The sequence below is a fragment of the Eubalaena glacialis genome, chromosome 5, assembly GCF_028564815.1.
Source record: "Eubalaena glacialis isolate mEubGla1 chromosome 5, mEubGla1.1.hap2.+ XY, whole genome shotgun sequence".
NCBI lineage: Eukaryota > Metazoa > Chordata > Mammalia > Artiodactyla > Balaenidae > Eubalaena > Eubalaena glacialis.
The window spans coordinates 85362052-85506230 of NC_083720.1; the positions used below are offsets into that span (position 1 = coordinate 85362052).

Here is a 144179-nt window from a genome sequence, read left to right on the forward strand (position 1 = left end):
ATCATCCCTCTCCTTGTCAAAATATATATGCATATTTACATACACACTCATGCACATACCACACTGGCTTTGAGAAGACATAAGAATTTAAAAATATGAAGATAAAGCAAAAAATCTTTCCACTCTAAATCTCAAAGTTCCAATGCACTCTCTCTTCATCATCACATATAATCCATTTGATGTATATATAATCCATATATATGTATATATAAACATGATGTATGTATAAATATAAATATATATTTCAATATAGTATATTCAAATGATTTAATAAGTAATGTCTAGAAAATATTTTGATTGTTATAATTTTAGAATGATATACAATGTATATGTTATGAATAAGATGCATGGCTAATTAAAAATATTTAACTTGTAATATAGGAAATTGAACTACTAACATAAGACATTTGATATTTCTCAATAACATATTGAACAATAAAGAAAAAAATTAAATTACTATCAAAATAATATGTAAAATTCAAGTGATTTAAATGTTACAACTTTTTTAAATATTTACTTTTTAGAATTCAGATATTCTAAATGGTCTTAAGCAAATAGTTATGAAATATTTAATGCAATAAGAACATCGCATTCAAGGATCAGTCCCTTGCAAACATACTGGATGCTATTTACCGTTAGTTATATCTATAATTTCTACTTTTCATTTACCTCAAGTTTATTACTCTAAATTCAGCTAGATTCTACCATTTTGTATTTTTACTCAAGCAAAAATACTGTTGTTTGTGAATTTCTGGAGCATAATAGGCAACTATCCTTTATCAAGTTTGATTTAGTGAGTTTATATACTGCTTTCTGTATATGAGATAAGATCACTTATTTTTTCTTACAATATAAATGGAATCATTGCTGATTTCCTATGCATATAAGAACTGAATTTCTTCAGATAAATCTTATGTTTCTTTTGTGCCCACAAAGACATCTGGATACTCATCAGAAGTGTAAAAATCCCAACTAGAAGAAAAAAGAAATAATTATTCTTTATTTCTTATTTTTATTATGGATATAGCAAGCTATATTAGAAAAAAAAATCATATATAGTTCTTAAAATATTTCTCGTGTTGCATAGTTCTCTGTCAATTTTCTTTACTCATATATATTGCCTAGCATCATATACATTCAATCAATATTTATTGCATAGCTGAATAAACATAAAAAGTATATAGAGATCAAAATAAATCTGTTTTTTACATCCCACTGCCACAAAATACTCCCAAATAAGGAATTTAAAAAATCTCCTTGAATTTCTCAATAATAGTTTTTCATATGTGTATAAAATACTTCTACACACACATACACACATACAACAAGCAACATTAATTTTAATCCACATTTTTGTACAGTGGAACAAAGAATTGATGAAAAGGATATAACACATATCCCTTTAATACATGCAGTTCATTACAATTTAACTTCCTTGTGTGTTAAAATGACCAGCGTTCAAGATTACACACTCATGCTCCCAGCTTTCCCTTCACAGATGCATATGAACACTTGAAGACACAGTACATGCAAGTCTGTGCACATGCACAAGAGAGAGTTTAAAATGAAGTGTATTATTATTACCACTTCTTTTTAACAAAAACTTGTTGCTTAATATATTTGGACTACATTTTCTAGCTTGGATTAAGCCACAATTATATAGAGATGCATAGTAAATAATGTTCCAATATATTTTAATACTGCTAAAAAAATCCAAAATAAAAATAAAGGCAAAAAATCCCTTTACAAACATGCCTAATTTTAGTACTGTAGCAATCTGTTCTCAGAAACCACTTCTCCTAAAGGTGTATCTACTTCAATTAAATGTCAGTAAACATAGATCTCACCTGGCAATGTTTGCGTCATGACTGTGAAACTAATCCATGATCCAATCTGTTAGATTAAAACATAAATTAACAAATATTTATAGTCAGTCTAGAAATTTGTTCACTTGTGACATTAAATAGGTAATTTAAAAACTAAACAGTAGGAAAATTCTAAGTAGAAATAAATTTCCTAAAGACAATAATTTCATTGTTAAATATAATAAAGTTATTAATCCCATAATACAGTATCATATTCATAAGAAAATGAGACATTTTTCCAAAGTTTTTGATAAAAAATAAAATCCTGAAGCTTCTCAAGACGTTTTATATGATGATTATAAAATTTTCTTTAAATCTAGATAAATATATGCACATATATTCTATATTCTGCAGGGAAACTCGTGGTTAAACTATTCCAGTTTCCTATGCCTATAACTTAAATTGAAATCTATATCATCATCTATATCTCTGGCTATACCTATACCTACAGACAAAACATAGACACATATTATCATATATATATTAATCTATAATACATGTAAGTACATAAACACATGTATTTAGTATATTATCAAATAAAGTTCAGTTATTTGCATACATAGCTAGCATACCTCATAGGTGTAGTTAGGACATGAAACCAGGAAAAACATCCACGTAAAGGGGTTATAATTTGGACTTGGAAAACAGGCATTATTTCCTTTTAAAAAGGAGAGTAAAATGTCAATGATGTTACATATTGCAAATTTGATCACATATTTATTGTATAATTCTAAATTCCCTAGAACAACTATATACCGCATGAAATGTCATCATATATTTATAGAAACCTATTTCACAAATTACTCAGAAGAGACCCAGTTTCAAATGTTATAACCTTTTGACTGAAATAGAATCCCTATCATTTTCTGACCATGTCTACAGCTATGTTGCTGTAACATTACAGAATACCACCACAATAATCAATTGTTTAAGTTTTAAAATCAAACAATATATAGATATTACTTTATCAAAGTAGAGCAGCAGTATTGCATACTGAGATTCATAAATGTGTTTTCACAATTGCATGCCTCTTCCTATTCTCCTTTTAGTGTCAAAGAATATATTTTTGGTTGAGATTATTAAATACATCAAACCTCTTTCTATTAAATTAGTGAAAATCCAAAGGGAAGTTCATAATTATGTCATTTATATCAGAAAAGTATGAAAATCGCTCATAAGAGGATTACAGTGAATATCAGTATAGTTAATATTCAGAAATACCATATAAATTATTTCTGCTCAGTAATCAGAATTGTTATTTACAACTCTCATTATACTTAACATATTGTCACTTGATTTTTGTTAGTTACTTTTTACCTTTCAAATGTTTTTGAGAAATATTTTGGATAACAAATTTATAATGATTTCAAGTTGAACTTTGAGCTGTGACATTTGTAAAAGTAAATATGAATTATAAAATTACTGTTTATTCTCCATAGCAAGATTTAATCAGATAACACATCAACTAATCTCTTTTAGTTGTAATTCTAAGGTCATAATGAAATGTCAGTATGTTGTTTTCAAAATTGTAACTGTTGTTGAACTATCAAAGTGAAAAATATATTAAGCAATGTGCAGATTTCATGCATTGCTCATTTCAAGATAAGGATAAATATGTACGCCATTTAATAGTACAGATTCTGTTGGTAACATTTATATAAACACCTTTGTGTAGCATCCATATATTCATCAAAAGAAAGATAATTGAGGAACCTGCCCACGTTATAGAAACTGACTTTCAGATGCAGAATGTGCACACAAGGTAATTTGGGTTAAAGCCAGTTTATGACTGTTCAATTCCTGGAGGTAGTGGAATGGTCAGGATCCACAAACACACAGTTCTTCCAGATGTGGTTTGCAGATTAAATAATCAATGTGTCTTGTGACACAGAAAAACCTAGTTTTCTTTCCCAGTTTTTGGACTTAAACTAGTTGTAAGACACTAAACTCATTGATGGAAGAACAGTCTGGGACCCCAGGGAGAAACACTGCAACATGGAAATAACTGTTTATATATAAGGATTCTCACAATCATTCATTAAAATCACTTCACTAAACTATCTATGGTCATCTGTCTGGGGAAATGTATACTAGTGAGAGTAGACTATCCCTACATTTTAAGGACTGCTAAACACAGTTAATCCACTGCTTCACAGGGTTAATTCCCCAGACACTGAATGAATAATTGGAATATACATACTTTGTAGTTTGCATAATCCCATTGTGCATTGATTTATTGGCCTTTGGGGTAAGAGCTAGTGGGGAAATCCAAGTGGAAGCCTCTGAAATTGCACTCATTCTTTTGTAAATATAAACAATCTGCATCCCAGTGAGAGATTAGTGCTACATTTGAGATCTAAAGTATGCTTGTATGATATTCTCCATTATATCTCCATTTAATTCACTTCTTTAGGTCCTGCAGAAGCCAGACGTATTTAGGAGGGTGACAGTGGAGTACTGCAAACTTGATCACACATTATCCACCATTACAATTTATTACCAGATATGATATCTTTACTAAAGCAGCTTAACCCAAACTTGGGTCTATGGATATAGCCACTGAATTGACAAATGTATTTTCCATCTCTAGTAGAAAGGGAGGCCAGAATAGTTTACTTTTCTTTAAAATGGGCAATAGCATAGAGTTTCAGTTTTTTTTTTTTTTTCCTATAACTGTTTAGTACTCCCACCCTTTGCTATAAAATAGCTCAAGAAGACCCAGGTTGGTTGGGCGTCTCACTGAAAATCACTAGATCAATAACATTATGCTATTCACACTGAATGAGTAAGAAGTGGCTACTATGTTGGTGGCCTTACTAAGACATGTGTGATCCACAGAAGGGGGGTTGCTAATAAACACTACAAAGATTTAGGGGTCAAATGATTGTGGGGCATCCTTTCCAAAACAGAGAAAATGTGTGGCAACTTGAAACCCATATCATTAAGAAGGAAGGAAAATGCCTTGTAGGCCTCTTCTAGTTTGGCAGGTATCATATTATACACCAGGGAAATCTCCTCTGAACTGCACACCATGGAGCACAAAAAGCTGTGAAAGTTTAGTAGGGCACAAGGCAGAAAATTGTAGCAGGTTCAAGTTTTAGTGCAAGCATTCCTGCACTTGGACTTATAATCAGGTAGACTCTACATATTAAATTTATCAGTGGTGGAAAAAGTTAATGTGTGGAACTTATGGTTAGCCCCAATGGAATAATCACAATCCTGAACCTTAGTATTCTAGAGCAGGCCATGGCTTTGTAGCACAGAATTATATCTCTTTGACAAGATAGTCCTGGAATGCTATTGAATCCTGGTATAATTAAGACTCTACTCTAGGGACACCAAGTGACCTTGTGGTCCTAACTGAGCGCTATAAGCTGAGTTCTGTTAGATGTACCAAGTCATAAGGTTAGGTAAGACTAGTAATAATTCATTGTAAGATAGAAGTGATATATTCAGAATGAAACATAAATAGGCAATAGGATACAAACAAGCTGCATTACCAGGCATCCAGACATGTCACACATCACTGTTGAGCCACCATGTCTCCTAACTCACATGCATGAAAACTTTAGGTATCCCTTCAGGCCAGCTGAAAAGGAGGAAGACCTTGAGCTTAGTTCAGGGATGAGTTGGCTGGCATGTGGGAGGAAGGCAAAAATGCACAGCAGCTACAATAGAGTCAGATTTAGGGGTCACACCCTAAAAGACAGTAGTGAGGGGTAAATTCTCCCAGTGGGCAGAGCCTCTGTAGTTGAACAAAATACATCCAACCAACAATATACATAAAATAACAGGCAGTGTCAAATGGACAAACTAGTAAGGATTGCAAGACTGCCCATGAATATGAGTGGCTATGAAATATGAAGATATATGTACCACATGTTAATGCCCAAAAGGGAGCATCAATGATGGAAGAGACAATAAAAAACAGGTAGAAAATTTGACTTAGCCAGTCACTGTCAGCCTGTTTCTGTAATGGATTACTTATTACTAGTATGGGTGCATGAATGGAGTATGGTGGCAGGGATGGAAGCTATACTTGGCCTCAATAGCATGAGCTCCCACTTACCAGGGCAGATATAACTACTGCCGCTACCAAGTGTCCAAACTGCCACCAATAAAGAACACCAGTAAGACCGTAACAAGGCACCATTCTGCACAGATATGATCTAGTAACCTGATGTCAAGGTGATTTATTGAACACCTTCTATTTTGAAAGAGGCAGCAATTCATATTTGCAGGAAAAGACACATACTCTGTGAATGGATTTCCCTTTCCTTCCTTTAGGTCCTGAGTCAGTCCTATTATCTGAGGATTTACACAGTATTTGATCAATTAACACATCTCTTCCACAATACACTATTTTGTTGTTTGTTTGTTTGTTTTAACATCTTTATTGGAGTATAATTGCTTTACAATGGTGTGTTAGTTTCTGCTTTATAACAAAGTGAATCAGCTATACATATACATATATCCCCACATCTCCTCCTTCTTGCGTCTCCCCCCCACCCTCCCTATCCCACTGTTCTAGGTGGTCACAAAGCACCGAGCTGATCTCCCTGTGCTATGCGGCTGCTTCCCACTAGCTATCTATTTTACATTTGGTAGTATATATAAGTCCATGCCACTCTCTCACTTCGTCCCAGCTCACACTTCCCCCTCCCCGTGTCCTCAAGTCCATTCTCTACATCTGCGTCTTTATTCCTGTCCTGCCCCTAGGTTCTTCATAACCTTTTTTTTTTTTTTTAATTCCATATATATGTGTTAGCATATGGTATTCGTTTTTTTCTTTCTGACTTACTTCACTCTGTATGACAGACTCTAGGTCCATCCACAATACAATACTTTAAGAAATCCATTTTTCAAAAAGGAGGTACAGAAGTGGGCCCATAACCAAAGGAACAATTTCTCATATCAAATACAGCATCATCAAAAAGTTGCCAACCTGATGGATTAATTGGCTAATCTGTTGAAGGCACAGTTGAAATGCTGACTTAGGGGCAAAGTACACCTTTAAATCTATAAGATAAGGTTTATAGTTGAATGGGAATCTACCCACGTCCCATGACAGAAAATTCCCCACTTGGAAACAAGGATCTTAAAACCTGAAGACCCCAGTGTTGTGGGGAATGAATCACTACTCTTGGCAGAGTAATGATCCTGATCATGAAAAGGAGGTAAACCTGCTGTTATACAGTGGGGTAAGAAGAGTATATTTTGCCTCTAGTATTTGGACATCTCTGGTATTTCCCTTGACCCATGGACAGGGGCCACGTCCATGTCCTGATAAGGACCCTCAAGTGAGGGTCCATGTCATACCACAGATAATCCCTGAGATGTTAAATGTGTCAGTTGAGGGTGAAGGGAATCTAGAAGTTTGTGGAGGAGGAAAATGGTGCAAATCAGTTGTTAGACCAAGGCCATGTGCAGCAGTGAAGGCTGTGTAATTTCTCACTAATATGTCTCTTTTAAATTTCTGCTGGTAGCAGAAAGCTTTCACCTATTATACCCTCTGAAAGGATGGCCTTGACAAAAGAGAACTGCCTTATCCTAGATAATTTCCCCATTCCCAGGGAGCACCAAATCCAACCTACCTTTTCTCTAGTCATTCCAACTTAGGGTAACTCAGAAGGGTTATCCTAGTTTCAGATAACCCTAGAGAAATGACTGAGGCCACCCTTCAGACATCACAACTCAGTTTCCTACTAGGCACAATTCTTCCCTTTTTTTCAGTACTTTGTAATAAGCATTTTAAAAATGTGTTCTATATCAAATTGTGTTTTCTGGGGAACACATTTTGTGATGTCTTGCTTAAACAGTCAATATAAAATGGTTCTCCAATCCATAATTCATGCCTAAAGCATATCTAAGGTACAGATATTACTACAAACTTCAATTAATATGTAAGCGGGGAAATAAAAATCCAAGAGCAACAGAGACTCATTTAGAGCTGACACAGGAACTGAGAGTTGGATATGTAAGGAAAAAGAGTGCACTGTGTATGTAGATATCAAGAATTCATGATCAGAAGAAGAGGATTTACACTGAGAAAAGGTCTGAGACCTGAGGTTATCAGGACACTGGATACAGAGAACTGAAATGGAATGATTTGAGAGTAGTGAGTCTGGAGGTTTTCATATTAGAAGACACTGCTTCTAAGAAAGGAGAAAATGCTTTGGAGGCTTAGAGGGGAAGGGAAAGAAGGTAGTATTTCTGGGAATTAAGGAATTTAGAAAACAAAGGAGTGTATAGAGGATCAAAATACACAGTGAAACACCCCATCCTCTCCAGAGCACACTTTATTCTTTAGAGACTTCACTTCAATCTCCCCATCTGTAAAAACACTTGTTATTTCTCTTCAGGGACAATCTACACACTTAAAATGAACATAAGTTGATCAATATTCACATAAGGCTTCTATATGAATAAAAACAAAAGCCAGAATTTTTTCCAACTGATAAAAATAACTCCCCCAAAAATTAAAACAGAGAAAAATTTTAACACACAGAAGCATTTGCAGATAACAAAGAACATAACCGTTAAGAAATCCCAGAACTCAAAATAGGTATGGACAAAACAGGAACAAAAAAATAGTTGACTCTTCTCAAGAATTAAATTGTAGAAAAAGAAAAAAATCACATTACTAATATGGTACATATTTCAGTTTGCCTAAGGGTAGAGTGTTCGGTAGAATAGGGGATATTAAGTAGATGAACAAAAACAGTGAGAAAAAACCCCAAAAAGCTAAAAACAGAAAGTGATAGATATATAAAATAGAGGCAGATGTAACATGTGTGTAACGTAACCTCACCCTCTCCTCACAGTCCACAATGTAACAAACCAAATTTTCAACTATAATACAAGAAAACTTTCTAGAATTAAAAAAAAGACATGAGTTAACCTACTAGAAGATTACATCATGTCTCTGGGAAAATTGATCTGGAATTATCAAATCTAAGACACATCCTACAAAACTCTGTACAAAATTAATAGACTTTAGTGATAAAGAAAAAGTGTTCTGAGTCTAGAGGCAAAAGACCAAGCCAATTAATCAAGGAGGGAAGATTAGGTTGGCTTCCGACTTGGCAAGAGCAACATACAAAGCAAGGTAAAGGGTGGAGTAAAAGCATACACACACACATAGAAAAGTCTTTCTCACATAAACATTTCCAAAGTTTGACTTTGAAAACATGATGATTTAAAATTTTCATTTTCAAATAATGACTGCATATTCCAGATAGATGAAGAAACTTGAGCAAAGTCACATTGTTAGAGGGTCAGGGTCAAGACTAAAAGTTGTGATATTCATAACTTTGGCAATGTTAGCATTTTTATAAAATTGTATTGTGTTCTGCTTCTATACTTAAAAAAATCAGACTATCAGAAATTTTTCATCTGGGCTTCACATACTTCCAAAGAGAAATCAGTAGATCTATGAATTTGGATTAGATAAAAATGGCATTTAACCTCTTAATAAAATGTAAGATTTACTTCAATACAAATGCAGACAACAAAACACAATACTATTTGCATTATTCTGTTAATTTTTTTCAGGCAGAGAGATTTTCAAATAATATTACAGTTGTTTTAGATTTCCATATATATAATTTATGGTCATCAATATGGTACTGATCAGGGCTTCCCTGGTGGCGCAGTGGTTGAGAGTCTGCCTGCCAATGCAGGGGACACGGGTTCGAGCCCTGGCCTGGGAAGATCCCATATGCCACAGAGCAACTAGGCCCGTGAGCCACAAACTGCTGAGCCTGCGCGTCTGGAGCCTGTGCTCCGCAACGAGAGAGGCCGCAATAGTGAGAGGCCCGCGCACCGCAATGAAGAATGGCCCCCACTTGCCGCAACTAGAGAAAGCCCTCGCACAGAAACGAAGACCCAACACAGCCAAAAATAAATAAATAAATAAATAAAGGAGTTCCTTTAAAAAACAAACAAACAAACAAACAAACAAATATGGTACTGATCAAAGTGTTATGTAATGTAGGAATCAAAACATTTATGTTATTATATATTATATTACAGCTTTTTATGTGTTCACAAATATTCTAATATAATACATTTCTTTTGTAATTTTATGTATTATAGGAAAAAATATTCTGGAAAGTGTTTCATATATTTCCCCAGCCTGCCAGAACTGTTCAAGACAAGAAAATGTTAAGAAATTCAGGTAGATGTTAAAACAAACTTGAAGAGACAGACACAACTTTATATTTGCAACTAGATTGATAAAAACATGAAATCCAAATGTTGACCATTGCTATTGGAAATTACAGTTAAATTATGTACAATGTACAGTAAGCCATTGTGAATCCCTACGTATAATTTAACCTGAATGAGAGTATTGATTTACCAAAAATACCTTTAAATTATATAGACACTGTAAATTTTTTCAAATCTTTTGGCAAACCAGTAAATTCAAAATGTTCTCCCAAACATTGCGATTTTGCTGCCATTGAATTAGTCAGAGAAAATTCACTTTTATTAGAAAAAGTTTAAGAAGTCATTTGAAATACAGTGGGATTGAAACATACTGTGCAAATTAGATTAAGAATTGAAAGTTAAGCTAAGAAATGTGGATATTCATCAAAGGATTTCATACTTCTTTACTTCTTAATCATGTTTGTTTCTTCATATATTTAAATGAGAGAGAGAGAGAGATTGTGTGTGTGTGTGTGTATGTGTTTGTACATGCAAACTTCACTTTAGAGAAACCATAATTAGGGAATATAATATAGTTCAAATATTTTGAAAACTTAGGCATAAAAGGGCAATAATTGGGGAATACTAATCTTAAATGTTTCCAACTATTGCTTTAAAAAATAACAATTAGCATAATTCACTCTAGAGGAGATTTAAAAAAGTGACTAACCTGTGTGATTGGGATGAGCCAACACTACATTGATGAAATGATTTCCAGCTTCACAAATCTGCAAAACATTTCAACCTTTTCAGTGTGATATACTTTGGTCTCTTTTAAAAATACATTTTTAGATATACAAATATCCATGTAATATATTGATTCTAAAGATCCAAAAATATACTATTACTCTAATTGTAAGAAGAAGAAATTTTGTATTTTAACAATGAAAGAAGCTGTTGTGGACATATGTAGAATCAAAGGAATGAGTCACATTGAGGTAGAGATTTTGAAGGTATTCTTGATCCCTTTTGATAGTTATGTTCAAATTGCCTTGTTAATCAGGTCCTGTTGACTATCTGCCTTGTATTTGATACAATAGGTAAATTTTCACAGCATGAAGAGACAAGCCATATCACTGAAGATAGATTTGGCATAGGTTTATATATTCCAGGTTTACTAACACAGTAGCAACCCTTCCACTGCAAGGGTAGTAGTATGGCTCCTGGCTGGTTTCAGCTCAGTTTAGAAAATGTATTGTAAGCAGTACTGCCCCACAAAGTCACTTGTTGCTTGTCTGTCACCTGACCTCTTAATCATGTACACTCCACTAGTTGTCCCTGTTTAGTAGACCGCTATGACCCTCTAAGAAGCTTCAGGGTTAACAATATCTCCTGGGCTAATGCTGTTTGAATTTGCAACATGCAGCCTCTGAAGATAGGACTGTTTCCTTTGTCTGTCATATACACCTTACCTGATTTAATGCAAAGTATGTATTCAATATATAAATACTACATTATTAATAGCAGTTTATGCTGTCCAAAATATAAGCAACCCACAAATATTACCAGAATTGCTTTAGTTGTGAAAACAAGATGGTCTAGATTTTAAAATTGCTATCGCACAACAGTATGAATATACATAACACTACTGAACTGTACACTAAAAATGGTTAAGATAGTAAATGTTATGCTATTTTTCTTTTTACCACAATTAAAAGTAAAAGAAGCCACTAGGTAAAGTGTTTTAAGTGAGAAAGAACATTAGAATGGTAGATGATAAAAATTCAAATAGACTTGTACCTGGATGCATATGGGTGGCTTAAAGTAAATTTTAAAATAGTCATCTGTGCTTGATTTTATAAAAACTTTATTGACTACTTGTTGCTTCACACTAGCATTCATTTGAAAAATGATTCTATAGTCCACTCTCTTCTTCAGAGTTATCATTAGGTGGATAAATAAGAAGTATGAAATTTACAGCTAACAGAATTGAAAAAAATCACAGTTTTTACATGGAAAAAATCATCATTTAAAAAATGTTTTGATTCAGAATGTAATGAAAATATTTTTACTTCTTTCAGCACCCTTTGTACTCTCAGTTCATTGAGATTACAATTTTATTTTTAATCAGTACACCTAAACATTTAACAATGTACAATGTGGGGAATGTTAAATTTTAATAAACCACAAAGGACTTTGGTTAATGTATTAGAAGTGACATATCATGCATCACATTGTACTCCACAGATTTTTCTGAAAATATGCCTGATTAAATTCTACTGTTTTCAGATTGAAAGACATGATTGGATCAGAATATATAAAATTTCAGCAGTAAGATTCTTATTGTTTACTACAAGGCACAGTAGCCCTTCCCCCTTATCTGCAGTTTCACTTTCTGTGGTTTCAGTTACCCACAGTCAATTGAGGTCCAAAAATATTAAATGGAAAATTACAGAAATTAATTTATATGTTTTAAATTGCCCACCATCCTGAGTAGCATGATGAAATCTCAGGCCATTCTAATCTGTTCTGACATTCTCTTGCTGTGCTTAATTTATAAATTAAACTTAGCCATAGGTATGTATGTTAAGAAAAAATACATCATATATATAGGGTTCAGTACTATATGAGGTTTCAGACATTCAATGAGAGCCTTGGAATGTATCCCCCACAGATATGGGGAGATGACTGTATTGTGCCTCAGTCATATCATGTTGGCATTGTGGCAAAGATGCCAGTGGCCAATGACCAAAACAAAGGTTCCAGGGAGACCGACTTGCAGGGAGATATATATCTTGCTCTTCCTAACAAGTTTCATCATGTTAAGCATTCTCTGCTTTAAATAGTGAAAATGATGTGTCTATAGAAAAACAAACAACAGCAGACAAATGCCCTAATATAGAATTTGTAGCCATCAATCAAGTAGTCAGGCTGTCATATTATCAAAGTAAAATACTTTTAGTTTCCACAGCAAAAACAAGTAACCTTTATTCTATGATCTCATAATATTTTTAGAGGATGACCGTAATCTGTATTTTTTCTGCATATGTTATCCCTACATTTTTATATGCATTATTATTAATTATTGGCAGTTCTAATATCTTATAACTTTATCATTTAAGCAATGTGATAATCATTTTACTAATTTATATGAAACAGAATCTGCTAAAATGTTTCTAACACTCTTAAGCTTGAGTTTTGGCTATTTTTTCTCTATAATAATGATAATAACAATAATTATAATTTTGTTATATTTATTTTACCTTAATAAATATTTCAAGAATAAGGAAAATCTAGGCTAAATATATAATTACAAAAAGTTTCACCTATAAAATATATCAACTCTTCTGATCTTGGGAAGTTAGTTTCTTTTTTTTTTTTCTTTTTGGAGAGTTAGTTTCTACTTTAAGGGATAAGGTATATCACATACACTGAAATACTATTTGATAATATAAGCCAATATTATACTGTCTCAGCATTCATTAAGTTATAACTTATGATAATTTATATTACTATGGTCATAAAATTATAGAACTTTATTCTAATTCCTAATCTCTACTCTTTTATTATGAAACCCACTTATATGTGATTCCATTTTTTAAAAAGGATAATATACATGTGTTTCAGAAGAAATATATTAATTATTGGTTTAACAGAAAATACATGAATACCAACCTATGATTTTTTTCATTAAGACAATTCTTTTAGAGCAGTGTGAAGTACACAGCAAAATTGAGGAGAAGTTACAGAGATTTCTTACAGACTCCCTACCAATACATGCATAACCTCCTTCATTATCCACACCCACCACCAGACTGGTACATTTGTTACATTTGATGAACCTACATTGACACATCATTATCAACCGATGTGCACAGTTTACATTACAGTTTGCTTGGTGTTATACATTCTATGTTTGGACAAATGTATGACATTTATCCATCATTATGGTATCATACAGAGTATTGTCACTGCCCTAAAAATCCTCTGTATTCCTCCTGTTCATCTTCTCCCTCCAACTTCTGGAAACCACTGATTTTTTTTTTTTACTGTCACCAGAGCTTTGGCTATTCCAGAATATCAGAGAGTTGGAATCATACAGTATTTAAGCTTTTTAGATTGGTTTAAATATACATTTAATGTTCCTCCATGTTTTTTTCATGGATTGATAGCTCATTTTTTTTTTTAACACTGAATAGTCTCCCATTGTCTGGATATACCACAGTTTATTTATCCATTCACCTACTGAAGGATATCTTTACTGCTTCCAAATTTTGCCAATTATGAATAAAGCTGCTGTAAACATCCCTGTGCAAGGTTTTGTATAGACATACATTTTCAACTCCTCTGGGTAATACTAAGGAGCATGATTGCTGGGTCACATAGTAAGAGTAAGTTTAGTTTTGTAAGAAATGTCAGTCTTTTTAAAATGGCTGTGACATTCTCATCAGCAGTGAATGATACTTCTCATTGCTCCACATCCACACCAGCATTTGGTGTCATCAGTGTTTTGGATTTTGGCTATTCTATAGGTGTATAGTGGTATCGTGTTGTTGTCTTAATTTGCATTTCCCTGATGACAAATGATGTGGAGCACCTTTTCTTATGCTTATTTGCCATCTGTATATCTTCTTTTGTAAAGTATTGGTTAAGGTCTTGGTCAATTTTTTAATCAAGTTGTTTGTCTTATTGTTGAGTTTTAAGAGGTTTTTTTTTTAATATTTTGGATAACAGTATTTCATCAGACGTGTCTTTTGCAAATTATTTTCCCAGTCTATGCTTGTCTTCTCATTCTCTTGACATTGTCTTTGCAAAGCAGTGTTACATTTTAATAAATTAGCTTACCACTTATTGCTTTCATGGATTGTGTTTTGGTGTTGTATCTAAAAAGTCATTGCTATACCTAAAGTCATCTAGGTTTTCTCCTATGTTATCTTCTAATAAGGATGTTATAGTTTTGTGTTTCACATTTAGGTCTGTGATCCATTTTGAGTCAATTTTTGTGTTGAGTGTAAGTTCTAGGTCTAGATTTTTTTTTTTTTTGGCATGTGAATGTCTAGTCATTTCAGCACCACTTATGACTGTCTTTGCTCCATTGTATTTTCTTTGCTTTAACCAATATACTTTTGAAAATGAAAAACTGAAGGATTTTAAATAAAATATCAGACATCATATTTATATTATTGTATGATATGAATGATAGATTTTACTAGTTCTTTTAGTAATTTATTTTTTGCATGAGACTAATATTTTATTGCCTAAACTTTGCTATAGGAGAGGATATTTTCACTCATAAATTGCAACTCGAAGTCTGATTTTGGAATTGATTTAATGTTTAAAAATAGTTTATTTTATTTCTCTGATCCATCTCATTACCACAATTTTGGGGATATCTGAATTTTTTTAATCCATAGAGCTTTCATGAAATATTGTATAAGAGTGTGCACATATAGCATAACAATATAGTATAAGAATAGCACAATAGAGTAGAATTTTTAAAATAAATATTATATTTTTAAAATAAATATATACTATGCAGTTAATTATTGTTAAAACACATCATTATTTTGGGGATTCTTTTACATTAGCTTTGATATTATATATTTATATATAATTTATAATTATATATTTTGATAATTATATATTAAGATGACAATTTTTATGGTTATAGTAACTGCTGATTTTATTTTAAATCACTACTATAATTAGGAGTAAGTCAGTTTTAGCTGAAAAACAACGATAATTATAACAAATTATAATGAAATAGCAAAATATAATATGTATTAATTTTATATCATTAATTTGTTAAAACTAGTTTTCTAAATAAGTTATTTAAGAAGAAGTGAGTTCAAATTTAGGTATAAATGTTGATTCCTATTTATGTTATTATTTATGTCAGATATTTCAGGGGCTTTGAGAAGAAGCGAAAATGATGAGAAAACATAGAGTCCTAGATTTTAAGTCTGCAGTAAGGAGTAAATGTAAATCATTTTATTGGTATCTCTCAAGAGTTGGCAGAGGATCAGAAAAAAATTGTCATGACCAAATCTGAGCAAACTGCTGAAAATATTTAACTTTGGTACATTTTTTTTCCCCTCGTTCATTTCATCCACAAATACTAAATGCTCACAAGCACTTCACTAGCCTTTCTGTGGTTTCCACAGCAGGCCCCACTCTCCTCCACCCTTATTAAAAGCTATGATGTATCATTCCCAGAATCCTCTCCCCTAATCAAAAATTATTGTGCTATGTACAATGTCCTTTTCAGCTAAATGCTACAAGAGCAGGTGTGACTTCTTGATAAGAGCCTAATTTATTATTTCTCCAAGAGTATTTTCATTTTAATAATGAGAAAACAAACTCAACCTAAATGAGTGAATAACTAATTGTGAGAATGAGGACACAGAGGTAAAACCAGGGAGAAAAATTAATGTCACCACTTTTCAAACCATGTCTTATGCATTATTATCTATTCCTCCCATTTTGTACATTATTGAAGACAGTAAGAAAAGCAAGAAAAAAAATTTCTTTTCTGATGTAATGCTCAATGTACAAAGAATTGACAATCAATTGCTTCTGGAGAGCAAAAATAAAGTTGAAAGAAAGAGTGGATAAAGGAAACAGGATTATTATTTATGTAAAATATATATTGTTTTGCAATGGTAATTTTGGTGTTTTGTGGGTGAAGTTGGGTTCAGAGGATAATTAGGGGGGTCATAGAAATATGAAGAGCCTGGATTATAGTGTGTCTCAACAATATTTGCAGCAGAAATTCAAAATTATATCTAAAAGTTTTGGAGAGAGATATTCTAAAGTGCTTATAGAGTTGCATATATTTGATTTTCCATATTTGATTTTTTCCTTGTAGATTTTGTGATACCAGAATATATTCAAGGGAAGTAAATTGTGTTGAAAGTCAAAAAGATTTTATACAAAAGGAGGAGTGATAAAATACTTCTTAGAACATAGTTTAAACATGTCAAAACTCACCAAAATCAAAGATTTTCCACAAAGAATCATTACCTAATTTTGGAATATATTATGTACACTTTGTGAAGTGTCTTGTTTTGCTTGACATATTTTGTTTAGTGTATTAGGGAACTCAGAATATTAGTAGAACGAAAGTGGAGGGAGTAGAAGAAAAAATTATAATTGTTAATGGTTAGTCTGCAAAAGGGATGATTCATCCATTAATAATTAAGAATTAACTATAATCATATTCAACACAGTTCTAACATATTATCTTCTTACCAAGTGGTAATCTGGCTCTACATAACTACAGAAGCTAAACCAACTGTAATGAATAATACTTTTCTTCTTCTGTGTTGAAAGAGTGTATAGATCAATAAATGAAGAACATGAAGCTTTGCAAACATAACATTTTATTAGCAAAAACATTAGCACTTGCAAATAGGATACACATTTTCTGGTTGAATTTTATATTATACAAGATTGACCCACGAATTTCCCCTTTGTTTCTTCTATATAATTGATTCTACTATATGCTGGTAATTTTAATATAAAATAATTTAAAATAGATTGGACTTAAAAACAGTTTGCTTATTCTTTCTAAACTGTTTGCACATATGTATTTGTGATAAACCTGAAACTCACACATATGTTTTCAGTTATTATGAATGAAAAATTTAACCTTGAACTATAGGGTGTTATGCTCATAATAATATGGTAGGAATCTTCAATTTAGGTGATTATATACAAGCTCAATAAACTCACTAGTTGTTATATTCTGTATTAGAATCAATTTCCTAAAATTCATTTCTTACTATCATATTTTATTAGTAAAAGTTCAATGTGTCTTGCCTACATTAAGAAGTTCCAGGATTAGCAGGCCTTTTTATTTTATTTACTTATTTTTATTCTTTTCCATTATAGTTTATTACAAGATATTGAATATTTTTCCCTATGCTATACATTAGGGCCTTGTAGTTTATCTATTTTGTACACAGTAGCTTGCATCTGCCAATCCCAAGCTCCTCAGTTATCCCTTCCCCCACCCCACTCTCCCCTTTTGTAACCATAAGTTTGTTTTCTATGTCTGTGAGTCTGTTTCCATTTTGTATCATATTTTAGATTCCACATAAAAGTGATATCATATGATATTTGTCTTTCTCTGTCTAACTTACTTCACTTAGTATGATAATCTCTAGGTCAGTATGATAATCTCTAGGTCCATCCATGTTGCTGCAAATGACACTATTTTATTTTTAATGACTGAGTTATATTCCATTATATATACCACATCTTTGTTATCCATTCATCTGTCAATAGACACTTAGGTTGCTTCCATGTCTTAGCTATTGTAAATAGTGCCACTGTGAACATTGGGTGCATGTATCTTTTTGAATTAGAGTTTTCTCCAGATACATGCCCAGGAGTGGCATTGTTGGATCATATGGTGCCTCTATTTTTAGTTTTTTAAGGAACCTCCATATTGTTTTCCATAGTGGCTGCACTAATTTACATTCCTACCAACAGTGTAGGAGGGTTCCCTTTTCTTCACACCCTCTCCAACATTTGTTATTTGTAGACTTTTGAATGATTGTCATTCTGAATGGTGCGAGGTGATACATAATTGTAGTTTTCATTTGCATTTCTTTAATAATTAGCAATGTTGAGCATCTTTTCATGTGCTTATTGGCCATCCATATGTCTTCTTTGGAGAAATGTCTATTTAGGTCTTCTGCCCATTTTTTGATTAGGTTGTTTTTTGTTTTTGTTGTTGTTGTTATTGAGTTGTATGAGCTCTTTGTATATCTTGGAAATTAAGCCCTTGTCTGTTTCATTGTTTGCAAATATTTTCTCCCAGTACATAGGTTGTCTTTTCATTTGTTTATAGTTTCCTTTGCTGTGCAAAAGCCTATAAGTTTGATTAGGTCCTATTTGTTTATTCTTGCTTTTATTTCTACTGCCTTGGGAGACTGACCTAAGAAAACTTTGCTACAAATTATGTCAGAGAATCTTTTGCCTATGTTCTCTTCTAGGAGTCTTATGGTGTCATGTCTTATGTTTAAGTCTTAAAGCCATTTTGAGTTTATTTTTGTATGTGGTGTGAGGGAGTGTTCTAACTACAGTGATTTACATGACGCTGTCCAGCTTTCCCAACACCAGTTGCCAAAGAGACTTTTTTTTCTCTATTATACATTCTTGCCTCCTTTGTCGAAGATTAATTGACTGTAGGTGTGGGAGCTTATTTCTGGGCTGTCTGTTCTGTTCCATTGAGCCATATGTCTGTTTTTGTGCCAGTACCATGCTGTTTTGATTACTGTAGCTTTGTAGTCTTGTCTGAAGTCTGGGAGGGTTATGCTAGGAGGCCTTTTATATTTGTCATCACAATTTACGATTTTAACAGAGTCACAGTGGAACTTATGTTGCTTTGAAATGTGGAATTAAAGTTATTACATTTACCTAGTACGTCTGTATTGGACATAGTCTATGCTACTATTAATTGGTATTTGTGTAGTTTGGTGCCTTGGCTCCTATAAGACAGCAACTGTGATAAAGTTTTCCTATTTGCCTAATTCTTCTTGTTATTATTTAATAAATGTTTTCCATTGGATAATGTATAAAATAGCACTGACTAATAAAGGCATGTATGAGGAGGAAGAACTAGTATGTTAATAAAAAGGGCAGAGTTTTTAAAAATCTTTAGGGGAAAGTGTACATAGCAAACTATTAGAATTTTGATTATTTCCAATTATGTCTCTTTTCACTTTTTAAGAAAAATATTATAACTATTATGACATATAGTGTTTTAAAAAGTTACAATTTTTCTTAAAATTTTTCTTTCACACCAGAGCCATGGATTTATAACCGTATCACATTTGAGAAAAGGGAAGAAATCAAGAATATTGTATAAAATGGGAGCTGTGTAAATATTTACAATGAAATAAATAACAGTAAATGAGTTGCAAAAAAAAAGTAGGAGATATCTTAAGGAGGAAAAATAAAACAATCAGATATTAATCTAAATACATATCTGAATAAGTAGCAAGTGTGTGGTTATTATTTTGTTCACTCATCAATTTATTCTTCCATTTGCTCACATTTACTGAGTAGTTAATATACAGAGAACATTAGACTTGGTTCAACATAGGTTAACAATGAAGGCATCAAAATAAATGAATTGCAAGATTGCTGACTATAAACAGTATACACACGTGGAAAATTAAAAGGCAGTGATATATTTACAAACTATTTGCTTTAAAATTCTAAATAAAATAATTTGTAATTTATTCAAGCAAGTGGTGAGTACACTTGTACAATACTAGGTGCTAAAAAGATAAAAGCATAACCTGCCCCTCTCACAGCCAACACAGTAGTGGATGTTATTAACTAAATTATTAATTCTATATATATATATATATATATATATATATATATATATATATATCCATGTGTATATACACACACATACACATAGAGGTTCATATGAGAGCTTTTTACAAAGTGTAGTGTATAATTTGTTCCTTGTATGAAATGGTGGGGTATAAGTTGTTGAATACAAACTTCACAAAGGATCTTGTCATGTACGTGGATCATGGGTGTTTATCAATGTATCAGGGACAGGAATAATGGGAGTTAATCTATCAAGGGCAAGAATGAGGGAAAACACGACTAAAGAATGAAATCATGGAGTTATGTTGCATGTGGAGCTAAATATATATCTAATAAAATATTAATGCATTTCAGAAATAATAAAGAATATTTTGTAGTCAGATTGATTTGTATCAGATTCAGACAATGCATATGTGAAGTTAAATAGAATGATCTAAAGAACTGGACTGAGGACAATTAGTATAGAGCCCTGTTTCATTCACAAAAGTGGACTTTGTTTTCATTCAGAATTACTTAACAATTACACCAAAGTTTTCTGGATAATCATCAGGTAGACTTGTGAAACTTTCTGCTCTTAGCAGTTTGTAAGTTGGTAAATGTGCAGACAATTGGAAGAATTACTAAGTGTAATTTTTCCCCCAAATTTTACTATATTTCAAATAATTCTAATCATCCTTTATAGATGAGTAGAACATTTTGATGAAAAGATTTAGAGAGCTAATGACTTGATTATGGGAAGTTATTTGATTTATTTCATTTAATGCCATTATGCATATAATATAAAAATAAATCATATTTTCTACATGACAAATCCTTAAATGCAGTCTATTTGAATGCTTAATAATGTCACAATTAGAGCATGAATAGCAAACAATATAAATAATACATACCAGAAAATTGATAGCAGATACTGTGACTTGCCTGTTTCCAAATGCTAGAAAGCAGAAGAAGATGTTATGTAAACACTCATTTTTTGGATTGGCAAACTATAGATATAATTCAGGAAAGGTTTATTGGATATCACTACCCTCTATTAAAAAGTACTATGTGATATGTGATATGTACTATCTGACCTTTTGGAACGATACTTTTGCAATCTAAAGAGATGACAATATTTTGCTTTCTATGTATACTTTTCTTCCAGTGACCTAATGATATTTAGAATATAAGTGGAGTCTATTTATAATTTTTATTATTAAACTCTTTGAAAGCAGATTTAATTTACCTTGTTCGTCATTTTAAAAGCATATTAGTATGACCTAGTGTGTAATTGCACTCAATAATATCTCTTCTTTTTTAATGTTCAACAATAAAAAGAAAAATGCTAATAATAGTAATTTTTATTTTTACATTGATGTTTTGCAACAGGCAATATTTTAAGTGTTTTATATATTTTCATCATAAAAACAAACACATGAAGCAAATATTATTGTTCTCACCTTACAGTAAAAAATTATACTTTATATAACTTGCCAAATCATATAAAGAGTAATGAACAAAATGGAATTTGAAACAGAGTTCTAAATTCACCTTGTTTATAGTGGAGAATTTGGAATATACAAAAATAATGAAAAATAAAATTATCTAATAAGCTCATTATCTGTATTAACAGTTGCATTTCTTCTAGTTTTATGTAAATTTCATTTATTTATATAAACACATCTACAAATAAAAATTAATGTAATTACTCATTTTGAATCTTGGGGTTTTTACATAAGAATATATTTAAAGACTTTTACGATATTATTAAATATTCGTTGTCAAAGGTATGATAGAAACTACATCATAATGTATAATGTGGCTAGTCTTAAAACATTAAATATTATCCAATTGCTGCATAATTAGAATTACTTTAATTTTATAAATAATAGACAGTACTGTTTCAAACATCTTTTCATATAAATCTTTTATTTAAGTTCTATTTCCATGGGCTAGAAACTTAAGAGGGTAATATAGTTAAATTTTATATAAGTATTTATGCATGGATATATGTAAAACATGTACATGTATTGGAAGTTTTGTTTTTATAAAGTGCATATATATTATTATAAAATAAAACACATTAATGGAGACATTTTTGAAAGAGATAAAAGTGTAAAGAGAAAACAAAATTCATCCATGGAAGACCAGTTAATATTCAGATTTTTCCCTTTGGAAATATACATATTTGTTATATACTTTTACCATATTTGATAGAATTATTTTATAATCACTTATTCCCTTAATATTATGTTATACACATTTTGCCATATAATTAAACATTTTTCTCTAGCTAAATCATAATAATTAGCTGGTATTCATCCCTATAGACCATAATTTTTAAAAATTTGTATCTACTACTAGACTAAACTTCACTAATTCAACGCTAGTTTTTAGAAATTTATATGGCAGGCTGTGTGATTGTGGATAAATTAATTATAAATAAACACAAATGCAACCCTTATCTTAATAGAAATTATTTTCTGGCAAGGAAACAAATACTCATCACATGCTAACAAATGGAAGCATGCAACTTTAATGTGTTACTGAGAAGGATCGATGCAATATTTAATATAAGAGTTAAAAAAAAGGATTTGTTGTAATTCAGGGAGATCACGGAGAACTTTGAGTACATGACTGAACTTTTATCTTAAAAAATGAATAGATATTAACACAGGGATGAGAGGGTTCAGAACATTTCATGCATCAAGACTGTGAAGATATGCCTTGTTTTCATTTTATAGTGAGAAAAAATAATGATGTGATAAAAAGGTACTGGGCCAAAGAGTGTAATTTTAAAGTATTTTTATATTTATTTCCAAAAAAATTTACAGATAATATAATTTGAAGCAAACTTTCTAGAAAAAATGTTAGACACCATTAAAACTTTCTATAATGTTTTTATAATTTGTATAATATTTCACATTTAGATAGGCAAAAATGTAGGTCATTTTTCCTTGACTGTTTTTGATACTAAATATTTTTGTATTAAACTTCCTGAACATATGCATTCCAGTTTATGGTTAATGGAATATTCCTGCCATTGGGCAGTCCAATTATGATAATATATTTTTCTTTTTATTTTAAATATTGTTCAAGTATGTAAAGTGACCTCCCTAATGGTATATGTGTTGGAAATACATACCAATATGTTGTTTTTCATTTAAGTACTTTGTGTGTGTAAATGTGCAGATGCTATTTATTTTGTGCAGTCAAGTCTGTTGAGAATAGGGCTATAAAAAATGTGAAACTGTTAGTGCAGAGAATACAGAAAGAGGTGAAAAAAAACCCCAGTTGATGTAAAGGGCAAAGCACAATGTAAATTATGACAACATAAAAATAACGGAAAATTAATTATCATATCTGTAGTAAGGACAAAATATCCTGAATTAAACACTTGAGTATGTAAGTCAAAAGAACATATACAAAGTGAAAGCACAGAAAAATATGATGAAAAAATTAAACACACATAAAAAATACAACCACTGTTTCTTTCTTTCTTCTAATTGTGAGGATGAAATGAAGGAAGATTACATTGTAAGCATTCAGGGTTTTTTTTTGTTTTTTTTTCCTGGATATTATTTCTTTATTTCTTTATTTATTTCTTTTTTATTTATGGCTGTGTTGGGTCTTCGTTTCTGTGCGAGGGCTTTCTCTAGTTGTGGCAAGTGGGGGCCACTCTTCATCGCGGTGCGCGGGCCTCTCACTATCGCGGCCTCTTTTGTTGTGGAGCACAGGCTCCAGACGCGCAGGCTCAGTAATTGTGGCTCACGGGCGCAGTTGCTCCGCGGCATGTGGGATCTTCCCAGACCAGGGCTCGAACCCGTGTCCCCTGCATTGGCAGGCAGATTCTCAACCACTGCGCCACCAGGGAAGCCCAGCATTCAGGTTTTAAAGAAAATTTTCAAGGGAAATAATTTAAAAATTGACTCAACTATTCTACAACTCCTAAGTACCTGAATTTAACGCAGCATATAGTTTGAGTACAGTGTTTTAATATAAAGGAATTTTTAACTTGTTTAATTAGTATGTTTGTTTCATTTTCCTTAAATATGATTATTTAATAAGATTATAACTACTTGGCTAAAAAAGCTTTGATATGTACTGTTTACTCTTTTGTCACTTTGTCATAGTCTTTTCTGTAATGTTAGTATTTTTACTTTTAGATTCAATAGTTATTTAGGAATAGGTTTTTAAGTATCTAGTTTTAAAATTTTGTTTAAAAATTTTTGTACTTATCTATGTTTTCAGGTTTAGTTCATCTCATCTAAAGATAATGTAGTTTGTACCTTTTTTTTTTTTTGGATTTCACATATAAGCCTATTTACAAAACAGAAATAGAGTCACAGATGTAGAAAACATACTTATGGTTACCTAGGGGGAATGGGGGGAGGGATAAATTGGGAGATTGGGATTGACATATATACACTACTATATATAAAATACATAACTAATAAGAACATACTGTATAGCACAGGGAATTCTACTCAATACTCTGTAATGACCTATAAGGGAATAGAATCTAAAAAAGTGTGGATACAGGTATATGTATAACTGATTCACTTTGCTGCACAGCAGAAACTAACACAACATTGTAAATCAACTATACTTCAATAAAATTAATTTAAAAAATAAAGATAGTGTAGTTTGTACTAGTTCTACTTTGAAGGAACAGCATTGGATTTTTACAATCTAATATATAATCAAAAATTTTAATCTATAAATTCTAATCAAAGAGTTATAAAAGGGGAAGAACAATCTTTAAAAATCTTAGGCAGAGATAATGAATGCAAGGATCGAACTTTTTGTAGCATTTAGCAGAAAAGTGAAATTCTAAGGAAAAAATAAAACCTAACAAATGTCATAATCACATGACAAATTAGATCCCATTACTTGCCTGCAATGTGGGCTAATTATCCTAGGCCCCCCACCACTATTGCTATAGACTGAATGGTGCCTCCCAACATTTAGATGTTGAAACCACAACCTTCAATATAATGGTGTTTAGAGATGGAGCTTTGGGAAGTAATTAAGTTTAGGTGAGGTCATGAGGTTAGGGCCCTTTTGATGGGAATTAGTGTCCTTAATAGAAGAGATGCCAGAGAGCTTGCTTTCTTTCTCTCCACCACGTGAGCACACAGTGAGAAGGGAGCAATCTGCAAGTCAGGAAGAGAGTCCCCACCAGGGAACCCAATCTGCCAGTACCTTGATCTTGGACTTCTCAGACTCCACAATTGTTCCAGTTATTTGCTGGTTGTGAGTGAACTGAATAAGAGATGTGCAGTTATCAACCACCATCAGATGTCACTGACCATGATGTGCATCCGTTATTTATAGAGTGATATGTGGACTAAAGAGCTAGCTGCAAAGTTTGTACTTTGTGCAATTGCAATTAGCATACGTGGTAACTGAATTTGAAGCATGGTTTTAGGGGCTGGTATTATTTAAATAAACCATAAAAACTGAAATCCATGCATATCAGAGCCATGCAAAGCATGCAGTGCCTGTACATGATATTCACTCTCCACTTGGAATAGGTATTGTAATGCTCTATATATTTTCACATTATCTGAGTCCTACTTACATCATATTCATTTAAGAGTCTTAAGCACAGTAAAATTGAACTTTCAGAGCCTTATTTTCCTAATATATAGTGGGGAATATTAACACCTACATAATAATATTGTTTCTAATTACAAAAGAAATAGAAATTTTACAGTTCTTGACAAACAATAAGTTTTCCATAAATATTTTGCATATATTAACACAGTTAACCTCTATTATTTTGTATCAGATATATGAATGTAGCATTTTTCAGAGGCTCCTTTTTAAACATACTATGGGTAAAAAATATCTTTTAAAAAACTTTTCTGTTCATGTTCTAAAGTTAGAATGTACATCTTTTGTTAAAATATTTTTAAAAATCAGTTAGAGTTTTGTGAGATCAGGGAATTTTCTCCTTCAATATTCATAGTTAATTTGTTAGTATTTAGAAGAGTTAAAGTTCTGAACATTGCAATCATTTACTGTGATTGCTGAACTAGATTTGCTGATTTTGGCAAAAACCCTGAATAATGTAATTCTCTGTGTCAGTGCTTCAAGAAAAGATATTAATTTATTTTAATGTCTTTAAGGTTTATGTTATTTTATAAAATCTAAAATAAAGCTTGAATACATCATTTATATCCATTTATTTTCAAACTTTATAAACTAGAAATAGACCACAAAAAATAACTCTCAGTTAAATATGAAATGTCAACACATAACACTAGGGCTCTGCTGTGTGTGCCTTGTGAGCTGCAGTAAAAGCTGAGAAGAGAAAAGTCCACAGAAGATAAAAGAAATGGAATTCTTTGATCAGGACAGGTATGTTTCCCCCAAGATTAGGAATTGAGGATTTAGATTTGGTTCCAGTGTGCAGTTCACTAAATTGCTTCATCTGAGTCAAGGGACAAGATTTAATAAAGTTATAAATAGGGAACAACATGCCACAGGAAAAAAAGCCTCTATTTTTTTCTTTTGAAGTTATATTTAAAAGAATAATTTAATTATTTATTTTAAAAATCCTGATGGTTGTACATGATTATGTGATCATATGGCATGTTTCTTTTTCATCTTTACTCTTTAATTTTACTATCTGTCATTTTGAAGGTTTATAATCAACTTACATTTTTTGCTAGAGTTTCTATGGAAAGAAAATAAATCAAAATATGTCAGTCAAATTTGGTCTTTTAAGCCTACATAAAAATTTAATGGAGTATTATGAAAGCAATTTAAAATGGAAATTTTTTCATTATTTTCTTATTCCTTTATATGTTCCATGTCGTTCATCATCTCTATGTAGTTTAGAACAGAGTTTTGATGTTGGCAATTTAGTATGGGTATAGTTAAGAATAAATTCTACATACATGGTGGTGTATACCATGGGTGATTAATGTAGTAGGCAATCCAAGAAGTGAATCCCCAATAAAAGGCACAACTCTACAAATAAAACAAAATAAAAGTTAGGGAATATATATATATATATAATATATATCACATCATTTGAAGTCACCCCATACATTTATATGCCACACTGCAGCATTTTGGTATAAAAAATGTTATAAATTTTCTAAGCTAGTTAAATGGAATGCTTCTTCATTCAGTAAAGTAGCATTTTAAAAGTACCTATTTGATATCACTAAGAAAATGCATTTATTTGCGCAACACTTGTTAATATAAATGAGTATTTAGGATATAGAGAAATGTAACAATGTATTGTATGAAGATTTTTCAAGAATAGCTTTTGTCTATCAAGTAGGAAATAGGAGTGAAGTAATAAAAATAATAAATAGCTATTTTCCAACAGTAAATGAATAAAAGAACAAACTATTTAATCATTAGTAGTAATGTTTCTTGATTGATTATAGAGGGAAATGGCCTGGTTTTAGGTGTACTAGGCTATGATGCTGATCTTACATGACGAATTTTAATACCTTCTCTCAAAAGAGAAGCTAGTCTAAATGATTTTTTGAGGTTTGTAAAAGTTCTAGAGTTTACTGTTTCATTATAATGACAACAATAGAATGTCTGCTTGTTGAAATTTTTAGAAAACAGATATTTGCTAAAACTCAGGAATATTTTAGTAAAGAAATAATTCATTCTGAAACTAAATATTAAATTGGAAAATAAATTAAAATAAACTTTAATTTGAATTGGAAAACTGAATTGCACCATGTTATCTAATGTACATTTCCATTTCAATGTTCCAGAACATTTCCCATTTTCTTGATAGTTAATTGATGGTTAATAACGTTTGTATTTACCATTTTGGGGAAGAGCAAAGATATTGTCATTACACTGACACCAATCACAAATATAGGGTGTAGCATCATCATTTTAATCACACAAATGTATATTTATAATAGGGTTTATATATGAGATTCTTCCTCTTCAAGTGGCACTTAATCTGAATTCAGTGCTAAGTATTTCCAAAATTAAAGGTGCCTAAAAGTATGTAACTTGTAACGTCAGGTCATGCCAAATATTTATGTGATGTTATTGGTTGAGGGCAGCTCCAATGAACTAGATAGCTCAGGAAATGGCATTTCAGGAGCAGAATGTTTAAGATATGCTGATACAGCTGAATAGAAAAATCTAAGCTTGAGAGAAATAAACATGATTTAATGATGATGTAGATGATCCAATACATAAAATTTCTCAATAACAATTAAAATTACAAAACATATCAGTTCCCACCTTTATCAAATTTTTCAAAGGTGTATGTCCTGCGGAAACCTTGTGAACAAATAAGGTTTCCAAAAGGTATCGGATATAGTGTATACAATGACAGAAGCAGGCCAAGCTAGAAAGAGAATAAAACACAAACACATTAAATTCCCTTCCAAAAATCTGGGTCGCCTTATACATAAGATGTTTAAATTTTTTTTTTTTTTTTTTTAGTTTACTACAACTTTCTTTTTCTTATTTTTTTTATTTTTTATTTTATTATTTTTTTATGTGGACCATTTTTAAAGTCTTTATTGAATTTGTTACAATATTGCTTCTGCTTTATGTTTTGGTTTTTTGGCCTGGAGGCATGTGAGATCTCAGCTCCCTGACCAGGAATTGAACCCGCATCCCCTACATTGGAAGGCAAAGTCTTAACCTTTGGACCACCAGGGAAGTCCCTTTTTCTTATTTTTGAAGTTACGTCTTTTTTAAAATTAATTTTTACTGGAGTATAGTTGATTTACAATGTTGTGTTAGTTTCTGCTGTATAGCAAAGTGATTCAGTTATACATATACATATATATTCACTCTTTATTAGATTCTTTTCCCATATAGATCATTACAGAGTATTGAATAGAGTTCCCTGTGCTATACAGTAGGTTCTTATTAGTTATCTATTTTATACATAGTAGTGTGTATATGTCAATGCCAATCTTTCAATTTATCCTTCCCCCACTTTTCCCCTTTGGTAATCATAAGTTTGTTTTCTACATCTGTGACTTTATTTCTGTTTTGTAAATAGGTTCATTTGTATGCTACAACTTTCTATTTATGAGGAAATATTGTTTCTGGTAACCAAAACACAAGTTTTTTTGATATTTTTATTTTATTTATTCTAGAAAATTTCTAAATTTATTTAATAATAAAAGTACTGTAACAACAGTTTCTATAAATTTACTTCTGATGACTCTCATGATATTTCATAATAACAGTCATAAACTGTATGTTCACATCTGCCCAAGGAATATATATATAAATATAATAATTGTAAATATGCTCATATCAAAATGCCTTAAGATTGAAGCAGAAAATTTACAACTTTATAAGTATTCAAAACATACTTACAATGCATTTGACATTTTATAATATTCAAAATACTTTTTTCATCGTCTGATTGTCCTTTAGAAAGTACCATAGACTGAAAAAGTTCGAATTTCCTTTCCTATGGAGTCAATGCAGCTTTTGTTTTGTTTAGTTTGTTTTATGTTTGGTCTTTGACTGCCTAACATATTGCAGTATTATGTGTTGCTTTGTTTTTGTTGCTGTTCTAACGTATCACCTCTTCTTGTCATTTATATAACTAATATTTAAAAAGTAAATGTCAAATATGATTTATAGAAGCATGTTTTCTTGTTTATATTTAAAATATATTTCTATGAAAATACACACCTATTTTATTATAAATAAACCTGTAAAACTTCAAAAACTATAATTGTTATTCAAGAAAATCAATAAGGATCAAAGATTGTATACTTAAATGTATAAAGGTTAAGCATAAAAATAAGCATTTCATTTACAATATGTAAAATCAAACATTGAGTCTACACTGTACATTTATATTAAACACAATGAATTAATGATTTCTGATATTAATAAGAATGACTTTAGGGAAAACAAATAATCAAACAAAAACAAACCAACCTGGCTAAATCATTAGGGAATATATCATGAGTCATTAGTTCATAAAAATATAATTGTGCACCTATTATGGGAGAGACATGTTCTGTGTGATATGTATATCTAAGAACAATAGACAAATTCTGAAAGAAGTGAGAAAACAAAGTGTAGATATTTGGGGACAGAGCTTTCTAGACAGTAAGAGAAGCAAAAACAAACATCCTGATATAGGAGGTTGCATGTGGGTTCAAAGGACTGGTAAGAGAATCAGCATCTCTCTTAACTTGTTGGTTCTTTTGCAGGATATTTATATAAATACCTGAGTAGTAGAATTTTCCATTTTGTAAGAAAGCAGAAAAATTATCTTATGCCCAGCAATGTAGCAGAGCACTGAATGAGAAATTTTAATTTAAACTATGATTAAATTAGTTCACATATTTAATTTATATTACACCATTAGGGCATAGATATTAGCATAGCAGCTAGCTATGACTTAATATCTGGATATATACCACTTTGCACATTATTGGACTTTGCACTTACCAAGTTTGATTTCATTCCAAAATATTCTTTCTATTTAATTATGGTTGACTTCCCTTCAAACATCAACTCTTTCTCTTTCCAGTGCTAAACTAATTGAACATCCATAAATAGGCTTGGGTCTCTTTTTTCCAAATGTAATATTTGAAAATATCTTATGTTTCATCAAATAAGTTTCAAGGTATGAGGGCTGTGAGAGAAGACACTTTATAGAGCTGCAAGGGAGGCAGTGTACCAGGTTTCTGTTGAGGAAGAATATGAAGGCAATGTTCAGGTAAAAGGTTGACGATATAAGAAATTTTGCTAACAGTGGACTTTGAATTGCAAAGGGCACAGTGGAAGGATTCCAGGAGTTGAGAAGGGCTGAGGAAAGGCAACAAATAGAAGATTTTAGAGTTTTTTTAGATGGAGTGTGAGATATGAGGGATGACCTAGACACTTAAATTTCAAAAGTAGTTTGTGTGTTTGTGTGTATCTCCTCTGAATGATTTAATATAAACTTAACATATTTGCTTCTTAGGAAGAATGTGGCACAGATACATTTATCACTGAGATGTTATAAAACATGCTGTGTTTGTGTTTAAGAATAATAACCAACTATCGGTCAATTCCTTTGAGAATGCTGCTGGGGAAAAAAAAAGTGTTCTTTTTTCATGCTGTGATATATATCTGGTACACATTATATGTTTGATCTAAAAAATGAAGGCAATTACATTCTCCTATGAACACTCCACCCCAGACTCTTTCTAAATGAATTGGGCATTCTCTTAAGAAAAAGAAAGGTAGACTTTAACATTCCAAAAGGCCCTGAGCAACTTGCCAGATACTGACCTGACTATGATCCCTGAGATCCAATCTCCCCTTGCTTCTCTGTGCCTCTGCTCTACTAGCTTTCTGTCTGCTCCTACAAAGCATCAAACTGCTATGTACCACAGATAATTTCCATATGAAGATTCCTCAGATTTACTAGTTAAAATCTGACACGTCCCTTCAGAAAACAAAGAAAAATGTTCAAACATAACTTTCGTAGAAAAGCCCATCTCAGAACTCACATCCAGATCAGGTTCCTCTGTTTTTATACTCTAAAAGTGCCTAATGTAAAATAAATTTTCATGTAACTGGTTCATGTATTTATTCATTCAGAACATTACTATTGAGTATTTTTTATAAATCAGGTAATGCGTTAAGCAGCAAAATTGACTGAACACCAAAAGACACCCATTATAGAAATTAAACTCTATAGAGGGAAAGACACAAATGACTATGTAAATATATAATTTTAAAGTAATAAATTGTATAAAGGAAAAACATTTTAGTAACGTATTTCTCATTGAAGGAATAGGAATGGCTAATACTAAGTAATATTGAGCTCTATTTGAAGTTTGAAAAAAATAAAGAAGAGGGAGGAAATGGAGGAAGGATGGAGGAAGAGGGGTGGTGTGTAAGGGCATGGTAGGTATCAGGACAAGAAGGGTGGTAATTGTGGCTGGAGTACAGAATTAAGAGTGAAGGAAAGACAAATCTGAGATGAGAAATCCAGGAGTCAAATTATTCTCTGTCTTCTAGCATCCTTATGACCTGAATTTTGCTTCTTAATTCACTTAGAATTTAGTCATTTGCCCAGGTTCCTTTTTTTTTTTTTTTTAACAAATTGCTAACTCTACATGTCAATGTAACATCTTGAATGATTATTCTTTCTCTTTAATTTGTTATTTGATATGAAGAGAGAGAGAGAGAGAGGGAGACTATTTCCACAATACGTGAAGAACTATAGTTATATATTCTGCTTTGATAACTGTCCTGGTTAAAAGTAAAATTTGATTTTGTAATTTTTAAAACCTTTTTCTTCCAGTTTATTAGTTCAGTCATTATTTCTTTTCTATGCAATGTTGCCCATGTTTTTAGAGAAGTATTAATATTTTGAGTCCTATATATGGCCTCTCAACTTTGTAATATTAAGCTTTTCTCTTGTTGATTGTGATCATAATTAATTGAAATTACCTCTGCTTTAAGGTATACTTTATTAAGTATTAAGTAATAGTTCCTGTTTATAAACTTAAAAGTTGGCATGCATACATTATTTCTTGTTATCTAAAATACATTACAAGAATATATTCTTGTTATCTATAATATATATATAAAATTGAATCCACTATACTTGTGTTTACAAAAAATATTTATTAGCATAATATCTGTGTACTAGTTTGTCTCCTCCTTAATCTATATGTTCCATGTATATGTATTACTTACTGTACCACTGGGTGACGTAATCTTCTAGAGCTCTCTTTCATGTCATATATATAAGGGATCCTCAAATAAAAGAGGAGATATATTAGCAGAGGTCCTGTGTATTCAGCCAAAAATACCTAAAAAAAGAAGGTGATTTAGATTAAACAGTACATTTTATAGATATGATTAAGATTTACTTAGGACCATAATAAGCATGTCCACAGACTTAGCCTGCTACGTTTATTGGTGAAATGGACAGGTGAGCATCTATTCTTGAAAAAGAACTAAATTAAGTGCTATCGCAAATAGCAAGAAGTCTTCCTTGGAAGAATTAGCCAAGTGTTAAGGAAAAGGACAATCATAAATGGTTAATTTAACTAAAAATATTGAACATAATGATTTCTTCATAAATAGTACGCAGGAATTTTTATTTAATCAAACAATCATAAATGCATTTCTCATGTCTCTCCAGCCCCATACAAATGAATCTTCTGTGTTAACTGTCTTTGTCATTGAATGGAATAGGAAATAGTTTCTCTTTCTTTCTTTTAATCTTTTTATGGCCATGTCATTTTGAACTCAATTGATTTGACACTTATTCAGATTGAAATAATTTACTTCTCTCTTTTGGAAATTTTAGATTAATTCTAATGAGTCTGAGTGAGTAGTTTTATAAGATTGACTTCTGAATTCTGGAGCTAAGTGGCAACCATATATGTGGAGAGAGATATCCAATCTACAGAGAGACAATCATAAAAATTGGAAAGATAATTGAAAATGAGACCTTGTGATTGCAGAAAAATAATTGACTTGTTTTCTAATAGTTTTCTGAATCTGGTGACTGTCAATTATTTGGTTTTGTTTTGATGCTAAAACCAGGTTAAAGTCACATTCTGAAAATTTCAGACAGAAAAGCGAAAATAATTTCCCCTACGGGTGTTCAAAGAGAAGAGAAAGAATACAAACATTACAATGATAAATTCGACTGCCATTACTACTTTGCTTTGTCTTTGCCAATTTTTATCATTTTTCTAAGGTAGGAAACTTGAAGTTGTACATATTTTGCTCAAAAATACAGGTGTTCACATTGATTATTAATTATGCTCTTATCTCTGGTGAGAATTTTGTGTAGCTACATGGTTAAAATATATGATATATGCACATACATATATAATTACATATATATGTATATATACACACGTATAAATAGCTATTTATACATGCAGGTTTATTCAGTTATACTTTTTCTAAATGATATTTATTATCTCATGAGGCAAGAAAGACGTTTATGTGAGGATAAGAACAGTGCAACATCCGATAAATTCAGTATTAAAGCAACATTTTTACTGAGAGAAGAGACTATATTAATTTATGGCATACAACATTCCTGATTATTCAGATATGTAATAAAAATGTTTACCACTTTTGAATGTCTGATAATAGAATCTAGTTAATAATACTCTAGAATAATTAGGATAGTGATTGTTTTATTACAACAAAAAGTTTAAAATATCTATTTCAATGCCTCTGACCTAGTCAAGTCAATTTTGAGCAAGTTCTATAGTAATATGTCAGAAATGAAAAATGTTGTAAACAATAGTTAACCTGACCAAATGTCACTCTTTATTAAGTTAGTAAAAATGTTATCACAAATATGAAACTTTTTTGGATCAGAGAAAATTAAACTACAATCTTATCTCCATCATCTCCTAAAAAAAATCAGGGGAGCCTGCTAGCTTACAATAATATGTTCTAGAAGACCCAGCATTTTATCACAAATATTGTTCATACTGAAACATGGGGGTTAAAAGAGTACCAAAGTATGAAGGATACATCCGGACCTGAAAGAACTGGAGGATGATAAGAAATAACTTTTAGACAATGCATCTTTCAAGCAAAATGTCTATTTGGGTGCAGATAGAAGGAATAGAGATGTTTGATTATATTTAGGAAGTAATCAGAAAATAGATTTAGAGTAAAGAAAAACAAGAGCCATGTAGAGAAATATTAATAAAACAGACTTCTGAAACAGGAATTGCTCTTCTTCTACCAAAAAAGAGAGTAAAAACAAGACTAAAGCCAAAATAAACATACAAACATATGTATTTACAGGTATACAGCCTAAGCAAAGCAGGTGAATTTACAAAGACTGGGAACTCCATAATCCAAAAGTTTAATAGAGATTCTATATTCAAAATAAGCAGATGCACTTTCTTTTTACTTTGAAGATATATACTACTTTTAAATTCCAATTTATTTCTAACATCAAGTTATTTTCATGCTTCTCCTTATAGAAAGTTCTCTGTTTTAAACTTAGGTGTTGCTTTAAATGTAAAATCCATTATTTCTACTAGGCAAGCTATGTAATTGGGATTTTTGGAGCTTCTGTGGAATATTCAAATTGGTATATGTCTAAATTGAAAAGGAAGAAGGCAATAAGCTGTTTAGAGAATATAAATTGAAACTTTCAGCTGCAGTTGTTGTGAACTGATTAAGACCCTTGTACTCAGACTGCACTTAATGTATTTCATTCTCCCTTAAATTTTTTTTTTAGTCCTGTCATTATTAGGGTGGTGTTGGCTTTACTTATTTTCTAAAATAGCAATTGACAATCAAAAGCAAAATAAATTGCACATTTCACAGTTGTTGGAAATTGCTGACAAAAATAAAGTAGTGCCAACCTTAATTTTCCAGAGATAGGAGAGCTACTAAGTAAAATTACAAAAACATTTCCCAGTAGTAATATCACTTTTTACTCAGTGAATATTATTGAAGCTAATATGATACTAGAAGGGTTTTTTTTTTTAAAGAAAAATTAACTATTATATGCATAACATATAATGGAGAATTCTATTCCCATGTTATTCAAACAAACCATCCTAATGAGATCAGCAAGAAAAATTGATTGAAATGTTTTTCAGGCTCCAAAGAGCTACTGAGTCACTGAAGAATTAGAAGGTCAAGATGTTTTAAATGGAGTTACAGAGTAGTGATTGACCTGGGATATGAAGCTTGGTGACAGCCTGATAAAAAGACCAAATCTTTTGAGGGTGCCTGAGAATGGAAGTACAAAAATTATTGCTTGGTATCTTTCAAAGACAGAGGTGGCTCTATAAAATCTCCAGGATTTGGGCTACGATCTATAAGAGTTATAACTTAGGAGTGAAGATGAGGCAGAAATAGATCTGTCTCCGTAGATACTGAAGCTCAGTCTGAAATCATTTCAATCATGGATTGGAATGAGATGACCTGTACACAGTAGTGCCATTAGTCCATCTGCAGAATGATAGATTATCTTTGAAAGACAATAACATCATCCTAGGCCTCAAGTTATCTTTAAATTTATTCACATAAATTTTCCCTCACTAAGTCAGAAACATGCAGGTATACAAGGAGTGAAGATATTGTGACCATAACCGAAGGACATTGAAAACAGGAGAACTAAAGATTCACATAACAGAATTATCAGTTAGATTTAGAAAACAATCTTTTAATGTTCAAAGAAAAATAAAAGGTTGAGAATTTAGGCAGATATTTGAAAACTCTGAAAAGAAAAGTATGAAAACGTAATATGAATCCCAGAAGGAGAATACAAAGAGAATAATAGAGAATCAAAAGATGACAAGATTATGCTAATTTTTCAAATTAAATATATATCAAACCATAGACTCAGATAACACATAAACCCAAAGCAGGATAAATAAAACCACAATCATAACTATGTACACCATAATCAAACTTCTGATAATCAAACAAAAGTAGAATTTTAAATAAGCCAGGGAAAAGACTTGAGTACAGTAGACTTTTCAACAAAAACAGTGGGAGTCAGAAGTCAAAATAATGCAGTTTTGTGAAGTAAGGACAAAAATAACTGCCAACATGTATTTTTTTCTGCAAAAGTATTCTCTAAGAATAGAAGTTAAATAAGTTCAATAAATACATTTTAAGATGAACAAGAATTGAGAGAACTCATCAAAGACAGGACCAGAATAAAGCATTAAAAGTGTTTTTAAGGAAGAAGGATAATGATACCAGATGTAAGCTCAGTATTAGAAGGAAAAACGAAATTGCCGTAAAAAGGATAAATCTAAATAAAGATTGGCCACATGATATTATAGTAGTGGATTTTAACTTTAAAGTATATAATTAAAATATATCACAGTAATAGAAAAGTCAGGAGGAGCCTAAATACCTTAAAGGTATTCAACTCTCTGTGAAGTATTTTCACATTAATAAACAAACAATTATTATTAGTATTTAATATTTTAAAGATGCACATTGTAATCTCTTGGGTAATTACTAGAGTTAGTGAAAAATAAGATATAACTACCAAGATACCAGAGAGGCTAATAGAAAAGATAGTATGACAATTAATCCATATGGAGTAAGAAAAAAAAAAGCCAAAAATAGATTATAGGACACATGAGGCAAATTAAAAATAAACATTAAGTTTGACAATTAAAAAATAGATAATTCTTTATAGTAAAAAACTATGATTAAAACGTAAACTATGAAACTATTAAACTATTAGAAGAGCTCATAAAAGAAAAACTCCTGGGCCTAAGGCTAGGCAAAAGTTTCTTACATATGATAGTGAAGGCAAGATCCTTAAAAGAAAACATTACTAAATTAGGTTGCATTAAAATTGAAAACTTTTTGTACAGCAACTAAAGTCCTGTTAAGCGGGTGAAAAGATTAGTTAAAACTGAGAGAAAATATTTGCAAACCACGTATTAGACAAAGGACTTGTATGTAGAATATAAAAGTTCTCTTAAAACTCAACAGTGGTCCCAGAGAAATAAAAAACTATGTTCATACCAACACCTACACTCAGATAGGTAGTAGCTTTATTTGTAACAGCAAAATACTGACAACCACTCAAATGTCTGTCAATGGGTGAATTATTAAACAAACCCTGTTACATACATACAACTGAGTACCACTCACCAATAAAAAGAAGCTAAGTATTGATGTACATGCAACAGCCAGGATGGATCCCAAGGGCACTATGCTTAGAGAAAAACAAACATCAATCAAAAAATATTTGATTCTGTTTATATAGCAATTGCCACATGACAGAAATATAGAGTTGAAAAACAGATTGGTGGTTGCCCCAGGATAGGAAAAAGAGTGTGTGAATACAGAGGGGTAATATGAGGGAGTTCCTCTGTGGGAATGAATAATTCTGTATCTGATTTTGGTGGTGGATACATGAATCTATGCAAGAGATAAATTGCATAGGACTATATACACACATGAATGAATATAAAAATGGTGAAAACTGAATAAGATCTTTAGTTAATAGGATTTATATGATGGGGATTATTATATTATTATAATAAGCCTTTCTCCTAAGTCTTCAAATAAGTTCCATGAGGCAAGAATTTTCTCAGTATTCTGTAACAAACTCTTATTTCATGAAAAATATTATTAAAATCTTAATTTTGACTTTGCTAAATTAAAGAGATTATTTCTCACAAAAAGAATACTTATGATAATGCTTTTATTATAGGAGTACATTTTAATATTTTATGAATGTGCAAGAATGTTACGTGCGGTAAAATATTGCTTTTATTGTATAATTTGGTTGATATAAAGTGGGTGTGTTTGCAATATAATGTGTATATTTTTAGCATTTAATAGGACTGACTCATTTGGAGCAAAAGAGTGTGTGAACCATAGGGTTGATTTTAAAATATCCAGACTATTTTCAGAGTTCTCTTTGTCACCTAAATGACTTTCTTCCCAAATAAGCTATAATTTTCTAGTACAATTGTCATAGAATTCTACCTTAGCACTTGTTCTCCTCAGTGCTTATCCAAATGCTGCAGCTGGAATTTCTTATGAACTCACAGTTATTGTCGCTCACTCTGATACTACTTCTGTAGACAGAATTCCCTTTTCATCATAAATGTGGACAAAGACTCTGTGAATGTTTTAACCTTTGAAAATCAAAATCTGCTAGTCTAAAATCTCTTTTAGCAAAGGTCTGTAGATATCACATTTAAACATTAAGCCCTTTGCTTATATGATGCATGTATTAGTAGATTGTTTTGTAAACATTATGATATACTTCACAAGGATTCAGGATACTATAAACTCAGTTTTTAGTGCAACAAATTAGTACTCAAAGGCTCAGAAAATCTTGGAAACTAAAGGAACCATTTAACCAAACACACTAAAATAATTATCTAAATACAGGAAGATAATGTATGTTAAAGGAGAAATTGCTGGAAAAGTAAAGCACGTGACAACATTTTGATTAATGAATGTAAACTGGAATTTCTCCTTTTGAGAATTAAATAACAATGTATAAATTATCCTGTGTCTGTAATAATTTTAAAAATTGATTGTTTAACTATAAAGGGAAAACTCAAAGCACTATGCTGGCAAAAGAAAGCCATTTTGAATAGAAAATATTAAAAGTAATCATATCACAAATATGAAATAGAATGTAATCAGAAAAAAACTTTAAAAATCTGAACAATATAAAAATAGGTTTAATTTAATTGAATAATAGAATGATTGCACTAGTCAAAATTATTTATCAGATTAACTCCTTCACTGCCTGTCACTAAATATCACATAGCTTCATAGCTTCTTTCTACTGAAGATATCCATCCATCTATTCCGTTACTCATGAATACGTCAATACTTGTGAAGTAGTGTCAGGTATTTTATGTTTCTTAGTCCTCCTGTTTTTTAATATGGTCTTCATTCTTCTAATGTTATTGGATTCAGTTGCCACCACTTTGAAAACACCTGCTTCAAGAAAGTCAAAAGAATGCCCCACCCCTGACAACACAAAGAAGGCTTACTACTTCACTCTCAGTCTTTAAAATGTCCTCCCCACTGCCTTGGAACATTTTTTTATTGAATATTCTCTCTCCCCTCTTTCCAAACAAATGGGTCTTCATTATCCCGAGGCTCTTAGAAGGAAAAGTTGAAGAAACACTATGTAACTGACAAAGCATAGGGAAAGCAGAAAGCCATCGGTCATAAGATAGATTGACATTTAAAAAGGGATTTATCCTCCTTCTTTCAACCATGTATTTTCATTTCTCCAATTCTTGAATGGAAATTTGGCCACTGATCATAGTAAGAATGGAAAATTTAAAATACCTTTAGTGCAATATTTTGTTTCACTATGAATTTATTTGACAGAAAATGTCCTCTATGTCAACAAATTACGTCAAAATGTGGGACATGTTTATTGCATTTCAAATCGATACTTACTGTAGTCCAACTGACTTGTTGACCTAGGTCTGTAAAATAAAGTGTGACAATGGAGGAAGATGCAACACTTTGAATGGTTATGTAGTCCTTCAAAAAGGGCCCACCTTAAACAACAAGGAAATATCATTTTAATACAATTTCAAGGCATAATGATAAATAATTTTAACGTGAAACCAGTGAAAGCTAAGGATGAATTTTACATAGAAATTGCAATTTACAGTAGATCTTTAAAGTAAGATAACATGAATAAACCCATTTTATAAAATATATCTGGCAAATTTTCAAATACACAGTGGTTTCCCAATGCTATTTAAACAAAGTACAGACTACCACTAGCTACTATCATATTGTGTTCTGAGAAAATGTAATATTAGGTGATATCATAATCAACTATGATACAAGGTATTTTAAAGTATAATTTTGTGTGCCAGTAGATATACATATCAACTGTTCTATAAATGATTTTATTATAAGATAAATTATTTGGAGTAGAATGATTTTAAAAGTCATTGCAAAGCACCTGGGGATAGGCATGATTCACCTTTTTAAAAGATGGTTATGGGTGCTGTGTGGTAACTGGGAAGAAAGGGAGCAAGATTACTTAGGAGGAAGTCAAACTTCATCAATCAGGGTATGAGGTTTGTTTGGATTAAGATGGCACTGGTGGAAATGTTAAAATATCATCAATCCCAGACGTATTTTGAACTTAGAGCAGGTTCAACTTGAGAGAAAAGGGTTCAGTGAGATACAGGCAGTGCTTATATTTTTGACCTGAGCACTTAAGTGCATTGTAATCTCATTAACTGTCATGAAGAAGATTGAGGAAAGAGCGGGATTTGGGGTGAAAATGAAAATTCTGGTTAGGGTGTATTTAGTGTGTGATATCTATTAGACCTGCAAGTGGGAGCTGTCAAGTAGGTAGTTGGGTAGCTCTGTAGATGATTTAAAAGTCATTAACAGTTAAAGCCATGGGGCATGATGAGATTATTTATGCATTCAGTTTGAAAAGAAAAGATGGAAACTAAGACTGAGATTTCTAGCACTCCAGGCTTTTGAAGTAAGAAGACATATATACCGCAAAGATTACTGAGAAGGAATTTCTCATTAAATAGGAAGAAAATAAACAGAACATGTACAGAAGATGTGTAAGGGAAATGTTCTTAAAAATAAACACTAGCTAAATCTGGCAAGTGTGTCCTGAAAAATATGTACAAAGATGTCCTTTTTAGCACTGTTTGTAATAGCAAAACATTGTAAAAAATCTTGTGTTCATAAATGAGATATGGATAACTAGATTCTGTTTTATTTAAACAATAGTATACTGTACAGAAAGAAAAATGAGTAGATTAGAGCTATATGTACCAACACGGATGTATCTCACAAGTATAATGCTATTAGTGTTGCTGTTGTTGTTTTTATTTATATTATAGTTTATGCTAATCTATTTGTGATTTATATTATCTCCAGTCGTGTACAAGTTTCATTTTATTCTCTATTATTGAAAGAAAGAGTAAGATGTTAATTTATGACTATCATTAGATGATTTTCAAAATCCAAGACATAGATTTACAATTACAATTATAGGTATTTTAATGTAAGATAAAAATATAAAATTGTTATATATTAATTTTGATAAATACAACACGAATATAATAGGCTATCACTTCCTTGATTAGGTTATGATATATGGCTTCAAAAGAGATCATCTAGGTGGGCCTGAGTTAATAACAAATTCTTTAAATCTTCATGAAGGAGTCAGAAAGAGGAATACAGAGCTTCAATATATTGACACTAGTTTTACCGACCAGGGTTCTGGCCTCCTTAATCAGTAGAAATTGATCAGAGGCCAGACAAGAAATTCAGGTGAGGTTTGATTGGGACCCCTGCTACAGCAGGGGGAAGAGAGAACAAACAAAAGATTTCCTTGCTTGCCCGCTCCCTGAGGTGGGGGCATGCTTGTTCCTTATATGGGGTGAGGGTAGGGGTGTGTCCAGATATAGAGCCAGAGGGGTGGCTTAGGTGTTTTGCCCACCTCTTAGGTGGTGTTGTGTGCAGGGGGCATGCGTAGTACCCTGCTCTTGCTCCCAATCCCCCCGCGTTTGCTCCAGGCTCTTCAAAAGTAGCAGTTGGGTTTTTTGGTCTCTTTGTATCTTCCATCCAGAATTTGTCCCAACTGCACATACATGAATTTATTTTTAGTCCCATACAGTTTATTTGTATTCTGTTGCTTGAGGAGAGGTGTGTCCAGGTGCAAGCATTGCAGCACTGCAGCAAAGGATCCCAGGCCCCAGCCTGTCTCACTAGGAAGAGTCACTGTACAATTGCTGGCTTAAATATTCCAGTGGGAGAGGAATATGTGGGCCCAGGAGACCATGCCTAATGGAAGCCCATCCATCTACATGATACTTTGACCATTTAAGACCACTGAATTTTCTGCCTGAATTAACTCAAGTAATACATCTTTTGGGGGCATTTTCTCCCAAGAATGGGCCAGGCACTAAGGTGCATACTTCTAACCTTACGGGTTTGTCAAGGCTGTTGTATAATGGGTATGGATGGTTGGAGTCAGGGATGGGAAGAGAAGGACCAACTCTACCCATGCTTCAACTTTCTATTGAACAAATCTAATGGTTCTAAGAATTAGAAATTCAACCCTGTACTTCCAGGACGTTATGAAGTATATTAATCGCAGTAATAAGAGAGAGCACATTTTAGTTACCAGTTTGTATGACAGATTTATTGCAATAATGACTGCAATTATTCACCATTACCATAACAACACCATTTGCAATATAACTTTTAGTTCCTTCTATTAAGAGTTGGTGTCTATTTTCCCACCCCTTGAATATAGGCTAGCCTAGTGTCTTGCTTTGACAAATGGAATGTGGGACAAGGGATCATATCCCAGTTCTAAGCCTGAATCTCATGAATTCTTGAGTGCTTGTGCTCATTTATTTGCACCTCTGACGCCACCATGATAACAAGCCAAGAATATTCTGATGAAGCATAGAGCAGAGAGGAGTGACTGTAGTCATGGCCATCCTAAAACGGTCAGTCTTCAACAATCCACCAGTTGACTGTAGCTATTTGAGTGAGATTAGCCAAGCAAAGCCAAGTCCAGCCCAGCTCAGCAGACACACTGAGCTAAATAAACCTTTGCTATTTTTCACATAAAAATCAATTGCTTACTCTTTTGTTTGTGTTTTAGTAGTCTTTTGTGTCAGGAAACTGTAAAGGACTCTAAATTCACATGGCGTCATTACTTATAGTGCAATCATTCTGGCAAATATATTCTGGCAGCAACTATAATGCAAATATTCATGCCTTGCTTTGTTTTGATGTTAAGTCTTTTTCCTTAATATTAATAGTCACAACTATGTTCAATGAAGCATCTACCATGTACAAATCATTATAGCATTTTATAAACATAATCTTATTTAATACTTACAAACCTCCCCACCGCCCCCCCCCACACAAAAAACATAAGTTAGGTTCTTTATTAGCTCTACTTTATAAAAGAAGACTCTAAACATAAGTAGAAGAGTCACGTTTAAAAGTCTGCATTACTGCAAATAACCTCTTCTTTGTACCGTGTCCTGCTTGTATTACTAAATCCATTGATTCATTTTAAAAAATATGCCATCATATTCCTATCAAAGAACACTTGGAGGGTTATACTTTATTCAGATCACACCCTGGAACACTCAACCAGGTATATAAGTGAGGGGAAAGTAAAAAGTCACATTCACCAGAAAGGGTGAAGTAACAGAAATCCCCCAGTCCCATATAGTGTCCTTCAAATTGAAGTTACGTTTGACATTGACGCCTGTGGCATTCTCAGTTTTCTTTATATAAGAGTCAAGTTCAGAAAACAAAACCACTATTTCATTTTATGTTATTTCAGTATCCATGTGTTGAAAGGTATTTATGTGCCTGGCACACACTATGCCCTGCAGAGGCAAAAATAAACAAGACAATGATTCTCTTTTAAACTCTAGCCAGATGGGAATTTGTCTTGAACAATTGAGTTTGGAAAAATGTGAGACCTTAAGAAAGTGTGACTTTTAAGAATGACATGGATTCCTATGTTTTCAACATAGAAGTCTCATAGAAAGATGGAATATTTAAGATAACAATGAAAACAACAGAATATCTTAGAGAAATCCAAGAAAATCATCATTTGTCCTTAAGTGAATGTGATATCTAAGAAATGATACCCTGAATATTAGGAAAAGCAAAAACTGCAGAAAAATAAAATGCAGTTCACGATTGAATGGAAAAATTTAGATATTGAAATTCCTTAATAGATGCCTCTTGTAGATTTACTATCATGGACCTGAACTGAGTATCCCTCCCAAATTTACATTCTACCCACAGCTTTTATTTAACAAGTCCAAATTTAAGGTCAAGTTGATGCAATGTCAAAAACAATAATTCTAAGCAGGATTTGCTTTAGTGTGTATATTTATAAATTTTCTGAATGGAGAATAGGGTTTGAAATTTTGAAATACTTGAGGGTTATTAATGGATACAACACTTTTCCCTATAATTCATTCATTCTGTTCCTCCTTACCTCCCTTATTCTGCTTTTAAATAGAAAAAAAAAAAGGAAACAGAGCTAAGCTGTATCCCTGAGAATATATTAGGAAGCAGTAGTTTGCAGGAATATAGCAGTAAAAGCTTTTGAGACAGAAGGATGTTAGTTCAGATCCTGTCTCCAATACACACTGACAGTGAATGTGTGGAATTTATTTCTGTGAGACTAAAATTCCTTGCCCATAAGAGGGGAACACTACCTTTTTGGGAGGATCAAATGAGATAATATATTTAAAGTATTTATTACAATACCTGCCATTTAGTAAGTGATAAATAAATATTATCTATTGAGACAGCAAAGGGACTCTAAATTAAACAAATAGATTCGTGAAATTGGTTCTTACCACGTTCTAGCTGCAGGCCCACTCGAGAAGGGTACCACTTTGGACCTATTCAATGAAAAATAACATTTAATTGTAAGCACAGGTGTAAACACATTTTATTTACTTATTTTTAAAATAAATTTATGTATGTATGTATGTATTTATTTATTTATGGCTGCATTGGGTCTTCATTACTTCTTAGGGGCTTTCTCTAGTTGTGGTAAGAGCGGGCTACTCTTCGTTGAGGTGTGCGGGCTTCTAATTGCGGTGGCTTCTCTTGCAGAGCACAGGCTCTAGGCGCGCAGGCTTCAGTAGTTGTGGTATGTGGGCTCAGTAGTTGTGGCTTGCGGACTCTAGAGAGCAGGCTCAGTAGTTGTAGCGCACGGGCTCTGCGGCATGTGGGATCTTCCCGGACCAGGGCTCAAACCGTGCCCCCTGCATTGGCAGGCGGATTCTTAACCACTGTGCCACCAGGAAGCCCTAAACACATTTTAAAAGCAATAGTTTCCATTGGAAGACAGATTAGATCTCAGGAAGTGAATAAAAATGATCATCCAGTGCCAGAAATGGAGATAGTGGTTATCCTTTGCAGGGTGCTGAGAAGCACTGTGGATAGTTCTGGAAGAAAGCATGATGGGAGCTTTAGGGGTGGTGTTTTTCTGCTTTTTGATCTGGGGACTTTTTAAGTAGTTGCATTCAATTTGTGGACATGTTCTAAAATAAGTGACCTATGACTTGTGTGCTTTTTGAAAATTATTCTTCAAAAAATAATCTTAAACATCTTCGTTTAAAACTGGAGAACTCTGACTTCATTTAAGATTTATTTAACATTAGCATGTGAAAGTGGGTTATTTTCTCTATCAGGAGTAAGGCACTCTATCAGAATAATATATACCATTGACTTTTAGTATTATGGGCATATTAATTATAGCAGAATCATCACTTTAGTATCTTCTACTTATACTACTATTAGTAATACATAGATTACTAAAAATTCTATCTGGTTAGGAAAATCAAAATACCTTTATTACACACTGCCATAAAAAAAAGTTGGTTCACAATTACCAGAATATAATTATTTTCTCTTAAAACGAATTCTATGTTACTATTTTAAAGTCTCTATTGAAAATTTAATTCTTAACTTTGAAGTACAATTTTAAGCACATTCAGTTAATAAAAAATAAATTAAAAGAAGAGTATCATCAAAAGAATATTCCACAGTTGTTATTTCATTCTCAAAACATTACTTTCTAAAGTGTCAGTCAGAGTAATTAATGATAACATGGCATAACTAGACTATTGGGATCAATTCTTTCTAAATTTACTGCAAAAAAGACAACTATACATGCAAGTTCTCATGGACAAAAAACTCGTAAGTCAAAACTTGTAATCACAAGTTAAAAGCTATTTAGGATTATATCTAAACAAAATTTAGTAATAGCGAGGCAAATGAGGAAGACAAACATTTAACTCTGACATTTGATTTTTTTTAATTAGAAAATATGCAGGTAAAGAGACTTTATTTTTGTTTTGTATTTACTAATAATTGTTATTATTTATATAGCCATTTGTTGTTCTGAAATGCATGTTAACATTATCTGTTGAAAAGTATTTATAAATAGCTACCTTTATTATTCATACTGAAAATCTGCTGACAAAGAAGCATGATGGAAACAAATGCAAAAAGATGTCTACAGTTTTAATTGTTTCTGATTATGGATATTGAAGAAAAGACAAAACTTATGACATTCCATTTATATTTGACAAATAGTCATTGAGCACTTATGATTAGTGTGCATAAGCTGTCAAGTTCTGTCCATTTGAACAATATTCATGTAAGACATCATTTTCAATAACACTTTATGATGCCTTTAATGGTGGAAATGCCAATGCAAAACTAACTCTATCATTCTAGGCAAATAGATCTGTCTATGAACTAGATGAATCAATACTGGATGAATCCACAATGATCAGTCAGAGGAGTTAGAAGCTCTAAACACCTTCAGGGAAAACCATGTCCTTCCAACTCTCTCAACAAGGATAAACTATAAATCTACTTATGAAATAAACCCGGCACTTAACGGTTACGATCTTTGAACACTGTGTCCTAGTGAAAGAGAATTAATAACTGCCTATTAAAGCTATAGATTAGTTTCAGTCATCTTTTCAAAGAACAAAACATACATTTTCTGAAATGCTCTGATTGTTGGGGTGAGATGGAATAGGCTGGAAGAACAGCAGAGAAAAAGACAGTTTATAAAGGATAAAGGACCCATGTTGTACAAGGTTTTTTAGCATATATGAATGGTCTAGAATATTATTTATAATGCTGAGTACATTTGAACTTGGACAGCTGGCTCACAGCTGAATTATGACTATGTAGTAGATCTAATGCATCTGCCAGTATCTTAAATTACTTAAGATGTTGAACTTGACTTGTGTAACTCCTGTCATATTCTAGCCATGACTTCGTGTTCTATCCTTGATGAATGGAAGTGTTCATATCACTATGTAGTAACATCCTAAATAAGTAATGTCTGCATGTAGTTCAAATATATTTATTTTAATAAGATAGGGTTTTCTAAACTGCTGGTTGTGACCCATTAGTAAGTTGAAAAATAGAATTAATGTTATTTTCAGCATTATATAAAGGAGTAGAATAGAATAGAATAAAGCAGAAATGGATTGTCATGGCACTGGATATCATCTATTAGAATAGACTCTGGATAGACAGGTTCAGTATTGTTTCTTGAACTTTTGTTTCAATAACTTAAATTGTAGAGATACATTTGTATTTTTATATGATTAATGTGCATTCTTTATTCTGAATCATATGGATCTAATATATATATTGTATTTTATTATAAAATAAAATACATTTCCTAAAGCTCTGTATTATAGAGCTTTTTCATAAAAATTGGCATCAGTGATTGAATTAAATCCTGTAAGATAAATAAAACAGATTTAAAAGGTTTGAACATTTTCTTTCTTCAAAAAGATTTGTTTAAACATTTTGAAAGATAAAGGAAGAGGGCAATAATATAAATTATATTGGATATAAATCATCTAAAATATGTTATAAGCTACATACACTCAAGTACCTATGCCAGATGCCTGTCCTTACTTTCTTTTAACCTAAGAACATGTTGACTGCCATCATTTTTATTATGATTGGAATTCCTCTTATAGAATATTGATCAACAGTATAAATTTTAACTGAAATGCACCATTCATATTTCCAGATATTCAATTTTAGAAATGATAAAAGTCAGCAATAGAGAAATATTTTATTCTTGACTCACTGATGGCATGTATTCTATCTTTGTGTATATGAAAATATAGAGCCAATTAGTAGTTACAACATACAGACTAAAGCATGCATAGATTAAATTATTTAGTGTGGTATAGTTTATAAGGTATTAAAATTATTCTTGATAGTTCTTGATTACACATGGTATTGAATACTTAAATGAAACATATGTGTCATATTAATACTGAAAGAGGAGAAATTTAGAAGAAAAAGTACTGGAGGAACTTTTCAGAAATAATTAGTATCCTTCATGACCTAGAACTTGACTCCCTTACATAAGACTCTAGGTAAAACTTGCCCCCTAACCTCTACCATTTTCTTGATCACCAGTCCTACTAGGAGGGAGAAATTCTGAGAGCAATTAAGGATTAATTAAAGAAACCACTTAATTAATGTGGTGGAATATTCATAGCGGACCACAGAGACGTTTGGGGAAAGAAAGCAGTGATTTATTTTTGTTGTTTACATCTTGGGTGCTTTGTGGCTGGTGCGGTGAGATGGGATGAAGAGTAAAGAGAAATAGAATACAGTTCTTAAAAATATGCTCTGCAGAGCTGGCTGTGTTCAAGAGTTTAGCAGAAGTAAGATAAAACAATGTTGTACAAGTTTCTATGTGGCTCAGATCAGTGCCTCAAAATTCCATAACTGCATGTAGGAGAAAACAAGTGAATTTGTCTGGATTGTTCACTGTGACCTACCACTAGATACAAGTGTTGCAGTCAGAGTTAATCTGGGAGATGACAGTTCCAGAGAGGAAGAAGCAAAGAAAGCCCATATTTTCTAAATAATTGATATATACAGGATATTAGGAAATACATTTGAAATGTTCAGAAAAATAAATATGCCACATGTCAACAAAACCTTTAGGTAATAAAGCCTCAAAAATGTAGCATCATAAATTTAAAGTGTATTAATTGTTATTTTCAATAACCCATTTGAAAAGTGAACTATATATAATTAATGTGTTTATATGTAATATAATTATGTTGTATATTATATATATTTACTTTTTTCAAATACATGTACATATAAAATGACTATATGTATATATATATAAAACAATGCAGATTCATTTTAAGGTTAAAAAATATTAAAAAATGGAAAAAATAGTTATATGAATGGATGAATAACAAGACATTAATACAAAGGAACTATTTAGAATTCTATCTGAAATAATAAAGTCTGGCATAATGTGAATATGTACTAAAAGTTAATATAATGCAAAATCTCTTAATGACATTCCCTATATGAAAATTAATAAAATCAATAGTTGATGAAGAGGTTTTGATGGTAAATTTCTGAGCATAGAACACTGCATTTCACCTTCAGTGGACTTTTTTCTTACCACAGAAAGTGACAGTAATACTATAAATGCTAAAATAAACATAAGTAGAAGGCCATTAAAATCCTATAGGAAAGAAACAATTTTTAAAAAATCTCTCAAACTTATGAAATCAACTTGATTTAATCTAAAACGATTTCCTGAAATGAACTAAAATAACTGCAAGTGTAATTGAAAAACAATTGTGAACCAGTAGCTGCTAAGTGCATTATAAATGGCATCCCATTTCAGGATAATCTTGTAAGGCAAGCAAATAAAACCAGAGTGTAATGAGAAATAAATTAAAGGAACTATAAGCACGAGGTAAAATAAAGAAATTAATTTTCCAGAAGAGGGATGGTAGTAGTCTCCTGTGCTTAAATTCTATGAAACCAGATCTGAGTTTTGAACATACATCTATACACAACACTTTGAAGAAAAGATAACAACAGGCAAGAGGCCATTTGTAGAAAACATCAAGCTTGATGATTGGTCTTGAAATGCTGCTTTTCATGAGATGATTCTGAAACATTGTATGTATTTTATCTAAAGAAAAAGATTTAGGGGAAAATGAAAGTAATTTTTAAATACTGAAAAATTATTAAGCAGAATAAAGACAAGGACTATGAAAAACACCTTTAGGGTTAACTGGAAGAAAGTATTTGTGCAAGGTAAGAATTTCACTGAAAGTGGTTAACCACTGGTTTCCTCTCATAGATATGTGTAATGCGAATATTTAAAAGATAATGTAGCATAAATTCTTCTATTTGGTGGGGAGGTGGACTGAAAAACTTTTAAGATACATATCACTTCTCAAAAAAGCATTTATTAATAATTACGTATTATTAAAAAAATGAATACCTGAAACTTTGCATCAGGTTTTGTCAATCATCCTAATAATATATATTTTTAATCCTTGCTTAAGGTAAATTAAATTAAGAAAAATGACTGGCATAATAAGCATAAACTACTACACATAACATGCATAATGCTTTTATGCATAATAAGCAGACAAAATTTTTCATCATAGAATATTCATACTGTAAAATTCTTCAAAATATATCTACTATTAATCATGACAATGAAAAAGATAAGGCCAAGTATGATGAAATTATTTGCCTAAATTAAATCAATGATTTAATGGTTAAGTCTGGTCTAGCACCCAAGACTCTCAATTCTCAATTTACTAAACTTTCTAGTATACCATGTTTTTTTTTTCTCATTCTTTTAAATCAGTAAATAGCATGTCAAAGAGTAGTAAAAGGAAAACATTAAGTGAAGGAAAGGAAAATGAATATATGTAGCCACTCTTATTCCTCAATCCCTTGATTGTTCTAAGCCTTAACTGGGACTTTTATTTTATTTATTTATTTCTTATTGACATATAGTTGATGTACAATATTATATACAAGTGTACAATATAGTGATTTGCAATTTTTAAAGGTTGTACTCTATTGATAGTTATTATAAAATATTGGCTATATTCCCTGTGTTGTACAATATATCCTTGTAGCTTATTTTATATATAATAGTTTGTACCTCTTAATCCCCTACCCCTATGGTGATCCTCTCCCTTTCTGTCTCCCCACTGGTAACCACTAGTTTGCTCTCCATATCTGTGAGTCTGCTTCCTTTTAGTTATATTCACTAGTTTGTTGTATGTTTTTAGATTCCACAGATAAGTGATATCATACAGTACTTTTCTTTCTCTGTTTGGCTTATTTCACTTAGCATAATACCCTCCAAGTCCATCCATGTTGCTGCATATGGCAAAATTTCATTTGTTTCTATGGCTGAGTATTAGTCCATTGCATATATCTATATCACATCTTCTTTATCCATTCATTTGTTGATGGACACATAGGTTGCTTGCATATCTTGGCAACTGTAAATAATGCTGCTATAAACATTGAAGTAAATTCTTGTTTCCTCTTATCTTTTTTTTCTGTTATGCATGTTAATGTGTTTGAAATTGAAACATTTCAGTAGCAAATTTAAAGGACAAAAAAATCATGTCAGTTATAAATGGTTTAAATGACATATCACTGTTTGTATTGCATAATCTGTGGAGTCTCTCTGGATGGAAACTTATTGCAAGTTTGCCAAATGTATGATCATTTATCTGTGTCTTGTTTATGCAGGAATTGAAATGCACTGCAATGTTATAAATTATATTTAATATGTACTAAGTGCACACTTATACACTATCAGAATCTATATGGCATGATTACCATTCTTCAGTATTTTATAAATTAAAGAGAAAACAACTGATGACTCAGAATGATGCAAATAACATATTTTACAGTGTCATTTTTAAGAGATATTGGAATTCAGAGAAGGCTGAAGTGACTGAGTACTAGAAAAGCATGGGAGTATTTCATGGGCCGAGACTTTATTAACACATAATATATAACTAATTAGAAGAAAATAGGAAAGGTCAGGTGAGAAATAGATGTGGAAAATTAAAAAGATACATTGAATCATTTACCTTCCAATATGTGTGTGTATCTTCAATACATGCACTGAAGTAAATGTAACTTTGTAGAAAATATGTTATTTCCCTAAAAATAACAAATTAAAATAGCAGATAACAAAGCTGATGGATTCCATTTAGGGATAATTAGTTTTGTGACTTTCCATAGTCAATGATTGCATTTGGTTGGAAACTATATTTCCATGATCATAATTCAATGTATTCACACTGATAATAAATAAACCTTCCAAGATATGTTTATGATATGAATAGTCAAATTAATATACTTAATCAGTACTTTTTTAAAAAAATTTTTATTTATTTATTTATGGCTGTGTTGGGTCTTCGTTTCTGTGCGAGGGCTTTCTCTAGTTGTGGCAAGTGGGGGCCACTCTTCATCGCGGTGTGCGGTCCTCTCACTATCGCGGCCTCTCTTGTTGCGGAGCACAGGCTCCAGACGCGCAGGCTCAGTAATTGTGACTCACGGGCCCAGTTGCTCCGCGGCATGTGGGATCTTCCCAGGCCAGGGCTCGAACCCGTGTCCCCTGCATTGGCAGGCAGATTCTCAACCACTGCGCCACCAGGGAAGCCCCATCAGTACTTTTTAAAATAAACATTTGAAATGCAGCATATAATACAATAAATGATCAAAGACCAAGATTAAGTCCAGAGAGCATCAGATATATAAAGTGTCTCATAAACTTAATCACCTAAATTTATTAAAAAATGAATAAAGATGTAAAATAAAGAATCAAAAACATGAGAAAAGAATATGGCACCATAAACATTTAGAGTTTTATTTGATAAAATACCAAATAAAATTTATAGAAAACAAACAGTTAATTTTATAGTAATAAAAATATAATGGAATGATGATATAGTCAATAAGACGAGGCAGAAGAGAGAATTTGTCAATTGGAAGATGAACCAGAAGAAATTACTCAAAAAGTAGAAAATTAAAAGGAATAAGAGAATATAAAAAACATTAAAAGAAATAGAAAATTGAATGATATTCCATACATTAGACATCCTTAAGCATATGCAAAGAATTACATTAACTGCAATAGTAAACTATATGTTCTACCCAATTCTTCCTATTGAGGACAACTAAGAAAGTATGGCAAAATATTTTATCAAAATCTCCATAGAGTTAATAATAAAAATGAAGTATTATGAAGCTAATATCTGGGAGAAAGGGAATCCCAGAAAGCTGAGCCCAGCAACTGAAGCCATATTCCTCTCAGGATATCTGCTTATATTGAAAGAGACAGCTGAGCAAGGCTTTGCACAGACTCACAAGCCTGAGAAAACAAAAAAGCAGATTTTATTCTCAATCAAGAAGGAGAAATCCTAGTAAAAGCCCACTTTTTCAACCGGTATCACAAAATAAGGACAAATCAGAAACACAAGTTCTCACAAGGAATGAAGCTGAGTTTTGAATCATCTTAATACTTGTTTGGATTCAAGGGATCTGTAAGTTCCAAAGTCCAGCCCTACTGCCTGAGGAAGCAAAAGTAAATCTCTGGAGAGATACAATTTTATCCAGAGTCTTTAATTACCTCACATTTTTTGATATTTTCAAATTTCATGAAGGGCAATTAGACTGAGAACAGATTTCAAAATGATGGCAACAAGAGATATTGTCCAAATAGCTTCCAAATGGAGTATTTTTTAAAGGAAATATAAAAGAGTAACATTATTAGTTAGACTGACAAATCTTACCATCAATAGACCCTTGTTGTCTGATAGTAGATGAACATCCAAAGGAGCAACTTTGAGAAAAAGAAATTGATTCTAGGACTGAGATGAGATAAACTAAACAATATTGAGCAAAGAAACTAGCACATAAGTAGATGTTTTATATAAGATAGCAGAATATCTATAAAATTCGAATATATAAATTAATAATGATAAATAAATAATAATTTACATTCATATACAAAAACAAAATACTGGACAGCAATAATGTACAAAGTGGAAAGTATTCTTTGGATTTAAGCATTCTGAATACCTTATAAAATTTAAGAAGGATGTAAAAAATAGTAGTTAATCTCAGATTTTGATAAAAGGTTTTTAAAATTTTTGAGCAGTTTTATTAGTAAAATTTTATACATCTGGGAATCCAAACTTTTTCTTAATAATGGCCAACTATTTTCCTTATTCTGGCATCCAGAGATGTACACAACTTTCTCCTTTCCTGTCCAGCAAAAGCCCTGCTCCAATGGGAAGTTCTCATGTGTAACAAAATTAAGGGACAGGAAGTATTGACCAGGCCATGGAATGCTAAATAGGAAACACAGTAGCATTACAGAATGTCCTGTGTACATTGAATTATCACTTTAGCTACATTGCTTTAGTAGTACTTTTATACTCTTTCCAAACAGTAAAAGCCTAAAAGCCTGAACAAAAGGGCAAACACATGAATTCTGTTTCTTTTTTCATTGGAAATAAACACCAAGTATCATACAAAACCCTTCCTTGATGTACTAAAATACTTTCTGGTGATTTAATATTGTTGAATCAGTTGTTTTATTTGTGAGAAATGATTCCTTCCTTATAGTACTTCACTAGAAATAAATGAACCATTTTATTCCCTGTACACCATTTCTTTGCAGTCTTATAAATGCCACCTATGCAATTAAGTGAAAACGCTAAAATGGAATCAAGGAAACCAGTAAAAATATGTGTGATAGTGTTTATGTATCTGAAAAATAAGAGAACAATTTCCTATCTTATACCCAATAACAACAACAACAAGTTTTAACACTGAAACCAGCATCAACCAATGTGTATAATTTTGCTGACCTTGAAAAGAAAATGCATCTGCTAGAGAGTTTGCTATTACAAAGTTCTCAAATAAGAAAGACAAAGTGTTATAATGCTGTATAATCAGCAACCACAAAGCAAGCCTTCTGTAGGAAAACAGACATGGTTCTAAAACTATTTAAAAGCTGCATAAACAAATATTCAGAATTATAAAATAAAGAGTATGAAAGCAAGAGACATAAAGTAACAGGCCAATTTCACAGTAAAATACAGGGCACAAAGCAAGAAAATGTGGCACAGGAAGAAGAGCATACAGAGTACAACTGAACTATTTCTTTGTCTTCCCTGGTTTACGTTTATAACCAGTTTGTTCACATAATTACCCACCATACTTCTAAGGAACCACCAGGATTGATCTTCATGCCTATACTCCCATTTACTTTAGATATCATTTAGTTGTTCAAGTGTCTCAGAGCATCCAACATCAGAGTGATACTTCTCCCAATTTGGCTTTGTACAACAACTAATCAGACTTAACTGTCCACTTCTCCATGTTTTCTCAGACTCCTCCAATGTACTTCAGGGCATTTATAGTCTGTCATCAGCAACAACTTTTAAATCAACAACTTCCACTCAAAAAATCCCTCAATCTTCTTACTTTAATATAAAACTTTTCTGCATCTTCTTCAACTGGTATTTATTCTTTATGCCAAACCCAATTGTGTGCCTAAAAGTATATTAGGAATCCTCCTTGCTATTAAATCCAAAACATTTTTTCTCCATTCTCCTCAGGTAATGCCTATCAACAGACTTTACTACCTAGCATTATTTCTTCTTGTTGCCATCTATGATCCACAGGTATTTCCATCTAAGTCACTGAGGACTTAACTCAGAGCAACCTCTCTACCACTACTCATTTACCATTGTACCATTGTAGGTGATTTTAATATCACTTAAATTCCCTGTCCTTTAGTTCCTTGATCTACTCATCCAAATATTCTTTGTCTACTCTCTCACTCTTTCCCAGAGTCTCATGCTCGCCGATAAATGCATTGCCTCCAAAACACATATTTCCAACATCCTACTTCCTCATCATCACTACCATTCCTTCCTATTTAATTAAGTTAGTATTTCTAGCTCAGATAATTTTTGATTCTCCAAGGACTTCCCAACAATTATCTTACTATTTTCACTATGATAAGTTTTTTATTTCTCCCACATTTAAATTTTTCTCTAGGCTCAATTCTAGTATCCATAATTGTAATCACACCTAATAAATGATATTAACTACTTCGCTACTTAGAAAATGCTAAACCTTGTTATAGTCAACTATTCCATTCTCTGTGTCTGAATCTGAGTTTTTGAATGGTTTTCCTCTGATGCTATCACTTCCCTGGTTTCCCTGATACTATCAGAATGAGCAGATCCCAGTACTACTTCCCAGTTACTTTTTCCCATTACCTTGCTTTTTGATCTTTCTATCTGAAATGATTTTATGTAGCTATTAAGATGCTTAGTATACATTCCTCCTTACTGTTGTGCAACATCATGAGGATAGGTAGCTATAGTCATTTGTATTACCACTATATAGAGAGATTAGAAGATTACCTGGCACAGAGGAATGTGTGAATTTATAAGATTTGAATAAACATATGGCCTCTTATTGAAGAATAATTGGCAGAAGATATGCACCATAGTTTTAATAAAATGTAATATTAGTTATTTATAATAAATCCTTTTCCCTGTATAATGAATCAGTGTCTTGTTACTAGTTAATTGCAAAGTCTGTGGACATTGACTGGGTTTAAATCCTGAGACTATAATCTACTAGTTGTCTTATTTATCTTGAGCAAGTCACCTTTCTGAATCCTATTTTTCTCATATGTTAAGCAAAATTTTTTGAAAACAAATAAAGGAGGAGTAACAAAGTTATCTAACTCTTACGGATGTTTTGAGACTTCAACGAGACAATGCATGCAAATAACCAAAAACTCTTAACAACTAATTGAAAGATGTGATGTGTGTAAGAAAGATTTGTGACTGCTGAAATTAACAAAGATAAGGGGGAAATAGATCGTAATCATTTCCAAGACAGAGTGCATGGGCAAATTGAGCCAGGTAAGAAATAAATACTGTGATACAGTGTCTATTTGCCTACATCTTCTTGTGTTCATGCTATTTACTTTGCAGTAAGTTACTGTTTCTCAGTGGTGCAAAGTGATCATGCTCATAAAAAATGTGTATGAACAATTGTAAATTTCACACTATGCTAATATAATTCTCCTATTTATTAATCATATACGAACTCACTAGAGTTACAGAAACAAATAGACCAAATAAATAATAGAGTATGAATAATGTCACAGCCAAAACACAGTTGCTCTTCAACAGGGACAAAACCAAGGAAACATTCCTCACCCCACACCTCAAATTATACATTAAATAGATTTTTCTTTGCCTCCACCAAGATAAACATACACACATACATCCAGAGTATGAGGACATTATGAGAATCTTCTGTGCCATAAGAAGCTTGAACCTGATGCTGGAGGTAGTTAAGTAGTAAGGACAAGATACTAGAGCAGGTCAATATATGAGAAAATGTATCCAACAGGAGCCTATGCAGGTATCTAGATTAAAAATTACGAAGACTTAGACTGTGGTTATGAGAATTACGGTGATTTGCAGATTTCAAATATACCAATGGTATCAAATTTGTAATTTTTTCAGTAGTATTTATTTATTAATCAGAGGCCCCTTTCAGAAAATCGCATTGCAATTTCTGAACACAATCTAAGAATTTTAATAAATATACTTGTAATATGGCTTTATATACACATGCCTACACAGCCATACCTATATACAAACAAACACAAATAGTTGCTCTTATAATTGAGATACTTCACCTTTTTTGGGATTAGGAAAGTTTACATTAATTTGTCATTCCCCAAACCCAATAGCTTCAAATATAAACAAAATGCTTAGGATATATATGACTTCTCATTATCAAACTACTACAATTACTGAGAAATCCAAACACAGTTTTCAGCTTAGGCAGATAAACAGTTCATAAGGTGAAAATCTTCCATGTCAATAAACCCTAGGACTTTTTAAATGACATTTTTACATCACAAGATGATTTAATATGAAGTACATTTTATTATATATTGTCCCAATGATTACTTCTTTTCAGTTTTCACCAATTCTTAGGACTTGGAAAAAACCTTGAATGTTTCCAGATTGAGTCTATTCCCCCAGGCGTGTGTGTCAAAATTCTAATGAATTGCTTTTAGGTGTTTGCAATATGTGCAAGATATTGAGACGCCAGATTGGCTGTTTAATATACAGTTGAAAGTTCTAAGAAGGAGACAGTTTTGATTTCATTTATTCATTAGTGATGTTTTCTAAGCCATGGGAATTGTTGAGAACATAAGAGAAAGAAATGTAGAATTAAAAGGGGAAATTGTTGAAGATAGAATCTGAGAAGTAATGAATATTTAAGAGGCCAAAAAATGATGAGCGGTCCTCAAAGGAGTCTGGGAACAAGAAGTTAGAGATGACAAAAGTCAAATATAATATCTTAAAATCAAATGGGCAGAGAGTTAAAATCAAACAAACAAAAGAAGACAATCAAAGAGAAGAACGGTGTATTAGGTCAAATGCAACTGAGAGTTCAAATTACACATGACCAAAAAGGATCCACCGCCTCAGCAAAAAAGAAACTGCCAGTGACCTTAGATAGGTCTTTGGCATGCTGACAAAGAAAACTATTTTGAAGAGAGTGCTAAGTGATGGACAGAAGAAGGAGTGATGGTATTGCTAGAAGTGGTTTGTAAGTTGAGATATTCTTTTTTATTATTTTTAAAATTTTATTTATTTATTTATTTTATACAGCAGGTTCTTATTAGTTATCTATTTTATACAGATATATTTTTTTAACATCTTTATTGGAGTATAATTGCTTTACAATTGTGTGTTAGTTTCTGCTTTATAACAAAGTGAATCAGTGATACATATACATATGTTCCCATATCTCTTCCCTCTTGCGTCTCCCTCCCTCCCACCCTCCCTATCCCACCCCTCTAGGTGGTCACAAAGCACCGAGCTGATCTCCCTGTGCTATGTGGCTGCTTCCCACTAGCTATCTATTTTATGTTTGGTACTGTATATATGTCCATGCCACTCTCTCACTTTGTCACAGCTTACCCTTCCCCCTCCCCATATCCTCAAGTCCATTCTCCAGTAGGTCTGTGTCTTTATTCCTGTCTTGCCCCTAGGTTCTTCATGACCTTTTTTTTTTTTTTCTTAGATTCCATATATATGTGTTAGCATACGGTGTTTGTTTTTCTCTTTCTGACTTCACTCTGTATGACAGACTCTAGGTCCACCCACCTCACTACAAATAACTCAATTTCATTTCTTTTTATGGCTGAGTAATATTCCATTGTATATATGTGCCACATCTTCTTTATCCATTCATCCGATGATGGACACTTAGGTTGCTTCCATGTCCTGGCTATTGTAAATAGAGCTGCAATGAACATTTTGGTACATGACTCTTTTTGAATTATGGTTTTCTCAGGGTATATGCCCAGTAGTGGGATTGCTGGGTCGTATGGTACTTCTATTTTTAGTTTTTTAAGGAACCTCCATACTGTTCTCCATAGTGGCTGTATCAATTTACATTCCCACCAACAGTGCAAGAGGATTCCCTTTTCTCCACACCCTCTCCAGCATTCATTGTTTCTAGATTTTTTGGTGATGGCCATTCTGACCGGTGTGAGATGATATCTCATTGTAGTTTTGATTTGCATTTCTCTAATGATTAATGATGTTGAGCATTCTTTCATGTGTCTGTTGGCAATCTGTATATCTTCTTTGGAGAAATGTCTATTTAGGTCTTCTGCCCATTTTTGGATTGGGTTGTTTGTTTTTTTGATATTGAGCTGCATGAGCTGCTTCTAAACTTTGGAGATTAATCCTTTGTCAGTTGCTTCATCAGATATTCTTGATAAAAGAATAAAAAGGAAGCATTTGAAGATATAGGGAGAATGAGATTAAAGGAATAAATCTCATTTATTTTAAGGATGTGGAGAGAGGATTGCACAGTGGAGCTAAGAATTTGATATGGATCAACCAGAAAGAGAGCAGTTTAGATAAAGTACAAAAAAAAAAAAAAAAAGCACTGTTAAGCTAGATGATAAATCCAAAGACAGGTGGTGTTCTAGAAACTATGTATCTCCCTGAGTTACAGAAACTGGAAGTCCTGAAGCAAAAGAGTGAGATGTTTAGAATAATAGATGGTCAAGAGACTTGTTCAGAGTTTCAAATATTGAAATTAACTTCTAACTAATGACAAATCTAATGGTATTGATAAGGGGGTAAATAGCTAAAGCAGAGTGGAAGTGAAAATAGCAGAAAATCAAGTAGTTCTGGAACTAGCATACTGGATGGTTATTATTTTAGATGTAATTTTCAATGAAATGCCAGAACTTCGAATGAAGGTGTAATTTTAGTCAGATTCTAGAGCCATCAAAGAAAATAGGAAAGGTTATGTAGGTAAGTACAAAACAAAGAGGAATGAAAGGTAGTAAACTAGAATAACATGAATCTTACAGAAGGTGAAGTTTTATGTGAAAGAAAATTTAATGACTTAAATTTTAAAAGTTAACTAGATGAATGATGCACTGTGGATTATGACAAAATATAGGAATTTTGCTTGATGAACATACAGTCAACCTCAAATTATACTATAGATATGTCTATCTAAAATATTCTTTTTAGATTAAATCATTTTACTTTTGACTCTCCTACATTATTTAGGTACAGCTCAGAAATGACCAAGATAGGCTTTTAGACTCAAGTGATACTTTAATAGGGAATTAAGATATTCTCTTGTTAAGAACATATAGATATAACAAGTAGTAATGTGTTAATCATAATATATTTGTATTATATATACATTATTTGGGGTTTCTGAAAATCTTTTGTCTATACTAAATAAGTTAGCCAGGAAAGATTGCTTAATTCATACAAATGCATTTGATAATTTTCTGAAAAGACTTTGGAACATCTCTATACTTTCCCAGCTCTATGGTGGAAAATGTAAATATTTTAACAATATGTTCAATTGATGATATGCCTTGCCCTAACATCTAATCATACACACAGACACACACACCCCTAAGTTCTGTATATTAAAATGTACAGAATACTTATATAATACCGCATAATGCTACCCTATAATCATTTAGATGATACTATGAATAAAAGCTATTTCAGTGTGGCTTTATTTGACAAATAGTTTACTCTAACTCATTTCTAGAGAGAACTAGTACTCGTTAAAATATATGGTGAGGGCTTCCCTGGTGGCGCAGTGGTTGGGAATCCGGAGCCCGCAAGCCACAACTGATGAGCCTGCTTGCTGCAGCTACTGAAGCCCGTGTTCCTAGAGCCTGTGCTCCGCAACAGGAGAAGCCACCACAATGAGAGGCCCCTGCACCGCGGCAAAGAGTGGCCCCTGCTCGCCACAACTAGAGAAAGCCTGTGCGCAGCAATGAAGACCCAATGCAGCCAAAAATAAATAAAATAAATAAATTTATTAAAAAAATAAACTATATGGTGAAAAGATAAGAGTGCTGTTCAGGGTGATATTTGGTAACTATTAAAAATTAAATATTACTGATTTATATAAATATTGGGATTATAATTTTGTAAAACACTATGCCCCTGAAAATGTTTAGAATTCAAATTTATAGAACCCTAAAAATAAATGAAAGTGATATCAAGAAGTTATCTTCTGAGAATTATGAATGAAAAACAGAGAAATCGTGATACAAAATAAATGACCATGGGAACATTTTTAAAGTAGAATTAATTCTCTAAGATTTAAATATCTAAGATTTAGATATTTAAAAAAGAAAATATATAAAATATCTATATGAGAGAAAATAGCTATATAAATTTATTAATAATATGTGAGTAGAATCTAAAATTTTAAAAATGACAAAGACAATTGAAATGGTGAGAATCCTATATCCATTCCTTATACCAGGATATATTCCAGATACCAAAAATATTTTATGTAAAAACAAAACCATAACTTACAAGTGTGAAAATAAAACATCAATAACATTTTTAAAGTTTGGAGGATGAAAAAATAATTCTAAGCTACACAAAACGGAAAATATGTAATTGGCAAATTTAGATTTATAAGATTTATTTTTTTCCAGAAGAAAATAAAAAACAGTGACTGTGGCCTGTACACCAATTCATAAAGACATATATTATTAAGGCAATAAAAACATCTAAATAAACAAAAATGTGGGTAAAGACCTTGAATGGGCAATATCCAGAAAAAATACATATAAATCACAAACAAGAGTATGAAAAACTTCTCTAGTGATCCAATACATGGAATCTAATACTAAATGAAATTGTTTTTCCAATCCTTAATTACTAAAAATTGATATCTGTGAATATCCAGGGTTATTGAGAAAAGGGAAAAAAGACATTCTGAAGTACTGTTTTGAGTCTGTAAATTAGGAGGGTAAATTTTGCAATACAAAATTAGGATTTCAAATGAGCTTATTATTCTTACAAGTATGACTAAAGTTCACAAACATGAATACATAATGAATAATGTATTACATCAATAATGAATACATCAATGCATAGTACATGGTAAATGTTCAATAAATATTTTTCAACATTCAACAAATATTGCTGAATAAACAAACATAATATTGCTTTATTATGGAAACAGTTAGGTATGTATCCAGAGAATGTGTATTGCTCATCCAAGCAAAAGTATATCTCCAGTAATATTGACCATGTAGATCATAAACTATTTACACAAAAATTTATCTAGAAAATATGCTGACAGAAAAAGCTATTAGAGAACAATGTGTAAAATATGTGAAATTATGTATATAGACAGAGAGAGATATCAGCATCATATTAGTGAAAATGTTAATAATAGGTGGATAATGCTTTATTCTTTTAAATTTTCATATTTTTGGAAATTTATCTTGTATACTCATCATTTTATTATAGCAAAAAGTGAAGCTATTATTATCTTGCAAAAATAATCTTATTCATTGAATCTGTTGTTTTGCCAACAAAGGATATACAAATTAAGCAAAAAAAATCACACATTAAAATGAGACATTGGCACACTACTATCTTTTGAGATTATAGAGAATATTGTCCTATAATTTAGCACATCTAAATTTAACAGTGAGATTATTTATATTTTCAAGAGATTTATAACAGGATCTGAGTAACTATTTGAATATGATCTGTTTTGTGGAATGTGGAAAATGAAATTGTTTTTAACCAACTAGATAGATGAGAAAATGTATATGAATAAATAAACCACTTTATGACATTTTCTTACAATAATGAAGCATTATTAATAAAACATTTTAAAAGCTCATGTACTTAGATTGTTTACATAGAATTCCACTGTGATGCATTCCCAGTCTTTTGGAACATTTCCTTAAGGAAGAAAATCCCAGGGAAGAGAGAAGACTAATGCTGCTTCAAGCTATGTCTTAATAGCCTCCCTTGCTTTTTTACATTACTTATCATACATTATTTCCATAATGCTGCTAATGAATACAATTTAATCAGAAACAGTAGTTGCCAAAAACAAAACAAAACAAAGTTTAGAAAGAGAAAGAAAAGAAAAAGGATCTCTATGAAATTTAAATGTTCTCACGTAGTCTCACATTCAAATATGAACTGGGAATCAATAATTTGCTGTCGATAGACTAACTCTTCTAATAGTTGGTGCATCTATAATATAGGTACTTGCTCAAGATCAAATATTGCTAACCCAACCATTTTGGTGCTTGGGGATTATAAAATAAGATATTTCATAATATCAGACTCAGGAAACATCAGCATGTCATGAAAGATGAATCAAAATAACCCTGACACTGCAAGCAATACGCAGGCTTAAATGCTGCATCATAATGAGAGACAGAACAATTTACACAGGATCACATCTCATGCACTTTTTGAATTGTTATTAGTTATGACAGTTTTATTACTTGAACCTTGACTGGCAGAATGGCCATCCCTTAACTGTTCGATCTCCTAAGGTTCTGCAAACAATCCTGTCACATATATAAACAGAATTCTCAACACTTATGTGAGTATCCAATGACATTAAGAATACAGGATTGTAAATTTGACTAATATTTTAAAGTAGCCACAGTGAGAAGTGGTCCATTTTCAATACCTGGGATATTAATATGTGCCAGTGGTTTATACTGTGTTTTAGATTGAAACCCCAAAGAAATCACTGGCAAAAGTAAGAAATTCAAGAGATGTAAATATGGCAAGGGCCTGTAAGTCAGCTAAGAAGACTTAGAGACAACAAAATTGCACTATTCTTTACATCATTAGTTGATTTTCAAAATAGAAAACATAAAACATATCATAAAAATATGTTTTGAACAACATTTTATTATACTTTGTGACTTACAGTACATATCACATAGCATAATAAGATAGATCTGAAATAGAGTTTCTTCTCAAGATATTGTTTCAGTATGTTTGCAGCTCTTAATATGTTGATGGATTTTACATTATTTAGTTGTTTTATTTTTTATCTCAATATGTCAATCTTAAGAGCAAATAAATTATAATTTTCCTGAAATTTCAAGATTAGGGAAGCTGTCTTCATCTAGCATCATTTTTTAAAAAAGATTTAACATTTCTCTTTATTAACTTGTAAGTTGTTGACCTATTTTGAAATTTGCTTAAGAAAAAGAAAGGTGGAAATATCCTGTCAACTACTTTTGAGGATCAAGAGAGGATCTGTGGATAAACAATAATATTGATTAACATTAATGTAAGGTAAAATTTTTGAAATTTCTAACTAATACATTCAGTATTAATCAATATTAGAAGGTTATTCAATTTGTGTGTGTGTGTGTGTGTGTGTGTGTGTGTGCATACATGCATGTTTCTGCATGCTAGAAAGGCCTGATGGCTAGACTATGAATATTCACCTTTTTAGTAGTATACCATAGTTCCTGATTATTTAACTTGCTTAATAAGTATCTGATGAATTAAATTGAATTAAATAATTATCTTTTGTAACTCAAGTAGCAAAAAAAAAGTGTTTTTTAAGGATAAAATTTAAAACAGAAACAATTTAAACTATTATGTTGTGAGGTAATCATGTGGAAACAGAAAACATCTGTGAAATAAAATTTTGTAAATTACCATATACACTGGCTTCAAAATTATAATGATTCTTTCTCTAAAACTGAAGAAAAAGAAAAGTATGTGGCATAAAATTGTAAATAATACAATAGCATACAATATGCTGAAGAAGAGATATTTTGAAAATTCTGTCAAATTTTAAAATGAGTGAAATATGATTCATGAAATTTCACTCTCTTTTCCTGAAATATTTTTTTCTGAAGGTCATCAGGAATACAGCTAACTGATGGATATCTTTTGTTATTTTCAGTTTACGGGGGCCCATATAATCCAGTTTCTCTTTGTCCAGTGGCACATTTGTTAGCATTTCTTCAAAGACCAGAGCATCAGCATTGACAAGTATTATTAACTTATCTCAGTCTTGAAATATACATGTAACATGAAAAAACTGGTGACATTGCTGCCCACTTGTAAAAGGGTCCTATTAGTGATTAAGTTTCTAGAAGGCAAATAGCCACTTAATTCCCATAGCTTTCACAGAATGTAACCTTGACTGTTACCAAAGAATAAATAAGCTGCCAAATTACTGCATTTCTCCGTGTAATTTATTGACAAGGCTCATAATTCCTTTAGCTGAGGAAACTACTAGAGAAAGAATATTAGCTGCTTCTTGAATTAGCAGTAGAGGGCTTTTTAAAGAAAAGCATTCTGGCACTTCTTTCTTTGGTGGCATTTATCATTTTTCTAGCTTCTTTTGTTGAGAGATCAGGGAATTCTACAGCCTTGTCCTGGAGGCTCCTTTCAGATTGCCTGGAGAATGCTCATTATTTTATCCTATATGTGATAAATCCTTCTACTGTGTTATCTTTGTTTGGAGTTACTCTCCTTGAGCCTTTCAAAGTTTAGCATTGATTATATCCCCCTGACCTTTTGGCAAAGATGTATATGCATTTATACTGTCACAATAAATTATATATCCCTTCATCTGGCTGAATCTACAACTGGATTGCTAATTCCATTGTTCCTTCTCTTGCTTTTTTTCCCAGAGCTCTTTTTGACAGCTGCAGAGACAAGTGGTCCAATAGATTACAAATATCATTGAAACTTCTTATGATGTTGTCAACTAATTGATACCATGCAAGTCATGGGCAAAATGATTTTTCTTTCAGAAATGAATTTTATGACTTAGAGTCAGTGTACAAATTACACTTCAGCTGATTGTAGTTCTTTTTTTTTTTCACCTCAGTTTATATACTACTAATTCTTAGATTAGTTTCACAGTAGAAAATTCCATTAGCAATTTTAAGCCATATTTGCATTCCTTCCTTTTATTCATATTAATAGGTGTTTTTAATTTAGTAGTTGGTCTTATGGTGCCATATGACATTAGACAGGGATTTCAGTTATTATAACAAATTGAGAACTATGCTTAGACTGATAGCACTATTATTTATTACATAATTTCTAAAACTAACTTTCTACCTAGTTCCCTACTTGCCAGTGGGGATTAACAATAGCCTTTCCCATGTAAAATAAATAGGTATTGTTTGGATTTCTGCCTGAAGAAATTAACAAATATATGTCTCAGTAAAACAGAGGCAATGGAGGTTAGTGGTTAGAGTACAGGGTATAGAGTCCAGTTTAAATTCCAGCTCAGCCACTTAGCTATATGACCTTGGGCAAGTTACCTAATAATTTTTTTAAAGACTTTTATCTGTAAAATGAACATTATATTACTACTAGATGATCATAAAGGTGTTGTGAATATTTTTTAAAATTTTCTACATGGGAATATCTTAGGGGATTCATGACATAAAGTATTTGATAAAAGCTAACTATATTTATTTTTATTATTATAAATGTTAATGCAAGGTAGCTAGAGCTTGACATGCAAAGATACTATAAGGCATAGTATTTCATAGCAAGTGCTGAACTTTGATGTTGGCTAGAATTATCAACCACAAGACAAATGTCACAAGAAAAGAGCTTTCCTTTTCCTTCTTCATGGTTTCCTCCAATTTGCTTATACAAGTGTTTATCAATTTTGACAAATATGTTGCTAGTCCATATAAACTCTGTGAATAGAAAAATTCCATAGATTGCTATTCTAATTTCATGCGGGTATTATTTCTGATGGTTTTCTTTATTTAATTTTTATACATCTATTTTGGTTTCTGCACCCAACTGCAACAAGTGTGTGGTAAGGTAGAGTTCCCCCCTACACCAACAAACAATGCTCAGGACACCACCGTGGTATCCTACAATTTGATTCATTTCTAATGCTATCTACCTGGAGATAGCATCGGGTTCCACAGGTTAAATGTTCAATCCTACAAAACTGCCCTACCCCTCCCCCCGCATTTCAGATGCCAGTTGCAAGTCCAGGATATAACCTGCGCTTCTGACCAACTTCAGAGGCTTCAGAGGTTCTCATGACCCCCTCCTTGGGCTCAATTAATTTGCTAGTGCAGCTCACAGAACTCAGAGAAACATTGTACTTAACTATATAATGGGTTTCTTATAAAAGGATATAACTCAGGAACAGCCAGATGGAAGAGATGCAAAGGGCAAGGTGTGGGGAAAAATCACAGAGTGTCCAGGCTCCCTCTCCAAATCTCCACCTGTTCACCAACCTCTCTGAACCCCATCCTTTGGGGATTTTATGGAAGCTTCATTACATGGGCATGATTGAGTAAATCACAGTCCATTGACAATTGATTCAATTTCCAGCCCCTCTGAAAGTTCCAACCCTCTAATTATAGCTTGACAATCAACCCCCATTTTTTGGTGCGGTCCAAAATTCACCTAATTAACATGACAAAAAACACCTTTACTGCTGTTATCACTTAGGAAATTCCAAGGATTTTTGGAGCTCTGTGCCAGAAAAAGGGGACGAAGACCAAATATATATATATATTTTTTATTATAAATCACAATATCACAGCATCCTAATATATATTGATAAGAAATATGAGCTAGAAACACTAAAAAGCATTTACTACTTAAAAATTTCTAAATAAAAAAGTAATAAAACTTTGTTTCAAATAAGGATCCAAAATATTTATGGTGAATTATCTAGAAGCAATTCATCAAGTGTTTGGTACATATGCTTACATGAGTCAGAATCTCATACAGTTAATTTTGTCAATTATGTATAAGCTTTGGTATAAACTTTGAAAATATGTTTTGATATAACTTTGAAGTTATTTAGTAAATGTTATATGATCTGTTACTGCAAAATGATTGAATCTCATTCAATATTCTTGAAATATTCATTGGAATTTACATCTCAATCACCTTTAAAACTATGGTTTTAGTTATATAATGAGGGTATTTACCTACACTAAACAATCATAAAAGTGGACATTCATAATAACTGTTTGGTGGCTACTTTCTTTTTAGATACTCTGCATGATATTGGAATGCTTTTTGGGGTAACTTATCTTGTGATTGCAAACCATTTGAACTACAAAACCTATGGCAGTTTTAAAAAATTAGAAGAAAAGTTGTTTTAATAAAATTTATATGAAAACTATCTCTATAAACTTTTGTACAGCAATGGTATTTTTCCAATTTCTGTTAGAGATTCCTTGGTTTTCAACAAGAACACAGTTCCTAAAGCATACATTCACTAGGCCTTTGCTTTGAGAATTCTTTAAATTAGTTTTATTAAAATAAAATAATAATTTTATCAATGCCAACTAGCACATTCATCCCTCTTCTATGGAGATATAGACTGTAAGAATTTAAATAATTTTGAGTATGATAAAGCATAACAAAATAACTTGTAACATTCAGGCAGAATTTGTTTACTGTAATTTATTTGTTATTCTGGCAAACATTTTGATTGTTAATTAATTAAACCCACAAAATAGAGTACATCATTACAGATTTAAATTAATAAATACCATATTTCAAAAAGACATGTGCACCCCAATGTTCATTGCAGCACTATTTACAATAGCCAGGTCATGGAAGCAACCTAAATGCCCATCGACAGATGAATGGATAAAGAAGATGTGGTATATATATACAATGGAATATTACTCAGCCATAAAAAGGAACGAAATTGGGTCATTTGTAGAGACGTGGATGAATCTAGAGACTGTCATACAGAGTGAAGTAAGTCAGAAAGAGAAAAACAAATATCGTATATTAATGCATGTATGTGGAACCTAGAAAAATGGTACAGATGAACCGGTTTGCAGGGCAGAAATTGAGACACAGATGTAGAGAACAAACATATGGACACCAAGGGGCGAAAGTGGCAAGGGAGGTGGTGGTAGTATGATAAATTGGGAGATTGGGATTGACATATATACACTAATATGTATAAAATGGATAATTAATAAGAACTTGCTGTATAAAAAATAAATAAAATAAAATTCAAAAATTTCAAAAAAAAAGAAACAAAGCTAAAATATGTTACAACTTTAAAATAAAAGTAATCTTTGTAGTTACTTTCATAATAAACATATAGTGAATTTGAAATAAATAAATAAATAAATATATGGTTGTGGCTCTTTGTGAGTTCTATTATTTTCCAAAAATAGTAATGATTATTATTCTATTAAAGTTATATTGTATCCCAAGGGAGGAATAAATTACTTTTGGAATAAAGAATATGTGGAATAGGTGTTGAATTGAGTAACATGAAATAGGATAATCCTACTCAACTAGCATATGTAATAGTATACATACGGGAAGTTTTTTTTAAGTCTCTTGAAATCTTAAAAAAGATTCACATAGTTTTAGGCAGAGTGTCACCTGGACTTGTATAATTCTTTATTTTTCATCTCAGTTTTCAAAGGTTTAATTCTTCTGTGAGACCTTTGTGAGAAGATGAGAATGACTGGAGTGTGGTGTATAGAGACATGAGTATGAAAATCACTGAAGCTCTCCAGGAGAGACTTCAAGATACAAACAAGAATGATAATTACAAGTGTTAATGAATAAATAGATGGAGATAAAGAAAGACTAGTGGAGGATTTGCAGCTGAGGGCTTTTTACCATTTTGGTACATGAAATAAGAAGAGGAGAAGTAGGCAAAAGTATATATTTATGTGTGTGTGTGCATATATATAATTTATAATTTTATAGGTATCTCTTTTTCATGAAAACCATTGCTCTTTCCCTTTTGCCTTAACAGCTAATATTATGACTGTAGTTTCCTTCCCTTTCTACCTCTTCACCAGCCCGATTGTTATGGTGTCACCGGGGCAATCTAAAATATGACTCATAACAAAGCAGAACTGAAAAATTATGAGCCTTAGAAGAGCATAAGATAGTCATTTTATAGGACAAGAAAAATCACAGTAAAGAAAGTTCTAAAATAGAGCTAAGAAAAATGTTACACTGACACAAGTCAGAGAAATAGGAGGAAGACAAGAAATCAAGTTCAGTCAGAACACCTAAGAGAAGAAAGGATAGAGATAAATGACATGTAGGGAGAATTTTCCCCTCAGGAAACCTAGTCTTCTGATATATATATATATATATATATATATATATTTTTCTTTTTTTTTTTTTTTCTTTACAAGATTAACAATTCCTATTATAACTCCAGGGCCTAAAAATAAACATCATCCAAAACATCTTAATAAAAAATGATTTGGTGTCAGAAAGTAAAGAAGTAACTGTAAAAACCTTACTGTTACAAAACTGTAGTTATAAAACAACTGTAGATATAAAACTACATATATAATATATATTTTCATTGTTAAAATAATTTATGAATTTGAATAAAGTATTCAATATTGGTCAGTCTTAAAATATGCTAAAAATATGAAATATTAAGGCAATCAACACATAATATTTTTTTTACCATTATATATACAGTCACATATTGTTAGATTTAGCAATATTTTTTTATTTCCTTTCACCATTTGGCGAATGTATTAAGCATAATGTCCAATTTAATTCACTTCTAGATATTTCTCTGTAATGTGATACAGAAAAAAATGTTTTTGTGTTTCTGTACTTTGTAAAACCTGAAGACCAATACGTTTTTGAAATACACTATAATAAATACAAGATCTTCTGAATATTATTTTTCTTTAAGTGATGGGTATACTTTAAAGTAAAGGTAATTTTGAAAAAGCAGAAAAAGTTACAATTTATTTAAAGCTGATAAAGTTTAGAACTGTGCTGCAAAAAGTGAATAAAATAATAGGGGTCAAGAAATCCTTAAGTCTTGATATAGGTATTAAAACTAACCATATTATCGTCATATTTTCAACTGTCCAGTTCTGAAACTGGATGTTACTAGGATTTTTCACAAGCTACTACACCTCACTTTCCTAATTACTAGAAAAGGCTCTAGACCACATAAATGTAGAACTGGCTCTAAAATTTTAAGTCACCGTATAATTATGTCTATATGTAGATACAAACTAACATAAAAATAGTCATAATATCACACATCAAGGTGACTGCACATTCTTTCTAAACATACATTAGCTTTTGATTAACTTCCTTGTTTCCAGACAGTGATAGAAATAATATATTCTTACATTGTCATTATTAACTTACATGAAATAATTTTGTTGTATATTTCGGCTTTATAGTAAAAAAGTCTTTTTCAAATGTCTTCGCACTTATTACTACAATCTAAACTTTCTGAAACCACTTTACTAGATAAAATTACTAAGTCTTTCAAAGGATGGAAATTCAATTGCTAGCTTAACAAAACAAATGCATTTAGAATGTAAATAAACTGGAAATACTTGTGGAAATAACCAGGGTAACATCTTTCACATATATTATGTACTAAGATACAAATTTTGAGTTTTCAATAATTTAGAAAATATTGGCATAAATATACAGAGAATTTAATTACTAAGCTAAAGGTTAGAGAATTAATCCCGACAGATCTCTGCACTTCTCTTGTTTTAGTCTTTTTTCTCTACTATAATGCATTTCTGGTTCTCTTCTGCATATCCAAATCCTACATGTCTTTATGGCAAAATACCAGAACTCACCTGCCTCAAGAATTTTAAACTGGCTAAGCATATTTCAAATAATTCTATTTTATCCTGTATCTGCTTTACATTCCTATTAAAAATTCTAAATAGAGCTTTCCCCAAATATTTATAAATTTTATATACATTGACTACTTGGGTTTTATTTTTATATTCTTTAGATATATATATATATATAGAATCTTCTTCATGAGCAAGTTTTTGAAGGCTAATAAGATGTCTTCTATCTTCATTTGATTATTCATTATGCCTAGCATAATGTCATATACACAAAAAGTATTCAGTAAATAGTCTACATTTTTCCTGAAAGAAAATAATAAAAATAATAAAACAGTTCTACCAATTTTACTCTCAAGCATTGTTAAACAATTTGATGTATTAAATTGTGAGCTTTAACTATTTTCAGAAAAGAAATGTTGTTCAGCTAAATCCAAAAGTATTGAAAATGCTCCTTAGCAAAATCCACAGACTGTACAACACCAAAAATGAATCCTAATGTAAACTGTGGACTTTGGTTAATAATGATGTGTCAATGTAGGTTTGGGGGGTGTAAAAATGTACTTCTCTGTATGTTTATGGTGGAGAATGCTGTACCCCTGTGGGGCAGGGGTATATGGGAACTCTGTATTTTCTGCATAATTTTTCTGTGAATCTAAAACTGCTCTAAAAATTTAGTTTCTTAAAAATTGTTACCTAATAATTATAGACATTATCACTATGTTAACAATTATAGCTAAACTAATTGAAATGTTGTAAAAATAAAAATTGAAATCTCATATAATTATTTCCCGATAAATAGTAATAGGAGATCTCTTAAATTTAGCTATTAATAAAATTAAATAATTTAAATGCATTGTTTAAACAATTCCTATGTGGAAGATATTTGACCAGTATAAATACTGAAGTAAAAATTTTGCTCTATATTTGCTTAAATGTAAAGAAATATCTTGTATTGATTAATGCCTTTCACATATAGGAAGTTTCTTGTTAGTATGAAAAAAGTTCAAATAAAAAACTGAAAGAGTGTTGAAGATTAAAATGTGAATTAGAAAGTTAGATATGAAAATGTTCACAATGAAGAAGTATTTAGCATAGTATTATTTCTGAGTTCCATGTAAAAATATGATTTCCACACACTCTTTCCATCATAATATTGAACTTATTCTTATAGGTAAATCTTAACCAATTTGAGAAAAAAAAGACTGTAATATAAATTCAAAATTGTATATAAAACTTACATGCTTTGTGAAATTTTTGTTTCACATCATGAATAGTAGATTTTTGTGTCACCTGAAAAAGAAAATAGAATTATAAGGAAAAAGTGTTCATTTGTTTGCTACATATTTGTTTAAGAAGAAAACATAATTTAATATATTTAAAATGTAAAATAAGTACAAAATAGCCTGCTTGTTTTGTTTAGCTCTTTAGGCACTACTGCTTTGACAACCTTGAAAATTTTCATCAATATAGCTTTTTCCAAAGTTTTATATTTGTATATAATAATAATAGTGTAATTATGTGAGTTCATCCAAATTTTTATCTCAAAATATATTTTTGAATTTTCTCTGCCCATAATGTTCAATTTCTGGTTTCCAAATTGATGAGACTATCAATTAAAAGTATGAGCAAATGCAAAAAGAGAAAAAATATATAGTAAAAGAGTTTATCAGAGGAGGCCAGGGATATAAAATTGATTTACATGGACAAAAGAGGGAAATGTTTACTTCAAAATATTATAAGAAAAAAAATATATATCCTATCTAAGCCCTGTAGTTAGTTATGTTTTTAAAACTTCCATCCAAAAATATAATAGGTCCATCAAAAATCTATGTTAGATACCTTTTTATTTTGGAATCTTTAAGTATATTATTGTTATTTGATCCTAATCTACTAAAATTACCTCTTTCTAATGTTAGAAAAGTGAATAAGGGAAAAATGTTTCTTCATCTAAATAGGAAAATTCATGAGGATAAGAGCTTTATCCAAACACCTCAAGCCATCACAGTACTTTTTGACTTTCTGATTTTGTTCATATCAAACTTGCAAACTGAAATTCCCCTCTGTCTCTGATTCTTCACTGGCTTATGAAAAACCCAACAATCCTTCAAAGTCTACATCAAAGACATTTTCATGATCATGCAAGTCAAATTTATTTCCTTTCTCTAAACATGTACAGAATATTGCATACATAATTTTATTTTTTGCTACACTAAAAATCTTCTTATGGCTATTTTGGAGGACAAAATGAAAAAAAAGTGCATAAAGGGATGCCACATAATAATACTCCAGGCAGTTCTTATTAACATTATTATATTATATTCAATATTGTCTTATATATCAGAAGCATGATGATGAATACATTTCTTTTACTATATTCCACTCCCTCCCATAACCAAGTGTGTGATATACCATTCAGAATTTTTTTCTTATTTTTTCTATGTATATAGTTTACTAACAAGAAAGTTCCAAGATTTGGGCACTGAAAAATGATATTAATTTCCATTTATGTTATGCTTTAAATAGCAAAAGAACCCTAAATGATTCTGTTACTATGAAATTTTAAATTGTTCATAGCACTGTCCTTTTCTGGAAGATGTTAGGAAATATTTGAAAAAGTTTTTAGAGAGGGTAATATAAATTTATTTGCTTGAACATGTCATATTTCATTTTAATTTTGATTATTGAATTTGATATTTGAATTATATTTTTAAAATGGGATGATTTGTTTTAACAATGTTCATTGCTTTATCTCACTGTTACTTAATCAGGAAGCACTATTATATGTTGTGTCCTCTGACAGGGATGCCTAAAATCCACGTGCTATCTCTAGAGTAACAAATACCGGTCCATCAGTCTTTTCAAGGGCCATCTAATTTTAAAAAAATAATAATTTTCATGATTAACAACTCCTCTGTTAGGATTTGCTATATGCTCAGCTTCCGCTTTATGAGGGCACATAATCTTGTGTTTACGCGCTGGCGGTTCCAACAATCTATCAGGTCCTTGAAAACAATGATCTGGTGTATTGCAGTTTGTGTTTCAACATGTAGCACACCGTATAGCATATAAGGAAGTGTTAAGTCACTTTTGTTGAAGTCAAAAATAAAGCTGTGAATGCAAAGTCACATGAAAACAGAAGCTCCTTGATCTGATATGAAGTGTTTCACAAGTAGATTACTATGGAAAAGCTGTATGCTTTTTTCCCAAACCAGCATACATTAAATGACAATCTTCTAATTTACATAGGCATATTTTTTTCTGAATTTACAAACTTTCAAGACTAAGATTATGTTCTCCTGAAAATACCTACATGTGGGAAGTGGGTTGTTATTAAAAGCTTTCTCACAAAGTTTTAAATTTATTTTTTATTTTTTTAAATTACATTGGACTTTCACTTGTTAAAATGTTGATTTTGCATAAATCTTTGAGAACTGACCTTTCTGGAGCAATTTTAGTCAAACACAGCAGAAAAGAATATAATTAACCATTAAATGATTCAGACAGTGTTGCTCAATTAGCCACAAGACTATGCTTGATCAACTCTTTCAGTACTTTAGCTGTACTCAGAGCACAAAGAGAGGAAAAGATGATAATTAACAGAGCATATAGGACTTTCTGATTACTAAATTGATGACTCTGTAGCTTCATCAAGAAGTTTATTCGTAATAACGTCTACTTTTTAGCCAGTTTTACCTCTTAAAAAGGACAAACTATCATTACAATAATGTGTTCACTTTTATAAATCACCATTAATTGTGCAGATGGAAGAAATAAGTATTCCGTCATCTGAAATCCTGAAATTCTCTTCATTAATGTTTCCTTCTAATTAGAGGAAATTAATCTTAAAATGTTAAGTACACAAGGTAAATGATGTTTGAAACAGAAATTTACCTCTGAATTTCAACTGATCGTAGTTGAATTTTGGGTCATCATTACTTTATTCAACACTTAAGTTGATGGACTTAGAAAAAGCTTTTCACATTCAAGTGAAATTTAGGATTTGCTTGAATTTGCCCCCTGTGAAGATACTGCAGTATTTCACAAAAAACTTTTTTTTGCACTATTACTAATTTTTAAAACTATATTTTAGCCACTTTCTCAGGAACTCCTTAAAATGAACAGATATCTCCAGAATACTGTTTATCCTGCTTAGAGAAATGAACATTAAATGGTAAGGAAAAATAACAACTTGAAATTTGTTTGACAGAGTAATTGCAAAGTGCAAACCAAAAATTGTTAATGAACTTTGTAAAAAGATGTGTTTACTAAAGACACAGAGAGAATATATAGTATACATAAAACAAAAAGGCACATAGAATATATAGTTGCATATACATTACTCAGAATGGACAGGAAGTTTTCTGAGTAAAAATATATTATTTTACTAGTGAATAACCTTCAGATTGTAACTAAGATACAAATAAGCAATCTATATGAAAACATTCTTATAAATTCCGAACATGTTTGGTATTTTATAGAATATCAAGAATTTTTGCTATGAATGAAATTGACATGATACTATAGATATGCAGAAATATCAGTTTTAATAAGGTTTAAACGTTTTAAATTTAACTGGATTTCATTTACTATTTAAGAAATTCGATAATTGTTTTTTAGCCTATCAATTTTATTTCTTTACATACTACACTGGATTATTTAAAATGAGTTTTTGTTATGTCAAAATAATATATGTACGTATATACACATATTTTTCAATTTTTAGTATCATAACAAATGGTTCTTTATATGTTGCAATAATGCATTTGGTCAATTCATTTTTAATTCAAAAAGAAAATAAACATAAATAAATTCTTTAAAATTTTCACCATAGAAATTTTCAAAAATATATTCTTCTGAAATAATATGCTTTAAAAAAAAAAGACCCTTTATTATTATCCTCAAGTTTCATAACTGGAAAAAATCTATTTGTACATTGTTTTAATATAACATTACCCTGATGATATTGATTTTATTTTATTTATTTATCTAATTTTTAAAACATCTTTATTGGAGTATAGTTGCTTTACAATGTTGTGTTAGTTTCTTCTGTATAACAAAGTGAATCAGCTATATGTATACATATATCCCCATATCCCCTCCCTCTTGCATCTCCCTCGCACCCTCCCTATCCCACCCCTCTAAGTTGTCACAAAGCACTTAGCTGATCTCCCTGTGCTATGCAGCTGCTTCCCACTAGCTTGAATAATAAGCTTTTAAATAAATACTTTACTCCCCAGTAAATTATGTGTAAATATAAATTTTATTTAGGAGTATAGCCTAGATATTATTTATTTTCTTATTACATATACATATATCTCATATAAATATTATAAATATGAGTAGAGAGAAAATATGGTGAAAAATATGACTGAATATCTGATTTTATTGTATATAATTTTTGTATAGTTATTATATTATTTCAACATTGCAGACATAAATAAAATCTCAGTAACCACTCTAAAACTAATATTTAATTTTTATAATCCTTCAATAAAATTAAATGTCCTTTAGTGACTAGAATATTTATTTATAGTATTTATTGCAAAGCCATTTCATTTCTATTCAATATGAAATGGTAGTCTTTATATATTATGTATTGAATAAATGGTTATTTCTATACACTTGTTTTCTGTCTTATGACTTGAAATTCTAACATATGGAAAATGTGAAAGAAAATTAAAAACTGCAACTAGATATTGATATCCTATCAAAATAAAGAAAAAAAAAGAAATATGTTTTATTAAAGTAGAAAATAATTCTGGTTTTATAGAACACACAATTTTCCATGGTGAATAGTCTTTCTGGAATATTTTTTAGGATGTATGATTTATAACCTAGATGAGAATATTTTAGGACTAGAGAGGATCATGAAGACCACAAATTAAAAGCATATATTTAAGAATAAAATAAAGCCTGGTGAAATTAATGTGTATGATTACTTCTTAGATGACTTTGATTATGGTTTCCTATTGCAGGTTTGTGAGGTCAAGAAAATAATCCTTGCATTCAGGAAAGTTTAGACTTAACATGATATTACTGAAATAAGGAAGCTCAAATCCTATTTAAATGAAGTGGTTTCTGTATAAATACTAAAGGACTATTTCAAATAAAATAGTATTACCTATGGGTAAACTAGTAAATAATCATTAAGAAAACAATCTGTTAAAAACACTATGATCAGTTTTACTTTTTCTCTTCCAATTGTATTTCTTTTTCTTCTCTGATTGTTGTGACTAGGACTTCCAAAACTATGTTAAATTATAGTGGCAAGAGTGGACATCCTTGTCTTGTTCCTGATCTTAGAGGAAATGCTTTCAGTTTTTCACCATTGAGAATGATGTTTGCTGTGGGTTTGTCATATATAGCCTTTATTATGTTGACGTAGGTTCCCTCTATGTCCACTTTCTGGAGAGTTTTTATCATAAATTGGTGTTAAATTTTGTCAAAAGCTTTTTCTGCATCTATTGAGATGATCATATGGTTTTTATTCTTCAGTTTCTTAATATGGTGTATCACATTGATTGAGTTGCGTACACTGAAGAATCCTTGCATCCCTGGGATAAATCCCACTTGATCATGGTGTATGATCCTTTTAATGTGTTGTTGGATTCTGTTTGCTAGTATTTTGTTCAGGATTTTTGCATCTATATTCATCAGTGATATTGGTCTGTAATTTTCTTTTTTTGTAGTTCTTTTTATGGTTTTGGTATCAGGGTGATAGTGGCCTCATAGAATGAGTTCGGGAGTGTTCCTTCCTCTGCAATTTTTTGGAAGAGTTTGAGAAGGATGGGTGTCAGCTCTTCTCTAAATGTTTGATAGAATTCACCTGTGAAGCCATCTGGTCCCGGACTTTTTTTTGTTGGAAGATTTTTAATCACAGCTTCAATTTCATTATTGTGATTGGTCTGTTCATATTTTCTATTTCTTCCTGGTTCAGTCTTGGAAGGTTATACCTTTCTAAGTATTTGTCCATTTCTTCCAGGTTGTCCATTTTATTGGCATAGAGTTGCTTGTAGTAGTCTCTTATGATGCTTTGTATTTCTGTGGTGTCCATTGTAATGTCTCCTTTCTCATTTCTAATTTTATTGATTTGAGTCCTCTCCCTCTTTTTCTTGATGACGCTGGCTAAAGGTTTATCAATTTTGTTTATCTTCTCAAAGAACCAGCTTTAAGTTTTATTGATCTTTCCTACTGTTTTGTTTCTATTTCATTTATTTCAGGTGTGATCTTTATGATTTCTTTCCTTCTACTAACTTTGGGTTTTGTTTGTTCTTCTTTCTCTAGTTCCTTTAGGTGTAAGGTTAGATTGTTTATTTGAGATTTTTCTTGTTTCTTGAGGTAGGCTTGTATAGCTATAAACTTCCCTCTTAGAACTGCTTTTGCTGCATCCCATAGGTTTTGGATCATCGCGTTTTCATTGTAATTTGTCTCTAGGTATTTTTTGATTTCCCCTTTGATTTATTCAGTGATCTCTTGGTTATTTAGTAACGTATTGTTTAGCCTCCATGTTTTTGTGTTTTTTACGTTTTTTCCCCTGTAATTGGTTTCTAATCTCATAGCGTTGTAGTCAGAAAAGAGGCTTGATATGATTTCAGTTTTTTTTACATTTACCAAGGTTTGATTTGTGACCCAGGATGTAATCTATCCTGGAGAATCTTCCATGTGCACTTGAGAAGAAAGTGTAATCTGCTGTTTTTGGATGGAATATCCTATAAATATCAATTAAATCTATCTGGTCTATTTTGTCTTTTAAAGCTTGTGTTTCCTTATTAATTTTCTGTCTGGATGATTTGTCCATTGGTGTAAGTGAGGTGTTAAAGTCCTTCACTATTATTGTGTTACTGTCGATTTCCTCTTTTATAGCTGTTAGTAGTTGCCTTATGTATTGAGGTGCTCCTATGATGCGTGCATATATATTTATAATTGTTATATCTTCTTTTGGATTGATCCCTTGATCATTATGTAGTGTCCTTTCTTGTTTCTGGATGACATGATACTATATATAGAGAATTCTAAAGATGCCACCAGAAAACTACTAGAGCTAATCAATGAATTTGGTAAAGTTGCAGGATACAAAATTATTGCACAGAAATCTTTTGCATTTTTATACTCTAATGATGAAAAATCTGAAAGAGAAATTAAGGAAACACTCCCATTTACCATTGCAACAAAAAGAATAAAATACCCAGGTATAAACCTACCTAAGGAGGTAAAAGACTTGTACTCAGAAAACTATAAGACACTGATGAAAGGAATCAAAGATGACACAAACAGATGGAGAGATATACCATTTTTTTGGATTGGAAGAATCAATATTGTGAAAATGACTATACTACCCAAAGCAATCTACAGATTCAATGCAATCCCTATCAAATTACCAGTGGCATTCTTTACAAAACTAGAACAAAATATCTTAAAATTTGTATGGAGACACAAAAGACCCCAAATAGCCAAAGCAGTCTTGAGGGAAAAAAACGGAGCTGGCGGAATCAGACTCCCTGACTTCAAACTATACTACAATGCTACAGTAATCAAGACAATATGGTACTGGCACAGAAACAGAAATATAGATCAATGGAACAGGATAGGAAGCTCAGAGATAAACCCATGCACCTATGGTCAACTAATCTATGACAAAGGAGGCAAGGATATACAATGGAGAAAAGACAGTCTCTTCAATAAGTGGTGCTGGGAAAACTGGACAGCTACATGTAAAAGAATGAAATTAGAACACTCCATAACACCATACACAAAAATAAAGTCAAAATGGATTAAAGACCTAGATGTAAGACTGGACACTATACAATTCTTAGAGGAAAACATAGGAAGAACACTCTGACATAAATCACAGCAAGATCTTTTTTGATCCACCTCCTAGAGTAATGGAAATAAAAACAAAAATAAACAAATGGGACCTAATAAAACTTAAAAGCTCTTACAAAGCAAAGGAAACTGCAAACAAGATGAAAAGACAACCCTCAGAATGGGAGAAAATATTTGCAAATGAATCAATAAACAAAGGATTAATCTCCAAAATATATAAACAGCTCATACAGCTCCATATTAAAAAAAACAACCCAATCAAAAAATAGGCAGAAGACGTAAATAGACATTTCTCCAGAAAAGATATACAGATGGCCAAGAAGCACATGAAAAGCTGCTCAACATCACTAATTATTAGAGAAATGCAAATCAAAACTACAATGAGGTATCATCTCACACCAGTTAGAATGGGCATCGTCAGAAAATCTACAATAAACAAATGCTAGAGAATGTGTGGAGAAAAGGGAACCCTCTTGCACTGTTGGTGGGAATGTAAATTGATACAGCCACTATGGAGAACAGTATGGAGGTTCCTTCAAAAACTATAAATAGAATTACCATATGACCCAGCAATCCCACTACTGGGCATATACCCTGCGAAAACCATAATTCAAAAAGAGTCATGTACCACAATGTTCACTGAAGCATCATTTACAATAGCCAGGACATGGAAACAACTTAAATGCCCATTAACAGACGAATGGATAAAGAAGAAGTGGTACATATATACAATGGAATATTACTCAGCCATAAAAAGGAATGAAATTGGGTCATTTGTAGAGACGTGGGTGGATCTAGAGACTGTCATACAGAGTGACATATGTCAGAAAGGGAAAAACAAATATTGTATATTAACACATATATGTGGAACCTAGAAAAATGGTACAGATGAATCAGTTTGCAGGGCAGAAATAGAACACAGATGTAGAGAACAAATGTATGGACACCAAGGGCGGAAAGCGGTGGGGGGGGTGGTGGTGGTGTGATGAATTGGGAGATTGGGATTGACATAGATACACTACTATGTATAAAATAGATAACTAGTAAGAAAAAAATTGTATGCTTATTTAAACCGAAGTACAATTCTGACAAACTTTTTAATAGCAACAATAATTAAGTTCTGTAATATGTCAGCTTAAATATAATTCCCAAGACCCTTAGTTAACTTTAAAATCTATTATGAATGGTAAGTATAATTTTGGATATCTGGGTAATTTCTAAGTAATATAGGAGGCTCAAACATTGGTCATGAGGTGTAGTCTATATCTAGCTTTGCTTCTTATTTTTATATGTCATGAAGTAGGTAGATCTTTGTGTCAGTCAAATTGCCACTAAGAAGGTATAAAAGGTATGTGTGCAGTGGGGGTTATTTCATGTGTTCTTATAAACTCTTTTGGTTTGTGTGAAATTGTGATTTATATTAAGAAATATGTATTTTGTCTTCCTCTTGTTTCTGACTCCTAAAACCCTTGGAACTTCCTAAGTGATGAGAGTAATAAGGTGTCTTTTGTTATGTTAAAAAGAAAAAAACAAAAAAAAAAAACCCTGTAGTGATCAAATGACAATCATATTCCTTTCCAAATAGTCACACATATTATTACATGAAAATTAACTATATGAAGAAAATAGTTAACAAATGAATGATATTCTACTACCTACTGATTAATCATTCAGCTTCATAATCATAGGGAAAAGACTTAATGTATCTATGCATAATCCAAATTAATTTATATTCATTTCTTTGAAAAAGGTGATTTTTCCATAAGTAAAAAAATTCTACATCAATAATACTGTGCATCAAAATATAAATGCAGATAAAGGGGAAATAAAAAGTCCATGTGATATATTTTAAATCTAGTTTGAATTTTCTTAATTGCAGTCTGTAAAATGTTTCAGGGCCATATTTAAGTGATATAATTGCCTAATGATAATCAGAATAAAAAGTCTTGGAAGAAGTAAGGATTTATAGTCGATTGAAAAATTATTGCTTAAAACATAATTGGTTTCTATTTGTTGATTTGCAGTGACAATGACAAGAACATTTACCAAAGTTGCTTTGCTTTTAGTTGTAAATGGAAAAGGTGATGTTTATGAATACTTCAATTATAACTTATAAGTGCCATGAAATGTATTTTGAATAAAGGCTCAAATATAGTGAAAATAACAATGAAAGTGATCAGTAATAATGGGCTCAGTATTAGTAGTATCTATCAATCTGTTTTGTATATATGTACATATGTATATACTATTTATTAGTAATAAAATTATACGTTATTCTATACTATTGTGGTGATTGTAAAATTGGCCACAATATTTTGCAGATCCTCCCATCAAGAAGTAGAGTTTATTTCCCCGGACGTTATATTTAAGCTAGCCTTATGATTTGATTTAACCAAAAGCATGTGTTGAAAGTGAGGCTGTGCAAGTCATGAATCTAAGACTCGACAGGACATGTATTTCTATTCTTTCTGCTAACACCCTCACATAAAGAAGCCTGAGTTAGCTTCCCCAGTGATGACAGACACATGGCCCTGTTGCACCCTTTCCTAGAGCTCACTCCCAGATCAATCACCCAGCTACCTGGCAGCGGGCTTGAGCCCAGCAGACATCAGCAGATCTGCTGAACAACTATAAGCTAAATCACCAAATAACAGAATAATGAGATAAATAAGTGGCCTTTGTTTTAAGTTGCTAAGTTATTGAGTATTTTCTCTCAAGTGGTAAAGAACTATTAAAAACATTAATCATGTAAGGAGGACACGGAAAAGAAATTTATCGCTCAATCATTTCATTGTACAGATTACAAACAAATTCAGAAGGGTGATGTTTACTTTTTAAAAATGTACATCAGGTTTGTAAATCACCTGCGATGTTAACTCTGTTGTGTAATTAATTTTTGGCTTTTTTCTACTGACGACGTTAAAGAGATATGTCAATTAACTTAAAAAAAATACATTCAAATGTCAAATTCTATATGCAAAAATGAAACTAACATGGTACCACTGTGAAATATGTCATATGTTTAGTTTTATAATAAATCTGAAACTATTCATGACTCTATAAATATTTAACCTTAATATTCAAGATACCTAGTATTTGCTTTTGAAAGATGCACAATGCAGTTAAACTGAATTTCAGCAAAAACCAAAACAACACAAAACAAAAAACATTAACAAAAAATATAACCAAAATTTTATACTGCATAAGATCTTAAAACATGAGGTTGTTTTTCCCCTGGTGATTCAAGGAAATCCACAGTTTAAGATTCACAGTATCTCGTGGGAAAAGAGTTATTATGGGTGGCCAGTTTTCTAGAAATGTAGGATTTTAACTACCTCTTTATGCATCAAATATTTAAATCCATCCACTTTAAATAATTTTCTTCCTAAAATATATTATATTTATTGCCCTACCAAAAGAAGGATAATTTTAATGGTTCTTAGAAACTGTATATCTGTGGCGTATTAGTTATTTTAGCAAATATTTGTTCTATTCATCATTTTCACTTCTCTAGAAAGTGATGCTGGTTGTGTTGGACTTGGCTCTTTGGCTTGCTTTGTACAGTGGAATGTGGACAGATGAGGCAATGTCAATTTCAAGCCTTAGGTCCTAAAAGGCATTATGAGCTTTCACATGACTATCTGGGAGCTACTGAATTCTACCATGACAAGTACATGTTCTGGAAGCTGGCTCTCATTTCTTAACTTTTCCCGTCATTCTCTTGCTACAGTGTCACTTCTCTTTTTTGCTTATAAACCAGGCATCCAATATTGCTTCAACTAAGTAAATCAGTGATTAGAATTTGAATGAGAAATTGGGGCTCCATATATGATTAAAGTGAATGAAGTTTGGAATATGAATTTTGGAATAAATAACTTCATTGCAAAGAGTCTGCTTACTCTGGTAGATTTATAATTGCTCAAAATACTTATTGTCCTTCCCAGGGCAGGCCTTCTAGAGGGAATAATTGGTATCTCTACCATGTTGAACTCAGCCCTGACACAGATTGACCAGTGAAATATGAGAGGAAAACAAATGTTTAATGTCCAAGCAGAAGCTTTACAAGCCAGAGTTTGGCTCACCAACTGCCATGGACTGAATGTTTGTGTGTCCTAAAATCCAAATGCTGAAATCCTAACCCACAATGTTATGTTATTAGGAGCTGGGGGTCTTTGGGAGGTAATTATGACATGAGGGTGGAGCTTTCATGATGGAGTTAGTGCCCTTATGAAAGAAACTCCAGAGAGCATTTAGTCCTCTAAATAAAATAAGAGAATGAGAGTCTGCAACCCAAAAGGGGATCCTAACCAGAACCTGACCATGCTGGCACCCTGATCTTGGACTTCGAGCCTCCAGAACTGAGAAGTAAATTTCTGTTGTTTAAAAGCCACCCCGTCTATGTCACTTTTTATAGCAGTCGAAACTAAGATGCCTCCTCTCTGTTCACTCTACTTGGAAACTGACATGATAAGGACAATGACAAGAGCTGCTTCATCAACCTGGTTACAGAACAGAGAGCTCAGAGCACAGCCATAGCTCATCCACACTGGCATGCCACGAGTGAGAAGTAAACCTTTGTTATTGTCCATCATTGATTAGTTGGAGTCATTGCTTAATCTAGACTGAAAGTCACTCTTACTTGTTTTATAAAATAAATTTTACTTGTTCAAAAAGTCGTGGGACTTTTTTTAGATAACTAGATTAAACCTATTGATGTGGAAGGACTCCATATCTTATAACCTTGGTAGATAGATTTAAAATGACTTCCAAAACATCAGAGATCACTTCAAATTTTGAAGTGATGGTCATAAACTTCTTTTTAGCTACTTCAAGATTTATGTTACAGTTTTTAAGATGTGGAGAACGTGAAATGAGTTTCAAGCAAAAATAATTAGGGAGGAAAACCAACTTTAGAAAGTTTATATTATTAATTAATTGTTTGACATCAAACCACAGAGATAGATGCTACAATTATTTCTGCATCACTGGCTCACTGCCCTCATAAATGCTACTACAGAGTGCCAGCCACTGAAAGTGATAGCATTACTTTTCAAATTTCACTGTGTATTACATGTTCATGGACAAATTCATCAACAATTAAACAAATTGAGTATATTTCATCTTAGAACAATGAAAAATTTATTATTTAATATGCCTGAAAATCAAAAAAATGTTTGATGATTAAATGAGCCATGAAGCTTCAATACCTTCATTACATCATTTTACATTGCATCCTGGGTAAAAATAAGACATGCTTTATCTGTAAAGCTGATCTAATGCATTCTCATGACTTTGAATGCCATATATTTTCATACCCTCAGGTGTATATCTCCAGCACTAACTTGTTTTCATAGCTGCAAACTTATATATACAACTGGATATTTAATACATTTACATGGATATCTGACAGTGATCACAAATTTAAACATCCAGAACTGAATGCTATGTGGGTTAAGCCAAGAACTGTTTCTATTCTATTAATGACACCAATATTCAAAGAGTTTTTCAAACTAGAATCTTTTTTATAAACCATGAATTTTCAACTTCATTATCTGAGAAATTTCAGAGTTCTATTGATCCAACCTCCTATATTTAGAATCATCCCCCTTCTGCTGCCTATTTTATTCAATATCTCCTACTAGAAATACACTAAGTACTCATTAAACATTCACTGAAGAAATTAATATCCAGTGAATAGGTGGAGTATCTAATATAGTCAATTTATTGAATTATCTTCTTTGTATAATAAGATATTTTATTAACCCACTTTACAGTTTTCTGTACGTGTTTATTAAAATTTTTTATTTAAAATTTGTTTCAGGTTTATTGAGGTAAAATTAAAAATTAAATGATAAGATACTTAAAATGTACAACACGATGACTTGATATACATATACATTATTAAAGAACTCCCCCAGTGAGTTAATTAACACATCCATCACCATACGTATTTACTTTTTTGGTTTTGGTGAGAACATTTAAGTTGTACTCTCAGCAAATTTCAATTATACGATACAGTGGTGTCAGCTATAGTCATCATGTTATACAATAGATCCTCTGGCCTTATTCATCTTATAACTGAAATTTCATACCCTTTTAACAACCTCTCTTTATTTCCTCCAACCCCCAGCCAACAGCAGTCACTTTTCTACTCTCTGATTCTATGAGTTTAACTTAAAAACAAAGTCCACATATAAGTGATACCATGCAGTATTTATTTTTCTCTGTCTGACATTTCTCTTACCATAATGCCCTTTAGTTTCATTCATATTGTTGCAAATGACAGAATTTCCTTCTTTTTAAAGGCTGGCTAATATTTCATTGAATATATATACAATGAATATATATATATACACAATATATATACATATTTTCTTTATCCATTCATCTGTAGATAGACACTTAGGTTATTTCCATAATACTGGAAATAATACTTTGTAAATAATACTGCTTTTGTAAATAATACTTGGCTTTTGTAAATAATACTGCTATAATCATGGGAGTACAGATATCTCTGAGATAATGATTTCACTTCCATTGGATATATACACAAAAGTTCAATTATTGGATTATATGGTAGTTCTATTTTCAATTTCTTGAGGAATATCCATACTGTTTTCCATAGTGTCTGTGCCAATTTGCATTCCCACCAACTAGTGCACAGGGGTTCCCTTTTCTTCACATCCTGGCCAACACATATTATCTCTTGTAGTTTTGATGATAGCCGTTGTAACAGGTTTGAGGTGATATTGTGGTTTTGATTTTCATTTTCCTGATGACTAGTGATTTTGAAAATCTTTTCATGTACCTGTTGGCCATCTGTATGTCTTTGGAAAAATCTCTATTTAGATCCTTTGTTTATTTTAAAGTTGGGTTATCTATTCTTTTGCTATTGAGGTATATGAATTCCTTATATATTTTGGATATTAACCCCTTGTTGGATATATGGTTTGCAAATTTTTCTCCCATTTCATGTGTTGTCTTTACATTTTATTGATGGTTTTCTTTACCATGAAGAAGGTTTTTAGTTTGAGTAGTCCTGCCTTACTGTAATCCTACAGTTTTAAATGGAAGAGGAAACATTACACATATATATGTATATATATACATATATATATATGTATAACTGTTTTTCCTCTCTCTCTTTCTCTTTGTTATATTTTTCTAATGATGAAAGGATCACTAATATTGAAATGACAAAATCATGAACCTCATCTTTAATTCAAGTTTCATTGAATGCACCTGTCAGAATAGTTTAGGTTGTGTTGCAAAACTCATTGGTTTGAAACAACATATGCTATGTTTTCACATGCACTACATGTATATCACAGGTTGACTGATGCAACTACTCTGCATTTTCCTTAGTCTAGGATCTATATTGACATAACAGACAACATATGGAACATTGCTTGTTTCCAAGGCAAAAGTTAGGGAGAAAAATGGTAGTGAAATTAGATTAGGTTTTTAAAGCTTCCCTCAGGAAATAAATACATGTCTTTCACTCTCATTTCACAGAACAAAATCCGTTACTTCGAAGAGGTAGGCAAGTTTAATTCTACCATGTTTCTGTGTGAGAACAAGAAAAAAATCTTAATAAACAATACTAATATTTACCAGAGTTTAATATTTACCTTCTGATCAACTAGTTGGTCCCCTATCCTTTACTCATTAGTATCCTTTACTCACCCCTATCATTTACTCAAAATACAACACCATGTCCTCACAGAAGCAATGAAAAATTATTTTCAATTATGGTATCAATCTCAATGTCCAAGATGTCTGAATGATGTGAGGTATTATATACTTATGCAACTCAGAGACCTATGAACTAAAAGACAAGGTATCTGCTCTCCAGGAACCCACTTCCTACCCATGGATGTTGAGAAACCAAAAATGCTTTTAATGCTTCTAAAGTCAGTGTCCAAAATGATTAAAATTTTATTATCTAGAATATTCTAGAAGACCATAAAACCAGGCACTATTTCCATCGTTTCTCTGTGTGTCTTAAGTAAGAATACACAATGCATGTTATTTTACTCTCATGATAGATAGATATAGGTATATAGATATAATGTTACATATATATTTCAAACATTATTTTATACATGCTAGATAGAGAGAGAGAGAGAGAGAGAGAGAGAGAGAAGAGAGGGAGAGAGGAGAGAAGAGAGGGAGGCCAGAAAATTTAGTTTTTTTCAGGTTGGGGAGACAGAATATGAAATATAATTCATTTTCCCTGCTTTACATAAGACATAGGCTTTCCGTCATTGACCAAGAAAGACATTAGTTTCCTAGGCACATGACAGAAATAAAATATAGTCAGCTCATCAGCTATTAAATAAATATAAGATCAACTATTTCGTTACATGAATTACAAAGTTACCTCTATCACCAGTGTGATCTTATATATAGTGTCCATAAAATCATGATAGCAAATAATAATCAATATTCCTTCCCCACTGCATATGTCAGGCAGTTTAGTCTCTGTTCCTCATGGTCCAGAAGTGGTAGCTATTAGGCACGATTACATTATCGTTCTCTTCATTGTTGTACAGTTAACATTTTTTTGAAACTTTTATCAGTTTCTTTTGAAACTAGAAAAATTAGTCTTCAGTAGTTATGCAGGGCATAGGCTTCTAGAGTACACTCATCTCACAGGCTTAAATGTAGAAAAGGCAAGCACAGAATTTGTAGTCCCAATTGACGGTTTTAAATTTAAAATGTTTTCATTAAATACACCACAACACAAGAATAAGAAGTATTTTACAGGTAAGGAATTCTACCTCTGGACATATGTTTTCTGGCTTCTGTAAATTGAACAGACTCTAGGTGACAAAGTGATAATGCAATAACAAAACTATTTCACCTGCAATAACAAATGCCAAATTCTATTTCACCTGGCAATATTGTGGAAACTCTGTGGGCTGTAACTACATCTGATAGAAATAGTATATTTTTAGTGTATATAATATATTTACTCTGTTTTGCTACATATACTGTGGGTGTTCAGTGAAGAATCATGTAGAGTGTAGATCAGTCCATATGTTAGAGATGATGGTAATTTAAACTAGGATGGGTACAGTTCAGTAAGGAGATATATTGTGTATGGAATGAAGTGATTTACTGATCGATTGCATGTAGTAAAAACAGGGAGAGATTCTAGAGAGTCAGCAGCTTGATAAACTGGCTAAGGTGAGACTTTCTCCATCAGTTCATTAAAGAATTATATTCATAGGTGAATTCTCTATTGATGGGAACACTTTGATCATGTTGCAGTCACTTGCTGATTGTTGGCCTCTTTAACCTCCCAAATGAATAACTTTGAGGCAATGAGCAGATATGGAAAAATTGCACATTCCATCACATACACATTATGCATCATTTTAGTGATGAGTAGTATGTGTAAACAGAAGAGCCATAATCAGGTAAAGGGGAAATGGGTGTGTTTCTGTACAGAAGCAAAGCTAACCTTTGAGTCCAGATTTTTTTCTATTATAATACAGAATAGCCTCAATATCAGTTAACTAGAAAATTAGGTATTTTAGCCAAATTGTACTTACATACTTAAACTATGACATGGAGCATTAAGTTATTGAATTCTATTATCAACAAAGGCCTAGGAAGACATTATGTCTATACAATGCCAGAAATGCCAATTGAAAAGTAAAAGCAAACGAGTAAATTTATGGATCTATTTATTTATAATTACAAAAAACCTCTTTGATTTCTTTCTTCCCAGTTTGAAATAAAGCCAGTTTTATTTTAGCAATCAACACCTCAGGGTTTGTGGCTATACTTGCTGTTTGTGTTCTTATCATGTCAAGAGTTAAAAGAATTCTACATAAAATAGCTCTTTAGATAAAAGTAGTTTCTCAGGGATTTTACAGTGAGAGCTTTTTGAAACTTTTCTATCTATAAAAAAGTAGTAACAGCACATTAAAAGGATCATACACCATGATCAAGTGGGGTTTATTCCAGGAATGCAAGGATTCTTCAATATATGCAAATCAATCAATGTGATACATCATATTAACAAATTGAAGGAGAAAAACCATATGATCATCTCAATAGATGCAGAGAAAGCTTTCAACAAAATTCAACACCCATTTATGATAAAAGCCCTGCAGAAAGTAGGCATAGAGGGAACTTTCCTCAACATAATAAAGGCCATATATGACAAACCCACAGCCAACATCGTCCTCAATGGTGAAAAGCTGAAACCATTTCCACTAAGATCAGGAACAAGACAAGGTTGCCCACTCTCACCACTATTATTCAACATAGTTTCGGAAGTGTTAGCCACAGCAATCAGAGAAGAAAAAGAAATAAAAGAATCCAAATAGGAAAAGAAGAAGTAAAGCTGTCACTGTTTGCAGATGACATGATACTATACATAGAGAATCCTAAAGATGCTACCAGAAAACTACTAGAGCTAATCAATGAATTTGGTAGAGTAGCAGGATACAAAATTAATGCACAGAAATCTCTTGCATTCCTATACACTAATGATGAAAAATCTGAAAGTGAAATTAAGAAAACACTCCCATTTACCACTGCAACAAAAAGAATAAAATATCTAGGAATAAACCTACCTAAGGAGACAAAAGACCTGTATGCAGAAAATTATAAGACACTGATGAAAGAAATTAAAGATGATACAAATAGATGGAGAGATATACCATGTTCTTGGATTGGAAGAATCAACATTGTGAAAATGACTCTACTACCCAAAGCAATCTACAGATTCAATGCAATCCCTATCAGACTACCACTGGCATTTTTCACAGAACTAGAACAAAAAATTTCACAATTTGTATGGAAACACAAAAGACCCCGAATAGTCAAAGCAATCTTGAGAACGAAAAATGGAGCTGGAGGAATCAGGCTCCCTGACTTCAGACTATATTACAAAGCTACAGTAATCAAGACAGTTTGGTACTGGCACAAAAACAGAAACATAGATCAATGGAACAGACTAGAAAGCCCAGAGATAAACCAATGCACATATGGTCACCTTATCTTTGATAAAGGAGGCAAGCATATACAGTGGAGAAAAGACAGCCTCTTCAATAAGTGGTGCTGGGAAAACTGGACAGGTACATGTAAAAGTATGAAATTAGAACACTCCCTGACACCATACACAAAAATAAACTCAAAATGGACTAAAAACCTAAGTGTAAGACCAGACACTATCAAACTCTTAGAGGAAAACATAGGCAGAACACTGTATGACATAAATCACAGCAAGATCCTTTTTGACCCAGGTCCTAGAGAAATGGAAATAAAAGCACAAATAAACAAATGGGACCTAATGAAACTTAAAAGCTTTTGCACAGCAAAGGAAACCATAAACAAGACCAAAAGACAACCCTCAGAATGGGAGAAAATATTTGCAAATGAAGCAACTGACAAAGGATTAATCTCTAAGATTTACAAGCAGCTCATGCAGCTCAATAACAAAAAAACAAACAACCCAATCCAAAAATGGGCAGAAGACCTAAATAGACATTTCTCCAAAGAAGATATACAGATTGCCAACAGACACATGAAAGAATGCTCAACATCATTAATCATTAGAGAAATGCAAATCAAAAGTACAATGAGATATCATCTCACACCGGTCAGAATGGCCATCATCAAAAAATCTAGAAACAGTAAATGCTGGAGAGGGTGTGGAGAAAAGGGAACACTCTTGCACTGTTGGTGGGAATGTAAATTGATACAGCCACTATGGAGAACAGTATGGAGGTTCCTTAAAAAACTAAAAATAGAACTACCATATGACCCAGCAATCCCACTACTGGGCATATACCCTGAGAAAACCATAATTCAAAAAGAGTCATGTACCAAAATGTTCATTGCAGCTCTATTTACAATAGCCAGGACATGGAAGCAACCTAAGTGTCCATCATCGGATGAATGGATAAAGAAGATGTGGCACATATATACAATGGAATATTACTCAGCCATAAAAAGAAATGAAATGGAGGTATTTGTAGTGAGGTGGATGGAGTTAGAGTCTGTCATACAGAGTGAAGTAAGTCAGAAAGAGAAAAACAAATACAGTATGCTAACACATATATATGGAATCTAAGGAAAAAAAAAAAAGGTCCTGAAGAACCTAGTGGCAAGATGGGAATAAAGGCACAGACCTACTAGAGAATGGACTTAAGGATATGAGGAGGGGGAGGGGTAAGATGTGACAGGGTGAGAGAGTGGCATGGACATATATATACTACCAAATGTAAAATAGATAGCTAGTGGGAAGCAGCCGCATAGCACAGGGAGATCAGCTCGGTGCTTTGTGACCACCTAGAGGGGTGGGATAGGGAGGGTGGGAGGGAGGGAGACGGAAGAGGGAAGAGATATGGGAACATATGTATATGTATAACTGATTCACTTTGTTATAAAGCAGAAACTAACACACCATTGTAAAGCAATTATACTCCAATAAAGATGTTAAAAAAAAAAAAAAAGTAGTAGCCTATATCTGAATGATGGCCTCAGGATTCTATGTTAAAGTTGTGATTAAATTAAATTCAGACTATTACAGGATTTTATTAAATAAAGTTTATGAGAAGCAGATAATAAATATATATTTAATGGCACACAGATCAGTATTGACAACTAAAGGGCTCAGTTAGGCAGTAATTCATCAAATGTCTTGCAAAAAGAAATTACTAACTACATCACATTTTGATTTTTTTTTAAAAAATCAAATAACCAATAATTACAATTCAGAGACACCCAACATGAAGTAATATTACATGGTTATTTGGGAGGCAGTAAAAATGTGTAATGAGAAAACTTAAACTACAATAAGAAAAAAAGGAGAGGTAATAATTAATTCAGTCTTTTTACAATATGATGTTAGAACGATGAGTTTATAAGAAGGCAGAAGTACAGCATTCCTTGGTTTAAGAGTAAGATCAATTCTGAAATAAAATATATGTTAGCTAGATGTAGTAGGCAGTTCAAAATAAATCTGTCTAAAAGAGAACTAACTTCTCATAGGAAAATAAATGTGTGTGACATTCATAGGCTTTATGTGGTGACAGACTGGTGGGCTCAGGTTACTTAGTTGAATCCCAGTAGATCAACAGGGATTGAAAATTATTTAATGACTGTCAGTTTAAAAATTCACTAATAAAATATAGTATACTAATGGTATGGAGCCTGAAAAGTGTGCACATTTGAAATTCTTAAGTAGGTAGGGAGTTCATCTTTGCCTTCCTTCCTAAATTCTCCAGAGGTGTGCTTATAGCAATGTGCTTTCAGTTAAAGCCTGAAAGGCCGAGGATATAAGGCATTTAGAGGAGATAATTTCTACTTTAGGAGATTGCCCTTTACTGTTAGAGCCATCCCCAGGATGATCCTTCAGTGTGCTGGGACTCCTTATAACTGGAAGAGATTTCTAAAGCCGCTTTCTTCAATAGAAGAAAAAAAATCATCCATCTGTGCTCAGCACCTTGTTCTTACCTCTACTTTAGCTTAGGTTATATTATCTTGTGTTGGACTATTTACATGTAATTATCCATTACAATATGGTGAACATTGGAAGAGGAGGGAACAGATTTTTTGTGGTTTGGATTGGTTTCTATGCTGATGTTCCTAGTGTCTATTAAAGCGCCTACCAACTGGAAAGCTAGTATTCTTCAACGTATATGAAGAAAAACAGGGAAAAAGGAAAGTAGGAAGGAGGGGAGGAGAGAAATGGAAGGCAGGTGCTGTTCTAGGATTATGCCCCTGCAAGATATTCTTGTAGGTACTTGATAATAGTCAACTGAAAACATTTTAAGGGTAATATCACTGCAAACAATGATTGCCTCCAAACCTTTGAGCCCATATCATGTAGCCATGCAAATAACATAGCTTTTACAGCAGAAAGTAAGATGCAATGTAAATATACATAAATCTAAGATCACTTACATTTATGTATAATTTAGGACCATGTGGAGCTTAGATACTGCCATTACACAAATTCTAGCAAAAATATAAATTTCATCACTCTTATTAGTATTAATTTCTAATACTAATGCAAACTGAAGGCCTCAAGGAAGCACACACGTTCCAAAAACCATGCATCATGAGGATATTAAAAATCTTAATGTGATATAAACATCAGTTTCCACTTGCTGCAATATTGCCTCTTCAGTCCCCTCTCCCTTAAGCCTTTAGCTAATTTAAAATATATTTTAAAAATGGAATATTTATTTCTTAACGTTGCCTTAAATTATTGCTCATTTGTTAAATACTTATGAGGAATAGTTACAGAAAAGAAAATTGTCACTAGATAACTTTGAGCACTGAGGTCAGTAAAAGGAACAATTTTTTAAAAGTCTGTTATATTTTAGTAACATTAAGACCATGGCAACAAATTCGGTAATGATTTTGATAGTTCTTTGTCAGGCTACCAAAAGGTACAGTAAAATGTTAATCTGGACAAGGTACATGCTTAAAATAAATTTTCTTTAATTCCTTTAAAAAAATCTAATAAAAACATAAAAAGGTCACACCAAAAATATTTCCCAGAAACACATTTTGTAAGCACAGTCTTTATCTTTTTTGTTTGAACAGTTAGATTGTGAAAGAACTAAGAATTGCTTCATTGTGAACTTTCTGATAATTAGTACAGCATGCACATCTTCAGGTTTTGTACTTTAGCTAAGCCACTCCATGATATTGTTGCCTGGTTTCACTATTGTTTGACCAACCAGCCTGCAGTGACCTTAAACTGCCCTGCCCCTTGGACAAGAATGCCCTTAATAGCAGCCCTCAAAGTCACAAGTAAATGTAAGTTTCTGATATGACTCCCCAACTGCTCTTATGATCACAGTTTCACCTGCCTGCCAAGGCCTCCTCCTTATATGCTCCTTAGATAAGACTGCCACAGGTATTACCAAAACCCCACTCTTTTGGTTTGAATTGGCCAATCTGGCCTTAGCCCAGGAACCCCAAAGCACTCCATTCATGGACCCTAAGGAAGGCATGTGTCCAGGTCCTGTCTCTCTCTGTCTGTACTCTGCAGTGTAGTCCCTTGAAGCCTGCTGGATACTTCCTCCAGGACCTGTGAGTATGAAACTCAATTTCAGTTTCTCTCTGGTGTGTTGTTGAATCTCAGCTTACCATCTGGCACCATGTGCTCCACTTAACAAGTGTTAATTTGATAAATTCATTACAAATCCAAACAGCAAAATCCCAGGAGAACAAAATTAAACTGAAATAAAATGGCAATGGAATATTCCTTTCACCTGTAATACCACATTCTATTCTATTGAACCTGGATACATATATTTGTCTAACCTATGTGGGCTGTAACTATATTTGATAGAAACTACTGTATATTCATTGCATAATTATTCTGTTTTGTTATATACTTGGTATTCAGTAAAGATTAAATTAGAAATACATATATATATACATATATATAGTATATTTACTTAAAGATTCAAATGTATCCTAAAGATGTGCCCAATGATTTATATTTAATTTGAATTATTTTATACTTATTCCTCAAACTTTGATGATACACACATACATACAAGAAAAAATAATGTAACTTTAATACTTTTATTACAATGTAAACATTTTGTTAAACCTTCCTTCATTTTATAGTTCTTTAGTATATTTAGGTGATTTGAGAATTCTCCTAGTATTATTAGATTTGTAAATTTTGTTAGCCTACTTTATTCAAGGCTCTGGGCCTTAGCCATTTCCTAGTGGAAATTCCTCATGGAAGGTGGTATTTGTTCAGGTGCCTCCAATGAGATAACTTGTGTCAGTAAAATATAAAGGCAAAGAAAACAAAGTCATTGCCCAATGTCACAAGCTGGTTAAGTGTGAGAAGTGACTGAGTATCCTCAAAGCCTATGCAGATCCCCTGATGTCATGTTGCCTCCCAATGGGTTGGTCCTGAACAGGCTCACGAAAGATTCGCTTCCCAGTTTTACTGAACTCTCTGTCTTCAGTCTTTCTAATATTAATTCTATCTTCCACATGGTTGCCAGATTTAATTTTCTGAATGGCAGATCTGAAAACATTACCCCTCTGGTTTGAAAGAGGATTAAATAGTCCAGATGCCTTTGCAAGGCATGTAGGCCCCCTACGATCAGCCCCACTCATACCAACTATTCTCAGTTCACTGAGTTCTGCAGCATCACACCATGGACTTATTTACATCTGGCCAGAAACCTTGCTTGTTACTTTTCTGTCTCTTTGCCTTTGTTATGCTAATTATTTTTCTGAGAGGATATTTTTCTACCCCACATATGGGAACGTATTGTACTACATATTTTTAAAGATCTTTTTGAGTCCCTCCTTCCAATGAATTCAGCTTTCTCATCCTCATGCCTAAACCTCTGTTAGATAAAAGTATTCTTTCCCCAGCCTTCTTAGTATAATTTGTATTAAACTCTCCTATGCTTTTTGCCATATTATAAAATTTGTTTTAAAATGTGTAATCTCTCTTTCCAATTTGACTCATGCATATCAGGGTAAAGAAATGTGTTTAATTTTCAACCCCATGTAACCTAAAATACAGTAGCTCTTTGTCTAATTTGAATAACAAAGTACACATAACCTTCTCACCTTTACATGTCTATCTAGGATATAGTCACCAATTCACAACACTTCACAGCTACGTTCTTTACATGGAAAATATTGTCTAAGCCTTATGTATTTTTTAAACGTGATTCCAACTATTAACTTTCTTCATTCAGTCTTGAATTAATAGGAAACAGGTTCTTTTTTTTTTTTTTGATGTGGACCATTTTTAAAGTCTTTATTGAATTTGTTACAATATTTCTTCCATTTTATGTTTTGGTATTTTGGCTGCGAGGCATGTGGGTTCTTAGCTCCCCGACCAGGGGTCGAACCCACACCCACTGCATTGGAAGGCAAAGTCTTAACCACTGGACTGCCAGGGAAGTCCCAACAGGTTCTATTTTGATTGCACAATATAACCCTCCTAATTTTCTTCCTTTAATGGTTAGCTTTCTTTTTTCACCTCATCTTTAAATTTCCAAGGGAAATACGATTCACTTTAAATTTCCAAGGGAGATATCATTCACTTTCATTTGTCTAAAATGCATCATTTTAGTTATAAGTTTTGTTCTATATTTACAACACAAACCTTTGAGAGTTATTACTTTATTGATACTTTGCCTTTCAAGAAAATGCAATCTTTAGAATGAAATCCAAGAGGAACATGAATATGGCATGTTCTAATTTTGCATCCAAGATACATTTATTGTACAAGAGCATTTAGGTCATTTGATCTGCTTGAATCGTGGCAATGTTGAAAAGGTCATTTTCATGTCATCTAGTTTAGTGCTTCCCAAACTATGTAGGGTAAAGTATAATTTTGGAAAAATTTCTATTTTGTTGTGAACTAATACATTTGTAAAATACAATGAAAATAAATTGCTAAAAAAAGTTAAATACTGATACACCAAATAAATCCTAATTTTAAAAAGATTATTTGATTGAACAAGCACAAAATTACTCTTTGAAATTGTTATGACAGGTACCAATGCTCATTCCCAGCTACTAGATTATATAATGTACATAATGGAGATTTCAACCAATTATTGATATTACTGGGACAAAGAACACATCTGCTTATAGGGGATAATACTGGCACACGAAAGGGTTGCCATCTCAGTTGGACAATGAAGAATGAACGTGAAGTAGACATAAGATTGTGACAGAACACTGCAGGCAGAGGAATCAAATTTGATCAAAACTGAAAGAATGCCAATTCCAAGACTCTTTTGGGACTAATGAGCATTATAGAATATTGAAACATGGAGTAATAAAGAAAAGGTAGGAGATAATCCCAAATATGTGAATCGGCTTACCTAAGAGTCAGAATAGAGTTAAAGAATGAAGAGTTTGGGACAAGTTTGTTTTTCAGGACTCCTACCTACAAAAGAAGGGCCTTCCAGGAAACTCAAATTTCTTATTCTCCATTGCTTGTCATCCCCATTCTAGACTAGATTTTCCCCCAAGTCACTGTACCTAAAGTGGTCTCATTAAATTCAACAATGAATGCTGCAGCATTCAATTCAAGGGATACTTATAGTATTTCTCTGTTTCTTAGCTGCTTTTGACTCTACTGATCTCTCACTTCTTACTGAAATATTTTTTCTTAAGCTTCTGTAATATAACATTTGCCATATTTCTTCTAACACTCTGGGGCCTTCTCCTTAGTTTCCTTTTTCATCTCTTCTTTTTTTTTTTTTTTTTTTTACTTTTTACTCCAAATTTTTTTTTTTTTTTTTTTTTTTACCTTTTTTTAAACATCTTTATTGGAGTATAATTGCTTTACAATGGTGTGTTAGTTTCTGCTTTATAACAAAGTGAATCAGTTATACATATACATACATACATATACATATGTTCCCATATCTCTTCCCTCTTGCATCTCCCGCCCTCCCACCCTCCCTATCCCACCCCTCTAGGTGGTCACAAAGCACCGAGCTGATCTCCCTGTGCTTCTCTTCTTTATTTGAAATCTTTACATTTTAGAATTCCTCAGGTTTCTGTAGTTGATTCTTTTCCCTTCCCATCCATCTTATTGTTCTCTCTTAATTTTATCTTCTCTACTCCAATGGCTGCAGAGGCCACCTGTATTTTTAAAAATTTTTATTCGAGTATAGTTATTAGAGAAATGCAGACCACCTATATGTTTTTGTTTTTGTTTTTTATTTATTTATTTATTTTTGGCTGTGTTGGGTCTTCGTTTCTGTGCGAGGGCTTTCTCTAGTTGCGGCAAGCGGGGGCCACTCTTCATCGCGGTGCGCGGGCCTCTCACTATCGTGACCTCTCTTGTTGCGGAGCACAGGCTCCAGACGTGCAGGCTCAGTAGTTGTGGCTCACAGGCCTAGTTGCTCCGCGGCATGTGGGATCTTCCCAGACCAGGACTCGAACCCGTGTCCCCTGCACTAGCAGGCAGATTCTCAACCACTGCGCCACCAGGGAAGCCCCACCTATATGTTTTTAATTCCCAAGTCAACATAGTTCATTATGACCACCTTCCTGAGTTCTAGATCTTCACAATCAAAAGCCTACTGGTTATCTCACAAAGATCTCCAACTTAAAATGAACAAAACTGAGTGTTTATGTCCTCTCTGTCTCTCTACTTGTCTGAAAAATAATAGGAAAGAAAACTAATAACAAACATAAGAATCCACAAAAAAAATTCAGTAAATTATAGCATCCTCAGGATCTACAGTTGCTCAAACAGTAATTTAACATCATAGTTACATCCTTCGTGTCCCTCATTCTTGACAACCAAACAACATGTCCTGTTATTTCTATCTCCTAAGTGTCTGTCATATCCTCCTACTTCTCTTCACCTTATTCACTATCTGGGCCACACATAAACACCGTTTCTCCAGGGAGATTTTTCTGTTCCACAGACCAAGTTATCTTCCTTTGTTTACCACCCCAAATTACCTCGTTTTTCCTCTCACAATGTAGATATCTTTGCACCTAAAATTACTTCTACACTATTTGTCTTCCACAGGAGAGAATAAAATCTACGAAAATAGGAATTGTATCTGTTTATGTTAATGCGTTATCTCAAACAGGTAATAGAACATTGAACACATCTCTCAACAAATATCTTTTGAACTAATAAATACTTGATTGTGATACTATAAAATGTCAAAATAGAGAATGGGAGAATGACTGAATCTGATAAGTTTCAACTATTTTCTTTCTAGAGGCATCCTCCAAAACTTACTCATCTATGTTGACCTTCTAAATGGAGTATCATTGCATCTTATATATTAGGAGATAGAAATGACATCTTCTTAGCTTAACTGTAAACAAAAACAGTTTTCTTAGATGGTGATACAATTGGAAAGTAGAAAAATATAGACATAATTTAGTTGATTATATGTAATACTATATATTAGTTTTGTAAATGCCACTCATGAATAGCTATCTAGAGTATATTTATTTTTTTCTCTACTATTAAATTGACATGCAATGTTTGTATATCCATTGGTATCTTTCACGGTATAACATAGTATAAGTAACCAATGCATATTATTTGGAGTATGAGAGTTGGTTATAGAATTCTAGAAACTGATGCTACAAAGATGGGTCCCTGTAACTATGCTTTCTAATTCTAATGCTTCCTAATCATTTCAGAAAGGGATAATAGTAACTATCATTTAAAAATGCCTAAATTTTCATAGTCATAATAGAAAAGTATCAATTCAGTTATTTTCCCACTTTAATGGAATAATAATATTTTAAAATATATTGCCACTATCTAAAATACAATGTTCATTAGCAGAAAAATAACCATGTGGCAGACAAGGTGCTACATTTTGCATACAAATATAAAATCCTTAGATACTCCTGGAAGATAGATATTTACCCTACTTTGATTTGTGATTTACCCTACTTGGAAAACCAAGACTCAGAGTAGTTAAGTAATATGTTAAGGTGATAAGCCATTAATGATTTGCAAAGCTCAAATGCAGACACAAATATGTCTGACTTCAGAGCATAAACAATTTTACCACATTGTCTCTCATCACATTATATATTTGGACTATATATTGTGACCAAATATATATAATAGGTCCACCTTTTCTGAGAGAAATATAAGTCAGAGCAGATAATATTAAACACTGATTTTTTTGAAATTAGAACCACATGCTGTATTATGGAATTCTCAAGTATATATAAAAGAGAGGCTGACATTGGGGATCCTCTGGGTTCATAGAAAATGATTATATTAATTACCTCTTTTGGGAGGAACTATTTATTTTAATTTCTTAATTTTTAATGATCTAAAAATTTGAGCACATTTTGTCTTTATTATTAAAAGGAATTTAAAATATTTTTAATTTCTAGGTTTGAATATGAACTAATGCTATTTTATATTTATATATATAAAATAGAATGCTTAAGATCCTTCCTACCTCTGTCCTGAAACACATTGTATTGGAAGTCAGATGCCCCAATCATGAAATTAAACAGAACATGAGAATTTTGGCTCATGGAAGTCATTAATCTTTCACATTATAGTGTATAATAGTTAAGAGCAAGGCAGAGAATGTGTATTAGCCAGGTTCAAAGCTTGGTTCTAACACACACTAAGTTCTTCTTTTCAAGTCTCTGTGCCACCTTTTCTTCATCTACACAGGGGAAGAATAATAATATCTAAATCCTTTTATAGAAAAAGATAATAAGGGGCAGAGGTATTGGACCATATCCAAGGAAAAAGAAAAAGCAGGCCAGACTTATATTAAAATTGTAGTCTATGTAAATCCAAAGGTCATAAACTTTCAATTATATCATGCTGCATCATAAGAAATAGGATGAAGGGGATGGGGGTGGAGAGAAGAAAGGGGACTGGTATGGGAAGAAGAGAGTAACAAAACAGAGGAGGAAAAGAGGAATAAAAAACAGAAGAGAAGGAGAAAGAAGAGGAGTAATGGAAGAGAAAGAAGATATTGTTACTTGCTTATACATGAAATTCTGAAAACTGCCATTAGGCCATTTTAAGGCAGGTGCTATTCTCTTTTTACAGATGAGCAAATTAAGGCATAAATATGCTAAATCGCATGCGCAAGGTGAAATATTAAAAGTGGCAAACTCAGACATTAATAATTCTCAAATTTTCTAACTGAAGTATTAAAAGTACAGTTTTTATGTCTTACTACCCTATTATTCTCTCTACAGTTTTCTCGTGAACATTGGTATTTTTATCATTAAAAGGATAGGAGAATTATTGAGTACTTTATTTTATTCATAAGAAGCCTTTAAAAAACTTTTGAGAATTTTTACTTAGAGTATATAGGTGATAGAGGGCTCTTGAGGTCAAGTTCCTTGAAGAAAAGATTAAAGAAAAAAGAATGTGATGATATTGGAAATGTTTATCAACCCTAGCATTTTAGAGTTCTTTCCTTGCTCTTGAATCATCCACTTGTCACTAGATAAGCTTCTGGCATTTTAAAAAATAGAAGTGAGACAGGAATAGTTAGCAACTGGAAATTATTCCATTTTACACTGTTAAATTTTTAAAATGTATTTTTCATATACATTTTTGATGTTCCAAAAAATAATTAAGGTGATATTTAACAATATTTTTAAAAAATCTGCTCTCCATTTTCATCATTCTTTATAGTTATATTATTTTAATTATTCATGAGAAATAACTACATCAGTTAAGTATTCCCATCTGCATTTCCTTCTTTATGAAGAGCTTGTTTAGCCTTTGTAATCAGAACATGACTATTTGTTAGTAAATTATACACAGTACAAAGTTGAATTCTATACATTTTTGTTGGGAGCAAGCCAAGAGGAATTTGGGCATTCAGTGGAATGGTTTAATTAAATGTCCTTTTATGTGAATATATTTACATTTATTTGATTTATAATTAGATTTAGAAAATAGTAAAAAGTACTTTCAAATATCATACTCCTCCATCCAGAAACTGTCGCTGCTAAACATGAGTGCCTTGTCAAATCCATATATCCCTTGAACAGGCATCGATTTATTCAGTAAATATTGGTTAAACACTTTCTTTGGGCCAAGCACTGTTTTAAATGTTGGAGATACAGGAGTGAAAATACCCAAAGCCCAGATTTTGTGAAACTGGCATAATAGGGGTAGGCCAAATAATAACCAAAATTAAAAAAAGGAAAATAAGCAGTATGTTAAATAGTGGTAAGTGTTAGTAAAGAAGTAGAACAGGGAAGAGTAATAGAGGATACTGGCAGATTTTGCAATTTTACACAGGTAGTCAGGAAGGGCCCCAAGGAAAAAGTGACAGGTAAGTAAAGACCTAAAGGAAGACACTGACTAGTTCTGAGTAGGGAATGATATTATCTGACATGATTTTAACAGGCTAGTTCTGGTTGCTATGTAGAGAATATATTGAATGCGCTAAGGACAGAGCAGAGGAAAGATTTAGGAGTGCGGGCATTAGAGGTGGTGAAAATTTGTCAGTCTGGATATATTTGAAAGTATCACCATGAAGATGGATTGTATGTGGGCTTTGAGATTAAGAGATGAGTCATGATGCCTCTAAGTGTTTGGTTTGAGCTATTTGAAAGATGTAGTTGCTACTTGTTGATTTGGAAAACTCTGTGGAAAATTTTTTTGGGAAGACAAAGTGCTCAGTTTTAGATACACTAAGTTTGAAATGCCTAGTAAACATCCAAATAGATGGATAGATAGATGGATGAATACATAGATACATAGATAAATACACAGATAGATACATACATAGATAAATGGATTTGTATTTCAGGGGAAAAGAATAAGCTGTAGTTTTATGTTTATGAGTCATCAATATGCAGATGATATTTAAAGCTATAGGACTCCATAAAGTAAATGATTAAAGATGTGGAAAAGTCCTGATGACTGAGTTGGTGACAGTCCACACCTAATAAGTCAGATAATGAAGAAGCAGCAAGAGAAAAGGGAGAAGCCAATGATGTGGGTTTTTAAAAAATGTGTGTGTTATTCTGGAACTCAAATAGCAAACATGTTTTCAGGAGAAGGATGTGCTTAGCAGTGGCAAATATTGCCCATATACTGAGTAAGTGAAGCATGAGAACTGACCTTTGGATTTAGCAAGGTATTTATCACTGCCTCACCGGTGACCTCAGCAAGTTCATATTCTGAGAAGTGATAGAGGCAAATGCCTGAATACAGTGGGTTCAGTATAGAATGAGAAGAGGAAAATGTGTACAGACAACATGAACACAATGAAAGTAAGGAGAGAAATGGGATAGAAGCTGGAGAAGATAATGAAGGCAATAGAAGGATTTGTGGTTCTTTGGGGGGTGTGTGTGTGTGTGTGTGTGTGTGTGTGTGTGTGTAAGTAAAAGAACATGAGTCAATATGTTCTCTTTAATCCAAGAAATTCATTTGATGTTTTTGTCTTATGAATATCTTGAGTAAATACTTTGTCCATTCTGAAGTTAAAGTTATAATATCTAGATGCAAACAAAATTTATGAGATCAGCATATATTACTAAAATACATACATCCTACTCATATTTGAAAATTCATATCTAACATAAGCATTATACCAGATCATGTCAATAGGTAATTGTCAAGAAGTCAAATTTACAGACTGTGCCAGTATCACGAGTTTCATCACTTATTTTTTCTTGGATTTGTATTCAAATTAAATTTCTCTTTCCAAGTGATTATTAAATTAAAAAAATTATTTTCCCTATTACGTTCAAGACACTATGCTAAATGTGTTACATATCTTACTCTTCACTTTAGGCTTACAAAATAGATTTTATTAACCTATGTTCTAAATAAGAGTCCTGGGGATCAGCAATTCAGTGACTTTCCCAAGCCTTTGATAAATATGACTGATGTAGCAGGGATTCAGTCCAGGTATACTTAGTTCCAAAATATATGACCTTGAACTTTGACTACTTTATAACATAGTTACTGAAAGACAGGGACTAAGTTATAAGCAACACTTCTTTTGTATACTGGGTAGAACCAAGTCTAATGAGAGGCAATTAACATGACCTTACTCTTAATATAGCTGTTAATTTGTCCAAGAAAAAAACAATATATTGGACAACAAACAAAATTTTTCTCATGTTTACAATCATTAAGCAAAAAAAAAAGTAAACTAATCCAGATTTTTTTTTTTCTTTTAAATGTCTTGCCATTATTATGAGACAATTTACCAAATTACAAAGCTAAAACAAGACGAAACAAAATTTGTGCTGCTGACAAGTCAGAGATTTGGATGCAGTAAGTTGCACATCAGATGGTGTTGATTGTGCAATAAAGGCTGTGAGGAATCCAAAATTAATCCTCTAGCTAGCCTACTGAGTTTCCCTAAAGGTTTGCCACTGGAGGTGCAATTACCAGGACTCTTAAAGTTCAAGTGTAACCAAATCCTTACCTCGAAAGAATGATGGCTTTCTGCATGCTTAAATTTTGTGCAGTTTAATTAATACCTAAAAATGTAAAGCTCCATGTCTTAGCTTCAAATAAAAACTCAAAAACAGAAATTTTAAATGTACTAGGAAAATAATTAGGAGCCCAACATTTTCTCATTACTTTAAAGTAGATTTTGTGTTAACGTTTAGACACATATCAGAAAAGACACAACCAGCCTCATTTTAGAATTTTGGTCTTTGGAAATCCTTGACAAGTATAATATCTATTCCATTTATTGTTTTATTCCCCTTCATTTCATTGTATTTTCCTTGTAAGTTTTAAATTTTCAGTAGTGAGAAACTGCAAACATCAACAACCTCTGGATGATAATTTTATTTTTAAAATTCTATGGATGTAGAAAAAAAACTTATGGTTACCAGGGGATGGGGGGGAGGGATAAATTGGGAGATTGGGATTGACATATACACACTACTATTTATAAAATAGGTAACTAATAAGAACCTGCCTTGTAGCACAGGGAACTCTATTCAATACTCTGTAATGGCCTATATGGGAAAAGAATCTAAATCAAAAAGAGTGGATATATGTATATGTATAACTGATTCACATTGCTGTACACCTGAAACTAACACAACATTGTAAATCAACTATACTTCAATTAAACAAAATTGTCTTATTCCTGTATGATATAAAAAATACATTTTACTGAGATACTTAAAATAAATGGTAACATGCCTGAAGTTTGTAATTTAAAGGTCTATTATACATAATTCATATTTATCATTTATACATGGCCCCAGTGGTACTATAGAAAAGAATATGATTTAGAGTTGCAAAGAAATGGTTTTGAATTTCATATAGTCCACATATGACCTGCATGAACTTGTAAAAGGTCTGTATTTTTCATTTCCATATGTAAATAAATGTTAATATTACACGAGTAATAGGCTGGTCATAGTGTTATAATTACTAAATAAGAAAGTATATATTATCTTCTTGGCAATTAAAAGCAAGTAAACAATTTCTTCTCTTTTCCTCTTATCTAGAAACACAGCTAGAGCATAGATAAATGGAATCAGTGATTGAATTTTAATTTTAGAACAACAGAAAAAAAACTTATTCAACCTGTCTGTAAAGCAAAATAAAGATATGTTTTATTAAAAATGTCAATCTTTCTCATAATAAATTGAAATACTAATGTTTTTTCAAACTTTAGAAAAACTGAAAATGACTAGAATATTGTACATACATATGTATATCTACAGTACACACATATATTTGTTTTTTTAATTTTCTAACCTAGGAAGTATATATCTTATCTTTCCTTAGTGAAACATTGATATGTGATATGAATATAGAGGAATAGCATATTAAGCAAGACATTCTTTTTAGGAACTTAAACACTGTAGTTTTGAAATGAGTTAACTTTTCATAAAAAGTGAAATGGTTATATTTCAAGACAGTTAAATTGATTATAAATAAATTTCAAATGACTAGATTTTATCACATATGCTAAATATTACTTTTAATAACTTTGGGGCCTTTTGCTTGCTGTTTTCTACAAACACTATTAAGACTCTATGAAAATTTGAATATGCAAGGAAGTACATGAAGAGAAAGACATTTTGTCATGTAGGCTGAGAAGGTGAGCACTAAAATTTTACCTCCTGCCAATGGCCAATGTTAGGAGGAAAACCAAAACCTAATAATTATTAGGTACCATTTAAATTGAGTATGAAAATTCAGTGAATATTTTCTACTGAAACAAAGTATATAAAGTATACTTTAAAGTATATTATAAAGTATCCATCCCACTCATCTTAAAATTAATATTAAAATCCAGAGATACATTTTGGTATTGTCTTATCAGCATTAAGCAAGTGATCAATAATCTTTGGGGCAAAAAAGAGAAGTTTAAATAAATAAATAAAACTCACCTTGTCCACAATACATATCTGCTTTCTGGTTTGAGCATCAAGTATTTCAATCTCAAAGTGAGTAGTTTTTGAATGTTTAACTGCTGGAGTTGATTTTAGAGGGCCTGCTGAGAGTATAAATTGCGACAAAGATTGAAAATTTCTCAAGTCATTCTTCAGTATGGACCGTGTAGCTCCTGGGGAAATTAATTCTCTCCTGCGTTCTGAAGCAAGGAACTTGTGCCTTTTGAACATTGTGTGAACTACCAAGAGAATCTGTCTTGTCAACAGGAGACACTTGCAAGTGTGTTCCCTTCAAACAAGTTAAATACTGCTGGTGAAACCTGGAAAGGTCAAGTGGCATGCAATTCCAAGAGTTCAGTTTTATTTAGCAGGCTTGAAAACAATGACTGATCTCTTTCTATATATAACACACTATTGTGAATTGCTGCAATGTAGATTACTTGACCAGCATTCAAATTATTTCTAGCTTTCTCCTTTTATCTCTGCTTCTTAATATGGCCAGTAGTATCTGAAATTCCAAAGTAAGAAAAGAATAGACAAGAGTTTTATCTCTGAATTCTGGATACACTAATCTTTAAACACATATATTATTATTCACACATTCACATGTAGATGTATTTAAAATTAGCATATTGCTTATAGTTAGATTTTAAAATACCTAGTACATTATTACATAACAACATTTTTTGGTAAATGCTGCCTAGGATAAAGATTTGTGCCATGTTTTGAATACACACATATACATCTGATAGAAAACAGACAAGTTCTTCATTCCATACAGGGAGTAGAAAAATGGCAAATCATCTATGAGATTGGAATATATAGAGAGGAACTTTATAATTTAAGGAAAAGGAAGTAAACCTTATTTTAACATTTTTATGCACATTGCATCATAAGGAAATCATTAAGTTTGTATACAAAATCAGTACTGAACATCACATTTATCACAAAACTAGGTTATGGCAAATTCAAATAATTCAGAATGAACACTGAAAAGTGATAAACAAACTGGAAAGAAGGGTTTGTGAAAGATTCCAGGTACTCTGAGACCTGTAAATCTGGTGAAGGAACAACTGACAAAAATCCAAACTATAGTGTCACCGATGCAAAGGAATATTACAGGAAAGTATTCTGGGATGTTATTTTCAATGAAAACATGAAAAGGAAAATGGCTACAATAGTAGAGGGGGAAATCTAAACATCTACATGAAACTAATCTTAACTTTTATAATTAAATAAAATAATGTAGTTTTAAAAATTTGGACTGCACATTATGTGCTGGAGATTCACTTACACATTGTTCAGTTATCATTTTCATACTCTAGACCACCAGAACACTAATATTTATTATTAAAAATAGAAGACAGGGATGTATGTGTATATATATTTGCGTGCGCGCGCACACACACACGCACACATTGTCAATTTTATCACCCCAGTTGTTCAGGACTTTAAACTTGGGATTACCCTTGACATTTCCCTTCCTCCCACACCTCAGATCTAATCCATCAGAAATCCAGAACACAATCCTATCACCATCTCCATAGCTAACTTCAAAGCATCAATCTCACCTGTATTGCTTTTCCAAACTGGCCTCCCTTTGTCAATATTGTTCAACTTATAGTCCCTTTTTAAGGCAGCAGCTAGTGATCAATCCTTATATTAAAACAGGTAATGCAGTTATCTGCTTAACACACTGCTTGGGGATTCCTATTTTATGTAATGAAAAAGCCAAATTCCTCTGAAAAGGTCTACAAGGCTCTGCATCATCAGCATTTTTTTATATCTCTGATCTCATCCTCTTATCTATCCACAGTGCTCAGAACAGTGTCTGGCACACAGCAGGTGCCTAATACATATGTATTAAACAAATAATCAACTAATAAATAATCGATCAATAAATGTATCTTAACGGTGTAGGCAGAATGATGTAAATTGATTGCATGCTGAGGTAAACTACTAGCACATTATAGCAAGGTAACATAACTGTGCAACCCATATAATATAATCTTCAGAGATAGTTTCTATTTAAAAAAAAAAAAAGGGAATAGTTGAAGGACACAGGTGCCAAACTGCAAGAGCTCCCATTGCCAACACTGGAATAATTCAAGTAAGAACATAAATACTGATGATAATATATTCTAACTCAAAGAACAGTGTAAATATCTGAGTCCATACTGTTATAAATAAGTGATTGAATAAATAATAGATAAATAAATTGGGACAAGGGGTGAAATTTTCATATACAAGAATTGCAAATTATATATAAAAATCTCCCCTTGAATGTGGGTTTCACTTAAGTAACACAATGAATGGAAGTGGAAAATAGAAGCTTGATGGTGGAAAAACCTGGCAGGCAAATAGCATTTTAACCTAGAGGCCAAGTCTAATATCACCATGAAGAGTCATGCTGATATCATGTACCAACTGATATCATGAGATGAGGGCACTTCACCTCTGGGGTATTCTTCCAAAAGTTCATTACCTCAGTCTAACCATGAGAAAATATCAGACAAACACAAATTGAGGGACGTTCTACAAAAATACCTAATATTCTCTCAAACTGTCAAGAATATAAAAAATGAGGAAAAATTGAGATACTGTGGCAGATCAAAAGAGACTATGTAAAGACATGAATAAAAATGCAATGTGGTATCCTGATTGTTTTCTGGAAGAGAAAATAAATGAATAGAAAATCCAGTAAGATAAGAATAACATCTGAAGTTTAATTAATAGTATTATACCAATAGTAATTTCTGAGTTTTGACCAAGGTTATGCAAGATGTTAAGATAGGGGAAACTGAGTAAAAACTACACAAAAAACTTTCTTTTCAATGTTTTTGTAAAATTATTCTAAAGTAAAAGGTATGAAGTAAACATATACTGACACATGCAAAAAAAAAAAAAAAAAAGGAATGGAGAAAGAAAAAATGGGTGCAAAATGACATTATTTAAAAGGAGAAAATTGTAGATTTTTGTCTGTGCTGGTCACCTAAGTTAAAAATTTTGGAAGAGAATAAAAAACATTTCAGATATTATGCTATTCATTGTTTCATTTTGTATTTTGAAGTAGCTTTAAAAATAAAATGTTTTATGTATGCTAAGGTGTTCTTTTAAGATGATTGCTAAATACATCATAACGAAATTAATACCATGAATTACTATTTGTTTAATACTAGACCTGGCATACCACTTTAAACTAGATTGCAGTTTAAATATATTTATAATAGAAAACTGTTATAAAACAATGCACTATAAAACAGGAATCTTTATTCCAATTGCATTTACTTACAGTAAAATGTGAAGAGGGGGGCTTACAATATCATTTTTCTTTATCCTCATATTTTTCATTTCTTTTTGACAGAAAGCATATCATTTCCGTTTATTTTCCATTTGAAGTGCTACTTCTTATGAGATCATTTAAAATAATTAATAGACATTTTTAGAGCAGTTTTAGTTCAAACAAAAATTGGGCAATTAAAAGTGCGGAGTTCCCATATATTTATTCTCTTCCCTCCCAATACACTATACATCCTATTATTAATATCTTGCATTAGTGTGAAACATTTGTTACAATTGATGAACCAATATTGATAGATATTTATGAATTAAAGTCCATACTTTATTTTAGAGTTTAGTCTTGGTGTTTTAGGACTAAACTAAACTAAAGTTCTATGACTTTTGACAAATGGATAAATTCATGTATCCACCATGATAACATACAGAATATTTTCACTGACCTGAGAATGTCCTGTGCTCTACCTTTCCATCCCTCTCTGCACTCCTCCTGAATTCCTGGCAACTACTGATATTTTTACTGTCTTTGTAGTTTTGCCTTTTCCAGAATATCATTAGTTGGAATCATACAGTATGTAATGTTTTCAGACTGGCTTCTTTCACTTAACAATATGCATTTAAAATTAGAGCTTTTTTAAAAATCACTGAATAATACCCCATTATATGAATGTACCACAGTTTACTTATTCATTCATCTATTGAAGTACATCTTCGTTGTTGCCATGAACATTTGTTTTCAGGTTTATGTATGAGTATAATTTCAATTTATTTGGGTAAAGAACTAAGAGTGTGATTGCTTAATTGAATGGTAGGCCTATGTTTAGCTTTGTATGAAACTGTCAGACTGCCTTCCAAAATGGTTGTACCATTTTGCATTCCTACCAGCAGTGAATGAGAGTTCCTGTTGTGCCACATCCTCTACAGTGTTTGGTATTATCACTGTTGCTGGAATTTGGCCATTCTAATAGGTGTGTTGTGGTATCTCATTGTTTAAATATGCAATTCTCTAATGACAAATGTAGATGTAGAGCATCTTTTCTTATGCTTATTTGCCATCTGTACATCTTTGGTGATGTGTCTGTCCAGATCTCTTGTCCATATTGTAATTGCTTTTTTTTCCCCCTACTGTTAATTTTTGAGAGTTCTTTTTGTATTTTGGATATAAGTCCTTTATCAGATATGTGTTTTCCACATGCCTTCTACCTGTTTGTCTTGTTTTCTAATTCTCTGAAGAGTATCTTTTGCAGAGCAAGGGTTTTAAATTTTAATGAAGTCCAACTTACCACTTTTTCTCATTCATGGACTGGGCTTTTGGTGTGTTGTTTTCTGTAAATTGTATGGTTTTGCATTTTACATTTATGTCTATGATTCATTTTGAGTTAATGTATGTGAAAGATATAAGGTCTGTGAATAGATTCATTTTCTTTTTGCATGTGGGTTTCAAGCTGTCCCAGTACCATTTGTTGGAAAGACTATCCTTTCTCCATTGGCCTGCCTATAATTGCTTGATTATACTTGTGTGGGTCTATTTCTAGGCTGTCTATTCTGTTCCACTGATCTATCTGTCTATTCTTTTGCCAACACCACATCATCCTTATTATGGTAACTTCATAATAAGTCTTAATGTCTGGTAATGTTGGCCATCTGCCTTTGTTCTTCTTCTTCAATGTTGAGGGTCTTCTGTTCCTTAGTTCAGTTTTTATGATAGATACTCCATGTATTTCCAAAATTGCATTGTGGATTTTCTAACTCATAGTTTCTTAAATTTGAACATCTCCATGTTAACAATGAATATTCTTATAAAATTATAATATTGGGAATTTACAGAATTGATACACTTTTGCTCTGAATCAATGGCAAGAATGTAAAAAGAAAGGACATTATGCCCATCATTGGATAAATTGTTCTCAGCCATTTTTCTAGAGAGTAGTTCATTTCTCTGTATTTACATTTTTTGTTGATACTTTAGTCAAGTAATGAAAATTGTAATTATCCAAACATATTTGTGATATTTAACCACCACAGCATAAAATTCATGAGGCAAAGATCAGATCTAATTTTGTCCATCACTCTACCTTCAAGGCATAGTATAATTCCTGACATATACTAAGTACTCAACATTGTTTGTTGAATGAATAAATCATCATGTGAATAAATTTTCCTCTTTAAGTTGAGATACTAATCAATGACATCACGATAAGGTAGTCACTGGACTCCTTTGATAATAGAAAAAACTTCATGATAAGACCTATGTCTTTAATCTGTACTGTCATCTGAGTAAATCCTCAAAGACACTAAACCTGGAGTTAGTTGGGTGAAAGAGAAAGAAGTAGGAAGCCAAAGACAAACCACTTGTCATGGATATTTTTTGGTCAATGTTCATAAGAAAATTTTATATATAAGGTACAAAGAATTAGAGTTTAGGAAGTTAAGGTGGGAGCAGAATATTAAAATAAACATCAAGTCATACTATACTTGGACCTAGGCAAATATATAAGCAAGTAATATGTGTCTAGCAAATAACATTTTTAGTGGAAATAGTATGGGTTCAAGAAGTTTCTTGTAATATTTAAATAGCTATGTGATGTCAAGCTTTCCATTATCAGTCACATTTTGATAACATTATGAATTTCACAAGACTCTTATGAAATATAGTCAGACAATGCATATAAAGTAAATAGAGAAGTTTCTGAAAAATGGAGGGCATTCAATATACACATACAACATACATTCTCAGTGTTGTCTCCAAAATCAGATTTATACCTCCCAAAATCAGATCTATGCTTTTCTTTACCCCATCACCCTACTCAAGCATTCAGATTATTCCTTTTCTCTACTTTTCTAAATCTAAATGGTTACAGTCACTGGAAAATGAAATTTACTCATAATTACCACACTGATGGGCCGACAGATTTCTAACCTAGTTCAATTGACTCCTTAAAATATCTGCAAGTATATTTATCATCCTCTTCCTCTATAAAGTTGATATAGTCTTATTTTTTTCTCTAATTTTCTCGATTTTAGTGATACCAATGAACTATGAAATGGGCTCTGAATCAGCAGGCTAAAGGCAGATAGAAAGGACTACAGTAATATGAAAATAAATTATTTTCTGAGTCTCCAGAGGATATGAGTTTTCCCAAAAGAATATTTTATATCCTGATTTGTTACACAAGCTTCTTAAAGTCCTGAAACTACTAAGTGGTTAAAACCACTGATGTTAACATTTGAACTAATAGATAATGATTGAAACATTTTATATAATAATTGAGTATTTATTTTGGTTATATGAAATAAATTACTTGTAATAAAGGAAAGGATTAAGAGAGAAAAACAGGTGTTTTTACCATGACAAAGTTTCAGTTTTACAGTTTTGACCAACAGATTAGGATAGTTGATCTAAAACAGTCATCAATAAGAAATAATGATGAATAAATTCATTCAGATTATAGATAAATAATAGTTGTTCTATTAAAAAAGACTGTAGCTGAAACGTAGGGGAAAGAACTCTGGAGTTAAATTCAGAGATGTAGATTCTTGGTCTAACTCTGCCCATGTCTGCTGTGTGATACTGGATAAACTGGGAAACCTCTCTTAATACTGGTTGTATCATTCATGAAATGAATGCATGCTCAGAATGATATCTAATGATCCTTCTAACTATAATATCCAAGTAATATTTAAAAGTTTGCTTCCTGTTTAAAATCAGCTATAATAAAAAAACAAATAGAAATAAGATCTGCATAGTAGTCTTTCCCTCACAAGATTATTGTACCATTAAAATAATGTTTGTGAAAATGAACCGTGAAATCCTATACATTATTAGTAACTAATAAATTAGACTGGATTGGAAGTCTCTGTATTTCACTAAGACTATGATGAAACTAAATGGTTTCCTGAAAAGTGAATCAATTGAACGGAGATTTGATCATTTTTTTAAATTGAGGAAAACATAGTCTCATCTTGTGTGTACAAGGTTCAAGTTTCTTGTAAAATTAAAATATCTGTAGAAAAGGAAAAGTAAAAAGGAGATGGAACTTACTTTATATTCAGTTTCAAGCAGACCCTGTATTTCTATTTAACTTGTCTTTATTTTTTTTAAATTTTGAGTTCAGTATTTACCAAAATGTTTTCTTTGGGCTATTTACATAAATTACAAACTCACCACAAACCATTTAATCTCAGTCTTTAACTCAGCTCTGCCTTCTTCATTTTTTCTTGATTGCACACTATGTTTTCATTACGGCAGTTGGCTATGCCCTGTCCTGTGTTCTCTGATTCATCCCTGGAGAGTTTCCAGACATTCAGGCTTGCCCTTCCCAGCGTCTGCCACGCGATTGCAGTTGTTCTCTGATGTGTGTTGGCAAGTGCTGTCCTTTATTTTGGGAGCTGAGACCATGCCTATTCCTCCTCTGTAAGGGATTTGTTGCCATGAACTGTGTGCACTACAGAGTTCCTTTCTCAATGTTGAAAGAAAAACTTGAAAAAAAAAAAATCCAATTACCCGGGGTCTATATATTTAGAAGCAAATGCATACACTTTCTAGGCAGTTTTATTTCTACTTTGGTAAGTTGTGAGGAAATCATGGTCAAACAAAATGTTTTCCATTTGAGAAATAAGGACTCAGTGTGTTCATTTTTTATTATGTACAGCTTCTTTCTTCATTGGGCTTGGGGGATTGAGGCCAGCACAGTTTTTGGTTTCATAGATTTTCAAGAAAACTTAAAAACATCAGAAAGATAAGAATGAGACAGTACAAACAGAGTGAGGGTATTAACTCTTCATCCTCATAATTTAAAAGTCAGTAATATTATTTTTATTTAGGTTTTTCATGCACATTTCAAATAATTTAAGTAGTATGACCTGAGATGTTTGAGGTGCATTTTCACCTTGAAGGAGAGAGGTTGACTAGCACTATTTGAAATATTATCTTGTCTGGTGATTCTCTGGGGTTGTAATGTTGTTTTCATTTTTATACATTTTATGCCACAAGATTTGCATAGTTTAATCTATTTAGAAAACAGCAGAAGTTATGCTTGTAGTGAAGTATTTGGTATTCACAGAATAATAGTCAGTGACCATGTGAGCCTTATTATGGTACAGGCAATATACTCAGTGCTTATCCACATAGCAACTGTATAATATAGTTTTTATTATAGATGCAGAAAGAGGCACAGAGAATATAAGTAACTTCACCAAAGTGAATAGTCAAAAAGTGGCATAGTCACAAACCAGTCCAAGTTCTTAATCACTTTCCAGCATCACCTTTTATGGCCACATACATACACATACAGAGCTAAATACGTATGTAGGGATCTATTATTTGTCATTGCATAAAGTCATTCAACAAGCTATATGTATACACTATCAAAATATAAATGTGACTGCAAAATGATAAACACACATTTTGCAATGGCAAACACACAATATCATCTATGTGTGAGTGTATCTATGCTTACAAATGCGTGTGTGTGTGTGTGTGTGTGTGTGTGATATCTTAGAACAATTGGTGCTGCTCTTTGGGGAGCTTGCTCTTAATGAAATAACAAACATAATGTCCCTTGACATATATATATAGGCTTATGCTTCTCTGACTTCAATTCACTCTAAATTTGCACCATGAGTCAATTTTCCTGCCATTCCTACATCCTAGCCATTCTGGAATTTACTTGGGCCATAGTGATACCCAGAATTACACAATTTTCTTAAGGACTAAAGTAGGCCATCACAGGATCCTTCTGTTTACTATATAAGGAAATTAAACTGCACCATACTCAGAGCCATGTTCTTTTGTCTTTTGATTTGGTATATTATGCAGTTTCTCTAAAGGAATTGTATATTCTTTAAATATCGGTATTTATCTTAACCTGTTTTTGAAAGAATACAGCACAATACCTAGTGTGTAGTATGGAAGGTGCTCAAAAAAATTTAATGAATGTACAAATGAATGGCAATATAAAAATTATGCTTGAGATGGTATAAAACAATGGGTAAGATATAGTTTTATGTTAATAAGTACAGTGAATATCAATATTGCGTTAGATTATATGTGGGACCAGAATATTCCTTTGATTATATTAGCAAAGAAACATCCAATCAAGAATAGTCATACTCTGTAGAGAACAAATGTATGGATACCAAGGGGGGAAGGAGGAGGTGGGATGGATTGGGAGATTGGGATTGACATATATACACTACTATGTATAAAATAGATAACTAATGAGAACTAACTGTATAGCACAGGGAACTCTACTCAATGTCTGTGGTGACCTAAATAGGAAGGAAATCCAAAAAAGAGGGGATATATGTATATGTATAGCTGATTCACTTTGCTGTACAGCAGAAACTAACACAATATTGTAAAGCAACTATACTCCAGTAAAAAGAAAAAAGAAAAAGAAAACAGAAGAGTCATACTCAAACTCTGCCATTTCTGTCCCCTGGTAGAATGTACTGACAATAGATGAATTAAGAAATATCATATATCAGAAAGATATAAAATACAGGATTTTTATTGTATCTCCTCTCTTATTGGTCTATGCAATTACATAAATAGTGAAGAATGGTAATTCTTTACAGTAGAATATCAAGTAATAAGGAGTAAGAGAACCACAAAAACACCATTTTGCTATCATTATATTAAAATTTTTCTGGCAGGAATCTTCAATGGACAATAAAACATGATATGTACATAGTTTCAACATGTCTATCAAATAATCACAGATTAAAGAGGGAAAGTGGTAATGTTTCATTGAAGAAATCTGGGAGCCATCACCATAAGTGATCTATATTAACATCAACAAAATACCATAAACTGATATCTTGTATCTCCTGATATGATATACTGAGAAGGCTATATTAATTCTGTAGTACTCCTTCCAAAAATAATTGTTCACTTTAATCATAAGGAAATATCAGATAAAAATAAATAAGACATCTGAACTAAATTCCTCAAAATTACAATGTAAAAGAATTACTAAATAGCTGTTTCAGATGAAGAAAGACTAAAGAAACATGAACAATAATTAATATTTACTTCTCAATTGGATGCAGGATAAGGTAGAAATTTGTGTACTGCTATAAAGGATGAATCTGAGATAATTGAAGACACATTGAACTGTATATTAAATAATATCTTTGTATAAATAGTTAATGTTCTAAGTTGAATAATTTTTAACATAATTATGTAAGAAAGTGTACTTGGGAAATAAATGCTGAATTATTTAGGAAGAAAGCGCCTTGATGTTTGGAACTAAATCTCAAATAGTTTTAGGAAAATAAAATGTATTTATACAAGTCAAAAAATGGTAAATCTTGGTTAAGGATGTTCTTTATATTATTATTGTTACTCTTTAACCTTGTAACTACTTAAAAATAAGACGTACTTTTGGTATAAATGAAAAAGGCTCAAACTATATGACTCAAAAGAGATGAAGAATAGATATATAAGGCTACAAGCTTTTAATTTAAAATGTATTTCTCATTTGCGATGAGATTAAATGGAAAAAAATAGTAGGGATCTGGAGTTTTCCTCCAGGTATCCATGGCATCTTGCAAGTTTGAACCTCCTAGTAAGTGTATTAGTAGCTTTGTTTCCTGGCTTGTCTTCAGAGCAATGAGTTTCACTGTTATGACATTACATCATTTATATTTTAGTGGTGTCTACACATAAAGGGCACTTTAGAATAAATTATAGAAATGAATAATTACCATAAAATTACTATGAAATTTACATTGCACCAATACCTTGTACCAGGAACTATGAAAAATGCCATAAATTGTTTTTCTTCTAATTTAGAGTTATTTCTCTTGACTCTTTTCTTCTGTCTGTAAATAGTAAATCTGCAGGATGATTTTATAAACACTCTAAAGTTTGGTTCTAAATATCACATAGGTCATCAGCTAAGTGATGAATGTTAATGTGCTTATTATTTCACTCCTGATTGATATAACACAATTTAAAATCTTTCTATAAACAAGTATGTGTCTGTTAACATTATTTTACATCTATTCAAGTTTATGTAACAAACAAGTATTATGTCTATTAACTTTCTTGTTAATAAATCTTATTATTATGCCTGTCGACCTTAAAAGCACTTAAACTGAATAAGTTACTGAAAATTAAACTAAAATTTTTGAAGGTTAAATGCTAATGAAAAAGGAAAGTGCATATGTGTATATATGTAAATGTGATAATATTCATATATATCAAACTATGTATAAAATGAGTTCTTAATAATAAAAGTTAACAGAAAATTATGTGCTATAAAATCATTTCTCTTCTGCCCAATATGTATAGTAAAAGACTTTGTTTGGAAAGGGCTAATCCGTACATTTTGCCACCCACTCCCGACACATCTGTATTTAACTGGACATATCTGAGTGTCTGGAACTTTCTCTTTTTTCTTATTCTTCTAACACTTTTACCCGACTCTTCTCTCTCTCAACTGTTGAATTTTCTTCAGATACCAATAAGAAAATATAAGCAGTGGTAAGACAAGTTCCACATCTGTCAATAAACCTGCCTCTGTGCCCATATATTCCTACTTCTTTGCACTCATATTGCAAGACTGACCTTCTCCCACCTAAGGACAGAGCCTCCAATTGTACACAAATTCCCATTTCCTTTTGCTGGTTAAGAACATTGTTCCAGCAATTAGTCCTTTGTTTTCTGTATCATCATTTTAAATTCTTCTTACAGTATCATTAATATTAGCTTATAAATGTCATAATATCACTGATATTAAAAAATAAACAACTTCTCTTTACCCCATGTCTTCTTCCATCTATCTACCCTTTATTTTTATGTTCCTATCTATATAGAAACCCTTACAAATCTTATCTGAAATCCTTCTCCCATTTCCTTTCCTCTTCTTACAAATCAAATTTTCAATTCTGTCTTCAGTTTTCAAACCAGTCTGCAGTGTTTAACCGAGTAAGTCACAATCTCTAAAACATTTTCAACCTTTGACCTCTGAGACTCCATCTCCCCTCATTCTTTCTTTATCACTTGCATAGTTTCCCAAGGATTTCTTTCTAGAATTCCTCCTGAACCCCTAAATGCTGCTGCTCTTCCCTTGTGTTAGTCCAAAAACTCTTGCTTTCTCCATATAACAATCACTCTCTAAATAATACTATCCTGCTTTATGGCTTTTTCTTTAATCAACAAATATTCACTTAGCACCTGCTATGTTCCGGACACTATGCTGGGTGATAGTGTTACTTCAAAAACTCCTCGGATCTTTCTGGGTATTGTCTGAAACTGGCCCCCTTACACAGAGGGTAGGGAGAAACCTAAGAAAAAGGTAGCCACTCCAGATTGGCAGGGGTAGCTTTTAAAAAGCAAGGGAATTTACTTATGAGGTTTGTCTTGGGCAGCCAAAAGACAAGTAGATTTCTTCACCTGCCCACCAGAACCTTAAAAGTTTATTTAGAGCCTAACTGGGTTCAGTCACAGTCACATACCAGTAAGGATAGCTTCACATTTCTATTTCAAGGCTGCATGCTTGGAGCAGCTTCTGGGAGCAGGGAAGGCAAGCTGAAAGCATATTCAAAGGACAGGGAGGGGGTGGGGAGCCTCCAATTGCCCAGGTCCAGCTCACGGGTCAATTGGTGGTCACATCTTTTTGATGACCTCCTTCAACAGGTAGAGATATATCAATGAACAAAATAAACAAGCAGCCTGCCTCCTGGAGTGCACATTCTGTTGGGTAGAGAGACCTGTAATATAGAGCAAATTATATAGTGTAGTAGAAGGTGGTCAATATTAAGGAGAAAAATAAATCAGTGCTAAGAAAAGTTGGGTAGGTGGTACTTGAGCAAAGGCACGAAGAAAGAGGAATAGTGAGCAATGGATTCTCAGGAAGTCATATACTTTTAAATGCAGCCTATGCATGGGGAAAAAAATCACAGCTCCAGCTCTGGTCTGTACCATAAACACCACACTCCCATGTCCAATTACTTACTTATATCTCATGTGGATAAATAACCTAAGAGACATCTCAAGTATGGCATGTCTAAAAACAAAAAAAGTTTGAAAATCCTGATTTTCTCCAACAAACATTCTCCCTGCAGTGATTTACATTTCAGTAAATGGAAATTCTAGTTTTTCTGACCAGCATTCATGTATCAACCTTATCTCTCTCCTTTCTCACAACCCATAGCCAGTCCAACAGCAAATGCTGTTGAGTTTATTGTTTAAAAATAAATGGAGTCTGAGCATTTTCACAACCTTCACAGAAAATGCTGTGAAGATGTCATATCGCTCAAGACATCATCATCTCTCATTTTGAATATGGCAATAGCCTCCAAACTCCTATTCCTTCTTCTAATCTTGTTTCTCAAAAGCCAAGCCCTGAGTAAAGCAAATCTATCTTATCATCTCCCTAAAAAGTAAACGCAAAGATAATGTGCACTGCAGAGTCTTGTACTGCTGGAGCCCCAATCTCTTGTCTTTCCCCACTGTTCTCTTTGCTTACTCTGCTCCATCACTCTGGTTCAGCTGTTTCTGGAAAACATCAAGCAACTCTCCCCTGAGATTTGCAACTTGTCTTCACTCTCCTTGGAGTCCAATTACTCAGATAATTTGCAAGACCACTTAAAATTTTTTTTCTAGGTCTCTGCTTAAATATCATCATTTTAAAGAGGAAGTTCTTAACCATTCTGTCTCTATTGGCCACAAGTCTGGGTCCTTATCCTCCATCATTTGTTCCGAGCACATATCATCATTTGACACATAAGAATGTATTTTAAACATTCTCCTCCTACTTCCACTGGAATATAAGCTCCACAGAGTAGGAAGTAATCTGTTTGTTTACCATTGTATATTCAACACCAAGAATAATTGTCAGGCATATAGTAGGTATAAGAAAAATATTTATTAAATGTATCTTGAATAAGTTAAACATGAAACAAAGCAGACACTCTAAATGTACTGCAGATCATTGTAGCTGTAAGTAGTCTTAAGATTTAGTAGTTTTGTAGCTATCAAAACCAAAATGGACAAGATACACAATAATGTATGTATATGTAAATATACATGTATTTGCCTCTGCATTTAGAAAATTTTTTAGACCAAAAGCTTTTCTTAAAAGAATTTCTAGGATTTCTTTTCTTGTTTCTTCAGGTAGACTACATTATGCAAGTATAATATAGAATAAGTAATATTTCTTAGCTGCCGATTTAAATAGATATCTTGAATTTTCCATGTAGTAAGTGAGAAAAAGTGTGGATGTAGACCATCCCAGTTTTGAAAACAGACACAAACACTGGCTAGCTAATGTGTTCAGCAACAGTTTAAATTTTTAAAAGTGCTTATACATCACAATTCTTTAAAAAATGTTTTTAGTAATCATGAAATTGTTCTTTAAACAAAATTATGTATATTTTATTTAATGCACTATCTCACAGCCTCTCATTTCCCCCTAATCCACATAATTATATAAAGTATTTTTTGTCAAATTTCTAAATATACATTTTTCTCATAAAAATCAACCTGTGTCATTCAGTATTTCATATTCTCCACATCGATGCTTACTAGTTTGGCAAAACTAAATGATCTATTAATCCAGTTACTCTGATAAAGAATAATATTGAATAGAATATTGACATGAAAATTTAGAATCAATAGAGAATGGAAAATAAATACACTACCTGGCATAATAAGGAACACATGGGGATATGAAACTTTTCCCACAGCACTAAAAAAAAGACTGCTTACCTTTTGCAGAGCGACAATATATTTTTACGGTAAAAACTAATGTGTACTGATGGCTGCTTCAGTAGATTCAGATTTGGGGTTTTCTCTTAAATGTTACTTTCCCTTATGTGCTCAGCCTGTAATGGGTTTATGGTCCATACTAGTGTTACATTACATAAAGTGTTAAAGTTTTACATCAGTAAAATAACATATTTATCACACATGTATGCTGCTCAGACTCACATATTCATTCTATACCACTTTTCATTTCAACTTGTTATAAAGTCTGACTAATTTTTTAAGATATGCTCTTTAGATTACTAAAGCAATTAATATCCATTTATACTGTTTGTAATAAATTTGTAAATTCTATGTCTGAAGAGATTTCAGGAAAGACGCTTCAAAGTTATAGGATCTTACTCTTCTAGTTCAAATCTGATTAAGAAAAAACTAAGCTCATTTTAAAATACAGTTTAATCATCATATTTGATTGTACATTCATTTCACTGAATGTATATTTTTGAAAAACTGAAAAATAATTTTGTTTGATTTTCTACTTAATAATTACATACTTTAATTGAAGATCCAATGCCAACATGAGACAAATAAATTGACATTTTTAATAGTTCTCTGGCACTATCATTAGTCATAATCTTAAACTGTCTGTGGCAGGTCATGTTGGATGTTGAAAACTCCATTGTGTAGAATAGCTCCTGGCACACTGAGTTATTTGAATTGTGTCATCATTAGTTTAGCAAATTTTTGTGTAATGCCATTCATACACTTTCTAATAATCTTAGCTGCTCCTCAAAACAATCATGTGTGATAGGGTCTTTTTTGTGTGTGTGCTTTTAAAGGTTTTTTAATCTTCATTAAATAGAACTGGATACAGCAAAACTTTAACTGGTGGTTAAGCAATTTGACAAAGTTATAAAAAGGGCACATCTGGGCTTGACTCCAAGTCTTCTGAGGAAAATTTAAATGACTGCCTGATACAAAGTATTTCAACCCAAAAGTTTGTTCAGGAGAAAATATGAAAAGAAGTGAAAATATTTGTAAACAAAATGGAGGTTTCCTTGTATGACAGAGACATATATTAAAACTTTAACCCTAACAGGCTCCAATCTTTGCGTTTGTGCATGTTTATATAGATGTAGTGGGTACTGTGTCTATATAAAAGAAAATATACATAAACATGTGATTGTACATTTGAGTTTCAATCATTTTATTTCTGAAATGTATTGTGAATACAAAATTCTCCACATAACATAGCTTTAAACTTTAAAGTCTATTAATAAAACAAAACTAAGTATCATGGCATAGCATTAAAAAATAATATTTAAAGTTTTTTTTGTGCCCCTCCACAAAAGCATCTTGCTTTCTCTTTCAGTTAACCCTTTCCTTAATTTTGGATTATTTATTCCTAAAAAACATAGTATTGTTTGAGGTTTTGAGAACCAATTTTTGATATTTATATAAGCAGTGCTCATTCTTCTGTGATTTGCATTTTCTCCCAAATATTCTTTTTTTGAGACTTAGATATATTCATGCATGCAGTGAGAGGGGATTCCAGTAGAAAACTATAGTCACCAGTCATTAGACATGACATGGTCAGATCATATCGTTCCATGTTTTGGCATATAGTAAAATTTATTTAATTGTGATTAGACATAATATTTTTATTATATGTTTGTCAGGGTTTTTGTTTGCAATTTTTTATTTTGCAAACAATTCTGCAACAAAAATGTAAGAACATGACTTTGGTACATACATTAACTGTGCTGTACACCCAGAAGTACATGTGCATACATGTTCAATTGTATTGGGAAATAAAAATTCTTTTCCAAAGTTGTTGCATAAACTTTCAGTAGAGTGCATAAAATTTCCATTGCCCTACAACCTTTTCTGCACTTGATATTATCACCAACTTCATTTTTTCCTACACAATATGTGTAAAATATTTTTTGACTGCAAACTTAATTTCCATTTTCTAGATTATTCACATGGTCAAGCATGTCATCATAGATTTTTGGATGACGTGCTTTTCCTTGTTCAATACAGCCAACTCAAGATTTTTGTTTGTATATTTATATATTTATTTACATATTGAATTGTTTGCTCATTCAAGTAATTTGTATAGGCTTTTTACAGTTCCTGTATTTAAATTTTATTGCTTATGTATATTGTTAACATACAAATTTTTGAATTGTCATTTCTCCCTCTCTGTAGTATATTTAATAAACACAAATTCTTAATTTCAAGGTAGTATAATTTGTTGGTATTTTTCTTTGCCTAACTGCTTTTGGATCTTTAAGAAAACTTTCTATTTACTAAAATGGTAAAGCTTTTCCTCTATATTTTCTTCTAAAGGTTTTCAAAATTTTCCTTCCAAATATAACTACATAATTCATTAGAATTGAAAATTTATGTTATAATGAAGGGTTCATATTTTTTCCCACATGAATAACAAATGGACACAGCACCATTGATTTAATGGGCCACTATTGCCTTGCTAATTTGCAACACCAGCTCTCTCTGTATGAAGTTTCCATATAAATCTGATTCCAGGGTCTCTATTTGGTGCAACTGGTGAAATTGCCCATTCCTGTACCATTACTACAGTATTTTTATTACTATAAGGAGCCCTAATATAAACTAGGACAAATCCTCCCATTTGGTTGTTCAGCAGGTGTATCTTGTATATGTTTGGCTTCTTTCTCTTTTATATTAATTTTAGATATATGCTATTACATTCCTTGGAAAATTGTGTAGATTTTGACTGTGATTACAATTTAGAGAAACTAATATTTTATTACCTTTAATAATTTTGTATGATTTATATTTTTTCTCTGAATTGTCTGCAAATAGCAATATTTTGAATCTTTACATTGTCTTTTTTTCTTATTCTGCTGGTTAAGACTTGTAACTCATTTTTAAAAAGAAATGATGACAAAATGACAGCAAGAATGATTAAATAAGAGACTTCTGATTTTCTCTCCTCTTACAGACACACTGAATAAACTACTACACAGGGATCAATTCCCTCTGAGAGAAATACAAAAATTAATTGAGTGACTCCTATACATTCAGTGACTGAGAAAATACCCACACTGAAAAGAGTAGGAAAATCTGAGAAACACTCATACCATACAACACAGCCCCTGGTACAGAGTTTTCTATTCAGGATGGAACCCTCAACTCTCAGCTTCTCCCAGAGATGCACATTTAGCACCCCAACTTTTAAGGCTGCTATCTGAGAAACTGGCTCCCAAATTACCTACCTCTGAGAGCTGATGAGTCTCAGCATTTGCAAGTCTCCCAGACCATATGAAACAAAGAGGCAGCTTTGTTTCACCACCAACCCAACCCTGACCAGCTCAGAAGGAGTAGGTGAAAACTCAAGGCTCCCAGTTTTTCCCTGAATGGGGTTTCACTGCATACTTTCCCAGCTGAGGGTCAAACTTCTAATCAGCTTGCATCTGGGAGCTGACTGGGATCCTCTGGGAGCTTGAAAGGGCTTTTGGACACTTGCCCTATCTTCTCCTCCCAGCTTGCTCCAACAATAAAACAGTCTCCAGTTTCTCCCTAGAAGGAAATGTCCACCATCTTGTGCCCCAATTTCTAAGGCTGCCACTCAAGAGACTGGCTCCTAAATCACCTAGTTCTAGGAGCTGATGGAGTTCTGCAATTTCAAGTCCCCCAGAACACAAAGACAAAGGGCAGTTTTATATGGATGCACAAGCACCCCAGTGGTTATTCCCTCTGGCTCAGCAAAGAGCTAGTAGGCAAAATAACCAGTTCCCAGTTTCTGCCTGAGAAGAGCTAGACTGCCTATAGAACATCCCAGCTTTCACAGCTGCTGCCTGAAAGGCTTCCAATCAGCCCCTATCTGGGAGCTGACAGGGCAGGCTATTAGAAGTCCTCTGGGAGTGTGAATGGGAATTTCCCCACCTTTGGGTCACTGACTGGACTTGACATATTCTAATCTCCTGGGGGCCGCTAAGAACAGAGGCAGGGATTTGGAAAAACACAAAGACTTTAGAGGTGCCAGAATCTCAGACCAGATTGAGGACTTTTCCATCTATAGTCATCAGAAATATTGGCCTATAGTTTTCTTTTCTTGTAGTGTCCTCATCTGACTTTGATATCAAGGAAATGCTGGCCTTGTAAAATAAGTTGAGAAATGTTCTTCTCTATTCAATTCTTTGGAAGAATTTGAGAAGGATTGGCATTAATTTTTCTTTAAAAGTTTGGTAGAATTTTCCAGTGAAGCTATTTGCTTCTGGACTTTTCTTTTTTGGAAAATTTTCTAGTGCTACTTCGATCTCTTTACTTGTCTGTTCAGATTTTCTATTTTATCATGACTCATTATTGGAAGGTTGTATGTTTCCAGGAATTTCTTTCTTCTAGGTTAGTTGGTATATAATTATTCATAGTAATCTTTTATGATTCTTCATATATCTGTTGTATCAGTTATAATGTCTCCTCTTTCATTTCTGATTTTATTTATTTCAGTGTTTGCTCATTGGTTTTCTTAGTCTAGCTAAAATCTTGACAATTTTGTTTATCTTTTCAAAAAACCAAACTCAGTTTGTTGATTTTTTTTCTATTGCCTTTCTACTTTCAATTTCATTTATTTTTGCTCATCTTTGTTATTTCTTCATTCTACTAACTTTGGGCTTAGTTTGTTCTTTTTCTACTTCCTTAGTTTGTTCCTTTTTCTAGTTCCTAGTTAGCTTGCTTATTGGAAATCTTTCTTTTTTCTTAATATAGACATTTATTGCCATAAGCTTCACTCATAGAACTGCTGTTGCTGCATCCGATAAGTTTTGGGCTGTTGCATTTCTATTTTTGTTTGTCTCGAGATACTCTTTGATTTCTCTTTTGATGTCTTCTTTGACCCATTGGTTGTTCAGGACTCTCAAGTGTCCAAATTTGTCACTGCAGCCCCATGCAACCACCAAAAGCTCTGTTGTTTTCTTTTTCCACCAGCAGTAGTCCTCTGCCTGGACTGAACAAATCACTTTTATATTTTAAATTGTTTTACTGATTGTTCTCAGTGTAAGGATTAGCCTGCCACAGACTGTCGTATCCTATTTTGAACAAGGAAACTGAAATCTGATTTTCAAAATCAACTCTGATAATAGTTTTCTTTAACTGGAGTATTAAGACCATTTACATTTATCACATATTTCTCATATGCCAATATGATGAATATGGATTCATTTCTATTTTTTAATATGTTTCTTGCCTATTCTGTCTTTAACCACTTTCTTAGTTTGTTTTCTAATGCATTCTTTGTTTTCCTTTTTGTTACACTATTTTTTCCTATTCCTTTTTTTGGGGGAATTTTACACATATTTATATTCGTTAATGGTTTATCTTAAAATTTTGATACTCACATTCAACTTAAGAATGTGAATGCTATTTGATAGATTTTCTCAGTTCTGAAATGATATAATGAACTTTAGATTATTTTGTGTGATTAACACATGCTATTGTTATTCAGCATGTTTATTTTATATTGATTTATTTATCCCACATATTTGGTATTATTATGCAGTACTGCTGTAAATAATGATTGTCTAGATTTTCCAAACATTTACTATTTCCTTTGATTACCATTTCTTTCCCTCAGATTTCTTAGATGATTTTTCTTTTTCCTTGAATCTCATCCTTCAGTTTTCACAGAGATGCTCTGTTGGAACTAACCCAGTATGATACTGTATATCTGGAAATATTTCCCCCTTTTCTTCTCAAGAGAGAGTTTCATTAGGTGTGCAATTAATATCAGTTGTTTGAAGATATTATTTTGTTGTTTATGCAACCATTGTTACTACTAAGATATCAACTGGCACTCTATTTTCATTTTTTTCTAAGTAATCTATCTATCCCATCCAACTCCTCTTTTTCCCTTTCAGGATGCTCTAAAGATACCCTCTTTATCTTTGGTTCTGATTTCACTAAAATATATGTGGCTGGGAATTTCTTTTTACTTGTCATCCTTTGGAGTCACTAGATTAACAGAGTGTAAGAATTGGTGTCATTCAATTATGTATGTCTTGGTAATTTTGTCTTCAAAAATTCACTTTAGGATTAGCTTTTTTGAAAATAGTGTGAATTTTTATTTACAATTATAGTTCAGGTTCATTTTAGCAAATTTGTTGTATATGAAAAGTTCAAAAAAGCACTTTTAAACACAACTCCAAGAAATGATAACATCTTAGTATAAGCAACTATTTTGGTTTTGCTTTACTAAGATATAAAAAGTATACATAGAAAATTTAATATAAATGAGTTTCCTAGACTATTTCTCAAGTTAATTAATATTCTTCTACAACATAAATTTGGTGACTCTATGGTATTATATATATAAACCAATTTAACCAATCATCTAGCTTTCAAATATTTAAGTTGTTTCCATCTCTCCATTCTTATGCTCAGTTATTAGGATATGATAGTGACATAAATGTGGAAAAATCTTTGTCTGCAGAAACCTTGCAATCTACTTGGTGAAAACAAGCACTAAATAACATAGCAGTAAGTATATATGTGGTGAATGTTGAGGAAAAAAACATATGAAGTGGGAAAGGTGTATACAGATTATTAGGGCTTGCTGTGTGAAATATTAACATGCCCAGGAAAGGTTTCTCTGAGAAAGTGTTTTGCTTAACATATGAATCAGAAAACAGTCATACAGATATCTGGAAGATCATGCTAGGAAGAGAAAACAGCAAGTACAAAGTCTCAAAGTGGCAACATGCCATGAGTAGGAAGCCAGAATACTGGATTGAAGGAGGCATTGGAGAGCATGGGATGACATCAGATGGTACCAGAGGGTCAGATCATGCTGGATTTTAGGGGTCATAGTGAGGATTTACCTTTTACTGGGAAAGAAATGAGACATCTTTGGGGATTCTGAGGAGAGAAGTGGTATGATCTGAATTAATAGTATCATTTTGACTACTTTGTTGAGGATAGACTAAAGAGTGGACAACAGAAGCAGTGAGACCAGTTAGGAGGTTGCTTTAATGTTCTAGGCCAAAGATGATGGACTTATACTGGAGAGGCAGTAGTGGGGATAATTTGGTCCCCAGATCAAATTCTGGAGCAAGACACAAACGGGAGTTGCTGGTAGGTTTGTTATAAACAACTAAGACTGCAGAAGGAGATATGTTAGGAGAGGGGCAGAGACTATCAGGAGGTCATATTTATAGGTAAATATTGTGAATATTTCTACTCTTTTATTTATAAATCCCTGAACATGAAATGTATATAGAAATGTGTACATTTTAAATATTTTCTATCTACTGTCAAATAATTTTCCAGTGTGGTTTTTACTAATTTATGCATTTGAGCAGTGCATGTAACTATTTCCCTTCACACTCTAAAATACTAATATTGCTATTTTCAATTGCTGTAAATTTTATGAGCAAAAGTGCATCTCAATATTGATTTAATGTGCTCTTTAATTAGAACAAACAAACTTAATTTAAAATACTTGAGTCAAAATACCACAAGATTTGACTTCTTCCTACTTCCTCTTTTATTCTTTTTTATTATTTGCTGTCCATATTTTTAGTCTGTTTAATAAATAGGGGTACTGACATTTGTAATTTCTTGCCCTCAGGACATTTGAATCCTCTAACAAGTTTTGGGAATTCTCATTATTTCCCTTGGACATGGCAATCTGAAAGGGGAATGTCCTTCTTATTTCCATTTTTTGCCAGACAAGATATTGGTAGCCTAGTCTTATGTAAGTAATCTTTCCTGCCAACAACTTAGTTTCTTGATTGAATGACTCCATTGAAAAGAGAGAGGAAACTGTAATATTCAAAGGTGTCTAGAAAGGGCAACGACCTCCATTGGTAGTGGTGATGCACAGGAGTGGGGAAGTGCCTTGACTGACTGTTCTTAACTATTAACTTCCGCAGACATGCTAGATGTGGTCCTATATAAAATCGATTTCTCCAGGCTTTAGTGACCCTTTCTCATCCTCCGTACCTTTAAAATAATTTCACTTTTTTCTTACTTCTGCCAGAGCTAAATTCTGTTGCTTGTAAGCTAGAACCCTGACGGGGACTGACTACAGTATCCCATTAGGCGCAAAATGGTTCTTGCATATTGCTGTTGTTTGGTACTTTAATGGGGCAAAGTTATTTTTATTTATTAGAAATCCTCTTGGTGAGAGCATTGCATGAACCGTTAGCAATATTTTTGTTAAGCCACTTGGAACTGAGACTGAGACTCTCACTAAATGATTAACATAAAACAAAAATTTTGTTACTCCTAAGAAAGAAAATATGAGACAGAGAGAGAGATTGCTGCCAGTGAAATGGCATAAGGCTATGGAGCTGAACAATTTAATTTTTTCTTATTAAAAAAAACAAAAGAAAAATTAAATATTAATATTACTATCAAAATTGGAAATACAGGGCAAGTAGGAGTTGGTACCTATCATAGCAATGTGATTATATAATGACTCAAGATGATTATTCAGAGGTAGAGTTATAAGCATATTATTAATAAATACACAAGTAATCCTAAAATAAATTATGGACCCATAATGTATTATATTTAAGTACGACTTTTCAAGATTTTTGTTTTAGTCACTTATACTCTTTGTTACCATAACAATAACTGAGGCATATCAGAGTTAAGTCTTTTCTTTTGGTAGGTTATTTTGTTTAGATTCCTTGTGTGCATTCCACTATCATTTCAATTATAATTTACTCATTTTGAATTCTTATTTTGAGAGATATATGGCATATGCATATGGATAAAAGTTTGGTTAAAAATTGGAATTGGGTGATATAATCCCTATGGATCAGAGTATAGCATTCTGTTTTCAAAAAATATTTCCTCCCAGTATAAAAATATCAAATTTTGTATTGATAAGTACTACTTCAATTGCAAGTGACTGAAACCAACTTTAACTGTGAAAAACAAAACAAAAGGAAAAGGGAGGAAAGGGAGATTTATGGTTGGGATACTAGAATATTTCATGAATGAGGGAGAGTTAAGCAAAAAGCCTCCAGTCCAGCAAACCTGCAACAGGGAATTTGATAGCCAAAATTAGGGCTAGAGAGCCTTTGTTTGGGTTTTGGGTTTTTCCATTGACTTGTGATCTCTACCCCTTGCCGCAGATCTGTTTAATTTTACTTTATTTCTATACATTAGCTTCCTATATGTGAAGAAAATTGAGCTAAACTATAGCTGGTGATATTTAGAGATTTAGACAGTTTAAGAAACATATAAAACCTACTATCTCTTTGTCCCCAAGTTCAAAAATCCTGAAGAAGGATCACATTTTACTAATGGTTAAAAGAGACCATATGCATATAAAATATCTTTTGAATTCAGAAATTTTCTATAACTTTGTAAACCTGGTAACTGTTATTACAATGCAATCACTATTAATGTACAGTGTCTCTAACACGGTGGGGTATCACATATGCTGTGTGTCCTAGGCAGTTCCCAGTTACTTAGTGTGGATTCTCCAATAGATTATTCACAAACAAATACTGTCCATTTTATGTTTTAAATCTTACAAAGGCTTAATGCAGTGTCTAGCACAGAGAATTTTTAATAAAACTGTATAAAATACTGAATAATATGTTTTACTAAAAATCAACAATCCAGATAAGACTCAATTTAATAATACTAAATATAAACTGGTTAGAGTTTATTTAAGGTTCAGCTGATTTTATGTGTGCTTGATTTGAGTATCACTAGAAAGATTCATCTCAGAAAAAAAAAATCATGTAGTTAGCAACTTAACTAAGATTACACCATTGATTTTACATCCTCCAAATTGAATCATTTAATCTATTTCCAGCTTTGATATATGTGTAATAGAGTTGATAACTGATAAATGTGCATAGTAAATCATTATCACAAATAAGTACTTGTATAAAGAGCTGTTTAAATAAATTGTCTTGAAATTAGTCATAAGTTTAGCTAAAGATTTTAACTATCAAAACTTACCTCAAATTTTAATATGTCTTCTATTGAAACTCCCCTTTTAACTAAATATTATTAATGAAACAAAATGCCATAATTTTTTATGTTCTAAATATCTAGTTCTGTAGCATAAAATTAAAAATTCAAAAAAGTTATAGGGAAATAAAACAATACACTAAATTTTTACATATCATAAAAATTTACCTTTTGCTTTCAATTTAAGCAAAATAAATCAATGCACATGTATTTTACATATGTTTTTCATATAGGCTTGTACAATGGTATCCAAAGCAGTCTTGAGGGAAAAACATGGAGCTGGAAGAATCAGACTCCCTGACTTCAGATTATACTACAAAGCTACAGTAATCAAGACAATATGGTACTGGCACAAAAACAGAAATATAGATCAATGGAACAGGATAGAAAACCCAGAGATAAACCCACATACCTATGGTCAACTAATCTATGACAAAGGAGGCAAGGATATACAATGGAGAAAAGACAGTCTCTTCAATAAGTGGTGCTGGGATAACTGGACAGCTACACGTAAAAGAATGAAATTAGAACACGCCCTAACACCATACACAAAAATAAACTCAAAATGGATTACCTAAATGTAATGACCTAAATGTAAGACCAGACACTATAAAACCCTTAGAGAAAAACATAGGAAGAACACTCTTTGACATAAATCACAGCAAGAGCTTTTTTGATCCACCTTCTAGAGTAATGGAAATAAAAACAAAAATAAACAAATGGGAACTAATTAAACTTAAAATCTTTTGCACAGCAAAGGAAACTATAAACAAAATGAAAACACAACCCTCAAAATGGGAGAAAATATTTGCAAAAGAATCAACAGACAAAGGATTGATCTCCAAAATATATAAACAGCTCATGCAGCTCAATATTCAAAAACCAAAGAACCCAATCAAAAATTGGGCAAAAGACCTAAATAGACGTCTCTCCAAAGAAGACGTACAGATGGCCAAGAGGCACATGAAAAGCTGCTCAACATTACTAATTATTAGAGAAATGCAAGTCAAAACTACAATGAGGTATCACCTCACATCAGTTAGAATGGGCATCATCAGAAAATCTACAAACAACAAATGCTGGAGAGGTTGTGGAGAAAACAGAACCTTCCTGCACTGTTGGTGGGAATGTAAATTGATACAGCCACTATGGAGAACAGTATGGAGGTTCCTTAAAAAACTAAAAATAGAATTACCATATGACCCAGCAATCCCACTATTGGGCATATACCCAGAGAAAACCATAATTCAAAAAGACACACGCACCCCAATGTTCATTGCAGCACTATTTACAATAGCCAGGTCATGGGAGCAACCTAAATGCCCACCGACAGACGAGTAGATAAAGAAGATGTGGTACATATATACAATAGAATATTACTCAGCCATAAAAAGGAATGAGATTGGGTCATTTGTAGAGACATGGATGGACCTAGAGACTGTCATACAGAGTGACGTATGTCAGAAAAAGAAAAACAGGTATCATATATTAATGCATATATGTGGAATCTAGAAAAATGGTACAGATGAGCCAGTTTGCAAGACAGAAATAGAGACACAGATGTAGAGAACAAATGTATGGACACCAAGGGGGGAAAGTGGTGGGGGGGGGTGGTGGGATGAATTGGGAGATTGGGGTTGACATATATACACTAATATGTATAAAATAGATAACTAATAAGAAACTGCTGTATATATAAAAAGAAAAAGCTTGTACAATGGTACTAATACAAACTTAATTGTGTTCTTCCTCTACTTCTTGACAAACAGGCTATCTTCTGGGGAAATTCACAAGATAAATTACCTGGCTACTGTCTCTTTAAATACTGGCTGTAAGAGGAACTACCTGCATATTTTAAAAAAGATCATGTTTATAATACATATATTAGTGATTTTTTCCAACTGAGAATTTTTTTCCATTAAAAATTCAGCACAGAAATAAGAAAATGTTTCAGTGAATGGAGATACCAAAAATCCCATTACAAATTCCTTTCAAATTTTTCTTAAATTTTTAATTTTTATTGGAATATAGTTGATTTACAATGTTGTGTTTGTGCTATACAGCAAAGTGAATCAGTTAAACATATACATATATCCACTCATTTTTTTTTAAACATCTTTATTGAAGTATAATTGCTTTACAATGGTGTGTTACTTTCTGCTTTATAACAAAGTGAATCAGTTATACATATACATATGTTCCCATATCTCTTCCCTCTTGCATCTCCCTCCCTCCCACCCTCCCTATCCCACCCCTCTAGGTGGTCACAAAGCACCGAGCTGATCTCCCTGTGCTATGCGGCTGCTTCCCACTAGCTATCTATTTTACATTTGGTAGTGTATATATGTCCATGACACTCTCTCACCCTGTCACATCTCACCCCTCCCCCTCCCCATATCCTCAAGTCCATTCTCTAGTAGGTCTCTGTCTTTATTCCCGTCTTGCCACTAGGTTCTTCAGGACCTTTTTTTTTTTTTTTTTCCTTAGATTCCATATATATGTGTTAGCATACTGTATTTCTTTTTCTCTTTCTGACTTACTTCACTCTGAAAGACAGTCTCTAGGTCCATCCACCTCACTACAAATAACTCAGTTTTGTTCCTTTTTATGGCTGAGTAATATTCCATTGTATATATGTGCCACATCTTCTTTACCCATTCATCTGTCGATGGACACTTAGGTTGCTTCCATGTCCTACCTATTGTAAATAGAGCTGCAGTGAACATTTTGGTACATGACTCTTTTTGAATTATGGTTTTCTCAGGGTATATGCCCAGCAGTGGGATTGCTGGGTCACATGGTAGTTCTATTTTTAGTTTTTTAAGGAACCTCCATACTGTTCTCCATAGTGGCTGTATCAATTTACATTCCTACCAGCAGTGCAGGAGGGATCCCTTTTCTCCACACCCTCTCCAGCATTTATTGTTTGTAGATTTTTTGATGATGGCCATTCTGACCGGTGTGAGATGATACCTCATTATAGTTTTGATTTGCATTTCTCTAATGATTAATGATGTTGAGCATTCTTTCATGTGTCTGTTGGCAATCTGTATATCTTCTTTGGAGAAATGTCTATTTAGGTCTTCTGCCCATTTTTGGATTGGGTTGTTTGGTTTTTTGTTATTGAGCTGCATGAGCTGCTTGTAAATCTTGGAGATTAATCCTTTGTCAGTTGCTTCGTTTGCAAATATTTTCTCCCATTCTGAGGGTTGTCTTTTGGTCTTGTTTATGGTGTCCTTTGCTGTGCAACAGCTTTTAAGTTTCATTAGGTCCCATTTGTTTACTTTTGGTTTTTATTTCCATTTCTCTAGTAGCTGGGTCAAAAAGGATCTTGCTGTGATTTATGTCATAGAGTGTTCTGCCTATGTTTTCCTCTAAGAGTTTGATAGTGTCTGGCCTTACACTTAGGTCTTTACTCCATTTTGAGTTTATTTTTGAGTATGGTGTCAGGGAGTGTTCTAATTTCATACTTTTACATTTACCTGTCCAATTTTCCCAGCACCACTTATTGAAGAGGCTGTCTTTTCTCCACTGTATATGCTTGCCTCCTTTATCAAAGATAAGGTGACGATATGTGCGTGGGCTTATCTCTGGGCTTTCTATCCTGTTCCATTGATCTATATTTCTGTTTTGGTGCCAGTACCAAACTGTCTTGATTACTGTAGCTTTGTAATATAGTCTGAAGTCAGGGAGCCTGATTCCTCCAGCTCCATTTTTCGTTTTCAAGATTGCTTTGGCTATTCAGGGTCTTTTGTGTTTCCATACAAATTGTGAAATTTTTTGTTCTAGTTCTGTGAAAAATGCCATTGGTAGTTTCATAGGGATTGCATTGAATCTGTAGATTGCTTTGGGTAGCAGAGTCATTTTCACAATGTTGATTCTTCCAATCCAAGAACATGGTATATCTCTCCATCTATTTGTATCATCTTTAATTTCTTTCATCAGTGTCCTATAATTTTCTGCATACAGGTCTTTTGTCTCCTTAGGTAGGTTTATTCCTAGATATTTTATTCTTTTTGTTGCAATGGTAAACGGGAGTGTTTTCTTAATTTCACTTTCAGATTTTTCATTATTAGTGTATAGGAATGCAAGAGATTTCTGTGCATTAATTTTGTATCCTGCTACTTTACCAAATTCATTGATTAGCTCTAGTAGTTTTCTGGTAGCCTCTTTAGGATTCTCTATGTATGGTATCATGTCATCTGCAAACAGTGACAGCTTTACTTCTTCTTTTCCGATTTGGATTCCATTTATTTCTTTTTCTTCTCTGATTGTTGTGGCTAACACTTCCAAAACTATGTTGAATAATAGTGGTGAGAGTGGGCAACCTTGTCTTGTTCCTGATCTTAGTGGAAATGGTTTCAGTGTTTCACCATTGAGGACAATGTTGGCTGTGGGTTTGTCATATATGGCCTTTATTATGTTGAGGAAAGTTCCCTCTATGCCTACTTTCTGCAGGGCTTTTAGCATAAATGGGTGTTGAATTTTGTCGAAAGCTTTCTCTGCATCTATTGAGATGATCATATGGTTTTTCTCCTTCAATTTGTTAATATGATATATCACGTTGATTGATTTGCGTATATTGAAGAATCCTTGCATTCCTGGAATAAACCCACTTGATCATGGTGTATAATCCTTTTAATGTGCTGTTGGATTCTGTTTGCTAGTATTTTGTTGAGGATTTTTGCATCTATGTTCATCAGTGATATTAGCCTGTAGTTTTCTTTCTTTGTGACATCTTTGTCTGGTTTTGGTATCAGGGTGATGGTGGCCTCGTAGAATGAGTTGGGGAGTGTTCCTCCCTCTGCAATATTTTGGAAGAGTTTGAGAAGGATAGGTGTTAGCTCTTCTCTAAATGTTTGATAGAATTCGCCTGTGAAGCCATCTGGTCCTGGGCTTTTGTGTGTTGGAAGATTTTTAATCACAGTTTCAATTTCAGTGCTTGTGATTGGTCTGTTCATATTTTCTATTTCTTCCTGGTTCAGTCTCGGCAGGTTGTGCATTTCTAAGAATCTGTCCATTTCTTCCAGGTTGTCCATTTTATTGACATAGAGTTGCTTGTAGTAATCTCTCATGATCGTTTGTATTTCTGCAGTGTCAGTGGTTACTTCTTTTTCATTTCTAATTCTATTAATTTGAGTCTTCTCCTTTTTTCTCTTGATGAGTCTGGCTAATGGTTTATCAATTTTGTTTATCTTCTCAAAGAACCAGCTTTTAGTTTCATTGATTTTTGCTATTGTTTCCTTCATTTCTTTTTCATTTATTTCTGATCTGATCTTTATGATTTCTTTCCTTCTGCTAGCTTTGGGGTTTTTTTGTTCTTCTTTCTCTAATTGCTTTAGGTGCAAGTTTAGGTTGTTTATTCGAGATGTTCTTGTATTGCTATAAACTTCCCTCTTAGCACTGCTTTTGCTGCATCCCATAGGTTTTGGGTCGTTGTGTCTCCATTGTCATTTGTTTCTAGGTATTTTTTGATCTCCCCTTTGATTTCTTCAGTGATCACTTCGTTATTAAGTAGTGTATTGTGTAGCCTCCATGTGTTTGTATTTTTTACAGATCTTTTCCTGTAATTGATATCTAGTCTCATAGCGTTGTGGTCGGAAAAGATACTTGATACGATTTCAATTTTTTTAAATTTACCAAGGCTTGATTTGTGACCCAAGATATGATCTATCCTGGAGAATGTTCCATGAGCACTTGAGAAAAATGTGTATTCTGTTGTTTTTGGGTGGCATGTCCTATAAATATCAATTAAGTCCATCTTGTTTAATGTATCATTTAAAGCTTGTGTTTCCTTATTTATTTTCATTTTGGATGATCTGTCCATTGGTGAAAGTGGGGTGTTAAAGTCCCCTACTATGATTGTGTTACTGTCGATTTCCCCTTTTATGGCTGTTAGTATTTGCCTTATGTATTGAGGTGCTCCTATGTTGGGTGCATAAATATTTACAATTGTTATACCTTCCTCTTGGATCGATCCCTTGATCATTATATAGTGTCCTTCTTTGTCTCTTGTAATAGTCTTTATTTTAAAGTCTATTTTGTCTGATATGAGAATTGCTACTCCAGCTTTCTTTTGATTTCCATTTGCATGGAATATCTTTTTCCATCCCCTCACTTTCAGTCTGTATGTGTCTCTAGGTCTGAAGTGGGTCTCTTGTAGACAGCATATATATGGGTCTTGTTTTTGTATCCATTCAGCCAGTCTGTGTCTTTTGGTGGGAGCATTTAATCCATTTACATTTAAGGTAATTATCGATATGTATGTTCCTATTCCCATTTTCTTAAATGTTTTGGGTTTGTTATTGTAGCTGTTCTCCTTCTCTTGTGTTTCTTGCCTAGAGAAGTTCCTTTAGCATTTGTTGTAAAGCTGGTTTGGTGGTGCTGAACTCTTTCAGCTTTTGCTTGTCTGTAAAGGTTTTAATTTCTCCATCAAATCTGAATGAGATCCTTGCTGGGTAGAGTAACCTTGGTTGTAGGTTTTTCTCCTTCATCACTTTAAGTATATCCTGCCACTCCCTTCTGGCTTGCAGAGTTTCTGCTGAAAGATCAGCTGTTAACCTTATGGGGATGCCCTTGTGTGTTATTTGTTGTTTTTCCCTTGCTGCTTTTAATATGTTTTCTTTATATTTAATTTTTGATAGTTTGATTAATATGTGTCTTGGTGTGTTTCTCCTTGGATTTATCCTGTATGGGACTCTCTGTGCTTCCAGGACTTGATTAACTATTTCCTTTCCCATATTAGGGAAGTTTTCAACTATAATCTCTTCAAATATTTTCTCAGTCCCTTTCTTTTTCTCTTCTTCTCCTGGGACCCCTATGATTCGAATGTTGGTGTGTTTAATGTTGTCCCAGAGGTCTCTGAGACTGTCCTCAGTTCTTTTCATTCTTTTTTCTTTATTCTGCTCCGCAGTAGTTATTTCCACCATTTTATCTTCCAGGTCACTTATCCGTTCTTCTGCCTCAGTTATTCTGCTATTGATCCTGTCTAGAGTATTTTTTATTTCATTTATTGTGTTTTTCATCGTTGCTTGGTTCCTCTTTAGTTCTTCTACGTCCTTGTTAAATGTTTCTTGCATTTTGTCTATTCTATTTCCAAGATTTTGGATCATCTTTACTATCATTATTCTGAATTCTTTTTCAGGTAGACTGCCTATTTCCTCTTCATTTGTTAGGTCTGGTGTGTTTTGACCCTGCTCCTTCACCTGCTGTGTGTTTTTTTGTCTTCTCATTTTGCTTATCTTACTGTGTTTGGGGTCTCCTTTTCACAGGCTGCAGGTTCGTAGTTCCCGTTGTTTTTGGTATCTGTCCCCAGTGGCTAAGGTTGGTTCCGTGGGTTGTGTAGGCTTCCTGGTGGAGGGGACTAGTGCCTGTGTTCTGGTGGATGAGGTTGGATCTTGTCTTTCTGGTGGGCACGTCCATGTCTGGTGGTGTGTTTTGGGGTGTCTGTGGCCTTATTATGATTTTAGGCAGCCCCTCTGTTAATGGATGGGGCTGTGTTCCTGTCTTGCTAGTTGTTTGGCATAGGGTGTCCAGCACTGTAGCTTGCTGGTCGTTGAGTGAAGCTGGGTCTTGATGTTGAGATGGAGATCTCTGAGAGATTTTTGCCGTTTGGTATTACGTGGAGCTGGGAGGTCTCTTGTGGACCAGTGTCCTGAAGTTGGCTCTCCCACCTCAGAGGCACAGCCCTGATGCCTGGCTGGAGCACCAAGAGCCTTTCATCCACACGGCTCAGAATAAAAGGGAGAAAAAATAGAAAGAAAGAAAGAAAGAGGATAAAATAAAATAAAATAAAGCTATTATAATAAAAAATAAGAAAAAAATTATTAAGAATAAATTTATTAAGAAAAAAATTTTTTTAATTTTTTAAAAATAGATTTATTAATTTTTTATAATAAAAAATAAGAAAAAAATTATTAAGAAAAAAATTTATTAAGAAAAAAATTTTTTAATTTTTTAAAATAAAAAATAGGAAAAAACTTATTAAAAAATTTTTTTTAATTTTTTAAAAATAGAATATAAGGAAAAAATTATTAAGAAAACATTTATTAGGGAAAAAAAATTTTAAGTAAAAAAAAAAAAACAAAATGGATGGACCTAACCCTAGGACTAACGGTGAGAGCAAAGCTATACAGACAAAATCTCACCCAGAAGCATACACATATACACTCACAAAAAAAGGAAAAGGGGAAAAATTAATATATCCTGCTCCCAAAGTCCACCTCCTAAATTTAGGATGATTCGTTGTCTATTCAGGTATTCAACAGATGCAGGCACATCAAGTTGTTTGTGGAGCTTTAATCCGCTGCTTCTGAGGCTGCTGGGAGAGATTTCCCTTTCTCTTCTTTGTTCGTACAGCTCCCGGGGTTCAGCTTTGGATTTGGACCCGCCTCTGCATGTAGGTCGCCTGAGGGCGTCTGTTCCCCACCCAGACAGAACGGGGTTAAAGGAGCAGCTGACTAGGGGGCTCTGGCTCAGTCAGGCCGGGGGGGAGGGAGCGGTACGGAGGAGGTGGGGCGAGCCTGCGGCGGCAGAAGCTGGCGTGACGTTGCAGCAGCCTGAGGCGCGCTGTGCGCTCTCCCGGGGAAGTTGTCCCCGGATCACGGGAGCCTGGCCGTGGCGGGCTGCACAGGCTCCCGGGAGGGGCGGTGTGGAGAGTGACCTGTGCTGGCACACAGGCTTTTTGGTGGCGGCAGCAGCAGCCTTAGCGTCTCATGCCCGTCTCTGGGGTCCGCGCTGATAGCCGCGGCTCGCGCCCGCCTCTGGAGTCCGCGCTGATAGCCGCGGCTCGCGCCCGTCTCTGGAGTTCATTTAAGCGGCGCTCTGAATCCCCTCTCCTTGCGCGCCGCGAAACAAAGAGGCAAGAAAAAGTCTCTTGCCTCTTCGGCAGCTGCAGACTTTTTCCCGGACTCCCTCCCGGCTAGTTGTGGTGCGCTAGCCCCTTCAGGCTGTGTTCACGCTGCCAACTCCAGTCCTCTCCCTGTGATCCAACCGAAGCCCGAGCCTCAGCTCCCAGCCCCCGCCCGCCCCAGCGGCTGAGCAGACAAGCCTCTCGGGCTGGTGAGTGCTGCTTGGCGCCGATCCTCTGTGCGGGAATCTCTCCGCTTTGCCCTCCGCACCCCTGTGGCTGCGCTCTCCTCTGTGGCTCTGAAGCTTCCCCCCTCTGCCATCCGCAGTCTCTTCCCACGAAGGGGCTTCCTAGTGTGTGGAAACCTTTCCTCCTTCACAGCTCCCTCCCACTGGTGCAGGTCCCGTCCCTATTCTTTTGTCTCTGTTATTTCTTTTTTCTTTTGCCCTACGCAAGTATGTGGGGATTTTCTTGCCTTTTGGGAGGTCTGACGTCTTCTGCCAGCGTTCAGTGGGTGTTCTGTAGGACCAGTTCCACGTGTAAATGTATTTCTACTGTATCTGTGGGAAGGAAGGTGATCTCCGCGTCTTACTCTTCCGCCATCTTTCCCCTCGGTATCTATCCACTCATTTTTAGACTCTTTTCCCATATAGGTCATTACAGAGTACTGAGTAGAGTTCCCTGTACTATATATAGTAGTGTGTATATGTCAATCCCAATCTCCCAGTTTATCCCTCCCCTTTTTCCCACCCTAGTAACCATAAGTTTGTCTTCTACATTTGCGACTCTATTTCCATTTTGTAAATAAGTGCATTTGTATCATATTTTTAGATTCCACATATAAGCGATATCATATGATATTTGTCTTTCTCTGTCTGACTTACTTCACATAGTATGATAATCTCTAGGTCCGTCCATGTTGCTGCAAATGACATTATTTCATTTTTTATATGGCTGAGTAATTTCCATTGTATATACGTACCGCATCCTCTTAATCCATTCATCTGTCGATGGACATTTAGGTTGCTTCTATGTCTTGGCTATTTTATTTTTTGTTTTTTATTTTTTATTTTCTTAAAAGGGTGGAATTTAATCTTTATTTACAGGACACTGCAAGATATGAAATTCCACATAGAAATAAGAAACACATTGAGAGGAGAAGCTTCATACAGTATGTACAGTTTGGAACAGTTCAAGTATAGTTTCTTTGTAAAAAGTGCTACAATAACAAACAACGTGTAAAGAGTTCTTAGTAGAGAAACAGTAAGACAAACTTCTACCAAACATAGTACACAACAAACAACTTTATGCCTCAGATGTACAATCTAAAAGTTGAAGATCCCAGCAGTGCCATCCTGAACTTGGAATGTATACCCTTCAGAGGTAGTTTCTGGCACAACATTTTGATCTTCCCCTTCCTCCACAGAGAAATACTTCTCAATCAAGTTTAATGAAGCTTTGTACACAGACTCATTTTCATGGTTTTGTAGAGCTTCAATTTTGTCCAAACCTCCACATTCTTCCATCTTTATACTAAGTTTCTCAGTTTCACCTAGTTTCTCAGCAGCCTGAAAGATATTTGAGATAGCGTCCAGAATAACCAGAATAATTTTAGTGACTTTCACAGTTAGGAGGTTCATCAACGGTTCTATTATGCCACAATGAACAAGGTATAGGATCTGCTCAACTGTTCCGCCACTTGTGTAGTTGGTCACAGCCCATACAGCTTCCTTTTGTGTCCTAAAGTCGGCTTTAGAGAGAACACCAACAAGAAATGGGACTAATCCATGATTTACAACTTGTTGTATCTGGTCCTGGCGGCCAGCCGTGATGTTTGACATTGTCCACGTAGCTTCCTTCTGAATATTAGTTTTGGAGTTTGTTAGCAGGCTGGGAAAGATGGCAAGTGCTCCTGCATCTATTACAACCTGAGTCTGTTCATCTGTCCCAGTGACAATATTCCCTATGTCTCTTAGTGCGGGAGTCACAATTGGCAATTCAGTAGCTCCTAAAAGCTTCACAAGTTGGGGTACAACCCCAGTTTTCACAACCATTTCAATCCATTCATTTGGACCATCGGTAAGGTAGGAAATAGCCCAGCAGGTATCAGCTAAAACTTCTGGATCATCGTGATGCAGGAGACAAACTAAAGTAGGAAGAATTTGCTCAACAGCATCTAAGGGGGGTGCAAGATTCTTGTGACAAAGATTTGAAAGTGTCCAGGTAAGATTACGTAAGTAACCACATACTAAAGATGACAAATCAGGAACGGCCAAAAGTGCCAACAGTGGGTCAACTGCACCATACTTGATAACCAAGTCTCGGAAAACCGAGCCATCACCTGCAATGTTTCCTAGAGCCCATACAGATTGTTCACTGATGTGAGTGTGGGGAGATGCCAACAGAGAAATGAATGCTGGGGTAGCACCTCCATCTACCACAGCCTTGGTCTGTTCTGATGTCCTGGAAGCA

General features: G+C 32.7%; 1 protein-coding gene and 1 pseudogene across 1 annotated transcript; both read right to left on the reverse strand.

The window, feature by feature from the left end:
- Window positions 1-844: 844 nt before the first annotated feature.
- On the reverse strand, window positions 845-108096 carry TECRL (trans-2,3-enoyl-CoA reductase like). The gene is made up of 12 exons (XM_061191413.1): window positions 107863-108096; window positions 73431-73482; window positions 45185-45229; window positions 40245-40348; window positions 33030-33145; window positions 28590-28695; window positions 27260-27332; window positions 21263-21306; window positions 10747-10804; window positions 2438-2523; window positions 1848-1893; window positions 845-972 (listed from the first exon to the last, which is right to left on the reverse strand). The coding sequence occupies exons 1-12, from the start codon at window positions 108094-108096 to the stop codon at window positions 845-847; spliced, it is 1092 nt and encodes a 363-aa protein (XP_061047396.1).
- Window positions 108097-143032: 34936 nt separating this feature from the next.
- Window positions 143033-144179, reverse strand: part of LOC133092184 (importin subunit alpha-1-like) — a 1587-nt pseudogene continuing 440 nt past the window's right edge.

What these genes read in the sequence shown, in the direction of transcription:
- TECRL (XM_061191413.1), bottom strand. Translation starts at nt 108,096, where the DNA reads ATGTTCAAAAGGCACAAGTTCCTTGCTTCAGAACGCAGGAGAGAATTA. An exon ending in AGATATGTATTGTGGACAAG is followed by an intron (nt 73,483 to 107,862) that starts GTGAGTTTTATT and finishes TTTCTTTTTCAG; the next exon opens with GTGACACAAAAATCTACTAT. An exon ending in GTCCTAACTACACCTATGAG is followed by an intron (nt 1,894 to 2,437) that starts GTATGCTAGCTA and finishes TTAATCTAACAG; the next exon opens with ATTGGATCATGGATTAGTTT.